Source organism: Channa argus, chromosome 13 (assembly GCF_033026475.1).
Source record: "Channa argus isolate prfri chromosome 13, Channa argus male v1.0, whole genome shotgun sequence".
NCBI lineage: Eukaryota > Metazoa > Chordata > Actinopteri > Anabantiformes > Channidae > Channa > Channa argus.
In genome coordinates this window covers 21,211,617-21,344,358 of record NC_090209.1, presented here as the reverse complement: position 1 = coordinate 21,344,358, position 132,742 = coordinate 21,211,617, and the positions used below count along the sequence as shown (strand labels likewise).

Below are 132,742 nucleotides of genomic sequence, written 5' to 3'. Positions count from 1 at the left end.
GAGAGAGCACAGAATATGTGTGTGTTCATGGTCATGGATGTGTGTATTATATTATAAGTGTGCGTTTGTGTGTCTGTGATTTTTAAGGTAGGAGGGACCGACTGGCTTGAGTCCAGAGGCAACCAGCCTGGTAGAAACAGACAATAGCAGGAAACACTATATCAGGAGGAGGCAAAATAAGAGAACAAAAATAATTAACAGACAGTGAAAAACAATGACATCCACTATGGAAAACACAACCTGCAGCCTGCACTGAACAATGATCGCCGAAACAACAAACAGAAAAGCAGGATACAAACTCTAAACTCAGAACAATTTTAAGAGTTGGTGGTGATGAGTGTCAGAAATGTTGGTCTTATTTTTGTAGGTGCCAATTTGGACACAAACACTTAAAGCACCATTGCTGTATCTGGAAAGGAAAAAGCAAATGCTGCACAATGCTAATTTAGCAAAAGTGCATTTTTTATTTTTTTTCTAGCTTTTTTTTTTTTTTTGCATTACTTTTTTTATTATTATTGTTTTCATGTCACATGCAATTTTGCACAATCTCAAACATGTAGACACACATTCCCCACGCAATCTGTCAGCCATGACTCCTACACAAATCTCACTACCCACCCCCATACACACATGCATGCACATAGATACACGCATTCCCTCAGCTGTAATCATATCTAGTGATAAGGGCAGCTTCCTCCGGCGGTCGCTGGCTCTCCGGGCTCCGACCACAGTGACTTACAATGGCCCTGTGTTCTGAGCCTGCCCTGATTACACACACAAGGAGCTGCATTACACCCTGTTAATTCAATTTCCTCTGCTTCAGGTCAACTTGTGTGTGTGTGTGTCTATGAGAGAGAGAGAGAGAGAGAGAGAGAGAGAGAGAGAGAGGGAGAGAGAGTGCATGAAGAGGAACTGATTAAGCGGTTGTTGAAGTTGCTTGCACACAAAAAAGTAAAAACTGACTGTGATAATGTGTTTGGGGTTGAAGCATTTTAATCTACAGAAAACATGTATTTGTCCAGTTCTTAAAGTTTTTGATTGTGTAAAACCCACTGGAGTCCTATGAGCAATTAATTGGCAACAAGTCCTCCAACCTTAACGTCTGACAAATGTCATTTGTTCCCACCCTCGCACATGACCAACAGAACTATTAAAACAGTGCCACTGCGTAGGGAGGCAGCCATGAGTTAATGCAGCCCTTCTGGTGCCAGGTGGATACTGACACTCACGCCGGCGCCAAATTAGCCTCCAGTTTGACAACATTTCTTTTACGTTACAAACACTCAAAAACACAAAAATAAAACCGTGCAAACAAAGCGATTTGGACCGGACATCCGAATCAGGTTTAGGCACTGAATAAAGATGGTTGGTGTTAGCAAAAAAAGTGGTTTGTCAAAAAAAACAAAAACAAATCATTACTTAAAGTCACATGACATGCATTTCACACTCACGTTTTACTTCCGTCCCCTGTGGGAAAGTCCTGTGTTTTGTGATGTGTCCATCACGCCAAACTCCTCCCGACAAACTTGCACTGCATCACCTTATAACGACCCAGGGACGTGACGCTTTAACATCTAACGCGGTTACGTTTTCCCGTGAAACCTAATTTTAACCACATTACGTTTCCTGTGAACATAGTGAGTGTTGACGTGTAACGTTAATGGCGAGTTGCAAATACGTTGATGCTGAACATATCAATAAAATGTTGACACACAATGTATTTTTATCCCCCAAAATGTCAGATCTTGCAGCAAAATACCCGGTTTCATTTTCGCCCATAATATGCAGTCTTCCAGTACAATGTCCAGTTTGTCTGACTGCAGTGTTATTAAAGCATTTTATGGTTGTGTTTGGGTAGTTACAGCAGCTGGTTAGGGTCAGAGGAAGATGGAGGGCTGGTGTAATATAAGAAAACGTAACAGTAATTTTACACAAAATGTGTCATCGCTTTCAAACACATCCGCGATCTTTCTCTAACCCTAATGTCAGTGGTTTTCTTGCCCTAACCAAAGCAGACACAGCACTCTGAGATTGATCTGTGGCTTGACAATTCTGTGCTTTGTACAGCTGCCATGCTCCCCAACCACCTCCTTGCGACTCGTTTTCCCTCAACGAAAGTACAGTTTCATTCATTTAAAAGATATGTTGCATCAGAACGTAATGATATAATAAGTTTAGTTTTATGAGAATGTAATTTTTAGATAGACAGGGTGCATTTAGGGGCTGTATTTGGGCCACTGAGCCAAACCACCTAAATATCATATTATTTTACTAATGTAGCACCATACAGTATGATTTCAAGCATGGCGACTGATGTACAACATACCTGTTGCCATTAGTAATTTAAGACTTATTCTCAACTGTGCAAATGTCCTGTAACAACTCTTTATTACTCTTTATACTATTGTATGCAATTAACTTCCTTCCCCCTGTTTACCACAGTGACTTGCAGCATTTTTGGCCAGAAGTGGATTGGATGGAGTAACCTCCCTCTCTTAGCTAAGTAATCAGAAACAAATCATTCAGTGGGAAGAAAATACTATGCAAACATCAGCCTTCAATAGCAGGTTGACCACAACCTTCTGGAAGCTGTAGCTGCAGCTGGGTCAGTGGTTCCTTGTGGCTACATGTTGAAGTGTCCTTGGGCAAAACACTAAAGGCCAAGTTGCACCTTGCATAGCAGCCGTCATCACTGGGGTGTGAATGGCTGAATGTCAAGCAACATTGGAAAATCTTTGGACCAAACAACCTAAAAAAGGTTTTACATCTGTACAACGATCACACTCTTTTGCTGACAGGTTGTCAGTGGTGAGACACCAAGCAGTGTGATAACGACGAACCAAAATGGCAAGAAAAAAAACAGCTGCCAAATAAACAAAAGATGGTTTTAAAATATTAAAGTAAGAAAATCCACATATAGTATATTTAACTTTTCAGGTCTATTTATTTATGTCTAATGCTTTTTTTGCCCTCATTAATTTTATATAGAATTGTCAAAACATTCGAACCATATATTAATAAAAAGCCCTAATGAACTGGCCAGTGAGCATTTTACTCTCAGGACAAAACAATGCTTTTTTTTTTTTTTGTTGACATGTGTTTTGAGATTTTCAGCTGCAAATGTCATGCATGTAAACCCAATTCACTGTTGCTCAATTTGAGCCATTGTGCCAGATGTCTGCAAATATAACTATTACAGCACGATGATACAGTGCAGGTTTAACCTAAGATGCTGTGCAATGTTTTGTCTTTGTTGCTTAAAGAGAAGGAGACTGAGCTGTTTTGGTCTTGGTGTTAGAGATTATGACATCTTACTTTGTGTTTTGCTTTCACTTGCAGTTTTTGTAAGTTTTCTAATGTAACTACAGAATGAATGCAAACCGACCAACAGTATTTGAAAACTCTTCTTACAACACTCTTAATTTTGCAGCCCAGTTGTAAAAGCACTAAAGGCTAATTAAAGCTAAACTTCACTCTCTGTGGAGGTTTCTTTTACGGCCTCTAAAGAAAATGACGTGTGATGAATCGAAATCGCTAAAACCTGGGTGGAGATGCAAAACACAGAGCTACATCAGTTTTACATGATGAGAATCAGTTGTTGCTCCAACAAGATTCAAATGCTCTTTGGCCTCTTGTGTTCGCCTTCCAGCTTTCTTAAAGTAGGGGTAGGGACCCAAAATAGGTTGCAGGCTTGCTTCTGGCAGGACGTATAGGAACAAACGCGAGTAATATGTCAACCTGGATTCCACAGTAAGACACTAAATTCTTGCTGGGATCCCACTGGATGAAATATTTTAATAAAAATCCCTGCTTTAATTCGAAGCAAGAGGTCTGATCTGCAGGCATTTCCACTGATGGTGTAATGCAGCCTGATGAAGCGGCTGGCTTGCTGCAGGTTGTTTATCAGACTCATTCAACACATCTGAGTCTCATTTTGGCCAAATAAAATAATGCTGTGTATCATTGTCGAAATGCATGGCAAACATAGGGAGTGTGTGTGTATGTGTGTGTGTGCACATGCAGGCGTGTGTAAACAAAGAGAGAAAGTGTGTGTGTGTGTGTGTGTGTGTGTTTAAAGCAAAGAATGTGTTTGTCATTAAAATAATTTAATACAAGGGTCAAGTCCCCTTTCTGGGGATGGGTATAGCTGCATATCATGGTTCAAACACACACAATCACACACAAACATACAAACACAATGTTATTAAAAGTGCCCTCATCTACCTTTGGTTCTGTCACTACGGGGGGATCGAACCAGCAACCTCTTTGGCTTCTGTGCGACCTTAACACACCACAGACGCACATTTTTGTCGGAACACTCGCATGCACCAAATGTATGCACCTTTAGTGTCGTTCCCTCTGACTAAACTCCTGTTCACACTTGCCGTCTCTCGCTCTCTCACACACACAGACACACAGACACACAAGATGCCTCCAGATGTGGGTGTGATGCTTGTACACAATGATTAAGGAGTGAGAGCATTGTGCTGTTGTGTGTTTCTACCTCCCCTCCTCTGTTTTGGTTACCAGCCTTGTCTGCTAAGCCTCACTAATCAGTCCTGGTGTCAGGAGGAAAAACACAAGACCAAGGCTTGAACAATTGACACACAATGCTTATGTGTGTGTGTGTGTGTGTAGTGTGTGTTGGCTTGTCAGTCACAGAATTCCCCACATGCTACGATGATCTTCATACAGTACAGTTACTGCCTTTTCCATTATTTTCTCAGATCTGCAGATGAGGAGGCCGTTCAGGACACAGCACAACAATGGAATTTCACAAATTCAAATCAGATACAGTAAGAAATCAATGTTTACACACTGGTGATGTTGATGAAAAATCCCATTTATGAATGGCTTCAGTCAGTCCTGCACGTTGAGTCGCAAGTAGAAATTGGTCTGCTTTTGTTTAAACCCCGCTTGTTGCTCTGCTTAGCAAAACACGTCTGCATATAGTTAAACAAATAAATAATCCACTGGTCTTTTTGGGACACATTATGTGCTCAGAGGCAAAAATTAAACCTATAAAAAAAGTGTATCTCACTGACAGATGCACAAGGAGTAATTTCAATTGTAGAGTCTGTGAAAACTTTAAATGTACTACTTCTCAACTCTTTAATTCATTAACGGATTTGTTGTGGTTGCTAGCGCAGACATTTTCTCCTCTGTTTAAGCTTTTTTGTAATAAAAATACAAATATTTTTATGCTTTTGCTATGCAGCATTGATAATGTAATATGACGTAATCGGTTGAACGTCACGTATTTATTTATAACATCTTTGTATAAAACCTTTAGTGGTAGTTTGTCATTTTACTTCACAAACTACTACTTTAATGTTGCATTTGCCTTTTTTAAAATGTCAGAAAGATTTTTAACCTGTAATCAAAGTGTCCTATTTATACATGTAAAAAGGCCATTTTTAAAAAGGACTTTTAAAAAAATAATTTATTTATAATAATTTAATTTTTACTTTTTTAATACACTACTTGACCATTTGTGTTACTCCTGAGGATATGAGACAATACTTGCCACAGGTTTTGCCTCAGCACTAAAACATTTTAAAGTCTTTAAACTCTTTGCTTTCGTGTTTTAGTTTACTCCAACCTTTTCTTTTGTTGTCAACCCCACTTCCAGCTGCTGTTTCCATGTGGAAGGATTATTGAGGTTTTTTTTTTTTTGAACAGCAGAATGGAGTTTAGTGGCTCACAGGTACCACTGACCAGTTGGTTGAAACCACACTGAAGCTAAAAGGTGGATGCTGGGTTCACATTGTCACATTGGCGGCTGTAGCTCAGTTGGTAAAGCAGTTGTCCATGGACCACAGGGTCAGTGGTTTGATTCCCGGTGTAAGCGCTATATAAATGGCCATTTAAATTAGCAGAAGCAATGAGTCGATATGAATGGAGTATCTGCTGTACATGGAATCATTGGTTTTTATTGTGCTTTTGGCTTGTTCCCCTGCGTGAATCTGTAAAAGGCAGCTTCATGGGCGATACACTTTCATACCTGTTGCCTGGTGGGCCTGCTGCTGGTGCTGTTTCCTGGAATACCTGTGGCTCAGGCTGTTGACCCAATGAAGACATAGGAGCCACTGAAATGAAAGCCAGGTGTAAACATTGCGGCCAAGTTACTGCGTAAAAACCTAAACCAACGTTTTCTGAACGTGTTTAATCAGTCAACACACTCAACGGAGTCTAACAACAACTACTGCACGAATACAACCAAGAGCAAACCTGTGTTTGTTTGCAGGGAAACTTATAAAGCAAACTCTACACGGGCAACTAAAGTCATTTGGTGAAGGTTTGGATTAAGATTAAATTGTTGTATATGCTCTACTGATAGAGAATAACGTAAGGACGTGGGTGAATTTACTGTACGGGACATTAAAGTGAGACTAACAGCACGAAAGAAGGAGGAGGAGGAGGCAAAGAGGAGGAGCGGCAGGAGGAGGAAAGAGGGGATAAAATGGGGTCCAGACCCTTGATCCCAGCAGCTGCTGTTCTTTGTAGGTCAGCATTACATCAGTAGGTTTATGGAAAAGGCTGGGAATCACTTCCTTACTTGACCTACTTAAGGAATGTTAGTGTTATGTGACATGCAATACTCCCCAGCCTCCCAGCACTCATTCATTTCCTACCCAACATGCAGCAACACACATTGTTTTGTCATCTTGTTTTATTAGCAGTTGCTGAAAGACCACATAATTTAGGAAGCAGGCCTTTAAAATGTTTGTGAATAACTGGAGTCCTGCCCGAAAAACTTTGGCTCGGCGAATTGTTTTGAATTTCCACGTTTTTTCCTGAGTTTTATGCCCGCATTTATCGTGCTAATATGTCAGGAGCATAATCGTGTATAAACATTACATTTCACAAGCTGGTTTTCCACCTTTAAAACAGAAAGTCAGCCAGTGGTTCCCACTTTTTATCAAAAATGGAACAGCGCTCTCGGAACCCCTGGCGTTAGGCTGCATCACGGTCAATTGAACTTGCCAGCTGCCTTTTTGGAAAGAATTATGGGTTTAACTCCTTATAAAACCAGCACCGAGCCCAAAGGAGTGAGAGTAATTCTGCCGAAAATCTGAAATGTCAAATGCAAGAATTTATAGGTCTGTTGGAATTTATAGCATCCATATGTTGGAAGCTTTTTACAGTGACAGGAAGTGTTGAGGGCTCTGGGTGTGTGCACGTGTGTGTGTGTGTGTGTGGGTAATGCAGAGGTTAAGTGGTGTGGTTCTGGCCTCTCAGGCAGGAGCCTCACAACCGGGGTCATGTCTTTTTCTTCACTTTTACTTAGCCGCATGGGGCGCGCACATGCACAGGCACACACACAACACACACACACACACACAGCTCTACAACTTCATCACATATTATCAGAGCTGCTGCACAGACCACAAATGTTGAACTGGCGGTGTTAATTATGCAGCTTGCCTTTAAATCCTCCGTACGACACACTTCTTCATACACCCAGGGTGTATTTACTTATGACATCATGCCGAGACAATGTTGAAATTTGCAAATATAGATTCAAATACACTTATAGAAAGCAAGGAAGCCTGCTGTTACACTTGTCTACCAGCCGTGTAGCAGTACGATGGTTTGATAAAACAGATAATAATCCGCCTCTGACAACAGCACGCCATGGGGAGCACAGCCTGCAAAACAGTCCTAATTCTGCATGTTTAACAGCTTGTTGTTGCAGCCTAACATGAATGTAAATAAACCCTGGCTTCATCCAAATCTCAGTGTGTACACGATGCTGCCAGCTATGTATACAAGCTTCATGGAGGCAGTGTAGACACTTCATCCTGGCCAATATGTTAACACTGTTAACATGAAGCAGTGATGGAAATTACTGAATGAACATAAGTCAGTAACTCATACAAAGAACAAATATAGGCCTTGTTAGCCTATTCAGGGTTTTAAAAAGCCAGGATGCTCAGCAGGCATAACCAGCACCGCTAATAATGGATTCAGGACATCGAACAGCTGATTGACCACTAAGAGTCAACGTGTCTAAAATCCCTCTGATGACAAATCAACATTCACGTGCATGTGCGCTAAGTGATGCATGAGGAATTTCTAGGTATACTGTGTAATGTCACGAGTGAATTTAGACATCTGGACACGTCATGCACGTTTGATACAGTCCATTAAAAACAACCCAGGGTTTGTACAGCAGCTCTGGGGCCGCGGTGACAGCACAGAGGTGGTGATTTAAGCAGCGGGAAAACTATGCATTGACAAGCTACGTTTTTAACCACCTGAAAATTAGAGCGAACAGTAGTTTTTGTTCATTTTTACCAACTGGAATCTGAGGTGAGTAGTGTTTTTGTGAGTATTTTAAAAGACTGTGGAGATTACAGAACACGTCTGCTGAATAATGACCCGCACTTGACATAGATTTGCGGTTTTGGTGTTAACAACATTCAACATTTAAAGGTTTATGTACTGTGAGGGCAGCGGTGTGAGAGCACACGTTAAAGGCACAACGCAACTATTTAGTACAGCACCTCTACGAAGCTGGAAGAGAAAAGAGACAACCTCACTGATTCCGTACTGCTCTATTTTACTCATGCACTCCCTAAACATCTTCCCAGCACTTTTCACAGATGGTTTGAACCAGAATTCACATCAAGCCAAGTGAGCTGGGTGGGTGCGGCTTCGGCTGAAATTACCACTTCCAGACGGTGCACCAGGATAAGATTTCAGCTTCTTGAAGCTTTGTGCTGCTAATAAACCACAACGAAAATGTTTTGTTCACATCAGAGAAACTCACTTGTGGCCCATCACATTCACTTCATTTGTTATCTGCACGATGCCTTTCAAAAAAATTGAGAGAATGAATAAAGGTTCCCAGGTGAAGGATTGTTTGCCCAAAAATTAATGAACATCTAATTTAAATTTAAGTCCATTTTAGTGAAAACCCATAATAGTCTCCAACCCATTCAGCTCAGAGTTGGTAGACGTACACAAACACATTCCTGTCGGGTTATCCCGTACGTTCAGGGTCGCCACAGCCGCATGTTGATTGGGAACATTTTTCCGATTCAACCCTCCCCAATTTTACCGGGGATGAGGACGTTCAGTGTCTTGCCCAAAGACAAAATTGAAACTGCAAATATTTGCCTAAAAAAAAAAACTACAAGTAAAAGTACCACATTGTTTTTACTTTTAAAATTTAAAATTGTAATTAATTGAATGTTGTTGATAACATGACAGATTTATCTGACAAACTTTCAACAATTACAATAAAGAAAAGTTTAGCGTATTTAAAATAGTGTCAGTGTACAACTACAACAGCTGGCAATGTTCAAGCTGAATTTATTAGCTAATTCGATTTCGTTTTAAAGTATCTAACTAATGGTGAAACCCAAATGCAGCAGAGTTAAAAACATCACCATTGTCTAAATTGTAGTAAAAGAGAGTAAAAGTAACAGTAGCTCAACATGGAAAAACATGTACCAGTACCATGAAATTGTTCTTAAGAACTATGGCCAATGCTGAATTCTGGATGCATTTCCCTCTTGCTTTAACATTCATTTCCCTCCAAAGACAAGATATCCAGATGCAAATTCCATATTTACTTAAATGCATGTAAAAAAAAAAAGAATCTGTTTTGGTGGAGACATTTTACAGATGAATGCATTTAAGTTTATCAGATCCCAGCACTGCCGAATAGTTTACAATACTGTGAGGAAGTATTTTCCATTGTGATGACCGTGAGGTAAACTACAGTCTGTCAGAACATTTCCTTACTCTGTTTGGGTCGAGATCCAAAAAACACTGGATCATACTCCATAATACAACTGACAGCTTTTTGTGGGACCACCATGTTTGGTTTTGCCTGGTCTTAAAACCCCACTGTAGATATTCTGTTGTGGTCTCCGTTACCCAAACGGAGATAACCCTGTCACATTTGGAAACAATTCTACTTTATTAGACTGTTCGCTTACAGCACCATTAAAATGAAGTCCTGCAAAACCACAGTCATCATTTCAGAGATATGAGCGCCCTGTTATATATTTAGCTATTATTTGCACTCAACCCACTCCCCACGTGACTGTCATGATTTAGCCAGATGTGGCTGATAGAGTTGTAATAGCCAAATCCAGAACCCATATTTGCTGAGGATGTGGAGATGGTTGGATGGAGGAAGGAGGTGAAGAGGGAACACAATGGGTCTGGGAGAAAGGAAAAACCGAGGCTCTCTCAGGGGGACACTCAAGGGGAATTTTTCTTCTACCTCTCCCTCTCCCATCCTGTCATTCACATCTCACCCTCGCTGACTTTGTCCGACCTTCTTTATTCAAAATCGGGCTTTTTCTATTTCTTACTCTAACACACAAACACAAACACACACACACACACACACACAGATGAGAGTTTTTATGGTGGAGGCAGCCGTGTGAGTAAGAGCAACAGCTGCAGGGATTAGAGACAAGGGAGGGAAAGGGAAGAGGGAGTGTGTGTGTTTGTATGTGTGTGGGCGGGTGTGTAGGGGTTGGAAGTGAACATGTTGCACACTACCCCGTGTGTATTTACAGTGTGTGTGTGTGTGTGTATGGTGTGTTGAAGAAGACAAAGAGTAGTGTGAGACAAAGTCAAATGTGTCAAGTGACAGAAGCAGAACCAAAATATACAGGTCTGTGCAGTCAAGCGTGTGTGTATGTGTGTGTGTGTGTGTGTGGATTCAAACATACAGATCGTGCAGCAGTAGAGCCACAAATTCTATACATCCCACCGCTCTCATGTAAGTGTCTATATGTTGGTTTGTCTCCGTGGTGGGCTCGTGGTTTACAGGCAGTAGGTGGAAGGTGTGTGTACACTTTGATGCTGGAAGCACCTGTAATTTCCCTTCATCTAGACGTGAGCATTGTCAAACTGCAGAGATGTAATCAGCTCTCGTCTGCAGCAGTTCACATCTCTTTGAAGGAGTTCGTGTTTTCGGCTTTCTTTTTTTTTTTTTTTTGGCAGAATATACACAAAGCTTGGGGCAGAGATCAGTATGGATTTTGCCACGAAACCTCTTGTTCTGGGATTTCTGTCATTAGATCGTCATCTGTTCTTATTTACAGCTATGGGACCGATGGCGATAAAGGCTTTTTAAGTATTTCTGTTTGCTGCACTGGAAAACATTGTTTTGTACCTTATGTAGTTACTGGATGAGGGTTGACTTTGTTGTTGGAATTGAAAACCAATAACTAGTTTCTCTTTAAAAGCTTTCTTTTTACTAAATTTTCTCCCTAACTTTTCTTCCTGCCATGATACAGACTCTTCGAGACTCTTCATCCAACATTTTGAGGGAGGCTTGCCCTTCTGACCAGTCAGAAAAAAAGGCACCCATTTGTGTTTCATTAGTGCAGCTTCTTAATTGTTGCAGTCAGAGCAGGGACAGGGACTAGTAGAGAGCAGGAGTGGACTGATTCAGAGTCTCCTGTTGGTGTTAGTTTGAGTTACACACTGTGGCTTTGCTGTTTTGGCCCATTCAAACTCATCACCAACAGATCTTCAACAGCAGATCGAGTTTAACCTGCAGTTATGGAACGATAAGTCCGCCAATTTTTATTTATTTACTTAACAACTTCTCCTTGATGTTTACTCAAAAACTCAGCAGGATCTTTTGATTATTTATTTAAAGTAAAAGTTCGAGAAGAGCTACTCTATCAAGACTCTGTGCCTGAACTGTTTTCCCAACAGCCTTGGCCCAACATGAATGAACATGTGTCGAAGTGTTGGGACAAAAGGATTCGTTTCTTCATCAATAATCGTTTGTGACTTTTTATTGATTCACAGCGGCAAGCTGCCAGCACAACTGGCAATTGCATCTAAGAAAGGAGAGGTTCAAGCTTGCTTCTCTAATTTCTTGCCATTCCACCGATTCCAAACATGAATGAATGAATACAAATAAGTCTTTTATGTGAAGGATTGTTAGAGCACCAGTCAAGCTTCAGTGCTTCCAGGGCCTGCTGGTAGGAGTTTAGACTGTTTGTCATTGAAAGTGTTATGTTTGTTTAATCATTGTTCCCTTGACACTACACTGTAAATGCCATTTGTGCAACAAGCGTGAAATGGCACTCAATTTTACTCAATCACAAACCAGGTTGGTTTCTTTAGATCCGGGTGAATAAAAAAAAACATGTTTTTGTCTCATTCGGAGCTTGAAACCTAAAGCACTGAACAGAAAGCACGCACGCAACCTGGAGCTGCGGGGGTTCAAAGAACGAGGCATTTAGAGAGCGAGAGCGTATGAGAAAAAAGCGTTACGTAATTGCTCTCTGGGAAATTTAGGATCCTATGTTTGGGGAAGACCCTACTCTTTTATTATATTTTAATCCAGCTGTTTGGAATCCTTTTAAAGTGCGACATTTGTGCCTCTATGTCCGCACACATGATGACATCAGACGCACCAGATCGTGTCATGTACCGTTTCCCTGTGTCAAAGTGGCCTGTGGACGCAGAAACTTTAACACATTTGCTCCCCAACTCAGGATATTACTGCAGCAGGACTACGTCTGTTCTAAATGAAGTATCAGTGCGTGCAATGTTTTCGCTTTAAATATTTGATGTTTAAAGACAAAGTGGCATCTGTAACAGCACATACTGTATCTGTGTGATCACTGCCTTGGTGTTGTTGCAGTGACTCAAGAGACCCACCCGTGCGCCCGGCAGGAGCCCGACCCGTAGCCCAGATGTGGCTCTTAAGCTGTGGTTTGAGAAAACATAATGTACGAAAACAAACATTGGACAAAGTGAGGTGTTTGATTTCAAGAGCATCTGCTGAATAAATTAATGTAGTTGAAATGAAAGCCCAGCACCGTGGGAGTAGTTTGAACGGAGCACAGTGCTTTCTTCTTGTTCTTATTTTAACACACACACACACACACACAAAGCATAGGAAGATAACCAACCACGCAACATAAACAAGAACAAAACAGCCATTCACCACTACATACATCCCCTCAGACTGGCGGGTGAAATGTGAAATACCACATACATAAAGAGGAAATCGATGAGTCAATTTAAACAGTAGAAACACACATTTTCCCCTGTCTGTCGATACACGGTGCTCTAGGAGTCTTTAGGTGAGGGAATGGTTCAGCGAGTGAGTCGTCAAAACAGGAAGTGTTTTATGTAGCTGAAACATTCCCTTTTTTACGCTCACACTGGCGAGCTAAAATAAATAACACACTCAGTACTTGACCTGGGAGGTGACAGGGCTGGAGTGTATGTGTTTAAGTTACCTATGTGTTGCAGTAAAGTGTGGAGTGTGTGTGTGTGTGTGTGTGTGTGTGTGTGTGTGTGTGTCTGGGTGCATAACTATGGAGGCCTCTGGGTCTCATTAAGTCATTCGAGGTGTGATGGAGGAGCCTGATACTGTGATTGCACATGCAGAGAGTTACAGTTGTGTACACCAGGACTCACTGTGGGATCCGAGTCCCATCTGCTCCAGTCTGTGCCGTCACCTCGAAAATGATCCTTATGATGCCGCCGGATCGATGCAGGATTGATTGACGCTGCACTGGCTGTGACATATCCATCTTTAAAAGTTAAGCTTTTAAAATGAGACCAGCAGTAGGTGCTTTTGAAAACACGTTAATCTTCTGACCAGGACACAAGCTGGAGACCTTGTCCTGACATGCAAAAAAAAAGGAACTTCAAGAACTCTCTCTTCAGGGCATTAAGCAGAGCTTTAAAAGCTGATAAAACAGTTTAGTGATTTGAACTTGTGAAGAAAACATTCATCTACTAAAGGTACAGACACTAGCATCAAGTTATTTCATTACCAAACTGTCACAGGCCTCTCAGTTTCTCACATTCAGTAAGCTCCGATCTCGTGCTCACTCTCATGCAATACTTTGTGCTGCATTGGTTTTGGCTCACAAATACTTGCTAGAGAAAAGATAGAGTAAGATTGTTTTGTGGGTTAAAATAGAGAAACCACATTTGGTAAAGTAACAAGATTAACGGCACCGACTTAAGGGGTCACCACAGCGACCCCTGAAGTTGGTGCCAACAGCACAGTGGACCAGGGAATCGACTCTAGAGTGAGATGTTATGCATGTTAACCCCAAAGGAAGTAAAAACGCAGTGGAAGTTGTTGCCCTGAGAAGTGCCATTACCTGACACTGGGGGATGAGAACATGTTGCACCACTGGAAAACAACTGCTATTAGTCTTTGTCCTTTTGCCCAGTCTTATAAATATTCCTGTTTTGCAATTCAAGCAAACTGCCTTTTGTTAATCTGCGAAAGAAAAAGGTTTTTGTTATTTCTCTTTCCAGCCTACGCTGCTGCCATTTTTGTCAGTAAGTCACATGAAATCCTACTGAAACATACAACACGATAGGACTCAAGCGCTCGATGCCTGCTGGAACATTCCATTTATCTGTGCTGTGTAGCTCAGATATTTGGCCTTGTCATGATAGGAAACGTGCAGGCATTGCTGATAACATATTCACAGAAGACCGGCTGGCCGCTTCCAGTTTTTGTTCCCTTATTGTTGAACCTTTTGGGAAACGTCCTTATTCTGAAATACGATACATAGCAGAAGCCCGCACTTAGCTTAGCTCAACATTAGCCTTTAAACGTTCTTTTCTAATGAAGTAATTTGTTTTCATCAGTGAAAAACTAAAGCAATCAACTTGACTGGTGTCAAACCTGTAAGAACATATCTCTCAAGAGGAGTTTTTCATTTCAGATGATGTTATCTGAGGGAGTTCTGGACAGGCAGACAAGCATCCAGCAAACAACTGGATGACTTCATCAGATCTGAAAAAACTATATTTTAACGCATGAAAGGCAGAGACAAACCTGACACCATTTATTTGCATGTGCTCCACCATCTAGAGCCATGGGATGGGTTGTGCTTTAAGCATAGTGACATGTCATTTATGACATGGTTGCGTTGCCCACTTACACTTACAGTGGACTGTCAATGCTCGTTTGAGTCCATACAAAGGTTCTCGGTGTTATGATTCTGTATTCTCCAGGTTTCTGCTTCCAATCACAGCTGCAGCTTTCACACAACCACTTTGTATATCTAAACAGAATCCAAACTATGTTTACAATATGAACTTCTCCTGCACACGCACACACACACACACACACACACACACACACAGTGCAGCCTCCTCTTTGAGGAGTTTTCTGCTGTACGTGTGCATGCTAGCATTAGTGCTTATGCAGTATAAAGTAGTCTGTATATATGTTAGTCACAGCAATTGCACCCTCCTGCATCGCAAACAGTCCCAAATGCGCAGGTGAGTGACGAAAGCTGGTCAGTGCTGCCGTGGAAACCAGAGCTACATACAGGCAAGTTACGACACAAATGTTCCGTCTTAAGCTGCCATAAGCATAAGCAGTCACAACATTACGCTGGTGTATTTTGTGCTGCACGGTACTACAGTGTCAATTCCTGAATTTTACGTGTAGTTTCCTGAGAGTTTTTTACTGCATCACTTCTCCCTTAGTTCACTGCAAATCTGCGTTTTGTACCATGGTAATATCTGCTGATGCAAACAGAACAGCTGCCAACCACAGACATCCTCTTTTTGTTTCCAAGTAAACTTCTGTCCACAGAGCTAGCACATCTGCCCACGCAAGTGTGAGCAGAAATTTCTGGACAAGGGAGGATGAGAGAGGAAATGATGACTTAATTTAGTTGTTTCACCCTCACAGTATGACAAGAATTTGAGCTTCAGTGTAGGCAACAAAGACTCATCACTGAAGTGAGAAAATGCTTCTCTTCAATAAATATACACAACCACAAGATATACATGTTCAACATGTATATCTAATCTTCAATTTTGACTTTTTTCTACGTAAAATGGAAAGTCCTTTTTAAAAGGAAACTGTCTACCTGTGGTTTGTTGCCTGGACACTGTGTGGCATTGGAGACAAAAGCAAAAAGACCTCATGATGAAACCAGATTGTTATCAATTAAAACAACTGGATTTTAATCCAGTTGTTAACATTTTGCAGTTTAAATTTATTTTTTTAAAATATTTGAATAAATTTCGCGGTACTTTCGCTGAAAAACTGTCTCTTCGTCACCACTTCTGAAAAACAAGGGCAGGTCTCATCTACAAACCTAAAGGGGATTTTGTGGATTAATTCAATCATCCACCCACATTACAAGACCAGTCTGTGACTGTACTTTAAAGAAAATAGAATTTTCTATTATACCATCATTACGTTTAGAGACAATAAAAGGTCAAAAGCAAAGCAGTAGAGGAGCAGAGTCCTGACTCAGTGTTCCATGTTGTGCCTTAAGACTTTTTGTAAAATCTTTGGTGGTGAATTTCTAAAAGTTTAAAGACAAAAGGTCCCAAAATGAGCCTGAAAGATTTGCGCTTAGTCTATGAGCCTCTTCTGTGCCCCAAATGCCCCTTGTTGGCCCAGAGAAACGGTAACATGAGATGAAGCTTGGTCAGTCTTCGCCTTATGAAACTAGGGATATTAAAAAGTGGGTAGGGATGAGTAAATATAACAGAGATGTAAATTACTGATTTTCACGTTGAATATTAATGGTTTAGCTTTAGGATTCGAACCGTCACAGGCTACTGAAAGTCAATCTTCAAGAGTAGGTGAAGTAACAAACAAAATCCATCTTTTGTGTGTTGAAAGCATTGTGACAAGATTATTATTCGGTGTTTGGAAAACTCACATCACTGCCTGTAAGCAAGGACTGAGTTATCCATCCATCCATTATCTGTAACCCCTTATCCTGCTCAGCGTCGCAGGGGGCTGGAGCATATCCCAGCTTTCAAAGGGTGAGAGTCAGTGATTGACCTGACATGCATGTCTTTGGTCGGTGGGAGGAAACCGGAGAACCCAGGGGAAACCCACGCAAGCACGGGGAGAACATGCAAACTCCACACAGAATGGTGGATTTGCACCGGAGACCTTGTAGCTGTGAGATGGCAGCGCTAATCACTCCACCCCTGTGTTGCCCATGAATTATTACAATAAGCACACATCATTTTAAGGTCCATGGTTCTGGATAAAAATTAATTATGAAAGACCAAACCATTATGATTGTGGCAAGGTGGACCCAAGCGAGGAGACTGTGAGGGATTGATTAAACAAAACTTGTTTATTGGTGAAAATTCAAAGATTAACTGAAACAGGAGGTAACAAGAAAAAGGCTGATGGCAGGTAGTGAATACTGCTAAATTAACTAATTAGCTAATTAACTAATTTACTTAAAGAAAACAACAAAAAAGGTCAGACGTTGACAACCGGAGTGAAATAGTGAAATATAGTTAAAAAAATAAAGACTAACGAAACGGCTGAGAAATAAAATAAAACCCGGATGTGAAACAAACTGCTAAACCCTAAAAGGAAACTAACAAACAGGAATACACCGAATAAATTAAGATGAGAAACTTCTACAAAATCAAAAAGAACACACTGCTAAAGAAACTAATAAACAGAAGCACACCAAACAAAATAGGACACGGGTAAGAAACATCAACTGCTAAACAAAATGAACACACGGGAAAAGCCAAAGGAACTAAGGAACAGAAGTATACCACCCCTCAGACCAAAGGTTGCAGAATAACAGAGTCTAATATACAGGGGTCAGGATTGCTACGGTCAGCTAAACCCTGAGAAAGTTGAAGTGAGATGATGACGAATTAGACGACGAGGATCTGGCAGGAAACTGTGGGGAAGACTGGACTTAAACAGTGAGGTGGATAACTAAGGTAAAGTTAACAGAACACTACTAGGAATAGGAAGTGGGGAAAAAGGGGGGCTACAAAATAAAAGTCTAAAGGGAGGAAGTGTGTCGGATCCTGACACAAACTCCCTCAGGTGAGAGCTGTCGGGTTAGTATCTCTTAACAAAAAGCCAGTGGTGTTTTTCCCTGGATAAAAAACAATTTTACGATTTTCTTTGAAGCTTAAATACAATCGGCAGAAGTAAAAAGCTGTTGTTAGGTTACAAAAGCACTACGGCACCGGTGGCTGACTTACACATAACCACCACAAAGCTTTTCATTTGTAATTGGATTTAGCACATTCACTATAAAAGCCTTACTCCTTGTAGTGACCTCATAAAGCTAGTGATCACTAGCTCCAAACTCAGCGAGGCTGTAAACACGGATTAGTGAGCAGATGAGTCTCTGTCTCTACCATAACGATGTTTAATGACCTCGACAGCTTCTGTGGTTTTTATTTATCCACTTGTTAGGAAGCGCCTCTGTCAAGATATTTAAAAGCTAAAACAAAATCACACCCGTGGAGTATTTATTAACCAATTTTATGTTGAGGAAAATCACCCATAAACTTCAGGACGAGAAAGTCAGAAGCGCAAAAATGCTGATTGATTTCTGCTTTTTCTGAGTTTGCCCTACGGCACTTTGTTATGAAGTCTTTTGCAGGTTTACGTTAGTCAAATCTGTGTCAACAGAACAATTTCTACGTCCACCTTTTTTCCCACAATGTAATCTGAGCTCAGCTGATCTCAGCACCCACCCTGCAGATTAACTTCAGAACCAGCAACAGTAGTAGTAGCAGATTGCCATTGCAGACAGCATGTAAAACACAGGTCAAACCAAGAAGTCAGAGTGGAGGAGGTTTTTTTCCTGTCCCAAAATTCCTCCCCACCCACACACACATCCTACAATGACAGCTATCACGTTCAGCTGGAAGGGGGGGGGCGGAAAAAAAAAAAAAAAAACTGCACAAGGGAAAGTGCAGAAGGGTTCTTGAAAGAGATGACAGAGATGAATCCTCCCTGCTGGAGTGGATTTCCATCCAGAAGCAGAGAGAGGAAACGGAGATAAGTGGAGGAGGAGACAGAAGCATTTGTCTAATCTGTTAAAAAATGCTTTGCATAAAGTAATTAGGTGATGTTTTTGGGGCTAATTATTATAGGAAATTACAGCGATATAAAAAATGCAGAGTGCTGTTCTATTGTGTCTAAAACAGGACCCAAATGGTTGTTTTCACATGCTCTGCCGAATGGAAAGACAGGGAACACAAAAACAAACAAACAAAGGGAAACATGAGTGATGATCTCTCCCAGCTTCGAGAGAACGGGACCCTCGGGAGGCACTCACCAATCCTTAATTCCACGTCCCAAAAAAGACTTTCCTATTTTTGCCCTGCGCTGAGATGATCCCCAGAGGGAAAGCACCCGCTCCAGGCCGTTTGCTTTTCCCGCAGATATGTCGTCCCTCAAGAAAACCCAAAATAAACATGCGAAAAACCACAGGGATAAATTTGGCTGCTTGTGCGGAAAAGCTTGGAGTCTCCGTGATTGTGCTCACACATACTTTAAAAAGAAGAAGAAGAAGAAGAAGGAGAAGAAGAAGAAGAACAAGGAGGAGGAGAAGAAGAAAGATGAGTGGAACAAACAGAGGAAAGGAGAAAGTTGGGAACAGCTGGAATTGAGTGACATAAAAACGAAAACACGGTCTGATGGGGGAAGAAGAGGACTCTATGTGAAAGTTTCAAGTATGTGTACACATGGGGAAATGGAGAACAATATTAAAATGATCAATACCCCATGTCATCTGTGAATCCTCTTTTCGAAACACATCCTGAACATGGAGGGTGACATGCACACAGAAGCCCCTCAAACAAAGCTAACAACATCTGCTTTGATAAGATTTAACTGTGGCAGAACAAAGGCTCCCTCATGTCACTTTGAGATTTCCATTACCTGTATCTGGAAAACAGAAAAGAAAAAAAAAAAAGAAAAAAGAAAAAGTCCTCCTATAAATAGATGCTCCTGCCGTGTATTTTGGAATTCCTGTTTATATGACCTCTGGTCTGCTGTAAATCTGCTTTGGAAGGAAATAAACCACATGCTGTACTACAAGGACACAAATACCATCCAGTTAAAAAAAATTAAAAAATAGCAGGCTGCACTGAATTTGTGTTTCAAACTATACGACCACAGACACAGAAAAATTTGGAAACTGAATTTAGATGATGTGAGAGTTCAGGGATGGAAGTGCTCCGCTGAGGGAAAGGAAACATAATGAGTTCTGCATTTGGTAAGTAAAGAAAAAAAAAAAAAAAGATGTTTACTGTATGGTATGAATCCCTCCATCTTTCAGCTCCACCCAAAACTTGAACTTCCTTTCCCCGTCAACAGAGCCGAATGCCAGACGACTCCGAGTGCAATCAGAGGAATGAAGTTCTGTACTGAGGCAGCAGCTCAGCAAAGTAATGTTGAAACAGATGTATGGTTTACACTGAGCTTTTTTTAATGCTTTATTATAAACAAAGAGTTTCGTTGTGCTTAAAAATTGCAGCTCTCCTCAATCGATCAATAGCTCCAACCTGTAATATTTTTGGTGAACTTCTGGGAAACTATTAGCAACCCCTATGGGACTGATGTTTGCAATGGATGAGGGCAAAATTGAGAAGATAATGAACATCCCAGCTGGAGTGACCGGGTCTAATTTTAGCAGCCGCTTGCTTATCTTGTAGAGGGATCAGCAGCGAGTTAAACACTCGAGCTCTGTACTCTGTTTATCACTACTGCTGTTTGTGAAGCAAATCATCATCGGGCAGATGTTTTCAACTCAAGGTGACTCCTACTATGATTCATGGGGCGGAAGCTAGTAGATGAACGTGTGATGAAATTTTGGATTTTTTTTTTTTTGTCACTTAAATATGGTGGTAAATGCATGTTGAGTCAGAACTTACAGAAAATCAGTAAAAGAAGCATTAATGTACTGTGTGTTCACGATGGACACATGCATTTTGTTGTCTTCCTCATTTAAACATACAGGGAGGGAATTTCAATGTGACCCAAGCCTCAGTGAACAAGAGAGCAAATATAGTTCGACTCCACTTTGACCTTGATGATGAGCAGAGTGGAATTACCACCTTTCTGACATTTCCAACTTAAAATCTGAGGAATTATGACATCGTAAAAGTAGAATTCATGGCAGAGCTGCTGTATCGGATTGCATTAGATTGTGCAGGTGGTCAGAACGTTGCGCCTGGAACAAAAATGACACCAAAACACAGGACTCTTGCTGAAATGTTACAATCCTATAGGTTTATTTGATGTGAGCAGTCAGTTCTTGCACAGTGCACTTGCACGAGCATACTAGTGCTTGGCAGACAAACTAGCTACTCCAGGTTGGGTTTGTATGAGGATTGATATGAAAACAATTAATTTACAAAATGATTTGCAAATTATTTCTTTTCAATTTTCCCAAATTAAATTCTCTACCTGCTGCTGCTGCTGCTGGTGCAACGTCTTCTGTTTTTTTTACGTTTTATTGCGGCTACACTTTGGTTCTGACTTTTTTTGGCGTATGAAGTTTCAGATTTATTTCAACCAACTGGTGAATCCTTTTGGTTTCATTGTTATGTGACCAGGAAGAGGAGAGAGAGAGAGAGAGAGAGAGAGAGAGAGAGAGAGAGAGAGAGAGAGAGAGAGAGAGAGAGAGAGAGAGAGAGAGAGAGAGAGAGAGAGAGAGAGAGAAGGATCAGGAAGAGGAGAGGAGGAGTGTCTGGGGTTTGGTCATGGTCCCTTGTGGTAATATTTAATAACAAACATTTAAAATACCACAAAAATCCTTCACCACATTCCCACGCTCTGACTGGCCAGAGCATACACACACACACATACTCACATATGTTCACATATGCATGCAACCACACACACACACACACACGCATACACTGTACATGCCTTACTGATGAGACTTTATCTGTCTCACTTGGACACGTGCTGTTCACACAAACACAGAGATGTATTTATTCACGAACCTTTCCAAAAATAAAGACACTTGAAGGGTTAAAAAAGCATTCTCAGACCCAGTGAGGCACACACACGCACGCACACACACGCACACACACACACACACAAAGATGCTTAAATGCATTTGCGTGTATTCACCCTGTTGGACTAATTTAAAGTTGTAGTTGTAAAAGCAGAACAATGTTGTGTGCGTCATTAATAGCAAAAAGCTGCACAATAGAAACGCTGAGTGAAAGTGTCAAAGGCGGCTCCGCAAGCAGCCTGAACGTAAAAGCATGTGACCTGCTGTCAAATGTCCCGATGCATGCACGCATAAACACAGGTGGGCACACGGAGGACAGACACAGGGACAAAGTGGTGCCAGAGGGCTTGTCCCAGGGAAAGAAAAGAGGTGTGTGGGTTTGTGACAGAGGCTTTGGGCTCACCGCTCTTTTCCCTCACTCCTTGTGGTTTCCACGATCACAACCCCATCGATGATTATCACCTATTAAACTGCTATTATTACAGTTATTATTACTACCCCGACTCTAGTGTGTGCGGGTATGTGTGTGTGTGTGCATTCGTTATGTCGCCAGTGGCTTTCTGACCTCGTCTCGAGGTTTGGTGATCCCTGCCAGAGATTCCTTTCCATCCCTCCCTCCCCTCAGTGTTTCACATGTGCGTCAGCAGTGTTACCACAACCTCTCTCGTCTTCTCTCTCTTTCTCGCTCCGTGACCCCAAGATCTTCCTTGTTTTAGACACACCAGCCTCTTGTTTTCACCCAGCACCTCCCTCATCTTCCTCACTCTCTCTTTTTTTATTCCTCTATGATCCATCTTCTTTTTTACTCCCTACACTGGCTCTTCCTCATTCACTTCTCTCTGCTTCCTTTGCAACAAACTTTATTTCTTTCTCTTCCTCTTCTCCGTTCAGTGTAGAACCTCTTAGTCCCCACTTCAGTTCTTGAAAAAGTCATCTGGCTCAAACGAAATCCTGTGTCCAAACTTTCAGTTTCACATTCCCAACATTTAACTGATTTTTTTTTTAAACCAGTTTAAAAAAAGTAAGACTCTTAGAAACCATTTGATCATGTTACTACAGCAATGGCCTGAAAATTAAAAGCTACAATATGCATCAAATACATCTGAAACAGTGACACTAAATAATGAAACAGACAGAGGGGTGGTCTGGGAGGGAACTACCGCCCCCCACCCCCCAAAATATGATTGGCCACCTCAGGTGCCAGAGTGACAAGGTTGTAGGTTCCTGATGTAGAACTCAAATCAGAAGCTTAAAAATCTAAATACAAATATACAAATGATGTTTTCATACAGTATGTTCACAAGTGACAATAGAATGTTTCAGTTGCAACCAGGCAGATTATCTCTGCAAACGGTGGATCGATCAGAGGGTCGATCGGTAGCGGCACAAGTTATCCAGATGACACGTCGTTTTAAAATATTCTAAACTATCTACATCTAAAATATTCCCTTGTAAATTACTTCATGTATGGATATTTCAACTGACCTTCTGGGCACAAGTCCAGGGATCATAGAGGTCAGGAAGCCCATGGGCCAGAGGGTCATAAGAAGCTGTTCACATTTCTTGTTTAAAAGACAAAAATGGACACAAAGTGACTGAAAACCAGCATAAAATAACCAAAAACCCCATTGGAGAATTACCACAAGCAGACTCAAAATGACCAAAAACAAGGGTGGGTCCATGAATCCATCACTTTGCATAGTCAAGCAGGTATAAAGGCCTGAGCAACTTAACAAGGGCCAGATTGTGGCCAGAGAACTGGGTCAGAACATCTGATGTGCTGCTCCCTGCCACAACATGCAGGACGTCTTCTGCAAAGATTTTGGTGCCGGATATTACAGGACACCTTCCCAGGGCTCATAAAGTCCCTGTCTTGGTGGGCTAGAGCTGCAACGTGTGCGGCATGTGTGGGCATCTTTTAGCTGGTTTCAAATTTAAGGCACTTTTTTTTTTTTTACTGTTGTGGCTCAGAAAGCCATTATTCTCTACCTGTTCAGCACGTAAGGGCAGACAAACAAAGTTAGCAACCAACTGGGTACTTTAGTGGAGCAGAAACAGTATTTCTGTCAGTATTTCTAGCCGAAAAAACAAGGCCGTGACCCAGATCAGTTGGCCAGAAACAGGACTCCAAAAGAATGTTATTGCAGCACCACGTGTGCTTGGGAATGTACAGTAGGTGAGCCGACACATTCGTCACAACGATATCAGACGTAAAATAGTGCGGCTCTGTGTTAAAGTCAATGCTGCATGTGTGTCTTCTGTTTCTCCGCACTTCAACAATTGCATAAAAAATATATGTAATGTAACACATTATAAATTGTGAAAGTTAACATGTCCTAAGCTGAATGTCCAGTTGACGCTCTGCTTCTTTCTCCCAGTTTTAAAGAGTACACCGTGTAATGAAAGCAGGCTATCACGAGTCTGATTAACAACAAGGAAGGGGAGGCATAAATATTAATGTAATAGTGAAGAGTCAACTCCTTCCCCATTTGTCTGCCACAACAGCTGTAGATGTCGGACACTTGGCCGCAGAAACAAGAATCTTATTCACTAACACACTCCTCCTTCATTGGAAAAACTGCACGGCGCTGGGAAATGATGATGTGAAAATGAGACAACTAAGAAATACTGGGGTTAACTCCCTTTTGGGGTTGGACCGATACACGGGGCCAATATTGTCTTTGTGCTTTGTATACTGTAAGATCCAAAAATGATGTGTGTGCCTTTTTGTATTTTATAGATTTCTATTAAAACCAGGTATTTACCAGCGCAGCTCTGTTGTTCTGATACGACGATGAGTTCCTCTTTAAATAAAGCAATGACACACAATGTCTTTTTTTTTATGTAACACAGCACAAATTCAACTAATTGTGTCACTTCTTCATGGGCCACAAATACTTATGTACCAAAACTGTATCGATCCGCCACTAAAAATAGTCCCCAATAAATTCCCTTTTTCAGACTAATTTCAGATATAATTTACATCGGCTAGGAAATTGCAGATAAGAAACATGTTTTTAAAATGGGTATTGAGTGGTAGGGATTAGAGGATAACACATTTTAGTTTATTGGACTAGGGATTAACTCCGGGCTTATCCAGGCTACTACGACCAATTATTGCTTTTAATTTACAGATAGACCAGGATTATATTATTATCATACATTATCTCATTAGGGTCCACAGCATTCATGGTTTATTCATCAGAATGTACAGACCCTTGGGGCTGGGAAAATATATGAATGGACATTTCTGGCATCCAAAAACGCAATGTGTGTCTAAAAATGAAAGAAATCTACCAATGCACATCATGTATTTTTATAAATGATTTCAGGGGCGTCAGCCAGTTTATTGAACTGAACATCGTTGTGTTTCTTGACACTGTTACAACATAGTGTAACATTCCAGTAAAGGACCTCTAAACACGTCCTCATGAGCAAGATATGACTAAGAAAAACGAGTGGTGATATCAATACCATTTAAGTGTTCACACCTCTGTCTAACTTTGTGTGTCAGAGCTGTTTCTCAACATCGCAATTATGCAGGAATGTGACTGTAGAAACATTTAGGACGCCTCACATTTCTGTCTCATCCACGACTGTAGCTCTCTTTGGATGAGCAGTGGAAGCAAGCGAGATGATGTTGAAGCAGCACACTGTTAGAGCCATCCGTTTGGCGGCCAGAGGGGAACATGGAACATGGAAGAAGCATTTATTATGCAAACCACAATGAGCGCAGAATAGGGGAAGTGTTGATGGCGGCTTCGCTGCACTTTATTTCTAGTCTGAGAACAGAGTCGGCCGATCACGAGCAGCTCTGTCAGTAACATCAGCAATTAAGGATGATCCTCACTAATCATACATCAGTCAAACCCTTGAGTAGTTTGTGTCATGAGTGGGTGGTTAAACTTTTCAGTCATTAATCACAAGAATATCAGCTTCCAAAAAAACAGCACCAACCAAACAATGAGGCCTCCTCTCATTTCAATGCTGCGGGCCGTTTTGTCCTCCCTCCGCTTCCCTCCATCCTCTGCTTCTTCACCGAGTCCACAGACCTGCATGTGAGGCATCTCCTGCAGGGTCACACGGGGGAGATGGTCCTAATCATGTTTGGATGACTCCCTTCACAGACAGGCCGAGCACTCGGTCACTCTCTAGTTTCCCAGACCTGGGTCACACAGAGGTTTGCAAATAATTCTCAAGTGTTTGTTTCATCCTGCTCAGTGGGCCGGTCGGGTGGGGCTTGTAATAACACGGGCAAATTAGGAAAGTATCGAGTTTGTCTGCAATCAAAGAGGGTTCTGGAAGGATTATTACCCTCTCAGGCATCTAAGCTTGTCAGCTCTGTTTGAATTACTCTGTATTAACACCCACCTATGCTCTGTACATCATGTCAAATAAAATGCTCTCTTTTCATCAAGGTACAGCTGATGTCTTATCGTTGGAGAGAAAACCAACAAACCATTAGAAGGAAAGCGAGCGTGGCAGCTTTTCCAAACAAAAACTGTCACTCTATTTGTTGTTGAAGGTCCAACAACTGGAATTTTTGCTGTAGTTTAAAGTACGGGAAAATATGCACAGGACAGGTCAACTTTATTACCGATGAATTTCTAACATTAAAGAGAGAGAAAATGCAATGGGACAAACTTTCTTAATAATACATCTTATTATAATCTGATGGGAGGTTTATGTTAAAATAAACAAATCATAGTTTTGGCTGCTTAACCTCAAATACTCAAATAAGTTGCTGAAGACTTTCTGGATGAAAAAGAAAAATCTTTACTAAAGTGAAAAGTTTATTTAAATTTAATGTGGATTTGAGTCAGAAGCAGTTTAACCCATGAGTGATGTTTCCCTCTTTCGTGTTTCTCAAGAAACACAGAAGAAATACAAGCCACGATTCGACAATTTGTGCAGAAGAACTATAAACTATTATTTCTTTATCTTGCCAGCTTTGGACCACATCACTCGTAAGGAACCTCTGTGATAACAGCCTGTACACTTACATGATTTGATTTTCCTTGGACAGAAAAAGAGAAATCTGTTAATTGCAGCTAAATGACAAAAAGGTTGAATCAGGATTCGGTCTGACATGGAGCAAACCCGAACCTCAATCCACTCAGTAAAATACAACAAACTGGAGGATTCCTTTCCATCAAAAGAACCTATCAAAATACGCAGATTTATTGTTTTGCACAATCATCTAGAATCCATTTAGTGACTTTAAAGTATCTAAAACTGTGGGTCTAAATATGCCATAAAACAGAAAAACCGAGGCGGTTTAGCCTGTTATCAGACCCCTTCAATCAGCTATTTATGACAACAGCATCTTAGCGCCCCCTGCTGACAAAGACCTGTTCAAAGACACTTGGTTGAGCTGTTGGATATCAAGTGTACTTAATGAAGTGGCAAGTTGTATGTCAAAGACTAAAATCTACAATTTGCCTCAAATCAAAAGAAAAGCATGGTGCTCTGTGATAATTACTGCAGACAAACTAAAGTGAATGTGTACAAAAGACTTTTATCCATTTTTAGAACCTGTGCTCACTTTGTGTCTCTCCCCATTTTGAACTTTTACACACAATGCTAGAAAGAACAACTAAGGAACACAAGTAAATAACTTCACTTGAGAGGCATGAGTAGAGTACAGACAATGTCATTTAAATATTTCAATAATGGGTTTTTTTGGAAAAGGTTTTTGTTGAGACTGACAGTTTTTAATAGAAATACTTTCTACAAGGAGGTAAAGTCTCAAAATTGATGTTCTTTCAATTATTAGTAGTTTCCATCATCGCATAGTAATGTGATTTATCGACTATTAGGATCTACGTGAAATTCCATTTGTCTGCTCTACCGAAAACAAACAAACAAAAAAAGGCAAAAACAAAATGGCAACACGAGGGATGTTTTGCATCATTATGTACAGCTGTTTTATTTATGATTTCCCCAAAACATTATCAGTATTTTATTACATAAAATGCATGTAATCAAAGTACAATGATCAACTTCAAAGATAAGAAGAGCAAAAAGGAAAAAAAAAGAACAGGCGGTGAAGAGAAACATTGGTTACTGTCTGTATAACACTAAATCTTTTTAAATAGAGCTATTGATGACGTCATCAACAGCGATGCCATGGCAACTGTTGAAAAGACAAGTTTCTAGTAGAAGCACTGTGTTCTGGTGTGATTACTGCATGGCGGTGTGCATGTGCATGGTGAGCTAAAGGGAACTTATCTTGGGACTCAGCTGAGATCAACTACAATTTAAAACTTTTTGTTTTTGATTCTTCTGATAATGATGACAACATTGTACGCTATGGGAGGCAGCAGTCGGTTGGACCTTCCTAAAAGAATAAGCATAAATTAAACCAAACTACATAAAATAAAGAAATTTCATTAGACTGGTGCACCTGCACAGCCAGGCTTTACAATAAACAAATGTCATGTCACATTAACTAAGGGGTATAAAAAGGGAATTTAGACAAAAGAATAACCAGCACAAAAACATAAGATGTAGTTCGACCTGGTCAAATGTGCCTCCCATGAAAAAGCTACTGTTAAAAAAAATAAAAATAATAAAATCTTTTAATCTGTGGATATGAAGGGGAGAAAGAAAAACATCTTTAAAAACTCAATGAGACTGTCTTACATCAGTAATACAAAGACAAATTGTCCTGTATTCTTTTTAAAACCCCTGATATCGTCCCAAAATAAGGCTGTGGGTTCTAGGCACACCAAGGTACAACTGAGCTGAACAATATGTGCATTTATGTTTTTATTAAAGACACAAAACTTTCCATATGTACTGGATGAATTAATATCTAATTTAATTCTAAAGTCCTGGCTAGCCCAGGTCTTACTATGGAGATTAGTTTAAAAAAAAAAAAAAAAACAAAAACCAACGAACAACAACAAAAAAAAAGATGATAAACAATTATTTGACTTTTGCAGAGCATTCAGAGACAAAAACACGAGTGCATCATTGGCAAAAACTGCTGGTGAGGGATAAAGAAGTGCACACAAGTGTGCATTGTGGGTGTGTGTGTGTTGCATTCAGTGTGTCTTTTCTGTGTCATTGAGTTTAAGTGTACGTCTGTGAGTGCAGCTGTTTAAGTGCGTGCGTTTATGAGCAAGCGCATATTTAAAGAGGTAGCAGAGAAATGCAATCAGAGCAACGGAGTCTCTTTTTTTTTGAATGAAAACCATCCATCTGTCATGACAGTAGAAAAAAACAAAAACAATGTTTAATACAAGCCACATATCTTAGGTGAGTCTGTGAAAAATATCTAAAATTCAATGTTCAGCCTGATCAAATTTCTTATACGTCTTTTTGTTTCAAATTACTTTTTCCTGGATTATATTACCAATTAGGCCATATTAGGACATGTGCAACTCAAATTCTGGTATTTCTTCGTTTTCCATCCAAAGGGCACAATTGCCTATTTCAATACCAAATACATGTAAGACCTGAATAATTTCAATATGCAAACTACCCAAAGCTGTTGGTAATAACTGTGAAGAGCCTTCACTCCCACTTGTGAACGGGATCCCAATGTTACAAACCCTTACCAGACATTTAGGGAAAGCTCACAGCAAGAGACAAACACACAAAGGAAACCCACAATATGACTGCAAAGGTAGCTTATTAGTGTTAATGTCCAGGATGCAGCACTTCTTTCTTTTTCTTTTTGGATGGATTTTGGATGTTAGGACAAAGCAGTTACAACTCATCCCACGTCTCTGAAGGGTTGGGTAAAGCTGAAAGCATTCGCATAAGTTTGAGAAAGAGGTTTTGAAAAGCACTGCAGGAAGAAGCCCAGAGAGCAACTGGCAGATCTGTGGAGTCTCAAACAATCACAACAAACAGATCCTCAGGAGAAATCAGGTGGCATTTAGTTTAGTAGCATCAAAGCTACTGTTGTTTTGATTCAGAATTTCCTTTTGATTTAAAAATATAATAAACTTTTATATTGCGCCAATTCACAACGAAACCATCTCAAGTAACTTTAAATAATAAACAGATTTATAGGGAAACCCCATCAAATCCCAGTTTAAGCAAGGACTAGGTGACGGTGGGGAGGAAAAACTCCCTTTGACAGATGAAACCTCAGACGGGAATCTGCCTTGACTGGTTAAGGGGAGTAAAAGGCAGAGGAAATAAAGAGAGCAGCAAACAAAACACTGGGCAGGTTGGGTCAGTAACACCTGCAAATAAATACCTGCAGAAAGTTAGAGACACAGGGGAAGAAGCACAACTATGGGAGGAAGCAGATACACATTACTGTCATCAGATCCTTAAATCCTTCAAAATCTGCTTTGATACCACTTTTACTTTTATTGCTCTGGTCTGTTTTACTTTCCTACTGAGAGATACAGTAAATGAGAAGGTTAATACTATCTTTTCCCATCTGTATATTAAAGTAAAGCCAGCTCCAGTTCACAAACTCTAGGTCAGCAACTAAACTAGACTGGCAACAAAGTTGTTCCACAAAGAACCTGCAATTGTCTCGGAAATAATAAGTGACGGAAGTAATAAAAAATATTGAATAATTATTCAAATACATTGGACTTTGATTTTTGAAATAAGTGACTATTTTAAATAACACGATGACCAAAGTGACAACTTTTGTCCCATTTAAATAAAATAAGTGACAATTATGCTAATTACAAATGATTTTAACATGTCACATAACCAAATTACATATTGTATTTTCTAAAATCTTTCAGGGCTACTTAGATTTGCTGCGTTAAATAACATTAAAAGATTGTGCTAATTTAAAATTGGTAATTGATTTTAATTAGTTATTTTTTCTTTTAATCATTTTGTCAGTTTCAAGTTTTCCCTGCCTCACAGTGCATCTAAAGCAAATTAACATTAACATCTTGTATTGTTTAGTGTAAAGAGTAAAATGAAATTAAGACAATCATCTTATTTGGGTTACACATACAGAATAGGTAATAAGGATTTCCTCATACAGAGTCAAAATAAAGAATACAAACTTGCTTTTTGCAGATTTTGCTACTTTTTCTTAAATGGGGACACAATAATGCACGATGACAAAGTGAAAATATAATTTTAAAGCATTTTGCAAAGTAATTAAACTGTAACCTTGCCTTTTTGTGCATAGATTGATCGGAAAAAATGCTTTTTTTATATACTGCAAATAAGATTTACAATATATTAAAATGTCTTAAATGTTAAAAGGGTCTAAATACTTTTTGTCGTGACTGTAACTCTCTGTAAGAAAGCAAATAACCTCAAAAAAAGTTTGGATCTTTGTCACAAAGGAATAAAAGGAATTTGGGCACTTTAGACTGGCGTGTGAAAGTAGATGACTTGTATCCGAGCAAAACGTTTAACATGCATTTAAAAACTTCATTGGTGGAGCGAAGCTAAAGAGGCCTGTTATTCACTGACCGTAGGCTGATCTGCAGGCTTATACTGAGAATTGAGGTAAAAAAAGAAAGTCGTCCAGCATTTCAAAAGAGATGAGATAAATGGGAATATACAGTATATATACACACAAACCCTTCTAAAATTAGTGTTAAGATTAAAAAAAGAATGCTTCATAATAAACACAATCATGCTGTGTCAATATATATATATATATATATATATATATATATATATATCTCGATATAGATACATAGATATTTATATAGACAGAAGGGAAGAGGTAGTATGTTTGGTTAAACGTAGCGCCAAAGCGTAGCGGCACGTCATCTGTTTGCAGTGACAGAGACAGAGAGAGACAAGAGATGAGGACCAAGTGGGAAAAGCGTAAAAACATGGAGACAGTTAACAGTTAACACTGGGATCCACTCGTATACTGACTGGTCTACTGGCAACAGAATTCTAGTGGACAACGTTCTTCATACAACAACTGGCAACTAGATTACTATGGTTATGTAACAACACTGCAAAGACAGATGAGAGAGCTGTAGTGTATGTTGTTTGTGTGTGTGTGTGTGTGGTTATGTTTGGTTCCCTTAGAGGCTATTGTAAAAGTCATCCTGTGAATAACTGAGGTATTTGTCATATGTTTCCAGCTGAGTGAAGTTTCTGTAAGTAAGGCTATTGAGGTGAAGCTGCTGACCTGGGTTGGGGACGGGGGTGAGTGGGGAGAGACCTCAGTGTTGTTTGGGTCCATTTGAGTTCTAATGGCTTCTGGCATTGGCAAGTATCCTCGTGTTAACCATTATTCTATAAATGTTAAGCCAGGTCTGTCTTGCAGGCATAACATTCTCTATATACAAGCCAAAACTTAACCACTAATAATGGAAATTAAAAAATTATCCACAAAATGTAAATCAGCAGCATAGCAAACTTAAAGAACGTGTGTCTCAGAACCCTTAAAACTGAACGGACTCTCACCACATCACCCTGTCTTGCATTCCTTATCAAACAGATGATGTAGGTGTTGATGTTGTATGTAAAGAGTCTTTTTTTTTTGTTTCATATAACAAATATTAAAAATCTCAAGAGCTGCAATGCGAGACACTGAATAGTGAGAAAGGTAATGTCACACTTTGGGTTTAGGAGGCGACATCGCGTCAGTCACTGCACACTGCCTGTACAGCCAAATCCTTAAATCTCCTATGCTCTTCTGTACAGATTCTACACACAGTCTTCTCAATGCCCATGTCTTCTGTCAAAAGAGGAACAGGACAAAGGGGGCATTTCTGCATTGTAATTTTCACAGTAAAGTGACACGTCCAATCCCGCAGCAGCTGTTTCCCCATCAGCTCTTGGTGCACCACAGTTTTTCCAAAAGCAGAGCAAGACTGTCTGCTAAGTTAAAGCTATGAAGAGTAATTCTGCTGTAACTGGCTACTGCAGAAGAAGAGGCGGTTAGATGGTTGGGTGACAAATGAAGAGGCACGTCCTTACTGTAGCTGTGACAGTTTGCCACTGGCTAAATCCGGTGTCAGTCAGTCAGTCAGTTGAGGCAGTGTTAGCTTATGATCACTTGATTGTGTTTGACATCTTACTCCTGGAAAAAGCAGATGAAGGGTTTTTATACAGAGCTGAGGACTGCCTTTCCACTGATGATGAAACAACAGCAACAACAACAAAAAAAGCTCCTATGTGTTTGTTACAGCTCCAGGTATAACACAGCTGCACTGACATGTCTTTTTTTTTTTTTTCTTTTTAAATTCCACTAGGAAGAGGGGGGTAGAAAGTGTATCTTCTCTGTCCAAGCAAAAAGGCAAAGCCACATCGTTAGTTAAAAAGGGCTCTTCCATATTCACTCAGTTGAAGTCAAGCAAACTGACCCACATGAAAACTGACAATCTTGAAAGGAGCAAAACAAAACGGACAAAAACATATCTTAACCAAATTATTATGGATACAATGTATAACTGCCAAAAGCTTATAGACTGACTTTTGCAAAGAGGAGAGAGAGAGAAAATGGCGTACATCCATAACCTTGCAATGGACAGAGAGGACACGTCCTGCGATACCATGCCGAGTGGCCGGGCGCCTTTGAAAAGGCCGTCGGAGAAGTACTGTAAGGATGTTCACACTGATGCTGTGTGTGCGTCGACGGTGCATCAGACTGCAGCCAGTTGGAATGCTCAACACAATCGCCACTGGGAATGTTCAGTCACGTGAAGCCTTTCGAGTCCCATCACTACACTGTTCAGCAGAAGCATCGTCCAAAGACAGGGGGACAGTTAAACATGCCTAGGTGGTGTCTAGATGGTGTTTCAAGCATGCTGGTCTGTGACTCCTGCTCCTGTCTGTGAAAAACTTCAAGTCAGTATTTTGTTCTTATGACACCGGTCTAATCTGTCTTTTCGAACACTGGATGACAACAGTTTCAGTCAAAATGTTAGCTTGCAAACAACTATACCCCGATCCAACAATCTTCTTTAGTGCTCCCTGAAACAACTCAGCAATTCCACTAGGGTTGCCACCTCTGTCCATGATCAGCTGTATACGAAAAAAAAAAATAAAATAAAATGTCCATCTTCTAATTGCATATAGTGCTGTATCGACCGAGCATCTTGCTATGAACAAGAGGATTCTTTTAGTATTTGCCTACAATAAATCTCTAACTATGTACAGACTTAGCAAGTGGTATTTACAAGGTTTGTCCACAAGGGGGTGATCCAGGCCTGCATGAGGGGAGAGCATGCACTGTGTCAACAGAAATGTGATATGATATGTAGTGAAACCTCGCTTATAAGGCTGGTGTTGAAATTAGATAAATGTGACAAAACAGTATGAAGCAGATTCAAAATTTTGTATAAAAAAACTGTCTCGTTTTTAAGATTATCTGAATGATTCATTTCAAAAAACGCTATTTACGTTGCATTGTTTGACTATTGTATATTGCTACAATCTACAGAATATAAGAAAAAGCATTATTTATTATTCTATTTAATAGAATTGATGAAAGTATTTTTATATGTAACCATTTCATGGTTTGTCAACTTTAACAACTATCTCAAATGCATTATACGATTATTTCTATTAAACCATTTCATATGTTTTTGATTGAGCAAATAAGCTTGGGAATGACAAACAGGTAGTAATGCTCACTTTAAACTTTTAGCTTCCTTATACTGTTATTTAGTATGACTAGAAATCACAGTGATACCTAGAGCTTAAAAAAAAAAACACAATCTCCGTCTTGTGATTGTAAGCTTACGCCACACACACTCTAAACACCAAGTACAACATTATCAGACAAACTTTTCCCTGAGGCAACAGCCAGTAGTTGGTTTCTGCCCAACTAACCAGCTCTAACTGTCTTAGCAGCAATCTAACCAGCCAAACAAATATTTTTGGATAATCATAATCCACAAAACATGACATTGTGTTTGCGTATGTCAGTCTACAAGCTTCACAGGTCCAACAGAGAAGTGCCTTCCTGCACTTAACCCTCAGCCAGAGCCTGTACACAAACCCCCTTGTGGTACATTAATTTTATCATTTAATGTATACACATCACAAAAATAGAAAGGCTCCTCACACACTCCTCAGCTCTTTCTTATGTGTGTACATTAATATTTTAAATGTACACACACAACAAAGAAGGAGCCTTAAAATCCTCTACTTTACACAACATTATTTGCTTCCAATGAAGCAACTATGTTTTGCTCTCTTAAATACATCTAATTATGGTTAGAATATATATATATATATATATATATATATATATATATATATATATATATATATATATATATATATATATATATATATATATATATATATTCAGCTTATATGAATTATTTATATTTATTTAGAATTATACATACATTCTTGCCTTGAGAAATTCCCTTTTGTCAGGGAATTTTATCCGCACTTTCCTCCATTTCCAACCTCCTTTATTCATTCCTCCACACCTTTCTCTTCTCACACCTTTCATCCCACCATTTGTATACTGTATCCTTCCTTTTTAAAACTGTTTCCGGACTTCATCTAACCGTCTGAAACTTGCACTTACACAGATACACAGGGTTAAAAAGGAACACACACTTTGCAACAAGTATTTCCGTTCCATTATTGTAAGCTTGCTCATGTCTGATTATGTTGATGTTTAATAAGTATATTTGGATGCCTTTGCTGTCAACCAGCTAAATAATCAATAGCTGTAGCAATCTAATCATATGATAGTAACACTGCTAGAAATATATGTGTACCTCACAAGCGCTAGCATAGTTAATAAATGCAAGCCTGTGTATCTTACGTAATGATAATGTGAACATGAAGCGATGGTATGAGGATGGTAAGAATAATGTGACAGTTACATCCATCAGGCTGTCTCCACTGTAAAAAAATGGCAGGAATCTAAACTGATGTCCATGGGGAAAGGTGGTGATGACAAAAGGCAAATCTGGTGTTTCTGGTGTGGAGAGGATCAAGATTTCCATCTGCTCCAGATGTCTATATATCAGAACATCTGTATGATGTCATGAAATGAAATGCAGTAATGTCTGTGAACTCTTTGCAAGTGCTGCAGAAATCTGCAGCCTAATTAGGCGTCTTAAATCCATAAATCCCGAGGTCCAGGCTCCATGAGGTCAAGAGAAGGGGGAGGATGGGCAAATGAAGAAGAGGTGGTGGTTACTGTCTAACTACAGTATCTAAATATACATCTGTCTCCCACACATCCAGGATTGTATGAGGGCTGGGGGTTTCTTGGGGAAAAAGGTGGTAAAGTTTGGTTAATCATCCTGTATGTGACGACGTTGTTTATGTATACGCAAGTGCCTTGTCCTCTGCTATGACACCTCACTGCCAAACACTTCCAGCACCAGCGGGGTGAGCTGCATGCTGTGCTCAGGCTGGAAGGAGAGTGAGCGGTACTGCTTGGAGTGTTCCTCGTTGAGGCTACGCAGGTCAGCCAGCTTCTGGATCATCTTGGCGTAGAGCAGGCGTCCGCCCGGGTGGTGTACCCGGATGTAGGCCTGCAGCACGTCTGACAGACGATCCTGAAGCTGTTCAATGCGGGCGTGGTCTTGGACACCAGGACGATCTGTCATTGGAGAAAAGAGAGGGTGGAGATTTGGAGTACGTGCGTGCCCATAATGATGGGGGTCACAGAGCAGAGGACAGTAAAGCAGAGCCAGGGAATGGAGGGGACATTGTGAAGGGTGGGTAAATGAACAGAAAGAAAGGGAGAAGGTCAATCCGAGCAGTTTGTTGTTTTGTTTTCCAATGTTGCCACAGATAAATGCTAAAATTTAACATTGTGTGTGCCAATCATGTGTATTGATTTGTTCACTTACACTAAATGTAAGAGAGTTTCCATAGTCCCTTTTTAAATAAATCCCCCAGCATGTGCTTTATTTTGATATTGTCTGGCAACATTAAACATGTACGGTCATGTACAGTTTCAGCATAAAACAATAAATGCATCCCTACTAACTGTTTTGCTCCCATTTGGTTGATGCTATGAATCCAGCATTTTGTAAAGTGTTCTTTTTTCTGTCAACTCTTTGAAGCCATACACTGTCACAGTTTTATTTACATGATTTTCACTTGGTCATTACCTTTGTAGTGTTGGAGTTATTAGTAAGTATGCATGAATAATGTCCACAGTGTTGACAGGGATTATACAGATACAAATCCTTAGGCTTTGAGCCCACTACAAAAATCTGTTACAGTTAACATCGTAACTGTGCTCAGAGAGAATAAATCAATGGATCAGTTTTAATAATGGAGCGAATGTCTCAACATGATTACAGTGGCAAGTTATAGGACAGGTTTTTGGATGTTCATATTGCGGTGCAAAAAACACTGATACACAAACTCCATTGCTGAGGGCCTTTTTGTGGGGACTTTGCATGTTCTTCTAGTGCTTGCGTGGGTTTCTGCCGGCTTCCTCCCACAGGAAGACATGGATGTTAGGTTAATTGGTGACTGTAAATTGGCAGTGGGCGTAAATGAGCCTGAATGGTAGGCTGGCACTGTCACCTGTTGAGGGTGTATCTTGCTGTTTGAGAATGGAATAAAGTTAAAATAATGGAAAGAGTAAATGTACATATTGCTGTCGCTCTAAGAGTCTATTGATGCTCTGCTGACTGAGAATGACGCATCAATTCATTCAAAGAGTTAAAGGGGGAAAAGGTCTTTCCTCATTTTATTCTTAAAAACTTTCAGAGCACAGTGGAACATCCTTCAAGTAGAAGGATATTTAGAGGAGCTATATCATATTTATTAAAACTCTTTAGCACCGTGTTAAATAGTGGAAACACCTTTAATGTGTTTTGATAGTCAGAGAGTCTGAATAATGTACTCTTGAAGTGGCCTTGGTGCTTGAGGGCCTCATTCAGTGAATATGTTCAACTGTTTTTAACCTGGCACTGGAAGCTTTAATATGTTGAACAGAATGTTGTGTCCTCCATCAAGAGCTTTTTTCAGGTGTTACACACTAACCAATTAGGTTGATCTAGCTCAAACGCAAAACAAACACCAATGAGAGATGACTCACAACACTCATATACTTTGATGATGCTGTTACAAGTCGGTCAACCTACTTTTATTGGTTCAGCTGTAAATACGACTACGCTACAAGAACACATAAATACAAACACGACCAGTACCTGGGGAGAGCAGGCAGATTGCCATGAGCAGCACGTGTTCTTCCTCGTGCAAGTTGAGTTTCTTCAGACCAACCTGGAACTTCACCAGCGGCTCCAACAGCTCCAGAGTGTGACCAGCTATGGAAGGCAACACAAACATTACCATCTTCTTGCACTGAAGCTGTGGAATGTATATTGTGCTTTTCTACTAACTTAACATTGAAAACAAACTTAATATAGCAGCATGCTTCAAATAAGAATTATTGCTCTCTACTTGTATTTACTGTCTACACTGCGGACAGAAAACACTACTTTGTGTCCTTCATGTGTGAGTGAATAAGCAGTGAGTTTGTGTTTGTGGTAGCTTTATTGCTTTCACCAAAACATCTTGAGTGAAAACCTCATAGTAATGTGCAAGTGTTTGAAGAAGCACAGTGTGTGGGCGATTCATTTAAGTCTCTTATATAAGGTAAAGGAAACACAATCACAGCTGTGTCTTCAGCTGCAACAACAAAATCTTTTCTCTACGCGCGAGTGCGTGTACTCCCGTGTAGAGTAAGGTTTCATCAATGGAGTGCTTGATGTTGCAGTCTTAAAAGGAAGCTGCCAGCCCACTGCGTAAACGAGGAAGAGGAGGAGTATGCGCACTGAGAGGATATGTGATCAATAAGCAAAGTCTGACAAGCTGAGTGAGAGCAGTGTGTAGTTCAAACATGCAGTGTCTCTGTATGTACTGCAGTTAAAATCATGAAACACGGCATCAAACACAGCATCTGATTCTGTTTTGTGATTTTCCTCGACACTGAGATGCGACTAACCTTTTGTGACGTCATTGATGCAGTATTTGAAGTCAGGTCCTCCGCAACTCCAGGACATGTCCTCCAGACTGAAAGACTGGTTGGAACGCAGCATGATAATTTCAATGGCACTTGACTTTAACAGAGCGATCTGGTCCTCCGCTGTCAGCTCCCTGGAAAAAGCACACAGAGTCACCGATGACGTATGAATTACTGAATAATTGTTTACATTTAGCCAAAAGCAACGTCAGGTAAGAGCATCCTCCCACATACAAGTAGGATGTCTGTATTTACTTCAGGTTCAATTTATTCAGTCTCATTTGTGATTATTTTTTATTTTTTTAACTTATGGGATGACAACTTCTGTACTGTATAAACTTGTCAAAAACTAGACCCTTTTTTGTAGTAATTTACTAATCATCTGCTTGACTGTTTATTGGCCTCAAACTTCCTCATATCTCTTCTCTCATTTAAATAATCTAACAATAATAAGCACTGCCTTAAACAATCCATATGTACATACGAACCTCGGCAGGAATACTTATCAGGAATAATTATCTGGTGATTCATGTGATTGTTTCCAAAGTGTTTAGGTTGTCTGTGGGTGTTGCTGATTGTGAGTGATTGATGATGATGATGATGATATCAGACTTCCTGATTTATTAAAGTTTGTAACTACACATTTTTGTTGGAGCTGCAAACTCACTGTAAATTTTACAGATAAATAGTTATTACCTAATATTAGCTGATCACACACAGTGTGACTGAATTGTTTGTGAATGGTAAATAAATATCAGGATAATTTTGTACAGAAAAGTGTACACACAAATTTTTTTATCATCAAAAAATGTATATTCTCAAATATCAACCTAAAAAGACCAAGTATAAGTTTGGCTATATGAGTATGAAGTAGGAACATTTAGTAGAATGTAGAGGTCTGCAATTGCTAAATAAATAATAGGTTGTCATTTTAAATGTATTCAACTTGGGTGAAAACATGTCTCTGTTACTGCTGCAGAGAGACAAAAGAAGAGCAGAAAGAAACTGGAGGGAAAAAAATTAAGCAAACAGCTCGAGTTCCTGGTATATGTTAAAATTAGTTCAAGCTGTTACACATGGAGTCAGTTAGTGTGCTGTTAGGTAGCTACAACAAATGTTTGTTAAGGTTTGTGTGAGGGCGCAGGGGAATGCATCATGACAAATAATGTCCTAACAACTATATGAGATGGACATGGGTGTTTGCGTGTCCTTTTGGTTGTGGAACAAGCGTGTTTTTAAACAGTTGTGAGGATAGTTTGACTAGTTCTCACAACTTCAAAAGGCTGTTGTTTAGGGTTGGTTTTTGGTAAAGGTTAGGCATCTGGTTGTGGTGGTGTAAAGCTAGGATACGGAGCTAGGGAGGGTATGATGTCAGTGAGTGTACTTACAACTACAGAAGGACAAATGTGTGGGAGGGAGACGGAGCACAGGATGCAGACTAATTGTATTATACAGTTACTGTAGCAACAGAGTTCCCAAGCCCAGATTTTGTGAGACTACAAAACGCACAGAGATAAGAATGTCACACATGCCAACATCATGTGTCAGGGTCTTTTTATGGGCTGCCTACTTTACATTACATTAAAGACTTCAGTGCATCTCCACAAATGCACCTCTGTGTTAGAAATTCGCTGTTATACTGAGAATAACCTTTAAAATTAGCCCTCAAGATTACTTTTTCTTTCAAGCTGGTATGCACAATGTCTCAGATTTCTTTAGCTCACTGCCATGTAACAAGTCTGAATTCCATACTCAAAAACTGCCAATTGACAGGAAAGTGCCACTAACATTTATTAAAGGGGACCATAAGGACAAAATCAGTGAGGGAGGACATATTTACCCAACAGTCTGAACAAGTGCTACTCAGGGACAACGTAAGAGCCGAGTTCCTATTAATCTGGTGCTTCTTGATCTGACATTTCTGAAAACCTTTAGTTGATGTGTGGAGTTGCAAAGAGCTCCACAGTATTGCCCCCAACTATATGCTGTGACATTTAGATCCAAATATGTAAACACACACAATGCACTGCGGCAATGTCAGCAGGCGTGGTTATTAAATACAAATTATTTTAACAATAAATAATTATTTCCCTTATTTTACTTGTTATACAACATACGGAACAAACACTCAGATATTCATCATGTTTTCTCAGTTCTTTTATTACATACGTTTAAAAACCTGTCTCTCAGCTCAGCGTGTGATCTATTTATATGGCTACAGGTTGTCCCACCGTCTTCTTGGAAGAGCTTGTTTGTCCAGGAGTGATCACAGCATCTCGCCTTAACCAGCAATACCCTGCATACATGCGACCATCAAATCAAAGTGCTCTGCGTGTGGGTGAGGATCTCATTCAGGCAGTTTGCTTATGCATTTGTGTGTTTCTGGTTGAATCTCGCAATTTGTTTTTGCAGTCAAGAGACAATTACTGGTAAAAAAGCTTATCATCTTATTTTAGTTTGGGCTCCTCCCTTTCAGGGGTCACCACAGCGAACCATGTGCCTCCATCTAACCCTGTCTTCTGCATCCTCTTCTCTCACACCAACTAACTAAATCTCCTCTTTGGTCTTCCTCTCCAGCTCCAAACTCAGCATCTGTCTGTCCTCTGAACATGTCCAAACCACCTCAATCTGGCCTCTCTGACTTTATCTCCAAAACATCTAACATGAGCTGCCCCTCTGATGTCCTTATTCCTGATCCTGTCCATCCTCGTCACTCCCAAAGAGAACCTCAACATCTTAAGCTCTGCTACCTCCAGCTCTGCCTCCTGTCTTTTCTTCAGTGCCGAACAACATCTTTGGTCTCACCACCATCTTGAACAACTTTCCTTTCATTCTCGCTGATACTCTTTTATCACACAACACACCTGACACTTTTCTCCACCCGTTCCAACCTGCCTGCACTCGCCTCTTCACTTCTTTTCCACTCTCCTTTGCTCTGAACCGTTGACCCTAAGTACTTAAAGTCCTTCACCTTCTTCACCTCTGCTCCCTGTAACCTCACCGTTCCACCTGGGTCCCTCTCATTTACTCACATGTATTCTGTCTTGCTGTGACTAACCCTCATTCCTCTGCTTTCCAGAGCAGACCTCCACCTCTCTTTTCTTTCCCCTGCTCTCATAGTCCACGGAGAGGGGGCTCAGAGCCGATCCTTGATGCAGACCCACATCCACCTTGAACTCCTCTGTCACACCTACAGCACCTCACCACGGTCTTACAGCTCTCATACATGTCTTGCACCACTCTCACATACTTCTGCCACTCCAGACTTCCTCATACAATACCACAGCTCCTCTCTCAGCACCGTGTCATACGCTTTCTCAACAAACAAATTTGGATGTTCAAATACAGTTAATTAAAAATAATTGATTAAAATAGGGCTGCAATAACTATTTTTAACATCAACTGATCTGACAGTTGTTTTCCTGATTACTCAGTTAGTCTCTTTGACAATTAAATGTCATAAAATGATAAATGTACATCATTTACCAGAGCTAAAACTGACATGATTGCATCATTTGTGGCACGAACAAAGGCAAGAAATGTAAATGGTAATCGTAAATGGTCTGCACTTACATAGCCTTTTCTAGCTATTGGCTTCTCATTCACCCATTTGCACACACACACACAACGATAGGGGAGCTACTATGCAGTTGGCCAACACTCACCGAGAGCAACTAAGTTGAGGCTGTGTCTTGCTCAAGGACACTTCGACATGTCACCGGAGGAGCTGGGAATAGAATCAACCACTGTGGGATTGGTGGACGACCGCTCTACCTCCTAAGCCACAGTCACACTACTGATATTTATTAAAGCTCTCGTGAAAATCGTTGCATATGTATTTATTTGTGTTAATAAAGTAACAGTTTCAGCTTTACGAATCAAATCTGTATAACGACAGTAAAGCTGGAGCAACAATGTATGAAAACTATCGCTGCTATGAAAACACCACTGTGATTATGTCCTGCACTATTGCAGTTAATTAAATTTGTACCTGAAGCCTGGGATCATCTTGGCAAAACCAATGACCTTCTGGATGCTGTATGAGACCAGGTCAGCTAAGTGAGGCAGCATGGAAAGCTTTGTGTCCTCCTCACTGGAGTCTGGACTACTAGCTCCATCCTGGTACATCATTAATAAGTTGCTGAAGTTCATCTTGGTGTCCACGGATTCTGTTTGAGGAACAAGTTAGGAGAAAAGGCATGTGATTAAACACCTGATTTGATAATTATAGGCAGAACCCCAGCTATGGATTATTAAATATTCAATTCAGTTTGACTTAAGTACTTTAAAAAACATTTGAAACAGAAAAACTGAAAATTTTTGATTGAACTATACAGTATATCAAAACAACAAACAAAGAAGAAAAAGTGCAGAAACAGTATATGAATATGCACAAAGGCCTTATCAATAAATATTAAAAATATGAATGTTATCGCATTTTATGGTATGCATTCATGATTAAGATTGTTTGCTTCTTAAGTAGAAAAAAAGTACAAGTCCAGATGTTAAAGCAGATGTATGCTGTATAGCAAAATAACTACTTTTGCTTGGTTATATTTTTTAATGAATAGACGTTTTTAGAGTTGTGCCCTCAGCCAAGTTAACCCTGAAACATGAAAGAGAACAAGTACAAGATGAGAAGGACTATTTGTGCATCTCACCTGGAGAGTGGTTGAATGAGTCAGAGGAGGCATCAGACAGAGACTGCAGCGAGGCAGCTCTGCTGGCACTGCGTGTTACCGGGCCTTCACGCACTGGAGGCTGCAAACATACAGTGAAGATATTAATATTGTTTCCCTGCAAGACTGTACATCCAGAACTCTGTGCACTGCTGGGCTCCTCTTCCTAGGTGCTACCTGAATTTAAGAGTTAAATGTAGAAATACAAATAATCAGTGCACCCAAAAACTTTTTCCCCTTGTTGAAGTAATTTTTTTTCTTCTTCTTTTTAGAGAGGTGGGGGGTCTGATCATATTTGAGGATCTAGAAACAGAGGGGGCCGTTGTTGTATGACTGTAAAACCACTGAGGCAAAGTGGTGATTTGTGGAAGTAGGCTATATAAATAAACTTGTTTTCTTCAGCCCACATTTGAGGGGATTCTGGGTTATGCTCAACACAGTTGTCCAGCCAACTTGGTAATCCTGCTTCAGGCTGTAGGATTAAGAATTTGACTTATTTTTGGAAGCCTATGTAAAAAGAGAGTAGCACATCTGATGATGCACACAAATGCACGGTTTAATCATCATTAGCAGTCTAGTGAACAGAGTTATCTAATGCAAATGTGTGTTGGCTTATTTTTTTTGGAAATGTTTACACAAATAATAATACGAAGAATTCTGCAAAAAAGCCACGACACAACTGAGTCTTCTGAAAATGTCTTTTGAAATGAGTAATTAGCACTGTGATGTTCTTATAACACGTTGATGTTGAAGTGAACCATGTCTGATCATTTCCAAAGCACACCTCAGTTTTTTTTTTTTTCCCCTTTGGTCCGATAAGTGGTGCAGTGAAGTTTTTTTTTTTGCATGTTTTCGGTTTCACTGACTACTTTGTATCGTAAGGTTTGCATGCAGTCCGAAGTGACACTCATAAATCACTATCTGAAAAGTGTTTACTGCCTGTGTGAAGTGCGGTTGTGGTTGCCGTCTGCACAGCGTGTGCCAGAATCACACTTGACACTAATAAATCACAGAGACAGGGAGCCTTTGAGACACTCATTCTACATTCTCTCTCTCTCATTTACTCTGGATGACTCAAATGTTGTGGTCCGCAGTAAGAATGTTGTCTCATGTTCATGAGAAAGAAAATACAATGCTGCTGTCGGGTAGATAAACACCTTGTGACTCATGTTACTGGTGTCACGAAAAACTGAGGAGACACACACACAATGCTACCTGATATGTGATCCTAAAGCAAATATCACTGTGGTCACACATATTCTATCCCAAAACCTTTAAGACTTCTGTTACTTTTTCATACACAGTAATATCACTTTGCTTTGTGCCAACTGGTAAAAAGGCATCATCAATAAATCTGCCAGTCTTCTCCCATAGGCGTGTGACTCCTAAGGTCTTAACCAAACAAGATAAACTGAACCAAAGAGCACACTCCATTGTGCTCAAATCCAGTTAGATTTTACATCTGTGACCTAGTGGAACAGCAGGTTGCAAAAACTGCTAGTAAACCAGTTGCTAGTGGTTACATAAAATTACTTTGCAATCCCTGGTATGAACTTGACTATTTGCAACAAAGTTTAACTTTAAAAGAAGTTTTGATTGGGGGAAAGAAAAAAAAAAGTAAGTACAGTTTTAGCTCTAATTGTAGCTTACTTTAGCCAGACAGTATAATGAGACCAATCTAGAAGGAGAAGAATGCTAAGGTCTGTAGTGTTGTGGTAAACCACAGCAGATAACATCCATTCCATTCATATCCTACTACAGTTACATCAAAGTCGTTTAGCCTCTATAGTAATTAAGATCGGATTAAGATTCAGATCAACAGGCTGCAAACTTTATTTAGCTCATTTATAAACAAGTTAGTGTATCACTTTGCATTTTTCTAGGAAAAGACGTTGTTGCATAACATAGTGGCTCCACCCTGCCCCACCCATATAGCAAGTACAGAGAACAAAATTATTTTGGCTGCTTCAATGTTAATGTGAGTGTAGGTTTGGAACAGGATGACACTTTGCACTGCACTGACCCTGAAGCGGGAAAAATCTGAATAGGAGGCATCATAGGTCTTGTGGTGAGCTTCGACCAGGCAGGAGATGATCCGGGTCTGCTCCTCATTCAGTCGTGGCCTCATCGCCTCCCGGGCTGCCTCCTCCTCTTTCCTCTTCAGAATCATGTCCTTCTTCCTCTGAACCTCCTCATCTGTCAGAATGACTAGAATAGAGAGAAGGCGGAACACATCATGAGAAATATTATAAGAAATAAACTGCTACAAAAAAAATCATTTGCACTTACATGCATATCTATGTCAAACCCTATTTTTATTACACACACACACACACACAAAAATCAATGTACTAATATGCAAAAATTTACATCTACATACTGTTTTCAGTTTTGTGTTCCTCTACCATGTTTCAGAACATGATGTTTTGATCAGAAACAAGTGGAACGATTGTTATCAGTGCTTGATGCCACCAACGTCAATATGAAAGCATCTTACGGTTCCCAGACTACACAGGAAACTGCACAGTAAGAACAAAACTAAAAAACTCACACGTACATATATACATACATATCAATGCAAAGCAGCCCAATGAAAGAATGAGAGAAGCAAACTGACCACAATATTATATTAGTGAATATTATAACTCATGTATGCTTTCTGAGGAGATTTTCCAACAAATTAACAAGTAAATGCCAGCAAATCTGAGAAAATATCTGGGAAATTCTGCATCTATAAAATAAAGTGTTACAGAATTCCTCATAACAATAGCTACCATTTAGATTAAAACAAATATTACAAATTTGTAATTAGTTTCAAAAGTACAGTATGTGAGCGAGATGCAATGTGAGCTCCAAAATATTTCCATCTTAAATTACATGAAACACGCAGCTCTTCAGTTTGGCACACAGACAAGGTCCTGTCATGTCTGCTCCCTTTTTTATACAGATGATGCAGGGGGTGTTGGACATTAAAGTGCCTTTTGCCTTATTCATGCTGCAGGGGCAGAGACTTCAAGCAAAGTGACACAGTGGTGAAAATGCATTTTACATCTTCTGAAGTGATCTGTAAGAATTTCCTAGGTCTGCGTGCCATTTCCATATCTTAGAGCATTACATTAATTTGTGAAATAAAGAGTGTGCCTATTATATTACACACAGATTTAAATCAATTTCTCCTGCATTTAAAACACAAAGCAATGTAAAACTAAAAGAATGAATACTGGGTATTTAGATGTTTTAATACCTTTTTATAACTTAGAGGAGCTAGTCTTTTTTGAGAATTGCGACGAATATATTAAAGTATTTAACAAGAACAATTTAAAAAGATTTCATGTATTAATTTTTCAAAGTACAGATGTTAACTGATAATGAGCAGATACATACATGTAAATATGGTGGGTAGACATAAGCTATAGCACCTGATTTACTGTAATATTTTACTATGAACTCAGAGAATCGAAGAGGACGCCATTCTATGACTGGCATCTCAGAGCATTACCAGATTTATCTACATCTAACCAGCCAGCTGCCAATGCTCTTACTGGCCCAGTTCAAAGAGTTGAAGCAGCTATGTTCAACATTTAGTGTATCTATACTGTATTTATACTTGTAAATATTCAGAATAACTTTTGTAAAAGTAAGGCACACTGCCATGCAACATTTTTCTTTTAGAGTTGTCTACATCTGGATTTGTTTTGCAGACTCACATCTTTTAGTTTGAAACAGAAAGCCAAGAATTTACTACACTATTTGTCTCTCAGTCTCTATACACACACAAACACACACAGTATTGACACCTAACTACTACATAAATACCTTAACATATTGGTTCCTATTTTGCTACTAGAAAGAAGTGCAGTTATCAGTTATCAGGGTTTGATGCCACTGATGACAATAGGATCAGTTTCCCAGAATAAACAGAAAACTGCACAGCAAAAACAGAGTAAAACTACACCATTAGGAATATACATGTTTATAGAGATTGAACATTGACAGCCGAACCATAAACCAGACAAACAAACCCTAAATGCCTTAGCCCATACTGCTGTAAATACTGCTGACTCTTTGTCACAGTGACCGATTACTCTGAAGCACTCAACTGTGGAGACAGACAGCATAACTGCCAGATGGACCCCGACTGCCAATGGGACACATGTCCAGAGTCATGAGGTCAAAATACACAGATATGATGGTCTGGCAGCTACTGGGAAAATGACTTCGTAAATGAAGCCATTTGTTAAGGGTATACCAGAGGTTAGGCAGCCTTTACCAAATAGTTTCAGTCAATGACAGAAATGTAATTTTATTTCACTTTTTTTTTTACAATTACAGAAAATGGGCTGTCATTTCGACAGATTGAAAAACTGAGGGCGATGTTCAGTAACATTAGGTAATTCAAACCTCTGTGGAGTTGGTGACGTGTGCATTTTAATTACCTTTATCTAGTCCTGTTTTTAATCTCACCTGCATGGCCTGTTGTCTATCTGGATTTAGCCACTGCATTGTTTTGCTTTGCAAGATGTCTTATTAATTTTACACACAGGGGACATTGTGGAGGTAATCCATTTTTTTGGACAAAAGGTCCCTACAAGCGCATACAGGCACAGTCGATGACCTTGACACTGCACTCAACCCATATCACCACCTACTGTGGCACTTTGACAGCCCTTTGAACAGCCAAAATTGGAGGTCTTGGAGCAAGTCTCTGACTATGGGTTACCGAGGGGTGCAGCTGCACCACAGACAAAACGCACGCTGCAAGATTTCCTACCATCGTGGTGAGAGTGTTTACAGAATGGGAAAACCCCAGCAAGGCCAACGTGTGGCATAAGCCACATAGGCCACAGACTGTGCCAGAGTGCAGCACTATCCGTTAAAGCATCTGTACATTGGTGTTGTGAAACTTTTTTTCTTGGAACATTGCAGCTTTCAGATACTGTCTTACTCAAATTATTGTAGAAGCTAATTTTCCTTAACTCCTATCTGCAGCACGATAGACAGGATGTGTATGTGAAAGTGACAGTGCACAATTAATATTCACTAATAATTTAATTGTTGCGTATCTACAATAAACCAGTGTATTTTCTGTGCAACAAATAGGACATATGCACATGGTTATTTTAATGAAAAAAATAAATAAATCAAAATTACATGCGCTTAAATGTCTTCTCAAAACTTAAATAAATTTAAATAATGGGCTTTAGTACATTATGAGAATTTTTATGAGCACTTTATACCCAATTTTAACCAAATAGTGACCTTATTTGTGCAGGCTGAAGGCAGAATAACCGTACTTTACACTACTTTACACGTACTTTACATTACTGTGTGCGTTATTCTGAAGGAGTTTTTCACTTGTGAAACCTTTAAAATGTCTTGAACAAAAACAAAAAAACAAACAAAAGAAGCAGCAATTTGTGAAGGTTTTGATTTACTTCTAAAAGATTACCAAAACATGTTGTCATGTGGAAGTGGAATAAATACACTAAATAAATACATATCTCACAATACCTAAAAGTTATTGTGTATAACCATACACAATAACTGCTCATTTAAAAAACCCATGACATGGCATGGATGACTCTAAATAAACAGTGCTCTATTGCCCACTTCACATTAAATACTAGTTGTTTTCCTGAATCCTGTAAACACTTACATTTGAAGTGGAGTTTCAGTGATTGCAACCTGGACTGTAACCACAGAAGTGGCATTACATAACCACATGATGTGGTAATGCAGACAACAACAGTTTGGCAACACAAGATTAGAAAGGCAACTGAATGAATCTCACTGCTTAGCTAACCAAAGGATTTACTTGGCTTTCATCTCCTTTAACCACCATCATTAATTAGGCTTTGGCTGTGGTCCACTGTCCACCCAGCCTCAAGCCAGGACCAGACTGCCTAGAACCACTCCTTGTTGTGAGGATCTCCAAGTATGCAGCACGGACCCTGATCATGATGAATAGGCACAGTTTGGTCAGAGTTTGGCACAGCCTGTCAAAGCAACTATTCTAAAGCTGGGACATGATTGAACCACTCAATTCCCAGCCAAGTTTTAGCGACTGGATGGCATCATTAAAGCAGGAGTGCACACAAAAAAAAAAAAAAAAAAAAAAAAAAAGACCATCAAAGGAACATCTTGGCTACTCCACAGCCTTTGGCAAAAGCACAGCAGTTTACCAAAGAGAGTTTGCTGTTTAGAAAGCAACTTTTTGGATGTGGTGATGTGGTGCCCTGCATGACACAGAAGAGCAATGAGAAAGACAAAAAAGGCAAACAGTTAAAACATTAGTTTGGTCAACACCAGTAATGCCATGCTGACAAAACGGGGCATGCAGAGTGTCCCTTTTGTAGAGAGCAGAGATTCACAGTGGGATTACTCATTAACCAGCCAACCGACCAGTTGAATACAATGGAAGCTGCCAACACTTAGACCTGGTGTAAAATATGTCTTGCTGGATTTGGTGTGTGACCAAGATTTTTTACCTTTGCCCCGGACCTGTAATGTTCAAAAAGGAAATTCAGTTCACTCTGGCATCAGGACACCCACACCCTGTGGGTTGGTGCGATGCAAAAAAAGCTTATCAGTGCATCACAATGAAAATGTGCACAGAAAGAAAGTGTCATGTATAAACACATTAAGGGACTTTCGATTTTGCAAAGCTTTGTGAGGTTTTACAGTTCTGAAAAATTAAGAGGCACGCAATGTTGATTCGCAAACACCTTCAGACTATACCTTTCACAAATTTGCATGGAAAGAAATGCTTCAAAATACTAACTACATATGCATAAGTAATGTTTCCATTTGACACATTTTTTGACTGGACATTACTCAACTATTAACTGAGCAGCTGTTACTAATGCAAATGTGTGTGTAAAGGTTGTGAATAAGAGAGAATACAAAAGACAAAGTAAAACAATGAAGAATGTGAACTGGGGAGGTAAATGGAGGTCAGCACCACAGGAGAAGCTTAACTACTGAAAGACACTGAGGGCGGGAATTCAATCATCCAGCCTAAACACTACAACATTTCTGAAACTCTTTTGTGATTCTAATCCTGTTACAAATACACAGCCGTGCAAACAGGCAAACATACAAAAACATACGCATAGACACAGAAGCAGGGAGGTCTACTCGACAGCGTACCTTTTACTATGCAATCAGCTGGCACAGCACACGGAAGGTACACAAAAACACACAGAAATAAGCACACACACGGCTCGAATCTGAATGCTGCTGAAGTTTAGACAAAGTTGAAAAAAAAAAAAAAAGAAGGCAGACCAACACATACCCAGAAGAACAGAAGGTTGAAGCATGGTAATTAATCTTCAATGATGCGGAAATGTTCGGAAATGTTACACATGGAAACCGCTACATAAATATATGCTGAAACATAATCTTTCTTTACTCTTACCAACTTTACAATATGTATAAAAAAAACAAAACAAAAAACAAATATATCAAACAAAATTGTATTTTTAAATTTTTTTTTAAAAGATGCCGTTCTTTGGTATAATACACTCCTCTACCAGTGTTGCATTGCTACTTTAGTCCATTAAGCTTGTTGAGTTGCTACTACTGTCACAAGATTTATAGTGAAACTAATTGATAGGACAGATAGATGGTTGTAAGCATTTCTTGTAACACTGTGTAAACATTTCTTTTGTGCCATTCTTTTTGCTTGATTAAGTATACAAGCTAGTAACACGACAAAATGCATCTTTTCCAATAGCTACCGCAAACAAAAAAAAAAAAACTTGTGATCAATCACGACAAATAATTATTGCCTTTATTAACAAACACACAGCATCGGTTTCTGTGGTCGGACTCTTCTCCGGCTGAGTAAAACTATACTTAATGTAATCATCTAAATTGCAATCGGTCAAAGCTCAGCACCACACATTACCTTAGCCTTAAGATGTATTTTAATTTTATGTCACACTGCCTGGGGTATTACATCCACATAGTCCAACACACCAATGGAAAAAACAAGAATGCATATATACACACATACACACACACACACACACACACTTTTGTTTTATAGCTACAAATGCAAATGTGATGCCTTTCTCCATTTTCAAAAAACAGAAGTTCTGGTTTTTCGAGCCCGACCATTCATACAGAATCCTAGTCAACTTAGGATCTGCTAGGTCTGCTAGAAATCCAGGGGACATCACTGATGTCCAACTAAATTTTACTGACCATCTCTAGAGCATGTGGATTTGTACTCTACAACATCTGAAAGATCAGACTGAATATGCTACAGAACACCTCGTGGCACTGGTCACGTCTCATCTTAAATGCAAAGCCATACTTATGGGGCTACCAGCATCCACAATCACACCCCTCCAGATTATGCAAAATGTAGTAGCATGTCTCATTTTTAAATCAGCCATAAAGGACATGTCACACCACTCTTCATGTGTTTACGGTTACTGGCCACATCAGCGTCAAAGTTCTGATTCTTGCCTACAGTGTGGTCAACTTAGCAGCACCTTCCTACCTGAACTCCCTCATCCGGGTCTACCATCCCTCTTGCCCACTGTGCTCTGCCGACACCTGGTGGTCCCTACAACACACAGCAAAATCCCCCAAGCCTTCTTCGTACCACCTTTGGGATGGAAGCGCCTGCCAGCGTGGTTATTTTGAAGCTGACTTATTGCGCAAGATGAAATAAATATACAGTAAGAAGTTCAACAAATCCCTGCTGCCTTCAGATAACTGCACTAGCATTTATTCAGCGTTAAGGTGAATTGTGCTTTGCACAAATTAGCGACCCTACATCCTATCACGCGGTAAAAACAGATTTAAAGTCGCACATCGTGGTACAGATTGTGAACAAAGGAGCTAAATAAACAGCTATACATTCCCAAAGAAGCACAGAGGAGTAACACTCTGCAGCAAGTACAGTGGGCTTCCTTCGCCCCATGAGCCTGTATACTAGCTGTGACAAACAAAGAGATCATTTTATACTGATAAGGGTCTCTCTCTCCCTCCTCACACTTGTTCTCCTCTCATCTTTCTTCAATGAAACACAGACATCCAGTGTTATGTGGCTATTTGTGGACAACACGGCTGTTATCACTGGTCTGAACCCTGCCCCGCATCATATTTGTTTCACACAAACACACACACACATACACACAAACAAAGGGAAGTTGGCTTGTGAATGAAATGTGGGCCAGACCATTGTGTGTTGCTTTGAAGAAAGAGAGTCATTGTTGAACAGGACTTTAACCCCCCCTGGCTTCCTCCTACTGTACGTTCTCTTATTCCCCTCTTGTCATCTAATACTTGTCATGGTTATACTGATGCACTCCTGTTAGTGTTACTTCTTACTGGTGAGTAAGTTTGCTTCAAATGCACACTCGACTTCAATGCTTTGTAACTTTCTACCATTTCAATAACTGGGATTGGGAATGTACAGTAATGTGACAATTTGCCAACACGCAGGCTAACGATATCTCTCTGCTAGTCATTATGAATTAGCTGAGCCTAGGTGTTATTTTGCATTAATGTGGGATGGGGTGATATCTCCTTCTTTTACAATGCATTCTACTTGTATTACAACCTGGTAATATATGTATAACCAGAACTGGTTAACGGCAGAGCTGTGTCCAAATATTGTTTGACCATGCATCTAGAAGATAACGGGATTGTATTGCAGTAAAGGTTAATTAACTGCAGTGTTAATGGAAATTCCATTTAGTGGGATAAAAGCAGGAAATTCTATAAAACACACTATATGGAGCCACTATACAGTATTTCACCAAAGCTTGAGCCTTATGCATATTTGCCATTGCCTGACTGCTTGTTGCAAATCATATTAATCCACATTTATTCTATTCACTCCTGTTTTAATCGAATGTCTTTAAATATCTCATTAAATGCCATGCCAGGAGACACCAGTTTACTTTACTCACACAGAACATGGGTAAGCAAACAATAAAGTTGATGAGTGTAAGCTATAATCTTAGCAAGATGACGATGATGTCATGATAAAAAGCATAAATTAAACAATTAATCTGTAAAATACTGGAATACATTAGGGTTAAGAGAGCTTGGGCTCATTTTTAATTTTTGTGTAAAATCTTTGCGAATCTCACATTAACAACACTATAGATCACTTATCTCCTATAGGAAACTACCCTGCTCTTAACAGTCTTTTGGGGTTGATGAGGTTATGATTTACAAAATGACATCTTTAGCACATCTGGGCAATTAGCTATAATACTTTATCATGTTAAATCCAATACCAGCAAAAACTGTAACAGGTGGCTCTAAAGATTCTACAGATTGCGGTTCCTTTTTATGTATTCTTGTATATCTGTGATAGAAGTGTGCCTTGTCTGTGCCTATGATTAACTCAGAGCTAACAATTCATTCCAATATAGGATCAATCCCAGTATTAAAAAAAAAATCACATCAAAAAAAGTCAACTCACATTCTTTCATCATGCCGATGTCAATGCAGCGTTTCAGACGACAGGCCTGGCAGTGACGCCGGTTGTCTTTGGTGATGGTGCAGCTCCCACTAAACGGACAGGTAAAGGAGGCTTTCCGCTTCATGCTGCGCCTACAGGAGTTAAAAACAATTCCCTGTGGTGGTTATAATACAAAGACAGAGGGATAAGGCTGCATGCTGTATATAGATCTAAGCAGGAATAAAATCAATTGTTATCATGCGTAGTTCCAGAACATGTGTTTTGTTAATTCCGGCTTGTGTTTTTAAAAATTTTATGTGAAATTGGTAACCACTTTGCAACATACTGTATCCTAGTGTCGGTACTAAAATGAAAGTATACTGAAAAAAGCAATTCAATGAGTCAATTCTCCACCGACATTTTAAAGTAGTAGACAACCCAATTCATTAAACCCCATTTTAAATAAAACATTTGCAATAGCTAATAATTAAACTCTTGCCGAACTGGATAATTCCATTTATGATTAAATCACTGTTTGAAAGGATGATTTGTTTATCTTTCTCCACTTGGTTGTTGAGATTATAATTATATTCAATAGTTAATGACGGAATCACATTTAGAATACTTAATGAATGAGAAAAAGCATGTGTGGTCTACGTGTCCGTGGGAAAGAGTAGGCGAAGAGAAGAAGTTTTAATGAAAAACAGCTTCCAGAGACCCGAGGATAAAATATTTCTCTGAAAACTGCAAGCATGTTCATGCAACATAACGTAAACAACAAATAAAAAAAATAAAAATAACTTTTCTCAAGTCTTTTTAGTACCTCTCAGTGCTGCTAATTAAACTACAGGATAGAACCCAACATAAATGTACAACTTGTAATTGAAAATCACTAATGGCAACTGGGAAATTAGAAATGTACAAAGCAAATAGGATATATGCCAAGGACTGCTCCTCCATCAACTCATCATTGTCACCCACCTGAAGAACCCCTTGCAGCCCTCACAGGTCATGGCATTGAAGTGGAAGCCGGTGGCTTTGTCTCCACATACGCCACAGATTCGCGGAGCATTGCGGTCGAACTCGTCCAGTCCGACCACTGACGTTGTCACCGTCATAGGCTCCATCACTGAAGAGAGAAAAGCAAAATGCGAGAGGAGGTTAGAGACTTTTAGGAACTGCAGGCCTTCTGCATAAACATAAACACAAAAAGACATGAGGATGAGATGTGTGTACTGCATGTACAACCATGAATTTCCAACCTTTCCTTTGCCCGTGTGTTGTGTGGGAGCGTTGGAGTGTGTGCTTGAGGGGGAGGTGTGTTTCTTCTTCTTATATAAACAGGTGTTGGACTATTAGAATATTTAGCAAAAGGCATTGACAGCCACAGTCTGCAACTTGCAGCTATTGGCCAAATGACTCAGCAATCACAAGTGCGTGCGTACACACACACACACACACACACACACACCAAATCTTAAGAATTGTGAAATTACAGTGTTAATGGAAAACATAATTAATGACAGAAAGAGGGCAATTTGCCAAAGGCTAAGAAATTACTAATTTAATTCTGCCAAGATGAAATATTCTTTTCAATTTTCCCGACACAGCACTCACATTTTACACAAACACATACAAACACACACACCATCTGGCCATCCCCTATGAAATAAACAGCAGCAGAGTAACACACACCAACTGTGAGAAAACTAATAAATATTAAATTCTTTTCCAAAAAGGCCTCAGTCTGAAGCACAATCCGAACGATGTAAAATAAGAACGCCATAAATGAGAATACAGAAGTGCAAAACTGGTGAGGGTCAAAAAATTTGACAATATTTTTTAAACTAAGACAAAAAGTGGTAGGGAAGCAAGGATTTTTAGAAATACTGTATCCCAACTGATAGTTTTGTAGCACTGGTGCAAATGCAAAAATTAGAGGCCAAGTTATTTATCCAAGCTGAATCACTTACTGATCTGCTACCTATTCAGTCTTTATGTCGACTGTTTACCAAACAAAAATAGCTAAAATGTGAATAAAACTCAAAAATCTGTAGGTTTTTCATAGACATGTTTGTCAAACACTGTATCTACAGTTGCAGAAGACATCAAATCTTGAAATGCATTTACACATGAACACATTTACAGCATAAACGTGAATACATAACATTATTAAATAGCTACTTTTGTTTTAAGGAAAATTAATTGGTGGCAGCCCCACAAACCCAACATCTTTGAACGTGCCGATAATTTACTTTTCCCCCCTATTTAAATATGACCTAATTGTTAACGTCTTTAAAAATATGTTTTTATTGATTCTAAATTATTAAACTTGATGAAGGTGTGATAAGGAAAAGCTGACCAGCTACTAAAATATGCACTGCAGGCAGACAGTACAAACACCCTACAAGGAAGACTGTTAAAAACACAATACCTTTTACTATCTTTAACATTCACCTCAATGTAGAGTTTACTTTCAAAGCATTCAAAAGCAACTCAAATGTTGTTTTTGAGTTGCAGGATCTACTGGCTTATGGATATTGTGGCTATGTTTTATTTTTACAAGGATGAGGTTACTATTGACCGTTTTTCACCACAAGAAAATTATAAAGTATTTAATAAAAAAGTATTAAGATGAAACTTAATAGATAAAACTAAATGCAGTTAAATGAAACTTTTCTGACTGAGGGAATACTAGGGAATAATAATATACTCCGGTATTGGCTTCCATACTATATCAATGGTAATCATAACAAATGAATTTATGATATCATCACATTTAAAATATCAGATGCAGGAAAAAAGGGGAATTTAAATTTTAAAAATACAAAATATAAAGAAAAAGTCTAAATGTAACAAAGCAAATGACCAATGCAAGAGACGTATGATTTAATGTTGTTGTATTTGTACGCTTCAATAACAAGATCTAGGCCAAACAACATTACAGAGAAATCCAATGTGTGTGAGAGGAGGGAGGTCGTGTTAGGAAAAAAGTAACAAATGAGGACAAAGAGAGGAGGGGGTACATGCAATAAACTTAGGCACAGCGGGAACAACACGTCACGTGCCTGCAGAATATAGCCTGTGGGGAGCTGACGGGCGTGGAAGTAGGACTCGGATCATGTCAAATGAGGATAATGGGATATTGCACAAGCGGGAGGAATTGGCGCAGGGGAGCATTGGACGGTGGGTAGAAAGACTGAAATAGAGGGGAGAGGGGGGAGGGAGAGGGGGGAGGGAGAGGGGGGAGGGAGAGGGGGGAGGGAGAGGGGGGAGGGAGAGGGGGGAGGGGAGGCAGGTGAGAGGCTGAGTGAAAGATGGAGGCAAACAAAGTCACTCCATTAGGCCTCATTATATCCTGGCTAGCTGGAGGTTTCTGCACCAGTTCCCAGGAGAATACAAACACACATATGAGCGAGTCAGTCATCACCCTGTTACCCAGGATGCACCAAACACCTCTGTGAAGGTGGAGTATAGCACTGTGCCAATACGTATGCATCCTTTGCAATGTGTGTGTATAATTCACACGTAATCACAGGAAGTCGTCTCATTTGCAAACATATCCTTTCAGGTTCTGGTGTGCATCGGGCTGGGTAAAGAGATCTTTGATGGGGCAGATGTGCACACAAAAACAACAACACACACACACACACACACACACACACACACACACACACACACACACAGCAGGTGAATAATGAAAAAGGTGCACAGAGCAAAGTGGAAAGGAAACAAAAACATTTCAACAGATTCACCAAAACAACTTGCAGTTTTCATTAGTGGTGCTGATTAACAACAGAGCTGCCAGGCTCCAGTTCAATCATCTCCTTTCTTTTAAATTTTATATTTATAATTAACCTCATGTCACACACACACACACACACACACACACACACACTCTTCCTTATTAAAGTTTCTCTCAATTGTTCCTCACTTTCAAACCAAAAGTTGACAACCAAATTCAAATGTTATTAGAGATGAGGTGATAAATGTATCAAACTCATTCACTAACACTAAACAGCTGATGTGCTGTTTATTTGTATTAGTTTATTCAATATACATGTTTATTCGGATGCTTAGATACCAGTTATTTTGACAATCGGGCCAAGGAAAGAAATTGGATTGCAAGAGGGACGAGAGGCAATGTTGCAGAACAAAACAGAGCTGAGCTGTGAATAATGGATTCTTCATGGATCCATTTTAATTAAGTCAATAAATCCAATGTTGGATGTCAACACCGGAGAACTGATTTATTAAAAGTGTTAGACGGCTAAGGTCAGATCGTCATTAAGCAGTGTGACTGAAGCGCAGATTAAAATGCACCATTATACAGGATCTTCCTGACTGACTCTCTGGTGTCAGGGTTAGTCAGAGTCAAGTCCCAAGATGACTTTTTCACAGCTTAGAAATTAAAAATGTTCACCTCAAATAACCTGCCACAGCCCGTGACTCACAGCATCTACAGTCCTTGTTGGTGTTTATGCAACAAATATTCAATGCTACTTCAACAGCATTGCGAAACATTGACTTCTGCAAACTTTTTATATTTTTTACAACCCTGACGAAATGTAGAAATTCTCCCTCTAAAAGCTTGAGGGTGTGCATGTGCAGACATGCACACCCTCAAGAAGAACAAAAATGAGTGAAACATTTTTCACGGGACACCTGTTCAGAAGTAAAATATGTAAACTCTTCACTACATGCACTAGTTAAGACGCTTTTCGGTTGTCATGGCAACAACAACAACAGCAGCAGCATCCTGGCCTACTGTCCCACCCAAAAAACATTTTCTCCTTAACTATCCATGTTTCACTCACTCTCCATCCTCAGCTGTAAACACATTTCTCCATGTTGTTTCTAATAACTATGCAGTCAACAGATGAAACATTTAGTGAGAGGCATGATGACTCTGGATTACAGCAGAGCGTCATCTTGTTTTGAAGATGCCATTCTCTTCTTCTAAGTGGTGGGCACCCAGGCTAAAGCGTGTTTTGATTTAAATGCAAACTCTACAGTGCAGTACACAAGATGTTGACCTTTCCACTTTAATTATGGCATAAGTTTTTATAATCTGCATTTAATTGAGCAAATATTGATCAATCCAGAGGCAATTAAATGTATAATGAAAAGAAATTTCTTTAAAGTATTAAATGTGTTATATAATGAGACTGTTGCGAATATTTATTTTCATTTATTTATTTATCTTAAAGAGCAGTTTAAGGAAAATTAGACATTCACGTTTTGATGTCTGTACTGTATCCAAAGCATCAACAAATCCCACAATGTACAAACCGCATAACTTGTCTCTTTAAACGCTCCATGACATCTTCTTTGTGATTTTCTATCTGCTCTTTCAGTTTGCAAAACATTTACAACCCATAAGCTACAAAAGCGGGAAAACTACTTGGCTGGAGGGAAGTGCCCCATATTAAGAACCATTATGAACTGTATATGCACTATGTACAGGTTTGGAACCCTGGCCGAGGTTTGTGGCTTTCTGTTAAATAGAGCATGAGGTGGACTTGTCAATGTATTGATCAGCCTGTACCAGTCACATCAAACTGCATTACAAGATTGACAATTTTGTCACTAAAACATTGAGACCAGCACTGATGATTAATGAGGATCGGGTGGCCCTAGCCTGTGTGTGCTGTTTTCAGACTTCAGAAATCACAGCTTTTACTTCACAGACTTTAGATTTTGTTTAGTAGTAAAATGTTGAAGTTGCTAAACAAATAACTGGATGAAATCAGTATAAACGTGGTATGAGCTCTGTTGAGGGTATGAGGATAATCTACCATAACTTTAAGTAAACCTTTGTGGAGTTGGTGAAGAGTGCACTTTTTAACATTACCTTTGTACAGTCCTGACATTGATCTCATCTACATAACCTATTGTCTAGCTGGCCTAAGCCATCTGTGGCATGACATAAAGGCAGATGCGCTGATCTTTTTACTTTGCACACAAAGAGGACATAGTGGAGGAAAGCAAATTTATATTGGGGGGAAAAAATGGTTCCCTTCGGTGCATGTTGGCATCTTCACTGACTTCAGCACTACAGTCAACCCGTGTTGCTATCTAAGTGCTGACAGCACATTGAAAAGCCACAGATTGGAGCGTTTGGAGCACGTCTCCAACTATGGGCCATAAAGGGCTGCAACTGCACCACTGCTGCAGAAGGAGCAAATGCAGCAAGATTTTCTCGCAACCCAAGGGACAGACTACCAATAAACTGTGCCAGAGTGCAGTGCTACCTGTATAAGAATCAGTGCATTATTACCGTCTAACTTTTGTCTTGAAACATTGTGGCTTTTAGACACTCAAAAAAATGTAGAAGCTCATTTTCCTTAACTTATATCTTTAGTGGGATAAGCTATGTGTGACTCCGATACGAATTACCACATTTTGATGAAATTTCTATAACAAAGTGTAATGTAACCTGTTGACTATGAAAATAATGGACTTACAAACCTTATTTTAACCATCTTGTTGTTTACAAAGTTAATTACTAAATGGATTTTCACCCCAACATAAGGATATGACTCCACCTGGTAAGCAGGAGATATCGCTGTCACTTTGAGAACAACAACAACAACAACAAAAAAAAAAAAGAGCAGTACAAGAATGTTTGGCATTCTTGTTTTGGCTAGTGTTTTCCCACATTTTATATCACTTGTTTACATAGTGGCCTTGTGTTGAAGTGGTTTGAACTTGGCAAGAGTGCAGTATAGAGGTTAAATAGATTGTCCCTTAACTGAAGCTCACTACCACACCAGAAAAACAGTGTGTTAAAGTGTCCCTGAACTACTGCACCCAATCACCTACCAGAACCTCCAACCCTAACATCTGACCTTTCAGCAATTTCCCCACAGGGATAAATAAAGCATCATTCCATAGTTTGAAAGGATCTGTGATTGTGCACCTGCATTCAAAAAGAAGTTTGTGACTTTTATGAAACCTATGGTCTATGGAATTAGACATTTATGGAATTTTACTGAGAAGCCACAAAGCCACAAAACACACAGTGTACTGCAGTAAAAGCACGAATGCATGTTGTCTGTTGAAAATGTGCAGATTTGGTGCAAATGCTACCAATGTAGCCACATAGTGAATCAAATCTTACCCAACAGCTGGACTAAAGCTGTAAGACAACACGTTGATAAATCAAATAATCACTTTTATGTAGGGATGGGTTAAGGAGATTTCTGTGAGTTCTGCAATAGTCAAGTCTAATCCTGCAGTATCTGTTGATTTACAATGCTAAGATTAGGCTAGTAAGAAAGTTTGATTTTTATTTATGAGATTCCAATGTTGGATATCAAAGATTGTATCTATGAAGTTTCTGTTCACTCAGACTGTTTAGACAGGAAGATGACAAATACAAGTTTCCTCTGTGCTTGCTCAGTGTGGTCATACTAGATAAGACTGTCAGGACAAGTAGTACTATACACGTTACACATTGCAGATTGCACATTATGTTCCAGCAGCACTTCCTTTTAGTCAACAAAATAGTTGCAAGACGTGAAATGCAGCATCAAAGCTCAGTCCCGTTCCAAGCTCAGCATGGGACACTACAACAGGAAACTGAATCTGCTGCATATACAAGGGTTCACTCTATAGGCAGCACAACAGGGAGCGTGTCCTACTTTTACTCACAGTGAGCCTCACTTACAGCTAGCCTCCATAAATTTAAATCCAGTACAATACAACAAAGTGGCAGCCAGCCCAGAGCTTAACACACATTTACACACACTAAAAATTACACAACTCAAAAACAAAACAGAGTGCTCCAATGTCATTTATCAAACGGTTAGAGGAAGCTTGAGTATTTAAGCAGCAAAAAAAACCAAAACAAAAACAATACTACAAAGCCAGAAACATGTTAATGTTAAAAGAAAGTAATAAATCACAATTGTTAATCACGTTACATACGTCAAAAAAAAAAAAAAAAGTACTGAAATGTGGTTTGGAAGTACAAATAGAAAATACATTATCATTTGCAACAGACACATAAATACATAAAATAAACTGAGTACATTGTAACAAGACAGTGTTTCACTGCCTTTGAGTACAATACCATATGACACAGACATCAAACGCAGACGAACAGGGTGTGAGCGTTCTGTTTTATCCAAAATATGCCAGCACCTCAGCAAAGGAGAATGAAGTCATTAAAAGGAAGTGTTCTGAGTCTGCATGTGCATCTGTTTTTGTGTGTGTGGGTGTGTGTGTGACGTTCATCTGAAAGACACTAATGGAGTGTCCTAATTGGCTGCAGAAACATGCTGTTCACAGGGGTTGATGTGATTGGCTGCTGCGTGGCGCACCCCCAAACACAAGCACAAATACATAAACATTCTTAATTACTTTAGGTGGCGCTCACCTCAACTAATGTAGACAAGTCAAATGTCAGACAAGACAAAAAACAAAAACACATACATCTCTTTATAACACTCAAAATTATTTACACTTGCTCAAACCCTTTGAAATATACTTTGTGCCTGCATACCACTAAAAATATTTCAAATCCAAGCAGGTACAATTTTTCTTTTTCTATTCAAAACTGAGAGTAAACGCCATTTTTTTTCTTAGAGTTATCAGAAAAATCAAATACTAACTTCTGGAGCCATATTTAACTGTTTATAGATTCAGTCTGTCCTTTATAAAATGCCCAGATGGCAGAAGCCATGAAGTAGAGACCATGCCAGATATGCAAATATACAATACAATATACATTGTGGGTTTTGCAACACAATGTATCCACAATACATTTCAAATTTTAAAAAAATGAATGACTGAAAAACACGTCTGCTGTAGTTCCATTTTCTTTAATTCTATGTGCAATTATTGCACAGGTGGGAGCCACAGGAAGTAGACAGAAAGTAGACAAAGTAGATCTTTCTGTTCTTAGCAAATTCAGCTTGTTTCATACCTTCTTGGGTCTGGACGCACATTTGTGTTCTTTATTGTTCTAAGACAATGTGGCATCAAACTACAATTGACTTGCTCACTACTGCCACTGCTACTGTGGACTTACTGTAGCTGCAGTAACATAGTCACATACCAAAGCAGGTGCTATAAACATACAAAAAGTTTATCTGCAATATGCAGGTATTTCAACTTAAAAATGCTGCAATGTTGCTTTATCGTGAATCACAGTTTTGAAACAAAAGTTCTTGAATCCTTCAATCTTCAAAATATCCTTCAAAATAATTTACATTTCTGCCTTACTCTAAGCTATATGTAATAATGCCCCTGCTCCAAGCTAATGTGCTGGGCTGTCAATTTTCTGTAGAGTACAAGCATGTTCACCATGCACAGAGCATAACCAGAGCAGGTTTTTCATCTCTTTCCCACACGCCCACTCACCAGCAGGAGACGTGCTGAAGACGCTGCTAATTTTCTGTATGTGGTGGGTGGGTGTTTAATACACGCTCTTTAATTACAGGGGCTGGAGGAAGCTGCGCTGAGATAAATAAAAGGCGGGTTCACTTTTCCTCTCTCTCGATGCTCAGGCACATACACAGACATTTATACACCTAGATTCAAACATGGGAACAGCCAAAAGCAACCCAGCTGTGCAAATCAATAATATGGTACACAGACAAGCCCTGTGGTATAAGTACTAGCAGAACACTGAAAGGAAAAAAACAAAGACTGGTATGTTTCTCTCATTGCAGGGTTCAAAATTAACGCTTGCCCGGGCAACTAAACTATGTTCGGGCAAGTAGAATGCATTGTAGAGTTGCCTGATGAGACAAGTAAAAATGAATGTGAAATCTGCAGTTTTCCCTACACTGATTTTTTTGTTCTGCCCTGCCACAATATGAGCATTGATAGTCACACAATAATTGTGTTTTTGTAGTCATTTAAATTGGTTAAAAGCTTAATACATCGTAGAGCTATGTGCAGCCTGTTTGATCATAAAGTGTCCATGGTCTCAAATTTCAGGTGAACCAGACATCGGGTTGATTTTTTTTTTATTTGATGGTGCCCTACCACTGTTTATAAACCTCAAGTTCAACTATATTTTTCTTATTAATGCAACTTACATCAGTTGCCAAGTGTCCTTCAAAAACCTTTACAGACCTCAATTGCAGCTGCCAGTCAAATTTTTACTGTGTAAATGTGGCAAATGATCTGTGTTGTTAAAGTGTAGAAAATATTCAAAGAGCAGCTTCAAATTTTGGTGATTGTTTATTGCTGATTGATGCCATTTCTATTTAAAACTGAAGTGAAATGTGGTGGAAAGTCTTTAAACCTTCGAAAACTGCTGCAGCTCAAAGAAGCTGCCTGAACAGATTAAGTACTGTAGGTTATTTTGTGTTAAACATCAACAGCAGTACATAGCTGTGCCGCGGCTAACGGCAATAATTAATAAACCAGTTTTTCCTCGGCATTAGTAAAACACGTTCTACTGAATTATTTATTTATAAATTATTTTATAACTAGTAATTAAAAATTTTACCTCAAGGTGACAAGAATTGGTGACAAAAGCATAGCAGCTCTCAGTCAACTCTGTCAACAAAACCAGCAAGTCTACCCCCACAAGTCCACCGAGTGAGGACATTAACCCTTTTCTACTCCAGAAAGTCTGTTTCTTTTTTCACTGTGTTTTCAGCAGATCCCAATTCTCCTCCCCAGATGCAGAACGTGAGGTTCTCATGCACCCTCATCCAGACCACTTTGTCACCGGCCTCTTTTTCTCTTGCCCTGTGGAAATGCCAATCTGCATTAAACAAGGATGACTACATTTCAGCTTTTGCTACACAGCTGTTCAGCTGCTTGCACTTACAGAAACCTGGATCAAACCAGAGAACACGGCCACCCCAGCTGCACAATTTTGCCTCTGCTCACACTCCTGGCCTATTAGGTCGGGGGAGTGGGATTGAGCTTTTTAACGACAGCACCCATTTACAATCTGTCATCCTTGGAATATTATGCCATTAGGATTAGAGCACCGATTACAGTCCACGAGGTGGAGGTGAGTAGATGAGTGATTTGAAAGTGGACAACAGCTTTCTGGTGTCTGTGGTGTTGCTGAGCTTATCCTGGTTGTCCTGGTGACACTGAAGAAAAAGACACAAGCAGACCCTGATACTCAGCAAGAACAGATGGAGTATTGGATTTGCGCCACTTCCTCTCAGCACTCCTGAGCTCACAGATCCAGTCAGAGTCATGGATTAAAGGCCGAAGGACAAGCAGGTCTAGAAGACTTGTGGCAGAGACTAAGACTAAAGTGTATCGCAGAGGCTGTCCATGGCTGCATCTGTATTGAGGATGAAGAGGTCCTGTGGTGGGGGCAGAGATCCCTTCCACTCTCCTTCAAGCAGCTACACCCACACTAATGCCAGCCATTACGCCAATCATCAACACATCTCTCACAACAGGCACTTTTCCTACCACATTCAAGCAGGTGCACATTACCCTACCGACGCCTTCCCTTGACCCCTGACTCGTGGAGAATTACAGACCAGTCTGTCTTCTTCCATTTCAGACTCTTTCTCAGAACAACATTCTCGATGTTTACCAGTCTGGCTTCAAGAGTGGTCAATCCACAGAAACGAGCCTCCTGACAGTCCTGGAATCTCTGCGGGCTGCAAAAGTCACCGGACAACCTTCTGACCTTACTTGACCTATATGCAGGCTTGAAACTGTGAACCATCAGATCCTCTTGTACTCAATCTCTGACTCGGGCATCTTTGGATCAGTTCTAGCCTGGCTTCAGTTTTACTTATTGGGATGAAACTTCAATGTATCCTGGAAGAGGCATGTTTCTAACCCTCGTAGCCTTTCTACCGGTGTTCCGTTCTTGGCCTCTCTCTTTTTTCCCTGGGTTCTATCATCTGCTCATGTGGCTTTTCCTATCACTGCTATGCTGATGAGACACAGCTCTTCCTGTCCTTTCCACCAAAAGAATCCCCTTTCTCCTCACCCATTTCTGCCCGTCTCTCTGACATCTCTGCTTGGATAAGAGCTCAACCTCTCCAAGACCAAAGTTCTGTCTTCCCAGCCAGACTTTCAACACAACACAAGCATTAAAATTGGATCCGCAGTGATTTTTCCCACTGAGTCTGCCAGAAATCTGGGGGTCATCATCAACGACCAATTGAGCTTTATAGACCGCATCTCCTCAGTCTCTAGGGCATGCAGATTTGTCCTCAACCTCAGAAAGATCAGACCCTACCTCAGGGAATATACAACCCTTCTCATTGTGCAGGCACTAGTCATATCTCGTTTCGATTACTGCAACACTTTGTTTATGGGGTTACCGGTATGTGCATGATCAAACCCCTGCAGATGATCCAAAATGAGGCAGCACCACTCATTTTCAATCAGCCAAAAAAGGCTCATGTCACACCACTTTTCAGATCTCTAGACTGGTTTCCTGTAACTGCCCGTATCAGGTTCAAAGCTCTGTCTCTCGCCTACAGAGTGGTCAACTCAATAGCTCCTGCTTACCTCAACTGCCTCATTCGTCAACATACTTCATCTGCTGCAGCCCATCCTCTGGTTTTATCCTGACCTGTGGTCAGTATTTATGCTTCCATATAACACTGTAGTATTTGTGCCTTTCCAATACACACACACACACACCTATAATTTTAGGTTTTGATACATAGTAACAATTACAAATCCCTGTTTATTTTATTTATTTTATTTTAATATGACCTTATTTTCTTTTTTAGTTTGGCTGTCAGGCAAAAAGCCTAATATCAACCTCTGCATCAGATTATAAGCAAAAGAAAAACACTAAATACACACACAGAGAGTTACATTTATGGCATCTCACATGGTGCCCCCCCGTAGGCTTTAGGCAAAAATGCATGTCAGAAATTTAAGTTGAACTACCCCTATAATATATTCCTATCCTACCTTCCATCTCTCTAGCTTAGTCTTTTCTGTCACAAAACTGGTATAATTATAGTGTGAATACTTAATAGCCATTTTATCTTATTCACAACTGATTGCCTGGACTAAAATCACAATATAGTGTCTGTTTAGATTAAAATCCCATCTATTTAAAATGAAATTCAAATCTGTTTTTTCCCAAGCTTGGCCTCCCTTTGTTTTCTCTTTCCTACCGCCAATCCACAAGAGCGGCTTTGAACTTTAGACCTTGTTTTTTAGGCAAAGGATAAAAACGTACAGGCCGTCGGTCTGTTGGCAGACTTACAAGGGGACGGCGAGGGAGGAGCGAAATGGAGGAGAGGGAAAGAGAGAGGAGCTTGTAAACAAAGGAATGAGTTAATGAAAAAAATGACAGTGGGAATTAAGGAATAAAAGGGTAAAAGTGGTAAAGGAGGAAAGAAATTGAGGCATAAAGAGAATAAGCCTCATGAAAGAAAAAAGAAAAGAAATATTGGTATAAAAAACAAAAAGGCAAGCAATTGAGGATAGAGTAAAAATAAAATGTTTCCACTAGGTGACATTTTCACCAGTGCCACTCTTGGGCCAAACTTTCACGTCTCGCACACAACTTATAGGTTTTCAAATGTGATTCTCTGGAAATGGTCTTCAGAGTTTACAGCTGTTTGTAATGGCGGTGCATGGAAGAAAGTCTGTCTGGGCCTGAGGGTGTCACATGATCTGCCCAGTGCTGTTCCTGGCAGCTTAATTGTGATAGCGTAGTGAGAACTGAGGCAGTAATGTACCCAGTATACACAATGACAGACGGACAACATATTTCTAGCACAGAGCCCATTCATCTTTTTTTAAGTGCATCTCTTTTCTTTGTTGCTTTACCATTTAAATTAAAAAAAAAAAGAAAAACAAAATAAAAAAAACAAAAAAACAAGTGGGGTAGAAGTTTAATAGCCATACTTGTTCAAAGTATTTGTGTTTTACCCTTATCTAAATTTACCATTGACCAAATCAAGAGAAAGATTTTTTCCTAAATAAAGAGACTGAAAGGAAAATCTCTCTACATGCATGTACAAATGAGCTGAGGCTAACTCGTGGGTAATCAATATTCTGACCTTGAATATGTGGATAAGGGTACAGGCAGACCAGCTGATTGACTGGATATCATGCAAAGTCACAGTTGAAAAGCAGCCAAATTATGTAAAATCAGTAGGGCTGTCTGCCCATCAGGATTTTCCAAGTAGATTCAGGATTCCCTCTTCTATATCATACATGGCAGATATTTTATTCAATGTACTGCCCAGTATGTATCAGTACCGATCCCTGTACATAACGGCTTTCTATACACTAAAGTCCAGTTTATCAGAGGCTTGTGTTTTACGTTTAAGACTCACGTTTTCACATCTATGCTTATCATCTATATGTTGGGAAAACATCAGAGAGGAGAATAAAGTGTGTGTCCTGGTTGTAGCTCAGGTGTAAAATTCTAGCACGGCTCGGGGCATTTCTTCATGGTCCGGTAAACAGTCACACTGGACAGCGCAGAATAGGCTGCTCCTGCATCTCATTCAGGACTTGTTAAGTCAACTTCATGGACAGTCAGTTCCCAGGTTTAGAGCAGTAAACAGGCAAAAGCCACACTGCCCTGCCTTGTGCTGAATGTATCCTTCAATTACTGGCCTCTATTTTCATCACAGTTAGTTTTGTAGTGATTTAAGGCAAGACTTTAAGTTTGAACATTTTAGCATTTATGTACTGAGGCATCAAGCAGATTATGTAAACTTACAACATTTAATTTTAGGATTTCTTTATTGTTACAATAAAAGGCTGTTTCTGCAAATGTAATTTAAATAATGAAAACATTTACACACATTTACCTCTAGCAACAAAATGAAGTATTTTTATTGAAAGCCAATATCTAACTGCTTAAACCTTGTGTTTACTACCTCAGCTTTGTTCATTCAGATCGGACCCATTCTATCACAACCCTGACAGCTTAATTAGCCTAGTGCTGCACGAAGCCAGCAATGTAAAGATAGACCACTTCCAATAATTGTAGTTGAAGCATCACTTAACGTCACTAATTTCAAAAGCTAATTTGTGCAAAATTCTCACAGTTTCATTTCAAACAACACACAAGACTCTTTGTCTAGTAGTTGAAAGTTACGGTTTGCAATATTGTTTACACTTTTTAATACCAATGTTAAAAATTGGTATTTAAAGGTTTGTTTTTTTTACTGTAAAGCACATTGGTCAACCTATTGGTTGTTGGAAAAAGCTATACAAATAAACTTTGATTTGATTTACATTTTTTAATACAAATATGCTCCAACGCTTATCCTAATGTGGAGAGGTGCTGTTGAAGTAACCGTGACAGAGGCACATATCTTCTCCAAAACCACTTTGAACAAAACTCGTCACAGCAATCAAAGAAATCCAAAAATTTCTACTGGGTTATCGAGTCAGAGCAGGAAGAGGTAGGACTGAACAGAGTGGACAGATTTTGAGTCGACGTGAAGTTGCACACTAGACCTTTAAGTGGGCCTACAGTAAATTTTTTACACAGACAAATGTTATTTGAATTGTTTTACTCCCTAATTTTCCAATTTTGTTATAGATATAGTAGGTGTCTAATTCTAAGGAGGACGCTGCCTTCCCTCAGAGGCAGGAGGAAAAACCAAATCAGGCCAGATATTGTACACTGACATTAATGGTGATGTGGTGGACAGATGGCAAAGGTTGTGGCAAGCATCAGAGGTGCAGAGTGGGAAGTTTTATTTCAGATCAGTATAAATCTGCAGTGGTGAAAAATGTGTCTGAGCTATTACAAGTACATTTACAAAGATGAAAATCTAAAGATCGAGTTGATTTTTGTCTTCTAGTGTCTGCAAGGATGTATACAGACAACTTGTCGAACTCAAAAATAAGCCCACCCACTACTTCCACAGAGAAACATTACAATTTTAACAAATAAGACCTAAGAACACAAACTCATTCATGAGTCAAATTCCAAGTTAAAGTTCTTCAAAGAGCACTAAACTTTCTTAGGATCTGTATGAGCCTCAATTTCTCTGTTAGCTGCTGCATCTGTGTGGTCTGCGTGTTACACCACTGGCACCTGGACCCACAATAATGAAAATCACACTAACATCACTGTATTGTATTAATCGCATCAAATGAAAAGCAAATGAGGAAAACTGAGAACGTTGTTTTCTACATTCTTACAACCATAATGTCAGAGTCAAGAAAGATGATTAAGTACTATGCAACATAATGTTATTCTGCATACTGGATCAGGAAGACTTTAACAGCGCATTTAATGGCCTCATTCATATATACACTCATCGGTCACTTTATTAAGTACACCTGTTATGTAATCTAATGAGTCAATCATATAACGGCAACTCAATGAATATGGGCATGTAGACATGGTCAAGACGATCTCCCGGAGTTCAAACTCAGCATGGATGTTCATGCCAGACAGGCTGCTCTGAGTGTTTCAGAAACTGCTAATCTACTGATTTTCATGCACAAGCACCTTTAGGATTTACCGAGACTGGTCTGAAAGTAAGAAAATATCCAGTGAGCAGCATCCTTTTTGGCAAATAACTTGGTGACAAGAAAACAAAACAAATACGTAGTTATCTTAACTTGGTGATCTGATGCAGTCTTTACATTGAAAGAAGCGTGATGCTGCACTGCTGCATTCAAGGATATTACAGAGTGTAGGTCACCTGTGTTTTAGAGGTTTTCATAGACCTATATGCAGTTACTATTGGTGGGTGTTACTTTTAGTGCACCATTTTATTTTTTACAGCTGCTTTTCTTTATTTATAGCTTACATTTGGTGTAACAGAACACCATATAGCTTTAGTAATAATTGTATTTTGAATTGAGATTTTATGTTACATTCACAGCAGTTAAGCAAGGCAGTAAAATATGAGTTGTTCTTTTTTGGTGTGGAGTTCATGTAAGCAGACTAACTAACTAAATAATTTCTATATAGCATAGGTGCTAGCTCTAGCTGCAGCAGGAAAAGACCACCAATCCAGTTTCCAGTCTTGTGCTGTAATAGGGTGAGGAATATTTTCTTACTTTGGCCCCTTATTATCAAATGAACATTGTTTAGATGCCAAAGTCTGAGTATTGCTTCTGATCATGTCCATGGCTTTATGACCACAGTGTACCCATCTTCTAAGGGCTACTTACAGCAGGATAATGTGCCACGTCACAAAGCTAAGATTATCCCAAACTGCTTTCTTGAAAATTACAATGAGCTCCTTTGGGATGTGGTGGATCGAGAGATTCAAATCATGGATCTGCAGTCTTTGAATATGAAGCAACTGTGTGAAGCCATCATATCAATATGGATAAAAAAAAACTTTAAGAATTGTTTCCAGCACTTGATTAAATCTATGCCATGACAAATTAAACCAGTTCTGAAAAGAGGCGTCCAACTTAGCCCAAGCAAACTACTGAACTGTACTGGAATATGTTGCTTCTGTATTTGTTTTGATGGAACCAGTTCACTGCCAACTCATCTAAAATTATAGTTTGTTGTTTGTAGAGGTTTGTGTTGAACTGAATGGTTTATGGTTCATAAATGTACCATCTGAGGTTTTTATTGTAAGTATTTAACACTTATAAAGCGTTCCTACTGTCAAAACGTTTCAGTTAAAAATAATTTATTGCCTCCTCTTCCATTTCTGTTTACTAGACCATTAATGTTTACCAAAACATTAATGATTTAGGAAGATGTCAGATTTCTATTCACCAAACTTGTGGACTAAGATCAAGACCACTAGAAAAATCCTGAGCTGCTCAATTAAAAAAAAAGGAGGCTACGAAACTCACAGGCTGGATCAAACTGCATTTTGTGAAACCCACCAATCTCTGGTGCACTTAAAAATGGCAGATGCTGTATTTATTTTCTTAAAAATTCTGTTTGTAGACTGAAGTTGGTGAAAAAATAAAATAAAATACTATATTAGTAACAGTATGCAAAATTCTCTGAACTGTACATGATGATTCAACTGCAATAACAGCAGAACATGAGACAGTACACCAAATTATTTACTGCCATTTCCTTTCATGTGTACATTACTCACTAAGTGCAGATTTGTAATTCTATTATTAATTGGAAGCTGCTATAAATTTATAAAGAATTTTTTTTTTTTTTTAACATAATTATCTGTTTTTCTGACAACTGAAAATAAACCTTACACTGGCTTTTGGTGGAACTCGGCCAAATAAAACAAACAAACAAACAAACAAAAAACAAAACAAAACAAAACAAAAAACAATATCTTTGAGGAAACAATATGACACATAAAGCAACAGTGATACTGTCTACAACTGACCTTTAACTACTACAGGAGCGCTTCATCCATTTTCCTCCCAGCAGCAGCCTTCCTTCCTCTGGTTCAACTATAACTGCCTCAATGAGTCAGATATTCATTGATAAGCCATATACTCCCACGCTGTGCTTCTTCTTTAACACCTTTACCATTTCTTCCCACCATTTCTTCCCACCAGTTCCACGTGCTAATAACTTCCCTTCATTTCTCTCCCCCTCTGCTCTACCAATAGCTTGCATATTTCATAGAGCAAAAATGAATACAGCCTTCAGCTCTGTCAGTAATGAGAAGGAGAGGAGGCAAAGAACCACCAAGGTGAAACCTGAAGGTTAATCGTTAACCTGATAATTATGGTCAGCAGTGTGGGGGCAAACTCCATAAATACAGCACAAGCCATCACTGACTTGAAGTAAGATTTTAAAGACAGGAAGGAGAGAAGTAAGGGAAGAAGATGAGAGTGAAATAGGTGACAAATAATGTCAAGATAAGTGAAAGGCAATGATGCCTAAGAAAAAGAGGAGAAAACAGGGCAGGACAAAAGCAGCTGATAAAACAGAGATGTTTATTATATTTGTAAAAAGCACTAAAAGTGCAGACAGTAATAAAAAGAGACAGAGATAGGAAACAAACCCCGTGTTCCATTCAGCTGTGCCGGTGTGCCGCTTGTTGCGTAGTAGCACGACCTGGGAAACTCTCTTTAATGGAGTACAGGTGGCTCACGAGTCGCTGATGACACTGAGCATAAACAGCTGATGATAATTTTAGAGAAGGGGCTGTTCTTGGAGAGCATGTCTCTGCCTTTGAGTTACATTAAGGGAATTCAGGATTTTTTTTTTTTTTATTTTTTATTTACTAAATAGCTCCTAAATTTTATTTGAAGCTCAATGGAACATTTTTCTATTTAAATATGTTGCATTTGAACTAGTTTATAAAGTGTTTCCACACTACAGTTTACATACAACACAGGTTATTAATTTTCTGTTGTTTATGTTGACTTGCCGCAATTTGGCTCTAAGCTGTGCAGCTTTACACACCAACTTTAAACAGAATGGAAGCCACACCCAACCAGTACGAAACCGGCACTGGTCTCGGCGAGTTTGAAGGTTCATCTATAGAAATTACAGAGTGACAAGAAAACAACAACAACAACAACAACAACAACAACAACAAAACAAGGGCTTCCTGAACTCGGAGGCCAAACTTTCCTACACTTCAACTTGAACAATAGTGTGTAGTAAATGCACCACAAGATTAAATGATGCCAGTAAATCAAGGGAGTGAAAAAAGGTTATAATTGTTCAATGAGCCTGTTGGGCACTCTTTTTTTACAACCTATAATTTGGTTAATTTTCCAAGAATGTAAAATTATAAAAATGTGTTAGACATCAGTGCAGTGACTCAGTTCAAATGCCTGGATGCAGAAGCAGATCTTTGAAGTGGCATTTATTACAGCCACTTTGAATTTTAGAGATAAATACGCTAACAACCGCTGTATCTTGGCAGCGCCACGGCAGAGCCAAATACTAGTTTATACTAAGATTAGTAATTAAAATCATCAGACTCATCTTTTGTTTAGCTCCAGTGCAGATGAAAAGAAAACTACATTAAAACAAAGTTACACAGCTGTGACTGATTGTGAAGGATGATTTTATAAATCCAAATCAAAGTTTAAAGTGCCCAATCTTTGCTCATCAATGCTTTTATCAAGTTCCAGATTAAGTAAAAAAACAAAAAAAACAAAAAACAAAAAAAACAAACTCAAGTTAAATAAATTTGTTTTTTTTTTGAGGGGGGGGAGAAGAACATCCCATGTTGTATCCATTATACATGACGGTGACTTTTGATTGTCCAGTTGCATGCAAGACTAACTTTAATGCATTTAACTTTCAAGGTGCTTGTGAATTAATTTCTGAATCTGAAATTTTAAAACACTGATTTATAAACTTTAACATTTGCTTACAACTTGGTTATAGAGACTTTAAACACTATTAACTGACTAAACTGGCAGTAGAAAAAAAAAAACCCATCTTAGGCCTTGCTGCATGTCATAAATAAAAATAAACAATAATTAAATAATTTTCTTACAATTCACTTAACGTTCCTTTTAGCATCCAAATCCAGCTCTTCAGAAAATGGTTTCTTTTCAAAATGGTTATTGGACAATTGCTGTGGCATATCTAGAATATCTCAAATTGTAGTCTGTTGCCACTAACACACTGTATTGAACAACTACAACTCTTTTCCTGAAGGCTTCTATTGTAGTTATTTTCCATTTATAAAATTGTAAGACTTATAAGTTTTAGCATGTGTTGAATGAATTACAATTCTGTTCTTTGTTGACAGAGGTGTGGCAGTATTGCACAGCAAGAACCAGTTACTTGGATGAATTTGTAACATAAAAAAAATGTGTCTTATTTTGGACTGTGTTAACGTTTTCCTGGTAAATTCCAGCAAGCCGAGCACTCTAGTCTGTAGCTTCCTTCATCCTCTTCAAAGACAGAAAGGTGAGTTTGTGTGATTTCTACGTGTTACATAAGCTGGTGTTGAATAAACAAAACAACACTGATAAATACAAATGGTAAACACACCCACACATCGCTATGAGCAACATCAGTACAATTTGTACTTCTAACAACAGGTAACAATTACATAGGCAAAATATGCCACCTCCCAGCTTGTCTAGACTGCCAAGTATGACGGTGAATATCAATACACTCCCTCCAATCCACCGACACTCACACACACACACACAGTCTCAAAGTTCACATTGAAACATTACAAGAATTTCAAGTGATTTAGCATCATGCTCTTAGCAAGCTTTACATTAATTAAACTACCCTGCAGTGCAACAAGAAGGTAAACAAATAATCCCAGGTAAGAGCACTGCCTCGTAAAAACTAGGTGGTTGGGATAGCGAACATGGTTCAGGGTCAGGAAAAGGGGTAGGATATAATAAACTGAACTGATGGATCTTGAGTCTGTGCTTGAAAACAGACTCTTTCACATTCCCTGATGTGGCTTGGCAAGCTGTTAAAAGGAGAGGAGCTCTGAAGGAGAAGGACCTGGCACCCAATGAGGCAGAAGGGCCTGTTACTGAAGGAAAAGAGCCTGACTTTTGTTTCAGATAACAAGAAGGTACAAAAAAATCTAGTAGCTCTTTCGCATAATTTCAGTACAAGCTGTAGAGGCAAATTAGATTATTTTATCAATATTGGATAAAGTTGGTGTCTATGTCACTGATGAAGGATGGAAACATAATAGACCCTGTAATAATAACTGCAGACTTACACAGAGTGAAAAACAAGGCACCAAGTACAATGGTCAGTATGAACAACAGCACCTAATGCTCTAAACCGCTGCAGTGCAAATTTACAGCTATTTGATATCTGATATAATAATACATACTAATTTTCCCACTGTATGTACAGAGGCTTAAGCTTATAGCAAAATCAGACAGGCCTCAATTTGTCATGCATCTCATCTAAGCAAAGTGTCAAAGCTGAGCACATGAACGCACATGCACGTGCATAAAATTAATTCCTATGGGGGCAGAGGATCAACAAGTGAGATTTTAAATCTCTGGTCCCAAGGTAGGTTGATGGAAAAAGAGGCAGATGGAGAGAAAAGAAGGGTCTGGTATTAACCTTAATAAAGGTGCCTTGGATGGAGTCAGTGACCTTTCCCTAGAGCAAGAAGAAAAAATAAATAAATATAAATAATAAAAAATAAATTAAACAAGACAACTGCGTCATGCTATTGTTGAAGTTTTATAATGTAAGGTCAGCACAGCGTGGTGAGTCACAAAAAGGCCAGTCAAAATGCAGGGTGGGGCACATTACAATTAAATTTTAGAAAGTGCAGTTCAGAACTATGACTTATCAAAAATAATTTAACTGTATCCTGATGTAACAACTATGAAAAACAAAAAAAGGGTGTAAAGTGGTCAAAAGTGAATGAGACATGTGTCTCATTGTTGTCATTAACCTCAGTTTTTGTGGATGAGACGTAAGAACAGAAATATTAAACACAGTTATACAATATAAGCTGTTTGAGACAAGTGTGTTTATATTTCTCCACAGTGGTCCTATCAAATAAAGGCATGTACTGAAGGGGTGTGTGTGCCCACCACACAGGAACTCAGACCCAGCTGGTAACTTGCCAGGAAATGCCATTTTCTTCAGATTTCAGAGCATGTTGTTTGGGATGCAATAATAAAAGCATTGATGTATACATACACATGACAGTATGTCATTAATGATTCCTGTAAGTCTAAATATGTTTAAATGTGTTAGTAGTAGTGTACTGGTACCACAAATATGCCACTGCAGATAAAACTATGAATGCACATTGAACGCACTTCATATGTGAACGACGGGCCTATAATCTCAGATGAGTCACGGCAGGAAAGAAGGGGTAACAGTGTGGTAGCCTGGTCAGAGATTAGGACTGTGACAAAAAGGACAAACTCTTGAGCAGCTTAACTGAGTGCAAATGGCCCACTTGAAAGAGCTCCTTCAGACCCAAACACAGACACAACCTTCTATTCAAAGTCCCATTATCCAATTCAATTCCATTTTATCCGTATTTAAATTTAATACTACTCGATTATTTCTGCTCACTGTCATGAAGAACTCTTCAAATGAGCACAGACCAGCAGGGTTTTTGCAAATCAACTGCTTCCATGAGATCATAAAGCAAAATTTTCTGAGGTCAGTTTTAAATAGAAAATTACAGTCATGCAATGCCACACCTATGATTTTTTCCTTTTCCCCCAAATCGATGGTGATCATTTCTATAAGTGTCAGAAATTATGAATGGCAACAACTAATTTTACAATTACAATAATCTATATAAAATGGGTGAAGAGGGTTATATGAGGATAGATGCATGCAAATGTTTCATGTTAAACCACAGTTTGCCCCCCAACATTATAACATTACACCAAAAGTAAAAAAAAAAAAAAAAAAAAAAAAAAGAGAGCTTTTTTTCCACCCACTACCTGGCATCCATTTATGACTGAAAATAACAGGGCTTAGTGGAAAACAACAGTGTCTGACAGAGAAAATGACTCATCTCGTGTCCCATCCCTGCATCTCTCGCTCTTTCCCATCTTCTCTTCTGGTTAGCAGCTTCAGAACCTCCTGTACATCCAAACATTAACTCGACTTGAATTGGAACATAGGCACAAATACAGTGTATTGTGCACAGCCCACCTGCACTTTGTTCCAGGAACTGATGGGGCAGACTGACAAAAACTTTGAAAAATAAACTAAAATGATCTGAGTGTACTAGTACCTAAAAGGTTTTGTGAACTATAAATAGACAAAAGGGGAAAAGATGACCTTATTACCATGTGTTTTCACAGGGTTAGGATGTCCATAATGCCCACATTACTTCCTAAGGTTGTCTGCAGAGGCTTAATTTGCTTCTGCCATCAACTGACCTGCCGTCAATAATGGATGACAGAATAACTACAGGGTGAGTTTGACTAACAGAAGATTCATTTTTCTCTCTCATAAATCTTAGGGGCTACACCCACATATCCATTTTGTTCCTGAAGTTGAAAATCATTCGGAGAACAAAAAAAAAAAAAAAAAAAAAAAGTATAAGCAGAGAATAAACATTTCATAACAGGTTGTCAAGGAATTGAAACAAGCAGACACTCATTCTACTACGGTCAACCCAGCCAAGGAAATAAGGCTTAAGCTCAAATTCTAATACTAAGCTACAGTGGATTTCACAGTAGATGTTTAGTAGGTTTTGTTTTTTTGTTTAGTTAAAGGCAAGTCAATGTGAGTTAATAGTGAGAGGCCCTAAACTTAGTTTATTAAAGAGAAAGGTATTAACTAGAAGGCTACTGAGACGATATTTCTCTAAATTCCTACTGTAATAAACAGTATGTCCAGCAATATCTTCTACTGGGTCCATGTGAAATCTCTTTGATCGGGCAGCCGGTTTTATGGAAACATTAACCGTTTTATATTAAAGTATATATATATTCTTTCGGCATTTCAGAAAGAGCCAGAGAGGTCTGCCTGCCGTCTGTGGGTAAATAAGATGAAAGCCCAGGCCAACCAGGTAAACATGCTGAGCTTGTCAGAAAGATTTGCAAGAATCCCTTGCACATTTAGTCACAGTGGGAGAGTGTAAAGGAGGAAAATAAACCGTGCAGGAGAACATATCTTTCTCTCTCTCTCTCTCTCTCACTGTTCACATGAATGGGAGAAGACTGATTATAGATCTGGGGACCACCAGCCTGGACATTCACATATTGGGAGAAAACTTACACTGAAGCTAGTGCAGTATTCTTTCTAATCCAGTATTCATGTTTCCTAGTGCGCTAATTCTAAAAATTTCAGTTTTCACTTTTATACTTGTTGGTATGAAATAAACGCAGCCATGTATTCATGTTAATATTTGCTTGTTATTAGATCAGACATGCGGCACTGATCTCCTAAAACTTGTGCAAGAAATGTAGCAACTATTGTTAATGCTACTATCACTATTATCTTTAATCTTCACTTGTTTTGAGTAGAGAATGTCACTATCATCATAGTGCTCTTCAGAGAATAGACCTGATGTCATGATTTACTGTATTGGAAAAGGAACAGAATGAAAAATCTAGGTGTGTGAATGGGTGCATCTGTTAAGTCCAAGTGTGCAAGTAAAGAACACTTTCAAAATGTTTATCTTAATGCATCAGCTAGATTAGAGGAGTTCCTGCAGTTAGCAAAAAGTGGAGCACTTAGTGTGTGTGTGTGTGTGTGTGTGTGTGTGTGTGTGTGTGTGTGTGTGTGCATATCCGTTTATAGCCGTATGCATAGTATGTTTGAGTGGTCCCTGAAGAGAAAGCTGTTCAGCAACACAAATTTAGCTGGCTTGATACCTCCCGCTTTGTCCTTGACAACACCTTTGCTTGTTGCCCAAGTAACAAACAGGTTTTTGGGTTTGAGGGAGAAACCGTCTTGATTGTATAAAGATGTTTAAAGCTAATAAGAGCACAGAGTGTGGAAGGAACAGATTTCCCCCCCCCCCCACTGGACCACCTCTGAAGTCAGACTGAAGTTACACCAGAATATAGTAGTCAGGACAACCAGATAACCAAAATTAGTTGTGTTAGTTGTTTACAAAAGTGTATCCTTGTGTAGCTTTTTCCTTCTTCAATTAAATGGAAGTAGACTTCATAGTTAGCACCTTGCAAATAAAAGTCAAATAATGTCATAACTGCCTGTTTCCTTTAGGTTTCTAAATGTAGCATTTATTTGCTGCAAATCATGATTCCCAGTGTAGACTAAGAAATTACGGGGAAGTTGAATTCCTTCTTATAATGAACGGCCTTTTCTCGGCTTTTAAAAACACTACACTTTCCAGAAGGGATGTTCTATCAGATTCTCTCCTTGGCATTTCTCTTGTACTTAAAAGAAGGCAGAGGAGAGAAAAAAAAATTAAAAATACAGAGGAAAGGAAAAATTTGGACACTGCAGACGATGACACACCCTAAAGTCCCAACAGGGCCTTAGCAACCAAAATGTTCACATTTTCATTAGCAGAACATAAACACATGATCTGAAGTCCAAGCAATTGTGAAAATAGGGGTGGTGAAACTACAGACTACACATCTGTCAAACCCGATGCATTTTTCTTCTAAACGGGCCATCTGAATCACCACATGTGAAAGCAGAATCAGATCCTGAGTAACAGCATTAAGACTGCATTGGCTAGCATGACTGTATTCAAGTAGGGCAAGTGAGGGATAAAGCGTTAGCGCAGATTTTAGTCAAGCTTTCATCCCGTTCTCCTCTGCAAATGTGCCTGAATTAATGGATTTATGTGGGAAATCACATGCATGTGTAAGCGGCAGAATACAATAGAGCAACTGCCACCGTGTGGAGGCCCGATCTAAAAGAGAGGGGAGAAAAGGACGGGAGCCGTAAGGAGTATAAACTATTACCTCTGTTGAGACTAGTTGCGGCTCTTGTTTGTCGTCGTGTGTATCCTCCCTGGGTAAACTACCATACATCAAACACTCTTTACTGGTTTTAGGAGCTGCGTATGCATACACACACTTAAAGGAACATGCACAAACAGAGAATTCGGTTCACAGGAACAAAGCTGTATGTTGTTTTAGGCAGACACCCCTGACAGTATTTCTGTCAACAACTGTTCAGCTAAATTCAGTCAGCTAATACAGAATCATACATTTGAATCAAACATGTTACGTTTCATTACTACCAAAAGTGATGAGTTGATGATAAGTATACAGGAAGACTCTTTCAAATTTGCCCTTGTAGGAAACTTTTGGCTCTGGAGATTATGAAGCCACAGAACGCGAAGTAAATATTCATGCTCGCATGTCTATCACTTCTTTGAGTTCAGGTGTTAAGATCCATTCGAGTCATTATTTATCTGGATAGATAAATACAAAAACATTGATCCCTGTACAGGAAAAGGAAGTGGGATCATGGTAGATTAAATGCAAAATTATAAATGAAAACACAGAAGATACATATAAGTAGGTATGAATACTGACTACACCAAATTGTCAAATGATTCCCTGTAACACATCGATCATGCAGCATTAAAATTGCTTGCGAGTAAAAAAAAAAAAAAAAAAAAAAAAAGAAACCAAGGTATTCATGGAATGACAGCGTTATGTAACTGATGTTGAATCAAAGCTGGCAGCCAGGAGGCTAGAGAGTAAAGGCACGTTGGCCTGAGCAGGATTTGGGTTTTCAGATGTTCATTTTTAATATTCTGTTTACTTTATTTCTGACCACTTGCAAACAGGGAAGCACAAATGGTATTTTTCAAAAATTAAACTATCAACATAGTGCCATTGAAAAAAATATATCAGCTTCAAGGCTGCCACTTCTCTGTAGTAGTCAAAGTTTGGACTTACTCTCCATCTCTTTTCATCAACTAAATACCTTATCCTAGTTGCTTAAATATCCAGACTTTGGATCAGCATAATAAAATTCTGTTATAAAATAATAACAATGTAATAACATAAGAATTGTATTTTCCTGAATATTGTTTGTAATATAATGACTAACATGTCTGACTTCGCTGCCTACTTGAAGACTAAAACTAACCCCTTCTCATCTAATTAGATTTGTCTTTTTGTGCAACAAATTTTATGTCAGAACTATGTTAAATTCTTCTCCCCATAAATTATTAATTATGAGAATACCATAAACACAGCCCATTTACTCCTCAGATAACGAAACACCCATGCTTACAGTATTCCAACTTACCTAACCACATTACCACATAAACATTTTGACACTAGCAACATGGTGGAACTGTGATGGGAACAACTGGCAATCATTACTTTTACATGAATTCCTCTAACCTGTCCATTATAAATCTCCCAACTCTCATTTCAACATCCAGGAAAAGACAGTGATGTTAATTTAAATTTTATAAGAGGAACTAACTGCACTGAATTTACATACATTGTGTGTAGAAAAACTACAGAAGTAATTAAAAAAGTGGGAAGAGTGGAAACAGGGTATTTATAATTATCCACAAAGACTTGAAACCAAAGCACAACTAAAGTGACCTCTGAATCCAAATATGCTAGGGGATAAGGATACAAGGATTAAAAAAAAAAGAAAAGAAAGAAAGAAAGAAAGAAAGAAAGAAAGAAAGAAGGAAAACAACAATACAATGGGATTCAACTGTTTCAATATTAATCCATTCATTTACTTGCAACTTCAAATCTGTTCGTGTTCTCAGGACATGCAACCTATACAGCAAAAGGCAACCAAGCCTGTTTTTGTTTTCCAGTTAGATCTCTGTCCGATGGCATCTGCGTTGTCGCTCTGGCGCAAAAAATTTCCTTTCCTGGCTAAGGTGAATTAAAATACCTTACCTCCCTAGCGTCCCTGGCTCCCCGCCAGTTAAGGGGCCTCTCAGCCTGGATGATGGGGGCTGAAAGCCTCCATCTTACCCCAACCAAGTATCACTGTTTATATATATTATAAGACCTTGGTAAAATTTCATTAGGAAAAAAAACAACATAGAACTGAGAAATATTACATAAAAGCTTTTTTATGTTTACTCAACATATAATTTTTTTTGATAAAGAAACATTTGTGAAATCAGTTTAAAAAAAAAAATAAAAAACCTCTGAGAAATGTGTTAATCCTTTCAGGTGATGCTCTGCCAGGGATCTCTACTCTCTGCTTCAGGGAGCAGATTTTTGGTAGGTGGACTGAGGTCAGGCGAACTAAGTTGACCAGTCAAAAACATTCCACTCAGTGGCTGTTTTAGCTGTGCGTTGAATATTATTATCCCACTGCACTGTCATAAAATTCAGAACAATGCATAATTAAAGGGCTACACTGCTTACACAATATAAATGAGAACAGCCTCAAACAGTTAAAAGCAGAAACCTCAGCGACTCCACCGCTTTAATACACATTTATAAAGAGAAAGACCTAAACAACATGTGATTTCACTACATACTATTTGTTTGTTCCTACATGACTCAAACAAAAACATTCAAATGTTTGTTAAAGAACATTTAGCTGATAGTAACATCTGGATTTGCTGCTGCTTTAGACCTTATAATCCATTAACTTTGTTTTGTGTCACACCCACAATTTCCTCAAAGTCCCCAGTTGTCACACTCCCTCGTGCAAACACACTCGTTTCAATGTTACTTCAACTTGTAAATGGCCAAACTAAATAGCTGAAGAAGGACGGTAAAATGTTTATTTTCTTATTGCAACTGCCATTTCCCACACAATAGCCAACTTCCTTCAACTCAACAAGATTTAGATGAACGGAAAATGCAAGGTCTGGCTATGAATGTACTGCTGTCTTCCTGGGCAGTGAAATAATACAGTGAAGAGACCTCCGCAGACTTCTCGGCCAATAAAAACTCATTTTCTCTCGTAAAAGTACTGAAATTAACTATCCCACTATGTAGTATTGTACTGATCTTTCTAACAATAGTCTGAAAAATAATGATGTTGAATAGAGTTTGTCATACTACAGAGTAAAAACTCACCACACTGAGGGCCTAAAATTTTAGATTTCTAATTAAAGACTAATATAACAAGACTACACAGCAACCTGATCTATAAATATACCCTGAGCTACAGCCCTGTTTAGTTTGTTAGGGTGTTTTTAAACCTAAATTCGTTAAGTCCAGTTTAATCAAACTCTAGTTCATTTTCCTTCTTGGTGAGATTCATTTAGACAGGTCTAAACATAGCAATCGGGTGCGAACCATAACAATCGCATCAAGACCCTTTACCAAATGGGGGCTCACCCTGGTTCCAAACAATCTCCCCTCAATTTGGCTGAAAACAGCAGATTTTTGCTAAATGTCTATTTGACAGCACATGTTCTTTACAAAGTGTGAAGCACTGTTGAATTTTCAAGATGTGTATTCAGCAATCTACTGGCAGAGGTTTACTTGGTGTATTGCCCAGATAATTGCTACAGTTATAAACAAATACCAATTGTGCAGTTGTTCCATGTTGCAGGGCAATATTTCACCGATACAGAACAGGATCGTCTTCCTGCATCTACTTTCTTGTTCCTGGACCAGATCTGTTTAACCCATGAGCGGACCACAGCTAAAAAAAATTGGTACTCTAAGAGAAATATTTTTTTCTCCTTTTAGGTTAGGCATTAAGTAATCAATGAAATTATCTAATTAGCTAGTCTAGCTAGAAATTAGGAAAACCGTACTGTCAGTACTGTACAGTTAGTTTACTTTTAACCATTGTCAAAGTATTTTCCTATTAGCAGAAACTTTGACACTGAGCAACTGCTGCCCTCCACACACACACACACACACACACACACACACACACACGTCTTTTCATGGAAAGTACTTAAAGTCTGGACAGTAACTAAGTTGCGGTTCAGTTTCTTGCTCAAGGACACTTGGACATGTGAACAGAGGAGCAGGGGGATTGAACCAGCAACTGGGGGGACTGGTGGATGACCGCTCTACCTCCTGCACCACAATCAATGTGAGGCCCTGCAACGGTGTGTGTGTGTGTGTGTGTGTGTGTGTCAGACTGACAAATGCTGCTACTTCTAGTGAATCTATACTGTGGATAATGAGTACTTAAGTTCTTAAATATTCTGCATCAATGTGTGCAGAAACATCTATATATTTGACAACACTCAAGCCTGAATTAATATTTATTTGGGTCAGCAAATCTTATTTTTTTTCCTAATGCTTAGATTCAGTGATTTTTCTGACACCAAAACACTGTCGGTTTATAATGGCATGCATGGGTTACATTCAAGAGAATGCACACCTAAATACCAAAAAACTGGAACCAAAGCATTGTAAACAGTAATCAGAAGTGGTTAGGTTAGACAGTGTCCAGCAAGCAAAGTTAAAAACAAAAGGAACCTTCCAGCACTATGGGCTGGCCAAAAGGACACAATAATGGTCAAGTGCAAACACATCAAAACACACAGTGAATGTGTAGAATGGACTGGGAGGACAGACACAGACAGAGAGAGAAAATCTGAGAAAGTAGGAACTGGCAAAACAGTGATAGAGGGAAGTAGCAGGAGTTGATTGGAGGAGAGCCCAGGGAGTGAAACTGTAGATAGTGTGGAGGAACAGTGTGGTTACTGTGAAACAGCTGCATCAGCATACACACTTGACACCTCATGCACACACAGCATGGACAAACTCAAACACGTGTGTATACATACATGTATATTTTATCTATCTATCCATCCATCCATCCATCCATCCATACACACACACACACACGTTTGATTTTGTGTAGGTTGTAGACCTAAAGTGACGGACACAACTTCACTGTAACTTGGCTGCCAGATCCAAGCATTTAACAGCTTGCGCAAACACACTCAGCCTTCAAAATTTTCTTAAGCATCGTCCACACACACACACACAAAAATACATCAGCTTGAAATGTTGTCCCTACACAAGCAGAGAAAACATTACACAAAGACACAAACAGAAAGCACAATTTATTCATCTATCCATCCAACTTTTACTGAAATATTCAAAATGAGCCAAATAGACTAAGAATGTACAGTGGATGAGTGAAAGTTAGATATGCGAGAGCTAGCCTTGTAAACAGGCCATCTGCACTCCTCGGGTCTAAATTTGGAAAGCCAGGGAATGAGCTGCAATGACTGGTATCAAAACTCCCGCGATCAGCCAGAGAGAGAGAAAGGAGGCCTGTGCAGTAGAGATCTGACCTGATGGCAGGAAACTGCACTATGTTAAAACTAACTGACTAAGAAAAATGTATTATTTAAATACATTTTCTACTGTATAGCAATAAATTAAAATATTATTATGAACACCTTCAAAATAAACAAAAGAATCATTTACAGAATTATTCAAAATCCCAAATATTTGAAGTGTGCCCTGAAAGATAAACCAAGTAATAGCACCTCTCTTGCCAAAGAAAGTAATAGAAGAAACCCTTTAGAGGCACGTAATTCAATTATGGCAAGCCGGTGGTAAAGGTAGAAGATAAAATATAATGTAATCGTATCCGTGGGGTGGCATTAAAGTATCTCTGCTAGTGTTTCTTTATTATAGTTTTATTTTTCTTTGTGCGGTCAAAGCATCAGAGCATATGACAGTGTTCAGTCAGAGCTGTAAGTAATATGTAATTAGGACTGATGACAGTTTATTTCCCGTCTGTTTTACTGCAGTCACAAGACTGCCAACTACACACAAGCAAGCATTTCCATAAAGAGAGCATTTCATAGAGGGCTCATTTTTTGGATGATGGACGGCAAATGAGCAAATCTGCACTCTGCTGAAGCTGGAACCAGCAAATGCCTGACATTTCAGCTTCAGAAATGTCTACAATAATCTACCAAAAAAGCGGCCAAATAATTTTTGGTTAATAATTGCAGCTTCTCTCATTTCTTATTCCCTCACTCATACTTATTACATTCACGCTATAGCCTTGGGTTTGAACATACCAGATATTTCAGATTCAGTCAATTATCTAATAGCATAACTTGTGTTCTGTTACCATTTAGAATGTATTCCATTGTTGGCATTAAATGTCTAAAATATTAAATTCAGGGGTGAGACCAAAAAAAGAAAACACATTTCAATCAGTATTGCTCTTTTCTTAACCATAAAATGATCTAAAGTTAAAAAGATCTAAACTCTTAAGTCGTTTAAGTTTTCACCACTTCTGGCAACGCTTGATTCACCGGAGACAGCTGGATGAGCAGTGCTCGGTCCATTTATAGAGGTTAAGTGCTTTCGTTCTTTTACAGTTGCAGGTATCGCCATGTATATTTAACTTTTTGCAATTTATCTCTAGTGTTGTGATTTATAGACATTGTGGGCAAAGAAATCATTATTGTATCAGGACATACTGATATAATTCCTCTTTTACAACACCTCAACATCTTATATACTGTTGCGCTTGGATCAGCCAATCACACAATTCAATCCTACCAACTATCAAAAATCAGTTCACACCAATCACAAAGCAAAAAACTGATCAACACCTACGCATCACCACTCTATAAGACCAAAAATCATTCTCTACTGGACTATTTGAACATTTCTTAAGTTTGATATCAAATAAGGCTGCAGCTACAGCTAATATCTATTCTATAAATTATTTATTGATTAAATCAGATAAGAAATAATTTTGCAATATTAAAGAGCTCTTGTAAATTGGTAATAGGTAAAAAGGTAATAAATTGAAATAATAATATTCAAATAAAAGTACTGGGATATTATATTTTACTACAAATAGTCCACTGACAATCTGAAATGACTTACAAATTGAGTAGTGCAGAGTATACCAATACCATTTTTTGCCAAAATACAGGTGACCCCCTAGAACCTCCCATGCTAATTTAGACTACTACAGTAATTTAGGTTCCACGCTTGTTTTAAAATGCTACACATACTATTATATTTACGCAGTAAAATGGAAAACTCACTTCAGAGAAACACTTGACACAAGAGAAAGTCTGTACACTGTAACTAAAAATGTAGAGACAGATTTGGTGGGCTTGGATACAATTTGAACACAGTAGCTTTGTTTCTCTGTAGAAACTGTGGATCTGTGGGCAACAGCTGCACTGTTTGCTGTACAGAAAAGTGTTTAGGATGGAAGGCTACAATAAGACCGCATTTGTCACAGCAAAATTATATAAATGGAGTAATTAATGACGTTACCCCAGCTGTGCGTAACAAGCCCACCTCTCGTGTCAATCTGGAGACACATCGATTCTGTTGCAGTTCAACAGTCACATCTACTGAAAACTCAAAAAGTTGCAGCTACAGCCTTTGTTTGTTGGTGAGAGTGAGACAGTGTCTGAGCGGTGATGTTCAAAACAAAAGTGCTGGGTAACATTTGGCGAAGTTCAGCTCCAGTGCCCTCCGACCATCATCAGTGTTTACTTTGCTCTTATCGATGCGACGTAACCCCTGACCGCTGCCTTTAATTTTTTGCAGTTATTTTTATGTGCAAAACATGGCTGACTTAGACATATCATGACCAACAACCCCATGAATTTACATTAAATGACTTGTGTCAAGTCCACTCTGTGGACTGTTATTGACTGTTATTAGCTGACATCCTTAAGCATTGGTGTTGGGTAAACTGAACTAGCCAACAACAACACAACATTACAACATTTTTTCAGCTTGAAGTGATCCCAGATCTTGGACACTTGTTGTTTTCTCACTATTGTCTCCTTTTTCAAATTTGCAGCCCTTGCCATCACTCAGACATGTAGCACGTTGAGCAAAAGTAATTATCAATAAATCAATGCATCAATGATTTTTAGTAATCAAGGTACTTGAGAAATCGTTTCAAAAGGCTTTTAATTTATTCATTGCATGGGCCAAGTGCAATTTGATACTTTGAGTTAATAATGCCAAGATACAGAGAATAGAATGTCTCAAACTACTTTGAATGACTAAAAAGGAAACACGCTGTTGCACACATGTAAAACTAGGCTAATTACACCTATTTAATGTCTTTTATTGTGTTCACATGCTGTCATTTTCCCAAATGACTCAATCAAGAGGGAATGGTAGCCTGCAGAGCACATATGCTTGACAAAAATGTGTGCAAAGCAGTGTTTATTCTGCTGCAAACTCAGAGCCATATACTACAAGCAACACTGCATTAAAGCAAATCTGACCCAAGCAGACTGCAGCTCCTGCCAAAAGCAAATAGAGTCTTAAACGGTACATAATACAGCACACAGCGGGAGGGTAAAAAGGGAACGGGACAGAGCAGAACAGAAAAAGCATAAGAAAAATTAGAAAAAAGTCAGAAAGAAAAAATACTATAAAATGAACAATGAAATGGACACATGGAGTGGGTGGAACAGACAATGAGCATAACAAGCATAAAATTCTGGTGGTGGAGGACAGGAAAAAGGTCAAACGACAGTGGGAAATGAGGAAGAGAGACTGTAAGAGGAATGAGACAGAACATGTTTAAAGGCATGTTAAGTCTTTACTGCTACCCAGGCAGATTTAGCAACCAGAAGAAGGTAGGCTGGGTTGCATTAAGCCCATCCTGTATTAATTTAAAAGTGGGCAAGTATAAAAATAAAACTTACTTTGGCTATCTGAGGTAAAGTTGTTTAAAAAAAAAAAGAAAGACTATCGGGAAATAATAAACAACAGTGTCACATCTCAATTTCTCATTGGTTTGTGAAAAATCTACACATGTACTGTATATTCTGGTTTAATTCCACATTTGGTTCCACATCAAGTATTTGTGCAGATTAAATAAATTTCAACTTCTACAATGCTTACTTTAAAACAGATGCAGCAATTATTGTTTTGATATACTTTTTGTAACAATACCAACTGTACATACTCAGACAGTATGTACAGACTGCATTCTGCTTATTTAGGAAAAAGTTAAAAGACATGTTGAAACCACACACACAGACTCTAAATGGACCAATGTGAGACAAGGCCAGTTAGAAAAGAGATGGGACGGGAAGGGAAAGAGAATAAACAGGATTACTGGGTCTAAAAATGAATAACAATAATAGAGCAGCATAGAAAAAGGTGTAACATTTGATTTAATTGAAATAAATGCATGGGGAGTTTAACCTCTTGAACCAATTTTCCATTTAATTTCTACTGAAGTAGCTTCAAAGTTACAACAATTTGACATAATCACATACTAGTAGCAGCAATTGAGAGAAGGACTGAGTCAGGCTTTCTTAATAATGTGTGATTATATACTGAAAAGGGAATACCTAATGTTTGCATTCAAGACTTTAATTTTATAAAAAGCCACAGGAAAAACTGCACGACAACAGCTCTATTTATAATTCTACTTATAAAGCCACGTTAACAATATTACCATGAGAAAGATTAAGCGTGTGCGCAGGCAGTTGTTTGAGAGGGAGAAAGTAAAAGCATCACAGCTTCTTGCCAAAACATGCTTCATCCTGTTGTGCTGGCTACATTTACACTGGATCTATGGTATGCACTGTATGTACACGTGTCAAAAAGACGCAGACAGGAAGTTAGTGAGAGGAAGACAGTGAGGAATGAAATATCTATGCCAACAGTAATGAAAGATATTGATGTTAACTGCATTTGGACTGTGACAGAAGAGCTGCCAGTCATTCGCAACACTTTATGACTAATTGTTTCACAAACAGGATGAGGGGTGGAGCCCTTTGTGGAGGGCCTGTTCACGTACAACCAATCCCCCACAGTGGGTTTGTCTCTCCCTGTCTGTGCTACAGTAGCATCAGCATAGAGAAAAAGAGGAATGGAGGGGAAAAAAAAAAAAAAAGGTTGGAAAGGAGAGTTAGCAGCTCACTGAAAGCCCCTTACACTAGGCCTCAACAGGCAGACACAGAACGAGGGGAAAGAATGAGACAGAAGCTGAATCTCATTTGCGAATGTTTTATGTTTCCTCCTCACTCTGGGGCAACATCCACAAATGTTCTCTTTTTGGAGCATAATATTATAATTACAGTCACAAGATGAGGTTATTTCCTATTTTTAAGTGTGTGGATATGGGGAAAGGCAAATAACATGGCTCTCTCTAAAGTCTGAGAAGTCACAGAAGTAGCAAGATTTATGTTGTTTGTCTGATCCAAAAGGAAAATCCAACAGTCTGTGGTTTTAGAGGGATTCTTAGCAAGTTCCTCAGAATTTAATTTTTGCACTATTAGGTTACCTTTGTGTCAAGATGCTACAAATCCTTAAAAATTATAAACCAGTTACAACATAGCCAGCAATGTCTTGCTATAATGGAAATGTATATTTTTACAAAATACAAATCTTTTTGTTTCCTCTACACTTGATGAATATACAGTAAATCCAACTATTCCTCTCTTTTCAAGCTCAAGCAACTCCCAGAGGAAATATCTTTATCTTCAACTGCTAAATGCTCTATTATGTTTGTCACTCACGTTGTCCGTCTGCCGATTGGCAGTTATCGTGCATTGGATTTATCAGAGATATTTCACTGAAAACAGCTGCCTTCTGCTGCTGGAAACGAGCTTAAGGAGACAAATGGGAAAGAACCAAAACCTTCAAGTTGCAGGCCGTAAATCCCAAGAAATTATGAAAGATAAGTGGTTTATCACTACTTTTCTGTTATATATTTTCATTTGTTCTGTGTTCATTTAAAAAGAAAAAAAATACTGACTAGTACTTCAAGTCATAAGGTGCAAAAAAAATAAAAAATAAAAGAAACAAAAAAAGCTTTTTTATCTCACACTGGACCAGAAGCAAGAGTAGTCTGTCACACTTCCTGCATCATTTCTTTGATTGCCCACAGAAGTCCAGAGAAAACTTCAAATATACCCACACACACACACCCAGCTTTAATGAGTGGCTACATTAATGCTTTTAGTGTAGCAGTATAAACACATCCAACTAAACTCTTGCATCAGTCTAATTAAAAAGCCTCAGATTAAATCAATGGAAACTGAGTCTATTTATCCACCCAGAAGGCAGGGGGGTTTACAATAGACTTTTGGCTGCTCTAAAAAATATCTAGTTTGGTGGTCTGATTCCAATTAAGCCAACTCTAAGTCAATGAATGAGTTGTGAAAAAAGACAGACTTTGGTTGCCTCTTGCTGAAAGGCCTGTGTTTGTGTGACTTGGAAAACCAATAGGTTTTCTGTTCATTTTTGACAGTGAAATTTCAAGGCCTTTTACCATGAGTACAACACAATGTCATATTGCGAGAGACGAGTTGCCTGAATATAATTTAACCAACTTCTAGTCAATTTTTTCACGGCATCTTTTTCTCTGTGGGTCAGAGTTGATAGACAAACTTTCCTGGTTTAAACATTTCAGACATCTTCTCCTGGGTCAATACTGAAGAAACTCCCTAACTTGCAGATGCTGTCCTAACTGGGTGCTAACCATGGGATGTAAACAAATAATTGGGATGCTTACCCCACAATTCCACCAGGACTGGTTGCACTGCATTAGGTTCCAGGTGTGACGCAGTCAGCCATTGCTGATCACTGCCTTTCCAAGTCAGTGTTGTAATTCCACAAATTGTGCCACAGCACATCTCAGAAGCAGCGGTTTGTGGATGCAAGCGGTTTCTAGGATGCTATATAAAATAAAATGCAGTATAACTGACCCATCAGGTAGCACTTTTCTTCTTTTACCCCCTCTGTAGCCTTTTCAGTAAGGGGAGGGGTTTCCTCCTACTAAAGTACACTGTATGAAATAATTATTGAAATGAATGAACTTTTAAATAGCTAAAAAAAGCTGCAAATCTGACCCATATTGTTAATAAGCGCTGAAATTGTCTATAGGCAATAACACAATGTAGAAAACAACAAGAAAGGCAAATAATTCTGCCAAAAAACTAATTACAGCAACTATTCAGCAATTAAAGAAGCTCTATAAAAAAAATTTTATGTATCTATATATACACTGTAGATCAATCTATTTATCTCCTTTTCTTGCAAGAAAAGGTTATTTCAACATTTGCAATTTCAGGTTTTCTGCATAAATTTTTCATGAAATGTCCTCTGATCTTCACCAAAGTCACAATTTAATATCTCTATGCTAATAAAACATTTTTATTTACTGATCATATCCATTCACAATACAAAGTGATGGCAAAAAAAGTTATGACAGTGTTTTAACAACTAGTTAAACCACCTTTAGCAGCAATAACCCTAAGAAAGCACTTAATGTAGCTGTGGATTACACTTAAAAGGACTGCTGACAGATTCTAAATAGGACTGATGATCTGATGATCAGACTCAACAGTGCCGTTGAGTCTGGTTGAGATCTGGGTCTACTGGGTTGAGATCTGGGCTTTGACTGGGTCACTCCAAAAGGTGGATTGTTTTGAGTCTATAGTAGATTTACTTTGATGTTTAAGGTCACTGTTCTGCTCCGTCACCCAGCTTCTTCTGAGCTGCATCTTGCAGACAGCCACGCAAACAATTCTAGATTTATATAATCTGCCATCAGACATTTTCCCAGTAGTGCTTTGGAGTGTCAAAGTGATCTTTGGGAAACTTCAGCCAAGCTATAATGTTATTTTTGGTGAACACTGGCTTCCTCTGTGGGGTCCTGCCATGGATAACATGTCTGTTTAATATTTTGCATATAGTTGACTCATGAACACAGATGTTAACCATCTCCAATGAATGCTTCAAGTACAGTATTTAGCTGTTAATCTACAGTTCTTTTTTTTTACCCAATTAAAAATTCTGTGTTGTGCCTTTAGTTATCTCGGTTTGGTGTTTACTTGAATAGTAGCCACATTACAAATCATTTCCATTTATGGACAATATCTCTAACTGTGACCTGATGCATATCTGAGGTCTTTGAGATTAATCTATAACCCTTTTCCAGCTACATGCAAATCAACAACTCGTGATCATAGGTTTTCTATGATCTCTTTTTTGCAAAGCATGGTTCACATTAGCTGATGCTGCTTATTAATAGATTCACTTACAAACTACTTAAACAGTGTCAGAGTAGTTTTAAACAACACCTCCATTCTCATTACACCTGACTTGATGTTTAGTGGCCTCAGAAGCCTAGGGCTGCCATTATTTTTTCCATGATTACTTTGGATGTTTCAGGGGTGCACTCAATGTCGACATGAAAGATCATGACTGTCTTTTGTCAGCTTATAAATATTGTATTTGTTGATATTCATGACTGTAGGGCATGGCCAATTCATACATAAAACCAGGAAATCCCAAACAGTGCCATCACTTTTTCTTGCAACTGAATGGGTTACAGTCATCACCCCAATAAACAGCTACACTTCTGAAAAGCTCCTGATCGAATATGGTGCACTGCAAAAAATGGAACAATGCTGCGCATGCAACGTTACAGATTTGCACCCTTTGGAATTGTGAAGTTATGGACAACTAACTATGAATCCTTAAAAATTCCCTAATAGCCTGGGCTAGCGCAATGTTCTACACTCAATGCAAAAAGTCACCTAGCAATTCAAATAGTCACATCTGACTGCATCTTTGTCTACTTGGCCATTCAAGCATATTGTCTTAAAACTTCTAAAGCAGCAATCTCATCTCTACTTCTAGAGGTATAAAACTAGCCTGGACACTACCATATGTTTCTTGTATCAGGTCTTTGTTGTGCTGCTTTTATGTTTTTTTTATTTTTTTAACAATTGGCATATGTTACTGACACCTGAACTTCAATGCTGTCTGAGTTATCTCTGCAATGTTAGACTTATGGTAATTTTTGTCTCTTGTTCTCTGGCCAAGTAAAACCTCATATGGTCCTGCTTAAAGAAAAGTGGGTCGGTGCTTCAACATAAGTCATACAGGTAAAACGGATGCTGATAGACATTTTTGAAAAGGGCTACCTGGTCTTGAATCTGTACCTGAAGGGATAGCTTTGTAACTATATAGCATATATTTAGTAGACATACAGCCATTTTAATTTGTATATAGTTTAATTGAGTGTGGGGAGGAGTAGGGAAATGTACCTTATTATTTCTTTCTCCCTGGACACATACAATTAACTAGGTCAGAATAATAAAATAATGTGTGTAATATGAGTGTATTTTTCAAAGCCAAAGTGGAAAAACACCACACACACACAAACACGCACAGATGCACGCTAATCCCATGTTGAACACATCCCATCTTGCATTCTAGAAAACTCTGAAAAGAAAAAACATTTCTGTGAGTAAATACCTCACAATCAAATAGGAACTGAATTTCAGCTAGAAAAAAAAACTACCTAAAATCTTTTTCTGAGCAATACAAAGGCAGTGCACTGCATCTTGTTGGTGACACTATTATCCAAATAGTCTTTCAGTTCCAATGGTGAATACATGTTTGCCTCATGGGAATTGAGCCTCTAGCCTCATTAGAGTGCATGTTGTGCTAAGCTACCCTAGACCACAAAAAGCTGAACAAATCCTGCGTAGGTCTATGCCCCTGCTTACCACCACCAGTGATTCAGACATTGAACACTGAGAATGTTAACGTCATAAATATATCAAATGTTAGTTTTTCTCCTCTCTAAAGCGGAGTTATTAAATACAAATGAGAAATATCATCTAGCCAGTTCAAAGCTTTTACGTTTTGCTATTGCAAGCACCTTGTGTATGGTAGGCCCATTCCAAAAGCTAAAAAACCTCTACTACACAGGGAGTGATGTTTTGTTTGAAAAAGGCATTAGAGAGCCTGGTCAGTACGAACACTATGGTTTAAGAGACAAAGAAAAAATTCAAAAGAACCAGAGTCCCGAGATGTTTGAATAGCAGGAGAACTCAGAAGTGCAAAATAGAAATACCACTGCAATCAGCAGTTAAAAGAAAAGATGGAAACAAAAACAAAAAAAGTTGGACTAAGAGGTTATTACAATTGTCAATTTAATTTGAATTTAGCAGATTTGGAGTATCATTTCAAAAGGTCAATTGCCATTGTTGTACATTAAGCTACACTCAAGAACCTACAATCACAAAGTGTAAACATTTTTTTGCTTTCGCCTGATATTAGAATCAAAACCTACAATCAACCATTTACAAATGTATTAGCAACACTTTACCCTCAACACTGAATAAAAACTATTATATTCTATATTATGGTGACTAATATTATGACATATACTGTAAAGTGATTATCTATCAGTAATATATGTTTAGCAGATCAAAGGATTCCTTTGATTTGTTTTTGGCTTTTTAGTTGATTATTTTTTTGACTGTTGGTTGGTCAAGAGATTTTTAAAGACTAAAAAACAGTTACAAGAATTATATCTTAGCCAAACAATAAAAAAAAAAAAAACTGATGAATTCATAGAGAAAGTCTTAACTCCAGCCCTACTAGTCTGCTGTTTTTCAAATTATTAGACCATCCTCCTATATTTAATGCTGTGTCAGATTTTAACAGACCGATCCATTTCAGGAAAGACTTGTCTTGTGTTTGACAACAAATCTTAATATAAACATCTGCTTCTACTAACACTTTTAATGCATAAGATAAAAGGAAGCTTTAACAGTCGAACAATGGTTCTGTGTGGTAACAAGATGTAACAGCAAAAATCAATTTAAATAGGCAAAAAGGAAGCAGGACAGACTACTATATAAACTCTATAAACTGCACAATGATACTGAATATTTGCAACAGAACGCATGTACCTGTCAGTATTTGTGAAAATGTGTGAATGAGTATGTGCGGCACTCACACAATTACAAACACACACACATACACACACTCCATATTGCTGAGTATTAGCTTGCCTTTCAACATAATGCGCTGCACCTTGAAGTCTTCATGCATCTGTTATCATTTTACATCCTGCCTATAACTCGGCCGCAAACAAACCTACTGAGCACAATGTGTTCCACTAAGCACCTCATTACAGAAAAAGGCCTCTAACACTACACTGAGTTAATACTGTAGGTGGGTGGATGGAACCTTTAGATGAAGCATTAAACAAAGCAACAAGACTGTAATTGTCCCTGCATGAAAAAAACCTCTCAATTCCAACCTTTAATCCTGATTTGTAAATCTGTCATAACTGCACGTAGACGCGATGAATTCTGCGCGTGATGTAGATCTCTTATCCGGGAACATGAAACCGTGCACTTTTGGAGAGCTCAATGTTTTCGGACCGACAGCTGTGGGAGGTAAGTGGTGAGAGATTCCTGTTATTGCAGGGTGCAGCATGTGTGTTTACTCACATAGTAAGAGAGCAGCAACCCCATAAAATCGTAACGTGCTAAAACAAGGTGAAAACATCAAACATACAAAACACAGCAACTAAACCGCATTGCTGCAAAAACATTAACTTTCTAATCTGAAAGTTCTCATTACATTAAAACCACCAAAAGGTAAATCATCCTTCATCAAACTCTGTAGTGCCAGTACCAGAAAAAAGAAGCTGGAACAGTCCCTGTAATTCCATGGCAGCAATACAATCAGTAGTAGAGCTAAATTGTTTTTACATGCTGTTCTGAAAATCCTAGCGATGGAGAGAAAAGAAAAATAATTTCCTCACACATAACTATAATAAATAGCCTCTTAAAGTTTGCATCAGTCAAAGAAACCACTCCCAGCCTGACTGGAAACATGTAGACATCCATAAATGTCTATACTGCACAGTAAGGATTGATCCCCAACTTTTTTTTAAAATACAAACTTACTATCAACTGTTTGTAGCGTAGAACTGGTTTAAAAGTCAGCCTCAAAGTGAAGTGTATTAGCTGAAAATTCGCAACACAAATATGACTTAATGACAGGCCATGGCCACTGTGGAAAAGCATAATTTGAAAATATGAGCGGCACATCCACACAAATTCCACTACAGCAAGGCTCTTTAGTCAATATGAAGAATAAAGAATATGACAAGACAGAATGTCTTTTCCTACCACTGCATGTTGTACTGTGCTAACTTGATAGTAGACGTTACCTGGGAAACGCATAGCGTACAATGTAGAACATAATAGGATAAAGGGGGAAAATTACAAACCCTTTTAAGTGTTTACGTGCAGAACTCCGGGTGATCCACACACTGCGAATCAAAACAACCTAGTCCATTATTTGTGGGCTGCACGTCTGAAAGCATGTGGTTCAACAACCCAGTCAGATGTGCCTCTTCTCCCAGATCCAAGAAGCAGATACATTAGAACTGTACCACCCATAAGTCCACACAGGCCTAGTGGGATACAATTTCAAAGGTGCACCAAGTCGTAGGTGTTCTTAGACTCGCACCAAACTCACAATTTAAAAGTTCACAACAGGAGGATGTGAGTGGATGTCATGCCTCAGTCCAGGAAGAGCCTGAAGACAACACATCGTCCAGGAAGACAAATCAGGATGACCAGCTAACAGGGTGGTACACAAAAAACATTCACCCTAATGGAAAACATGATCATTGTATGTTATAGTTGTCCTACTTTGTGCATTATGTATAGCCATTTATCATAAATAAAGTTTTATTTTAGGGAGGGTTTTGCTATTTTCGGTATTTATTAGAAGCTATGGCAGTAAGGCTTCTCTATTAACTTGAAAGATCTTTTTATAATTACACCATTAAGCAGGGGATATAATATTTGTATCTTGCATGCAGAAGAAGCAAAAACCTGATTTATTTAACATCCTTTGTTAAATAAAGTTCTGCTAATAATTCCTTTCTACTCGTATTTCATGACTGTGTTTGAGAGACAAACCTGTGCTAAAGTGTCCTCATATCCCAAAATAAATTACAATATTAATTACAGTATTTAGAAAACATGTTTTCCAAACAAACAAGCTGATAATTGCCTAGGGTGTAAACTATTAAAAATAAAAAGGAATAATAAAAAGCTAAAGTGAAAAGATTCACGGAAACCGTGAGTACAGGACACATTATGTCACAATATTTGTTGTGTTACATGGCATAAATTGCTGTGCTTTGGGAATGACAGAATTACTGTTTACAGTGTACCTCTGTATCTACGCATTCAATCTATGCTTGACTTGGCTCTGTAGGTCAGATCAGAGTGCGTGTTTACAGTTTGTAGAGCTTATGCATAAATATTAATCCAGTGACAAAGACATAAAAGTTTGTATGAACCTGTGGAAAAAGGCATGGAAACCTCTAAACGGGATATTGTTAGTATCTTCCCGATTTCACATCAGTCTTTTTTGGTTTAGAGGTGAGTGTTTCAGATAGAGGTTGAAAAAAAAAAATTGTTCTTTGAGGAAAATTTGTTTTGCAGATATTTTCTAGTAGATCATTGAAATAATGATTTTAGTAAGAAAAAAGGGAAAATAAACATAATATGTCCCCTTTAACTTTTAAACACACTGTCCAGTCTTGTCTGTGGTTCCTAAGAGTCACTCAACATTTCATCAAGCTGTAGTTAACTTAATGAAGTCTATCTGGGTCCATTCTGCTCCACTCAGCTCCATGCTAATCTGTCCCTTTGTCTTTCTCCGCCTGCAATGAGGAGCAGCCTCCTCCACATCTGACACAGACTACCTACAGGAAGGAAGACCTGTAACACCTAACACTCCTTAAACCACATCACGATGCCCACCTACCTGTCAGTGCACACATGATGCCATCGACACATGTTAATTTAGCTTTTAAGTGTCGCCGCGTCCATTTCGGTTTGCAGGGATTTGCGCGCTGGTCCTGCTGCAGGCAGACAAACATACACATGTGGAATGTGGAGGGAAGCACCCGCCTATAACAATAACAACGCACACACAGACACACAACCAGGACGAGGCTGGTACAGAAGTTGCGCTACAATGTGATATGAATCTGCACTGTGAACTTGCCATGTGGCGTCGATGCACGTAAACACACTGCAGCGAGCAATCAAAGAGAAAAACTGCAAGGTTCCTTTTAGCTAATGTGCTGCGGCTAGCCTGCATGCTAACAAAGTCTCTGATGCGTTACACATTTTCACAAAACAAGCAAGTGGCTAATGTCTTAACTTACCTGATGTGGCATATCAACCTTCACTTTGTGCTGTAGCAGAGAGAGAGGGGGGGGCCAAGTGTTGGAGCCAGGTCGCCAAATGTTCCGAGCCAGTAGTGGAGTTGAAGGCTGCTTTTTAAAAATTTCCCCACGCTGAAAAACTTTTTTCCCCTCGATATAAAACAAAACTGTCAAAAGAGAAGAAAGCACGAGTGAATCAGGAGGGGCTATCTAACGGTCAACAGGGGGGAGTGGGAACTGGGTGACGTCCCGTTATTTCCAGCTTGGACACAATGTTACGTCAAACGTCATTCAATAAATCTGGCAATTCAATAGTTGTCTCGCTCTCCTGGAATAGGACCTCACACTCCGGGCTAATCCGTCCACATTCCCCGGAGACATTCGGCACACAACTTACACAGAACGCAACACCTATTTCAACCTAAACTTCCAAGGGTTATATTTGTTCATACTCCTTGCCACCCTCCTCCTCCTCCTTCACTGCGTACCTCGCCAAGAAAACGTGGGAATAACAGCGGGACCATAACGTTAAGTTTACACATGAGTAAGGGAGGCTTCCCACGTACGATACGTGTTCGAAACGTGTTATACGGGCTGCAGCGTCGCATTTGCCAACGCACACGGCCATATTCAATTGTCACACGTTAATAATTCGCCCCGTTTCGTCTACGCGGACGCACGCTAGCGAAACGCCAGCAGTTACACTACGAAAATGTCCTCTAATTTCCACACAGCGTGGACATTACGCTGTGGCGGCGGGGGAAATGGCCTCTCCGCAATGACATTACGCCTATGCTGACTGGATACTGGATGGTTTGTGTCAGCGGCGTGTCAAAATACTGCAGCCCGCTGGGAAGCATTCGCAGCAGCTAGCGCCACGGTAACAACAGCTCAAATTTGCTGCTGGGGTATGAAAAACGCGTGTACCCCACGGCCTGCACGTCTCAGCAAAACGAAACAAGAAAGAGACCCCCCCCCCCCAAAAAAAAACAAAAAACCCCAACAACTTATAGTTTCACAACACCTTTTCGCTGCACGGGACATTCACAGAGGTGAAGCAAAGTGCAAAATAACTTACATTAGTCCAAAAGAAGAGCAGTGTACACACGCGCACACACACAGAGTTAGTCCTGCTTTTTAGATCTGTATCAACATAGATGGACAGCGCTTCTCCATAGCCCCGCCCCCACGGTTTAGCAGTCGGGCATATCTATACATGTATATGATCTCCCCCGGTGTCCAATCACAGCTCTCCACTCTGGAAAAGCGTCCGCTCCCATTGGTCGAGATGGTTGTCAGTCTTGGGTTGAGTTTCCATCCGTCTCCGCACCATATAGGGGTGTGTCGTGACGTTGCAGGCAGCCTTATAGTAAACATTTATTAGACTAAAATAATAATTGACATTATCAGTTAATTTAACATTATTAATCTGTAGCTTGGGATGTTCAGGGAACGTAGTTAGTTAAGCTTAATCAGCAAGAATACTTCAATGATAGTTGATATAGAGACATGAGAATAATGCGTATTTATACAAGACTGTCACTAACTTTAAGGTATGTTGTAATTTTTTAATTATTTATTTTTTTACTATGAAGAACTTTTAAAGGCAGTGTCCCCTGTGATCCGACGCGGGTGGTGGCAGCAGCATGAGCTGATATCTGAAATCTGTCTCCGTAATTCATTGTTTTGTGTTTGTTGGTTTTTTTGAAGATGAAAAAGTAGAAACAGACTTTTTCAGTGCAAATTTGTGAATTTTAATAATTGAGCAAATGTTTAATATTTGTTATGTGAGACACTGTTGAACACTGTTTAACAGTACGTGAGTGCTAACAGTATAATGGACTGTAGCATCTCTATTCAGAGCATGGATTCTGAACACTGGTGCTTTAGAACTAGCTTTAAACTAACAAAGTTATAAGTAGCTTGCCCTTATTTCTAGTGAGATGTGATACAAAGTATATTTCAAAGTTGTAATACGTATATTACAAATTTGTTTGTATACATTCGTGTTTTAGCAATGTTTCACTTGAATGGTAAATGTAACATTGTAATTCAGATAATAAATTATTTAAGATTTACGGATACACAATATATATGACCCCTCTGTCCTGGAAACTGCTGGTGACTGATAGGAAACACTTACCAAGAACAAAAGAGGGTAGGGAAAACATTTTCACTAGCCCACTAAACAATTTGTCTGTGTCCATAATGTGAACATGGAGACACAGAGATAATTTGTCTACTTGGTGGAAGAATTTAGAGGTAATGATAGGGCCCTGTGGCGCTAGACTGTGTCACTCTTGGTCGGTTTTATTATAGCACTTCAATCAGCACATTACCACTCTTTAATTAGATGTGATTCTCTCCTTAAAAACGTCTCTTGTCATTTCCATGGATGGACCAGTACACAGCGCCAGCCCTGAGGAGCTGGACTAGGGTTTCTTTTTTTATCAATGACACACCTACTCCTAGACTTTAGGCAATACGCCTGTAACAAGGATCCAACCTATGACCTTTCAGTGCAAGAAGGTCCATGATGACAACAAGCCAACTGTTAATCTATAACTTGTTGTATTTCAGACAAAAATTGAGACAGTTGGGCCAAATTAGCCCAACTTGCCCAAACCCCTGTCTGAAGGATGTAAAAAGGCAACTTTATCAGTAGCTTTGAGTCCTTTTTGGAAAGAACTGGGATCTGTCTCATTCACTGTCTGATATGGGATAAACCACCACTTTACTATGATGTAAGTCAAATTCTTGACTTTCTAAAGGCAGTGTGAATTACTTCACAACTCATACTGTTGCATGTCTCAGAACAGTTTATTCCTGGCTTCTCTGACGGGAGTAGTAAGTTGTAAAGCAGTAAAGAGTTTGATGTTTTTTCTGTTACATTAACAAGATCATCACAGTTTGCTACATGGAACATACATAAATACGAAATTTTTATGGCTATACCATACCAAACTTTACTAAATTCTAATGAATTGTACAGCATTACCGGCCTAATACCTTACTGGCATGTTCTATACACTACATTAAAGAACGCCTTCACTGATTTTGCTTCTTTTGGTCCTAGTTTTGGTAGTACATGTATTTAAATGCCATTAAACTTCTATATATATCTCTGTACTTTTAGCTGGAAAATGCCTCCGGATTACATCAATTACATTAGACAGAGCTACAATTACTGAATGCTACACTGTGCTACTTTTATACTATACTATATACTGTTAAACCCTAAATGCAAATACTGTAAATACCTGTAAATACCCTGTGTTACATTTGACTAAATTCAAGTATACTGTACCATACAATACTATACTATACCATTCTATATATTACAGTACATACACGTACAGTAAAATGCATCATAAGCCATACAGTACTATAACCTGTCCTACATTACATTAAATTAGACTATTCGGAGGGCTGGAGCGTATTGCAGCTGTCATTTTCTGAGACTACGTCATACACAGACCGACAACCATTCACTTATATATCACTTACATATAGGCAATTTCTAGTCATCAATTAACCTAACGAGCCTGTACCTGAACTGTAGGAGGAAACTCAGGAAACGAGAGCATGCAAACTCTACACAGAAAGCCTGCAGCCAGCGAGATTTAAACCGGGGACGTTCTAGCTGTGAGGCGGCAGCACTAACCACTCGTCCTGCCCTATATTATATTTTACTATTACACAATAAATATATTCAATATATTATATAAGATTACTATTATACTATTATGTATTATATTGTATCCTGACATATCATATATTCATTTATAATACATACACAAAAGAATGGTTGTACATTGTAAAGTGTTCAGTATACCCAAATTAATCCAAAGGTATGTCACAAACAAAATTTATCACAATTGTATTATGTATTTGTATCTCCACAATCACTGTGATAATAAGTTTGTAAGACTCTCTACTAAGTGCCTAAATATAAAAATGTCAATTTTTACGCTGAATAGTTATACAGAAATAAATTATAGTCATAAACTGCTAAATGGTTTGACCAAGATCCACTATAATTTCAAGATACCACACGCATAAATCCCATTTCAAGCTGTGGGGTCTATGCAGCTCATATCTGCTTGTCTAATCTTTGGTACATTATAGTAAAGTGTATAATAAACATATAACATGAATGTAAAATAATTGATAAAAGAAATTGTGTCTGTGTATACAGGGTATTGCATGACATGTTTTTTTTTTTTTTTCCAAGCACTCTGCCTGTGTGTACATGTGCTGGAATCTAGGCCACCCCTTTGTGTCTCAGAGGTGGATCAGCCTATATAATGTGTGTGTGTGTGTGTGTGTGTGTGTGTGTGTGTGTGTGTGTGTGTGTGTGTGTGTGTGTGGATGGGGGGGGCACTACCACCCCCAGCACTCCCACTCCCCACCTACAAACCTCCGAGCACATACACACCACCTTCTCTCCCACTCACTGGGTCAGTCTAGGAAACAGCTGGAAAAGCAAATAGTCACAAGCAGTCTGAGCCCATGGGCTGTCACAAATGACTGGATCTGTACTTGGATGAATACAGTCCTCATACTGGATTTTCAGCTGCATTGAAGAAAAAAAGAAACAACGAGGAGCGAGGCAATTGCACAAACCTAAAGGAATGCTGCAGCGCTTGGCAAACACTCTCCTTGATCAACTTCGCAGCATGCAGTGGGAAAAATGGCAGCAGTGTCACAGTTGTGTGCCACAAGATTCTCAGAGATATTGTGCCTGCTATGGTGATACACACACACACAGACACACACAGACACACACAGACACACACACACACACACAAACACACAGTCCAGGGAGGGTCCCGCCTCAGAAACAATCGGGCTTTTCTTCTGTCCCAACTTTAAACGTGTAGGCTCCTCAGCTCTGCCTCATCCTCCAACTTCAAAATGTCACAATCAGCTTCCAACATCAATAAACTTGACCCACATTCACCACAAATTTGCCGCATTCTTTCCTATCAGACCTGAGGGATTTTGATAGCGGAGCAAAACTGAAACATTAGGAAGAGCAAGAAATTAGATGGAATAACAAATTGTGGATTGCATTATCTAATCAATTTAAATTTCATATTTCAGACAAGAAAACACTGTTAAAAAATGTTTCTTTGTAAAACCATACAGATATAACCTCACAAAATTATCAGAATACCCAGAGCAGCAACCGCTCTAAATAATATTGCACATTTTCTCTTTTACTTAATGTTTTTACGATTCAGGAAATTAGTACCAGATACTACTTATGTCTACATCATAACCTCTTAAATTCCTTGCAGACAGTCTAACTCAACTCTTCTGTGTTAGCAGTAGAAAAATAATGGTTACAAAATTGTTTTTCAAAAAGCTGTCTGAGTACTTTACGCAGTTCTTTGTAGTATTAAAGGTTCTTTATAGTCAATAGTATTTGTGCTTACAGCAGCAAAGAATAAGAATACTTTCCATTGTATGAGCCGGAAATGTATCTGATGGATTATTTCCACTCATATCAGCTCCTCAAGAAGTGTTTTGTGTGAAGAGGCTGGATTAGAGGGAGGATACACACCCAGCACTGACACTTTCAGCCAGACTGAAGGCAGCACAGAGCGCACAGCAGTCGCGACTCCACTCTATCATAACATGCCACCTGTGTGACGAGTGTTAACGCAGTTTCAGTCCCATACACTAAAATAAGGAAAATATTTTTCTTACTATTATTACCATACTATTTTTAATTTAGCAAATAATAATAACAGCATTTTTGTGTTGACACGAGTGCAATAAATAGCTCCTATAGTACACACGGTGCGTTGCTATACCACTTTAATACAGGGGTAGAACAAGTGTGAGATTTTTTTGCTTCTAAGCAAAGTGTCAAATACTTTACTATATTTAACATACAGGGGTTAATTCAAAATCCTACTTAGGAAACTTTTATTCTTTGCATTTGAACTCTATTTGGCTTGTTGCTCATTTTTAAAGCACGCTGATTAAATTACACTGATGCCGCAATGCTTGAGTGCATTTTACTTTTGCAGCTCGGAGCTGGTTTTAACTTTGGTTTTAATTGGTCGGTCAAGGGTCGGGCCATCTTCAGCAGGTCACGAGATAAATCTGAGTGAGCTGACATAAGGTGAGGCAAGCCAGCTTTATTTAAATAGCACAGAGGCAATTCAAAGTGCTTTAAATAGGCAAGGAAAACCATTAGAACATAACAAACTAGGGAATAAAACCAAGGCAAATTCAATTAAAACAAAACCAAATGAGAAAACATCTTGATGAAATGAAACAAAATATGATAAGAAAATACAACTTGACAAGGACAGTACATCAGAGCTACAGTACAGTTACAAGGCAGCAATAGTTACACAGTAAATACATGTCTCCAGTACCAAGTCAGGAAATTGCAAAGTGCATCAGAGAAAACAATTAATGACAGGCACAGGAAAAAAATTAGTCTTTTCAATTTAGCTCAGAATGTAGCTACAGTTGGAGCATATTTAAGGTCATCGGGAAGCTGCTTCCATCATATGCGGCATAAAAACCGCTTCAACCCGTTTGGTTCTGATTCAAGGTCAAAGCAGCTGACTGTTTCCTAAAGATCTCTCAGCACTGCTGGGTTTACAGACTAGGAGGAGATGGGAAAAGAAAAACAACACAAAATGGATATGAAACACAAAGCCGTATGCATATTTTGGACATTCCTTTTTGCTTTTCTATGAAATATTGGGTTTTAACTCGCCGTGCCTCACGGCGGTTATTTAACTCAAACCATGTGAGAAATATATCTGGGAAATCTTTCTTTTGCCTAACTGCTGACAGCTTATGGACACATAACAATGAGCCCAAATTTGACAGAGCTATTTGTTAAAGAGTGACATGCTAATAATAGTCGGCAACTTTTGGTTTAATTTACAGCACAGTATGAAAATGCACTGCATTGTATCTACAGCAATCTACTCATCACTATTTCCTTTTGAGGTGTAGTGGAATTTATTCCTATCAGCAAGTTTATCATCACCTTTTCCTGAAATATAGCCGAGCATTCACATCATCCCAGAGGTTCTCATCTATTGCATGTGACATTAAATTTAAATCTACTATGGGAAAACATAAATGTTAGGAACAAACACAAGACCATCATCACTGTCTGTACAGTAAACTGATTAAGAGCACAAGGCCGTGGAATTCACCAGAGCTCAGAGCTGTCATAACATAAAACTTCAGTCTGAGCTGCAATGAAAATAACACAGATTACTAACATACGTTTCTTTTCAGGCCACTATACAGTAGTTTAGATTTTTTTTCATAGCTCTGTGTCTGAAACACAGTTTGTATGTAGACAAATTGAAAACAAAAGTTTCTGGGTGGGGATACGTGACATAGACGAGGAGAGACAGGATTGAAAAAAAGGAGGCTAAGCAGCAGACTGCAGACAGATGAGACAATAGACTGCCGCGTCATCATTCAACAACCCTGATCAATGTCAAGCTGTTGCACAACACCAAACCCCCTCCACTTTTGTCCTCCTTTCTTGCTTAATTCCTTGTTGCCCCGCATGCTTTCTTGGTTTTTCTCGCTCTGCACAGTCCACAGAGCAGAAGTGGACTGTTGATGCAGCGGAAAAACAACCCGCGATAGTGCCGTGCTAAAATAATGGATGAATCGGTGAAATGGATCATTTCGCATTTCAAGTTCAAATTCTTTCCACCCGTCTACAACGTGCCCCCTCGTGTCTGATACTGCACTCTCTTCGTCTTATTTGGGTAAAGACAAATGATAATGCAGTGTCTCCTTCCTTCCTCAATGTACCGTTTTCCCCCCTGCCAACCCTCCCTCTCCCTGTGGTCCCTTATGACCTCTGCCCTAGTGGGATACATCACAAGTGACAAAGAGGAAGCCCGACTTCAATGAATCTGCTTGTGTTTGGAAACACTATAGATCCCCTCCCACAACAAACAGATAGTCATTTGAGTGCAATTATTCGGCTTCTGAAAACACAGCTGAGATTCCATGATAACTGTCGCTCTCTTCTGCTCAGGGGTGTCACAATTTTTCCTTTCATTTACCAGATAACCCCTGGAAATGTCCATGTTTCATAGAACAGGGTAATATAATGCTCTGTCAGCATTGCGTCAGAACCCAAAATGGGTCCTCACGTGACAGGAGAGCCAGTGTGTGAAGCCAAGGCCCGCAGACAGCACACTTTCTCATGACCATCCCCAAGCCAGAACAAGCTCAGCAACTGCTGCCATAACATAAACTTCATGTATAAAATATGAGGATTGCCTTTTTTTACACAGAGCAAGCACAGCTAGAGACTTTTTTTTTTAATGCATTTCTTGGGCCTTTTTTGGATTTTTTTTTTTTTGTGTGTGTGGCATTTCTGTCCCTTTTTGATTCACTTTCAGTGAACTATGAAATCCTACTCTTTCACTCCATACTGGCAATTTCCTACCACAAAGATTTCTCTTTTTATGTCGTGAACCACACATCCCACACTTGTTCCCCACAGCTAGAAACTGGCAGCAGGAAGAAACGAACAGTGGCCAATCTCCCGTCAGCCAATCCCTCTTCAACCTACCAATGTTGATTACTTTATTTTTTGTTGACACAGAGGCTAAGGGTGGCTGGCATTTCTTTCCACTGCATGGGTTTCCCATGCTTCTTGTTTTTGTAAACTCTTAAAGCATTCTCTACCTAAAGACAAAATGAAGTAATGCGTTTTCATTCAGTGACAACTTTAATGCCACTATGCAGTATGGATTTCTTCTGTACCTCATGCGTGGGCTCGTTTTCCAACAGGAATATTAATCCATTCTTGAGCAGATGCATGTGACATGGATCACAATGTCTTGCAGCTGCAGGGGTTAAAGAGAGCACAGAGCATGTGACTCCAGGATCATACAGGAGAGTAGGAAAAAACGATTATATAGGGCATTAACATCCTCCAAGTGCTACTTTTATTGAAGTGAAACAAATGCATCCTCACTGAGTAGATTGTGAAGGAACTAAATTATATTTAAATTTCTTGAGTTGAAACTTGACACTAATTCATAAAAAAAAATTATATTTATTTATATTAAAAAATGTATATCGTAACTGCTTTAAACTATGTCCCAGCTTAGATGAACAACTTTATCTACTATTGTTCTTTTTTTGTATAACACTGATTAGTGATTATTTCATTGGGCTGGTGCCACAGGAAGCATGTCACACTGGTATTTTCATTAGTATAGACATTATTGTCTGATTTTTTTTTAAAATCATCAACAAAAATAAAAATAACCCATATATCAGTTGATAATGCACGAATGAATAACTCCCTGCTGCTGCCGTGCTGTACTCATATGACATTGTTAAGGCAGTAACTATGTGTGTCCAACAGATGGTATATAGACTAAAACAAATGGCTGAATGCATAGAGAAGTGCTTGTTTACATTGCTGTGATCTCACTGGACGTTATCCCAGCACGGCTGAGTTTATTTCCTCTTTCCTTTCAGTCAAACCCCAGTAAAAGTAAATACTGGCGATGCTTTTTTTTATTCTCCTTCCAAGACAACAAGTGCAAATCTCTATAAGCTCAACTGCTTTCTACATTATCCTGCATAATTTCCCCAAAGGGATAGACAGAGAGAGGAAGCATAAAAAAAAAGGGGAGACTTGGACTGGTCCTGGCTTTCCCCAGCTGCAACGTGTAGCCAAATGCATAAATACAGTATGTATGCATTCCCTGAAGTTAAGTGAGAATTTATGACTCTATCCATATTTTTATAGTTTGCAAGAATGTGTATTTTTTCTTTGTGTGTGGTGTGTACTTAGATCTCATTTCCCCCCCCCAAAAAAAGAGGAAAAAAACATAAACTGGCAACCCTGAGCGTAATGCCTCAGAGCCAGGGTTAAACATAGAAAATTACACACTGGTGTGCCAAGTCCAGCCTGCAACACCAGCATACAAAGAGACATATACAAACACTGAAATTCTCTGCATAATATACAGATAAATGACATAAAATCATACATTAAATGACACAAAGGCATGACAGACATCTAAGGTGTTCACTGATTTGTCGATTTTGAAAGCCTTTGCATCCCTGCTATATATTTACACCGGTGACGAAGTTCTGCTGCTAAACCACCCGTGTGTTATGTAATGCAACCCAAGTCCATTTAAATTTTTTAAACATTAACTTTTTAAAAAACCTGGGAGTTAAAACCAGGAGAGGCAGCATGGCAGGGATCCTTCAGGCAAAGCAATAAGCTCCCTGACATGCTCAAGTTAAATCTTTCATGTGAAAGGGGAAAAGGGAGTTGTTTGTGTGTATGCGTGTGTGCGTGCGTGTGTGTGTGCGTGCATGTCAGAATGGGCAGAATAAAACACGCTTGGTCCATCTGCGAATAAATGTTTAAGGCCATCTTTGCATTATCCCGTTTAGGTCAAAGCAACGTAGAGAAATAAATGCAAATGTTTTTGATTACACTTTAAATGGACGGTTGGACGATTTGACTCAGCAGAGAGAATAGAATCAGGTCTGGCGATGGCCCCCTAGACAGCGCTGTTAGCTCACTGACCTGCCTTGGGTAAATGTTTGACTAAGTGTGCCCCTGCTTGTTGTATTTGTTGCACGCCAGTGTGCAGAGGGGCCCTAAGGAGAGGGAGGAGACACTGTTGCTGCTGCAGAAACGAGGATGAACACGCACAGAATTAACTCAAAGCGAACTTTTCATAGGCTCCAGTGGAATCCTTCCTCTGTCGGTGTTCAGACCATGCATACAACTTTAATCCCTTTAGTGTAGTTAAATTCACAGTGTCATTTCTCAATGCACTTAACCACCACACGTGTATTTATTGACTTTTCTATTTGTGTAATGTATTGGTTATGTATTGTATGTACTTAACAGTGACTGTGTAATTACATTATGTCAATATTGACTTATTTACATGCTTTCTTACAGTATTTACTCGACTACACAAGTAACTTACCAGCATTTTTGGTTGATAATTTTTCCTAAATTTACTGACATACTGCATCAATGTATTAATTATTACAATAAATCTCCAGAAATTATTAATTATTACAAGTAAATCAATAAAAATGTATTTGTATTTGCAGGTAAACTTAATGTGTTTTACAGTGAAATACCTAAAGTGACAAACTAAAGCACCAGACAGCACAAACATAGCATATAAAAACAAGTCATAAATCTTAATGCTTTGATTTTATGAAATACATTTTATGTTTTGCTCTACAAACGTTTTAAATGGAAGCATTTTTGAATATGACTTATTGTTATGCAAACTGTGACAAAAGCCCACAAGCAAAAAAACTGTAAAAGCAAACATCCTAAATCACGTTACTCACAGGACCAGTTGCAGTGCCAAGGGGTGTTTCTATCAAACAAAAATAAGGTTCTTGTTACTTAGAATAAAAACATACAATTTACGTGGAAATATTATGTGTAGTTTATCCATTTGCCTATGTCTATAGGATATGGTCATAATTCATAACTTCTTCTTTCTTCATCTTGCACTGTGAGTGTTTCTACTCTTCTCTATTCCCTCGCCCTTGTCACCATAAATAGTTTGAATTCACTTAGTTTTGCTTTTGAACTTGCCTCTTCTATGTTTGTGGCACCTTCAAAATTTGACAACCTCGACTTGAGCTGAAGGAAAGACGTTGCACTGCTGCTATTTTTTAAATGCACAATTTCTGACATTGTTTTCACGAGGGTCAGGGAGAGAGGATGCACCTGTGTCATCATGCAAGGTGTCAGGCACCAACAGGGCAGAGAGCTGTTCCACCGTTTGCAAAAATTCGCTTAAATGATTAAATGTAAATGTAAATGTAAAAAAAAAAAAAAAAAAAAAAGCTTGGCAATGGAATCATCATTTTCCTTTTTTATTATTCCTTTCGGAATTCCTTGAGAAATAATTCTGCTTAATGTTGGATTCTGCTACTCAGACTCTGGGCACGTTGCTGAGAGAGAATAAAATATGGTCCAGAAAGTCCTAACAGGGGGAGAGCTTTACTTGTTTAAAGCTATGCATTGCCAAAACTCAGCACATTGGTTTTTTTGTACTCGCAGATAGGATCGTACAACAGGTTATTCCCATGGCAACGGTTCTATCTCGGTTAGTGGTGACCTCGAGGTAAACAGTAATAAAAAAATCATGTTGAAAAAGTAAACAACCCAGTGCCTTGCTGGGCAATGTCAAGTTGTGTTGAATAAAAAGTCAAAATGCACACAATTCAAACAACGTCTGTTTTTCTTCACAGCGAGCTGAAATCCAGTCATTTGGCTCCCCCGGACAATCGCCTACCTTGCCCAGTAAGTCTGCTCCACGGTTGGCAGCCGCCGATGAGCAATTGCAATGGTAAAACAAGAATTCTACTGTAGGTATGTAGTAATCTAGTATCGTGGGGTAAACTTACATTTAAGTGGCTGCATGGGGGCACACATACTGTGTTAAGAAGCTGCCAACCTCAAAGAAACCTCATTCATCTGGGTTTCAGTAGAAAATTAATGTCTCATGATGGTCTACATGCTGTGCAGAGGCTTTTCCACCCTGGTAGGAAACACCAGAGTCTTGTAATATGGGGGCATAAAAATAGAAAATCTTTAATCTTGGTTGAAATTCTGACATTGCTCAGTGGTTTTTAGTCACCACAGACTGGATGGTCCTCTTGCAAATCAAGAACATGATGTCCAGTGTGTGGTCAAACAAGTCTTAAAGTGCTAAAATGAGACCATTAACAGTGCTCCTCTGTTAGCAAACCACTTAACTCTCCCTGAGCCGGAGTGGATTTACAGTAGATGATTTTAAACTATTTAAGTTTCTAGACTCTGGGACGAGAATGAACTTACAGGGTTTAGGAAAGAAGCATTTCTGAATGACTGAGTCGTGGAGAAAATTATACATAGGTAAACATCACCCAGATGTGAAGCTAAAGATAAAAAAATATTGATGTAATGACCTCAGGTTATAGCTAAAGTCGGACATTTTGGGAAACAACCTGAGAAGATTAAAATCGCTCTAGTTTTTCTACTGCCACTCAGTTAGTAGCTTTACTAAGCAAAAAAGACCTAAAGGTTGTAAAGCCACCAAATAATATGTTGTAAATATCTTAGGGATATAACTCATACAGAAACCAAAGTGCGAAAACTATAATTTAACCTCAAGGCTTTGTGGCTCCAGGTAGCTTGTGCTGCATTTTTACAGAAACCATGTACGGAGAAGTTGACAGGTCCAAATATTTCAGCAGCCACTGGATTCTGGTGCTAATACCAAATAACCCCTCTCCCCAGAATAGTTTGCCACCAGTTAAATGGTGCCTTTAGGCTTGTGGATATGACCTAAAATGTAATAATGAAAATAGACACTGTATTGATCCCCCATGGGGAATTTGTTGGACAGCTGCACATAGATGATGACACTACTATACGGGTTTCAGTGTCTTTGTCCAGAGACATTTGGCCAGGAATTACGTCAATTGCCAATGGTACGGTTCAAGGACAAGTTCTCTCCCAGCTCTGATGAAAAGCCTAGAATAAAAATTACAATCTGAGGAATGCCTTCAATAGGATACCTAGAGAAAGCACAAAGGTACAATTACCAGCTTAGTTCATCTCTTAAGCAAACACTTAGAGAACACACAAGCTTTAACATGATGCACCTAGATTCCAACTCTACAGCTCCGTGTAACCCCACATCCTCCGCCGACCGCTGCAGCAACTGAATATTAATCCCATTTAGCATTAGACTCTCGCCTACTTAACTTTACTCAACAGGTCTTTATTACCAACACACAGTCACATTAGCGACACTATTTATCTACTAATGTTCGCCTGTTCCATAGCGAAAGTGAGCATCCACAAACCCCCGTCACACACTGCAAACTCCTAAAAACCCGGCAGTTCACTAGAACAGAGACTGCACTTTTTCGTCCATATTTAAAGAGGCTTGTCGCGAGTGCTTATCTACCACAGTAAAAAGGAAGCATCGTCAGTTCAGCGAAAGCCTCCCACAGAGAGCTACGAAACTCACGTGAACCAAACCGCAGCCAGATCTCTAGACTGTAAATTTGAAAATCCTCATCACTCAGGTGTGCAAAACAGTGTCACCAGCTCTTCTTATCAGTCACTTATCGCCTGCGGTCTGTTAAGCCCAAAACAAACACACCCGTGGATTTACTGTGGTTGTTTTTGATGTTGTTGTTGATGATGATGATGATGATGATGATTGTGCACTGTGTCCTATTGTGATCACGGGCCTACGCAATAAGAAGTAATCTCATTTTTACTTATCCTATTTGGCGTGCTGACTAAGCTTTAACCAGCGTGGTGGCATCAGCACAGACCCTTTTACACACGGCACACTTTTTTGCGTGTCAAAGCAGGAAAGGCACAGATATACTGCGACTGATAACTCCAAGACGCCTGCATTCCACTAAGGTCAACTACTTTCCCCTGGCATTGCAGATGCTGGCTAACTGGTGTGTCCTACCCAAAGGCTTACTGGAAATGAGTCACTAGTAACCACACTAGTTTCGCTTGTACTTTTCTTGTTATGCCAAGTCACAATGCCATGACCGGCCCTGTAGCTAGTACATACTGAACATATTTAATTTCAAACTGCCTTAAAATACTTTGGATGCTTGGCTTTACTGGTTTTTGTTTAATTAAGCACAGGCTTCCTGCATCTTTATTCTTTATCTTTAGTTCTATATGCTTGGAAGAAACAGAGGCCACTAAAAGCTCCACTCTCTCTGTCCGTTCTCTGCCTATGGTGTTTCGGCATCTCAGAGGATTGGACATTTTTGCACAGAGGACGTAATATGCCAGACTTTGACAGAATTGCTTGCAAGCAGCTGGCTTATTCATTTAGTAGCAAACACTCACGTTTCGAGAGTTGGCTCTATTGTTCGAGTTTGTGCTGCCTCCTGCTAAGAGTCCACCACGCCTGGCTGCGACCGGCCAACCACACCAAGCGAGTCGGCCATGTCGCCAGACAAGGACGCCTTTCACTGGTGGAAATCTAATGCTTTCATCTAAAGTCAGAAAAGGATTCCAACATTACTGTACAGTGTAAAGCCTGTTTACCAGCAGTGGGGAAATATTTACAGGTAGTGTGACAGTAAGCAGTGCTGAGTGCTGCTTTGACACTTACATTAACTGGTTTAAACTAATCAAATGTAATGAGTTACGTTACATTGATGAAGCAATAAAAAGATAAAGTAATCATTACACTATTAGGAAGGTAACTCTTAATCTGTAGCCCTTTACATTTTATGTGTCCTTTCTGACACTGCACTGGTGTGCCAACAATGGGGCAACCGTGTCACGAAGGCTTTCCGAGTTATCATGTGATCACAAGTTCGCCTGTGTGATATTTCTCACTAATCTCAGCTGCTCTGTTCAGACCTTTTTTCGAGAGTGACTCACGTTCTCCCATGAAAGCAAATTGAGCGAATCACATCATCATTATATGAGACATATCATCTGAGACAAGTTTATTTGGTGTTAATATTTGATTTACAGATCTTTAAACTGGCCAATTCAAAGTGTGTGTGTGTGTGTGTGTGTGTGTGTTTTCTTTCCTTAGATGCTTTTCCTTATGTCTCAGTTTTATTTGTCTGACAGTCTTGCTATTCCCTCTTCACACACCCACACACTCACACAGTCTTCACTTACAGTGTGAGCCTGTCTGTGGGAGTTCTCCTCGGTACAGTATGCAGTCTGTGGGTTTTATCAGAGGCGTCCCACCTGGAGGGAGTCTAGGAGCAAAAACATAGCTTCAGACTGATTTAGAGCCCTTTCTGCTCCGCAGGAATGAATGAGCGGTGTTTGTGTTTGAATAGTGCTCTTTTTGGAGTGAGACTCCCATTGGTGAGTAGCTCCCGGAGTGTGAAGATGCATAATGATCCTGTTGGATTAAGTCTTGCGTATTTAAAATGCTAATACACAGAAATTAAAAAAAAAAAAGGGGGGGGGATGGGGGTGGGCACGTGAGTGGAAAAATATTGATGTGTACATGTATTTTATTGGTATTCAATCAAACGTTGATTTTATAGACACATTTCCCACATAGTAAAAAAACAAAAATGGAAAATTGAAACTATATATACACTCTGGATGGATGAGCCAGCCATGTGTTCTGCAGCTGTCTGTTGTTACAGAACTGTGTGTCCTCCTAAAATATAGTTTGGGACCCGCAATAGGTCACAGGCCTGTTTCTGGTTCTGGTATGTGACTAAGATTAAATTTAGGACCAAAACCAAATTTAAAGCAGATAGCTCATAAAAGCCACACAGTGTGGGTCATTTATCTTTTTTTATCATATGGTTAGAATTTATTAATGCATGTATAGCATATGTATGCCTTTTTATTTGATATTGTAACACATGGTTACAATTGGGTGTATTTAAGATTTCTACATGTATAAATTGACATATTGCTCAGATTGATCGCTCATAACACTGTCAATACACAATAAACACAATAGCCTCTACCTTTGTTGTTATATACTGTGTATAACAAAATACACAGTGCCATAGCAGAGGACTTTTTTTCTTATTAAAGTGAATTAGTGACCCAATTTATCCAAAATTAATCTCTGTATTGTTACATTTTTTTCATAGAACCCTAATAGATTAAAATAGAATTATTTTGATGCCATGCATGTGCGCAGCTGTAAGCTGTTAGCCACAGAAAGGTTCATTCTCTGTGTGCTCCAATACGTGGAAACCTGATGAACTTCCATCGTGAAACACTCTATGCAGTTCTCATAACACATTTGTGCTACTGGAGAAAAGGCAGGTCTGCAGACTATTAGCTTTTGTCACTATAGAAACGGCTTTAGAGTTACATTTAAAAAATGGACCGTGCTATGCCACTGCAACCTTTACTTGTTATTTATGTCTTTATCTAATACTTGTTTATGAAAATATTTGGAACTAATGTTATCAGAACGAAAATGCACTAAGCATCCGATTGGCTGATGACAGTGTAACACTGCTAGCGGGGTGTTTTAAGCCTGCCGAATGGTGTTTGCAGTGGAAATATAGCAACACTTTATAGTCACACTACAATGGTTGTAGCAAGGGAATGAAATCGATGACACAGAAGAAACAAAAGACAGCACAGATGCAGGACCCCCATGTGACAGCAAGCAGTCAGGAAATTAGACACAGTGATGAGTATTTATTTGGAAATCTTATAAACTGTTGTGCTTCCAATATCATGGTGTTATTAGATTACTCGAAAAGAAAAAAAAAAAAGATGTCCTGAGAGGAACGGGGGCAAAATGGACATCATACAGTAGTATGGTCATACAGGGTTGTTGCTGGGGCTTCCACCACATCTTAGTCTACCAGACTCGTGGATGTCGGTCTTCTGCTTTGATTTACCTTATACTGCTGCTGTCACAACTGTGAAAGTCAGACAGGGTGGCTCTCAGCATGGCCAGGCAGGCATGAAGGGAGGACACTGACTGACTAAATCACATGTGACAGAACTGCAGAGATGGATGCGTGCATGGCAACTGGTGTGGAGAACCAGACAAAGCCAGGTGGCCTGAGGTGGTGGAAGGAACAAAGAACGAAGAGGAGATATGTAGACACTGCGGAAAAAAAGGTCAGCCACAGAAAAATGCAGGAAGAGGGAGAGAAACCATCGGAAGTGAGTTACCCCGTAAGAACGCTTCCTGCCCATTCTAATAAGAGAGTGAGAGGAGCTACAAAGTGAGATTGAGAGATAATGCAATAAAAGCAAGGCTGAGAACAGGGCAGGGGTCCAAAAGTGCCACTCTGAGGGTGTGTGTGTGTTACATAAACGCTGTTGCTGCCTTCCGGCCAGGCTGAAGCCAGGCTGTATGATCAAAACCTGACACAGGTCACAGACACAGCCAGAGCACTACTGTAAGGACAGCCAAGAAAAAAAAAAACACAGCAGGAGGAAACACCAATAATAACTTGATAGAATGAGGCAATCCCAACAACAAGGGTTCACCACAGAGAGAGGAAATTATTCTTTAAAGTTGCCACATCGTAGCAGAAGCCCTTTGCAGCTCTGCAGTATGACTGTTACTGTAGAAAGTCATTCAGGCCACCTGCGTTAGTTAGTCTTTAAAAAAAACACACTGAGTTAACAGACTGGGTTTGTCAACCTGCTTATGTTCATTGCTAATAAGGTGGGATTTGTTTGATGAGCTCTCTGTTACAGTCGAGCTCTAAATGACCTTCTTAGTCGAGACAGAGCGAAGACATGATAATATGAAACCGACAACAGAAATAAAAACTCTGTGACTAATAAGGAATTTGAAACCAGACAATAAAATGTCAAACTACATAATCATATTAACAATATTCAACATATGCACCTTAAAGTCACAGTGTGCGACATTTTTAGTAGAAATATGCAAATCGGACACGTGCTTGAATTAATATTTTGAGTGTGGTAAAGAGGAAAATAATTTGACTTTAGATTGGACACGGACTGTTCCCCTCTGATTCCTGTTGGTGGTGCTTTGAGATCGCTAACCTCGCTGATACAAAAGGTGAGGATGCTAAAAAAAAACCCTGTACTACCTGCATTACCACTTCCCATTAGCGCCTGAAGTACCAGCACTGCTGCCGCTACACATCATTAGAGGGTGGTGGACAAGTTGCGTGGTGGCTGGAAAGGTATTTGGACACGCATCACTTGTAATGCTAAAGAGGGAGTGAGTGTGTTATCATGTCACAGCAGATGCTGCAGGGTTATAAAACGGAAGGGAAGAAGAACCAGCGAGACACATTGTAAAGCACACCTGCACTAAGGCATAGGGGATATTGGAGGAGCTTTTAAGCAATTTTCAAAGTTCAAGTGAGGGCACATTTAAAAACGCAGTTAGTCTTATAAATTTTTTGGTAAAGCAATGGGACACGGCCACTAATGTTTGTCCAATGTGATACCCAAGAGGTCCAGGTGGTCCTGGTAAACGGACACTCATATAGCGCTTTCATCCAAAGCGCTTTACAGTGATGCTTCTCATTCACTCATTCACACACTTAAATGACCGTGGTTGCATTACCCACCTGCCCATTGGGAGCAACTTGGGGTTCAGTGTCAAAGGATACTTTCGGGGACCGGTGATCGAACCACTGACACAACTACCTTACCAACTGAGCTGAGGTGCCACTTAGTCTTAGTCTAAGCATAGCTCTGTGTACAGCAGAATTGTTCCCTCTTGTGACCTTTGACCCATAGATGTGCACGGTCCTGATGGTAACACCAGGCAGTAAACACACATTTTCTTAAAAGCTCCGTTCACCACTTTGTGTTGAAGCAAACGTCTGGTAACAGTGTAAGCTGAGAAAAGATACGAGAGGTAAATAAAACAGGCTAAAGCTAAAGTTTCCGAGACACCGTGCCCAGTTTTCATGTCTACAATAAAACTTTGAACCAATAACAAACATTCTCAGTGGTTAACTCAGGAACCACCGCCTGTCAGTCTTGTACCGTTGAAACCAAACCAGGCAAACCACAACAAGTCACATGGAAAGTGAAGCTGCAGTGCTATTGCTAAGTTGGAGTAAGCTGTAGCATTTGTAGCATTTACGTATAGCAGGATTCAATGCATTTATTTGAATCAATAACATCATTTTTAAAAAGGAACCCTTACTTTACTTAAAGAAATGGAAAACAATAACATTTCAAACAGATTTCAAACACTGTTGCAAAAGACTCTGTATGAGGTGGGGCGCTGACATCAAAGCCTCAACAGGAAGAACATCGAGCGGTGAATGTGTAAAGTCTGTAGCCATGCCAGCCGACTGGATCCACCTCTTTTATCTTTGACATATCTATGCTACATCTGGGTTTCCACGGAAATTGGTACATTGTTCACATACTGTATTCACGGTGCTCAGGAGATTAATTGTGACCCCATAACCAAAGGCCAAACCTTTTATTTGTCCACCATTTTGCCCATTCAAACCACCCTCAAAGCTACAAAGCTGCACTTAAGTGAACAAACCAAATCAAATTTTGGTCAAATCAAATCTGAGCCACGTTCGTATGTGGTCCTGGGTCTGATTCATATCTAATCATGGACAATGTGACCTCTGTTATGATGGTCAGAAGATTAGATCCTTCTCTTTGGCTGCATGTGAATATTAACTGATAAGAAAGTTTTAGATTTATTGGACATTTATGGAAAAGCTGCTTTTGAAGCCAAACTGCAAGAAACAGCTCCTTAATTATGTCATCAAAGAATTTAAGAAATTTAAAGTAATGCAATATGCTTATTTTACAGTGCTATTCAGCCTTACGTTGAACAAATGTGATTGTCAGCAGCGAATCTGAGTCGAGAAATTTGTTGGAGGAAAACGTCCTGAAATGATTCACCTAATGCAAGTAATAATTCCAAACAGTTAATGGCTGTCACGTCTACATAATGGCTAAATTAGATTGCTTTTGTTGCAATGCTCTATTCCTTCTTTCTGTGTAATTGTCTCGAGCAGCAATTGTCAGGTGTGCTCTTAATGTTCCAGGTGACTTAAAGAATTATAAAAATGATAGGCAAGTCGTTGTTAAGATGATGACTCAATACCTTCGTTGTACTGAATTTCTGGCTCTAGCTGCTCTCGTACTCTGGAAATGTTGATGCCATAGAATCTGTCGGCCTTTGGGGGATTTTTAAACCAAAGAAGGAAAAGTTGAAATTTCTGATGCATTACTTTAGAATAAATGTTCTTGCTTATATCAATACTAAGGTGTATTCAATGTAAACAACCAAGTGTCACACAATTTATTTTTATTACATTCTGCTGGACACTGCATTTTTGACCACAGTGTGTTTTAAATTGAAACTTTAATTGATTTATCTTAAAACTAACATATATAAAAATAAACATTTAAAAATATATAATCTCACAAAAGCTTGATCTGACATTGATCTGTCTCATTATGAACTTATTTTGCACTTATCTGTGGTGGTTTTATTTATTTTTCACTTTAAGTCAACAGAATCTGAAACTGGACTAAAGGTAAATCCACTACTCGATCCATTGACAGTTTCTTTGCTGTTTTTAAAAAAACCCTAAGGGACTCTGGACCAATATAAAAGTGTCATAGCAGCATAATGTGGTATATAGAAAAGTACATGCAAAAAAAATGCATGAAAACAAAAATAAATTATACTAAATGCCACAGATACTAATAAAGAACGTAATTGTATTGGAAATGGAAAGAAATGTGAATAAACCACATATAGAGTAGCTGAATAACAGCTCGGTTAATGACTTTATTTTGTTTTCTGCTTCTGCAACATTCGACACAGCCCATCTTATCTCACCGGTGTGCTTGTTAGCCAGCTCCAATTAGCCCAATGAGATTGAGATTATCACTAAAATAGGATTTAGACCAAATTAGACAGAGTAGGATTAACAAAAACACAGAGAGCCATGTACTCCTGCATGTGTGACCATGCCTCTTCAGCATGCATTGTGTATTTATGTGATAGGTTCTCATTTGAATTTGGGGTTTTTCCCATCACATTTATATATAATTTCATTTTTTAAAAGGATTAAAAATATCAACAGACTAATTTTTTCAGCACAGATAAAATTATTTGTTCTGATTATGTTCTCGTGCAGGATTGATTATATATACGCACAGTTGTTCCCTGGAGGGGAAACAAAAAGTCATACAATAATAATTTCTTTGTTAATGGTTGACCTACTTCCAGCACGAGGTGTAATTTGAACCAGTAATGACGTTTTGTACAATCACACAGCCGTGCATGTCACTGAACTGATTTCAGTGACATTCCTGAAATCAAAGTCCAGCACCACGTTGATTAACCCCCAGTCTTTCTTAGGTCGTCAAACATGTGTGGATCTGTCTATGTGTGTGCATGTCTGTCCGTGTGGGTGGATGCTAAACGAGCAATGGGTCAAATGGAAGTGGTTTGCTCAGGTTTTAGGTGATGACAGGGTTGAGCGTGTAAAATAACGTATTAATATGGACTAAGGCTGGATGGAGCTGGATGGGCGTGTTTACAGAGAGAGAGGCTGGGCAACTGTGTAGGTGGGCAAAGCAGGGTCAAAACCAAGCTCACATTTAAAAAATTTTTTTTTTTACTGCAATGCATAAATTACGTGACCACAGTGATCTGAATGCATTTTAAATAAATAAAAAAAAGATGTGGGATAAATCAGAGCAGAGAAAGTCAGAGGTGTGAAGCCCACTGCAACCAAGATTTGTGGGCGTTCTGCTCAAGTGTGAATGTATAAGAGAATGTCCATCAGTGCAGATTAGTAAACTATGACCTTGTGGGTAATTTAATGAGGCTGAAATCTCTCCGTGAGCAAAGCATTAGATAGATAGATAGATAGATAGATAGATAGATACAGAGATAGATAGATACATAAGTAGATAGATACATAGACAGACAGACTCTGCGGCCCCCTCGTGTCCTTTTGTGATATTACATCTACAGGCGTGTCAAGATGGATCTCACCCCATTACAGATGCGTGGTAGTCCAATGGAAATTTTACATAGCATTGCGTTATAGGTTGAATTAGTTTTTAAAAATATATATTATTATTATTATAATAAAGCAATACCATCATGTAAGCGATACTACACAATAAGTAAACGATAATGATGAGGAAAACGTGAATACATTACCAGTTGGAAAAGCAAAACCTACTCAGCCGCCTCACTGTTGACTAAGACTATACTTTAAGTTACTAATCCACACATTTTCTTTAGCTTTTCTCGTGTTAATTGCGTAGTATAAATTAACAAGTAGCCTATATTTTCAGTGGGCTAAACTGAAGCGGTAACAGGTGTAAAAGTGAAGCGGTTAGCTCCTTTTAGCGGCCCTTCCTAACGACGCATAAGGTAACAGGCAGTGAAGTATTTCGTCGTGTGGTCATCGTCTTTGATTCGCTATATTTTGCTGCCACATACAGCTGTTAACGCGCAGGTTAAAAATTGTTAACGTGTTCAGTGTCAACATTGGTTATTTAACGTCACGCTTATGTGTCTTGAACTCAGCCAGCTGGCAAACATTGTTGACATTCGAGTCGCTTCACTTCTAACCACCAAGCGGCACCAGCGCTGCGTATTAGCCAGCGTTAAATTAGCGTTAGCCTTCAGCAAGCTAATGCTATTGTCAGGTTCATTGTCATCGTGACGTTAGGCCACTTCGCTTAAAGTGAATAGCTAGAGTTTAAACAATAAAAATGAAGTCAAACAACGAATTGCAGCGGTGTCTGTTACGTCTCTTAAGTCGACGAGCCAACATAGCGCTACCATCTGGTCCCATGGTGTAATGGTTAGCACTCTGGACTTTGAATCCAGCGATCCGAGTTCAAATCTCGGTGGGACCTCATCCCTTTTTGTCTGGCATGGGACAATTTAAGAATAACTCCACTCTAATTTTATTTTAGCAAAACAGCAGCCACGTCAGTAGCCACACTTCAGAGCTTCAGAGAATCCCACGATGGTAAGTTTACTGAACTTACCTATTGCCAACCCTTCTCTTCCCCGCAAGACTTCAGAAAACTTCTGCCCTCATTCCATTACCCCGGTGTTCACGTGCTTTCCTTAATCGGAGCAATAATTCAGTGTAAAATATCATTTACCAGATCAAGCTGAAGCTAACTGTATATGTGTGAGGTCCAAAAAACAGTATTTCATCCTGTACTGTGCTTAAAAGTACAAGCACTTCAAAACAGTACAGTACCTATGCTGTAGTGCAGTAGAATGTCATTTATCAGGGTAAATATATAATCACACTGCGGCACATGTGAAATAACTCCACTAAAAATACAACTAAATTGATTATCAATTGAAATGAATATCACCAGTTTAGGTTCAAACAACTTTATTTCCTCACACAAATGGCAGTGTTAATATATATATATATATATATATATATATATATATATATATATATATATATATATATATATATATATACACACACACACACACACACAGTAGAGTCTTTTGACGTTTTATTGGAATGTTTCTCGAATTACCTTTGAAAATATGTCACTGACAGGCAATTTCTTTACCGGGCAGCACTGGCAGAGGTGCACAGGGGTAAGTTGAGAATCACTGCATCTTTAACAGAGCCTTTCATTATGTATATTTTGTAAATGGACACAACAGTGGTGTATTTCCCATGCATCAGTGTACCCTGCTGTATCCACACGCATGGCATGTGTGGAATAAAAAAGGTGCTGAATCAGTCCAGTGGCAGTAAAATATAGTGTGTTAGATTAATGCAAAATTAATACAGCAAAACAGACACTTTGAACAGCCACAAGACTAATAAAAATACTAAAGACTATACTAACATGAAAAGGAACATCAGTGCAGTGTTCTATGTACACAGTGTAAGAATTAGGTGGATCTAGAACTGACCTAGATTTCATAAGAAAGAAAACTTTTTATTCCTTAAGATATGTACTCTAATGTGGCACAGTTTTGTTGCTTTTGCAAAAGCTATACTTATCACAAACATTTCAAAATGTAACTTGAATGAGTAGCCCGTTGAGCCTTATTATAGATTAAGATCTTTTGTCTTATGTGATTAAACCAAGTGAAGATGGTGGACATATTAAGTGGGAGAAGCATATGTGCACACACTCAACACCCTCTTTACAGCCCACTGTACACTATGTGTGTATACTAAAATCCCACAACCCTCAGCTTCATGAAAATTCAGCCGGACAGACATTTTTTGCTTCACTCCAGAGCTCCATTATGTATTTACCAGTTACTGTCGTGCACTTAAAGCTTAGCTCCCATTTTGAATTAGAAGGGTTGCAACTCGTGTTTGTTGGAGAAATAATGTAGCTCCAGGAGGTGCACCACTTTCATTTGGATCAGGCTTAAGTATGCGCCATGCACATTGCCAGTGCTTTATTTCTCACTCAACACGAGCTATGTTTGTGAACTATGAAAGTCAGAAGCCCTTTCAATACATTCCAAATTAAAATGGAGTCTCTTTATTTGGCATAAAAGTATGTTCATTAATTCAGAAAACTAAAGATTGGTGTGAGCAACTGAGCTGCCCATAAACATTCAGAATTCAGAGGCTTCATAAGGCAGCAGATTAACACTCACCTCGGCATTAGTGATATCAAAATCGTACTTTACAAATTTGCACCTTTCTCCATTCTGCGGGATGTACACAACAATAAGAAAAAAATAAACAATGATTAAAATACATAAGTGGATTTCATTTTATCAACAGAACACTTGCATACAAAAGCCACTGCCATATGTAGATTACAGGATGACACCATAATATAAAGGATTTTTTTTTTTTTTGTCAGTTCATACGAGTCCAAAAAGTGGAGCTGCTCTTGTAAAAATGTGTGCATGAACATATAATTACAGATAATTACATACACCCTCTTTGATTTCTGTCTTTTTGTGTCTATGTATATATGAGTGTTTGTGTTTGGCACCACAACTATCATCTCCATGCGTTATATAGTCAGATGTCAGTGGTCTCCAGCTTGCTGAGCATGTGCACTACCCCGTTGCTGTTATGCCGTCCGTTGGCTTTTGACTGCAACTTGGTCAGGAAGTTGCTGTTTTCATTTTGCTCAGAAGGCACAGTTGCAGGTTGCTCCAAGCTGATGGTGGCGCGGCTGGTTTCTGTGATGGAAGAGTTGGTGTGGTAGCTGAAGTGGCTATTGGAGATGCGCGTTTGTCCCCAACTGGTTTTAATCCAGGCACATTTCCACTCAGCCCACTTCCTCCGTACTGCTGTTTGGGCCTGGGCATCAACAATGACAGTCAAGTGAGTATTTCAATGAAATGTATTTACTAAGGTAATTTCATTAGATTTTCGCTTTGCCTTTATAGTTTGTCTACTTGTACATAGTTTGACCGACTTTACATGTGGTACCATGTACAGTATATACACACTTTTACATAATCTGGGTCAAATAATTTAAAATAGTTTACATTAGCTTTGTAACATGCAACAGGACAATTCCAACGTACCTCAGCATTGCAGAAACAGAATATTATTGCCACCAGCAATCCCTACAAAGTAATGTGAGATAAATTAATTAGATGAATTTGATTATCCTCATTTTTTAAATTTATTTCAAAAACATGGACCATGGATGTGGTCTAACTGCTGTAAATTTTAAACTATCATTGGATTCAGCTGAATGTCCACCTTCCAAAAGGAAGTCATCAGATAGAGCTCTACTGCAAGAGCAGAGAGTGGCTCCGTTGTGCTTTGGAGTGTAGTGAAAATAGTTCAATGTGCTCTTTAGTTGGATGATGTTGCTCAATTAACATAGGCTTAATGGCCAAACAGCTTCAGCTGGGTTTGGAAAAGGATCTCATGGTCCTAAGAAAAACGTGCAGTTTAGTGTAAAATGAGCTACACGTAACTTTACCATAGGAGTTTGTTAAATGATGTCTTTCAAACCCCGATGTGCAGGTTATTCTTTAATAACACTACCTGGAAGTGGTAGAAAACGTTAACAAAGAAATCAAAGATGCCACTGGCGATGTATCCCTCTGGCCTCCAGGGAAGCATGATGAAGTGGACTCCAAGCAGAGGCACGAGGATGAGTGTCGCTCTCACTGCTTTCATGTAGGTCATGGACTCAGCGCAGTGGGTTTCCTTCAGCTTGGTGATCAGAACTCGGAGAATGTTGAGCAGAAAGAAAAGGTTCACCTGGATGGATTGATGATAAGTGAATGAACGAGGCAGCGATACAAATCTTTGTAATGCTACAATACGTCCCAATCCGATACTAAATATCCAATATTCAGTTTCACTTCCTTTCATTTGAGAAAGTAAAGGTTCAAGGCACTTCCAAAACTGACCTATGCTTTCTATGGTCCCTGAATCCCTCAATAACACAATGACAATCTGCTCAGTCTACTTTTATAATAACCTCCACACACATATGCAAGTGAGACCTTCTTAAAATGAAAAGACAGGAAATATCTGATTTCTGAGTTATTGTTGTTTACGATTTTCAGGATGTCACGAAGATGCCATTGATTTGCTGGAGACAAATGGAACTTCTGTGAGAGACTGCATGTGTGCGACATGGAGGTGTCATTGGCCATCACTTCTCTAAAGAACTTCTTGGTGTGAGCTGTGCTGCACACACACTGTAGCTGCTTTTTACGATTCCTACTCAAGGAAGCATTCTTTTGGATGTTGTGGCCAAATTTCACTCCCTGACCTACATCCATTCCCTTGAACATGAAAAACCACAAGAAGCTGTTGACTTAGTTCCTTTAAAGCCAGCATGATTTGTCCATCGCTGTCCCTAAATGAACCCTTCACTTGTTCGGTCCACTCCAGCTCAGTGAGGGCGAGACTGGCTGTAGTTGAGTGAGCTAGTGGGTGAATAAAGAGAGGGAGCTGCATTAACAAGGACAAAGCAGTAAATCTAAAATATGAAAGGTTATTACCTGCTTGTATCACTGCGGTTGTGTTTTAAATACAAATAAACATGTTTATTCAAAGGATTTTGTGTAAGTCCAACTAAAGCACACGTGGATGGATACACATCTGTTGCTTTTTATCATTAGTCATCATTAGTATTAGCTCTAACATTTTGTATTGTATTTGGAATTGTATTTGTCTCTTAGTGTGAATTTTTTGTAGATCTGTCACCCCTTAAGCGACAGCCGCTGCTTCAAGACATACTTGAATGACATGAATTGAAATCCATGTTGCTTAAACGTTTCATCACAGAGGTGGACCTCTTTAGGGCTTTAAACATGGCAAAGGCTAAGAGGTACAAATGAAGATGTCATGTTAAAGCAATTTAAATTAATTAGTTACCACAGTTAATTGACATTTCTGCACTAAAATATGCAGATCCAATCTAAAAAATGTCCCCTGAGCCACGAATCACAAAGAGTTTAAAACAATAAATGTCCAAACAAACTAACCATGACAAGAACAAAAGTGTATGACTGTAAATTTATATCCCCTGATAATTGTTACTGCAACCCCAAACAAAACCGGCGAGATCCAGGCTTCAACCCAGGCTTCAACCCATTGACAGTTTTCCGATTACCTCCTTTCCTGTTACTCTGCATGGATTTTATAGTGGGTTTTACCTTGGCAGTTGAAGGTAAACAGCTTTCTAACCAAATATGCCCCCGTCTACAACCATTGCAAAGTTAGTCAAGTGACATAAAAGCATCACGACTAAAATAGTCAAAGGTGCTTTCACATCCAATTAGCACAATCAGTACTTATCAGTACTCTGTGGTACTTTACTCATGAGGAACACACTGCATTGATGGCAGAACACTGGAAAGTGATGGACTGCCAGTAGTTGGGTTTATACTTGGATCTGTATCACTGTGTGCAGTTACATAAGAGGTTTGAGGTAAAAGCAAACTACTGTTCAGTAATGGTCTTATATAAGGGAAGAGGCTACTTTTTATGTAGAAATGTAAATAATATACTTTAATTACTCACAATTAGTGCAGCATGAATAGGCCCATGGGTGATGAAGACCAGGTTGGTGTTTGAGCTGATCCAACACCTGAAACAAAGAAGTAAGGAAGCTGAAATTCCTGACATCGTTTCAGTGATCTTTCATAGTGACCAGAAGGGCTTAGTGAAAGCCTGAATAATTCATTGTTAGCACTAGACTTAATGAACAAAAGCGTCACAGAAATTCCACCTGATGAAGCAAATTCATAACATGTTTAAAGTGATTAAAAAAAGACTCAAAGAAGTTTACAGGAAGGATGTGAGTGAGGAATCCAAGTCTGTAAAACTGCAACTGTATTGTTCCTAATCTGGTCTTGAGCTTAAGTACAATAATAACAATAATAATATTGATAGCAACATTTTACTTGTCATTAAAGTAGAGCCCACGAGCCACAGCATATGTGATGGCAGGAACGATGGGGAACCCTTAGAATAAAGAAGAAACACACCGAAATATCAGACTGACATCCTTCTCCACATACCACACTTGTTGCATCACAATAGGAAGGTAACAAAATTGACCTACGAGCACCTGGGTTACTTATTAATGAATTCATATTTCCAAAACCCACGTTTACATTTTGTTACCTTACTTTGACGTTAATTAAATTGATATAATGTGTTAGATTGGTTTAGTTGTTTTCAGTCAGAGTCAAATTAGCTGTTTTCAGTCTTTACACTAATCTACATTAACTGGCTTGGTTTAGACTGTAGTTTCATACTGCTTGCATGGACGTGAGAGCTATATTCACATCATCCATTACCAATAATTAATCCATTAAGTGTCATATCAAATACTGTGTATTGTCAATATTTCCTCTCTATGATAAAAAAGCATTGATTCATGATATTGACTATACAGCTGCAAGACCAAATCTTCATTAATGTGGACATCCTACACGAGGCTACAAAGAAGTGGATTGTCAAGTTCACTTCTTGAAAGAGTTTGAGGAAGAGTCTAATTCCAAAAACTAAGCTACTTATGTCATTTGGAAATAGTCTGGCAACAAATCAGAAGGGAATCAAATATCCACGGTTTTCAAGTTACGTCAGAGACCTGAACCAACAATTGCCCTGAATTTGTTTCCATCACCTTAAACACAGAGAGCACCAATAGAAGGATATGGCAGATGACGCTTATAATCCAGAAATGTTTGTCAGCATCTTCAAATAAAGAACAATAGCTTGAACTATATACTAAGTTTAAAGTAAATGTAGGACATCCTGCCATACCAAATGTGCTTCACAATAGGAACGCTACACCATGCCGACATAAAAAGATGCAATTCTACACGAGACATAAGAGAATCCATTACTGATGGAGAAGTGCTGGTTGAAAGCAGCTTCACAGACTGGTTGACTATAAGCCTAGGTGACAGTCTCTTATAAAAACGACACTAATCTAAGCACAAGTACATCCAGCCGAAAAAAAGAAAAAAAAAACAAGAAAAAAAAGAAAGCATCACTGAAACATTTTAACCTACAAATTGTAACTGTGAAGCAACTGTGTTATTGCATTTGCTTCATATTTAGCAGATGATTCTATTCTAACACAATCAGCATATCCTCATGCATTATTATATTCTGATGCTGCCTCGATTTAAATCTTCCTGACCACCTGCAATTATACTTTACAGACGTATGTAATTATTAATACAAAAGTAACCATGACATGGGTGATGGTTACACTGACACACCCAAAACAAAGGTTTAGAAGTGACTCACCCCATCCCAGGATGTAGTACCAGAAGAGCTGTTGCTCCCCAACAAAGACTGCCACTATGATGAGTGTGTGGAGGTATATGCCTTCACACAGCATCCAGAAGTAGTTGGATATGGATGCATACTGGGTCAGGACAACCAGGATCTTACAGCTCACCTGGAGGACAGGAAATGGTGAAACTTTACTTGAAATATGTCATGATTTTCAACTACAATTACAAACAAGGGCAGCACGGTGGGGGAGTGGTTTCTGTGTGGAGTTTGTATGTTCTACCTGTGCTTGTGTGGTTTTTCCTCCAGGTATTCGCACAGTATTCGCACAAAGACATGCATGCTAGGTTTATTTGTGACCCTAAATTGCCCGGGTGTGAATATGAGAGCGAATGGTTCAGTGTCTGTTTCTCTTTGTTGGCCCTGAGATGGACTGGAGACCTAGTCCAGGTTGTACGCTGCCTCTCACCTAATACTAGCTAGAATAGGCTCTGGCTCCCTATGACCCTGAACAGGATGAGTGGTTTAATATAATGGATGGATGGATGGATGAAATAACAAACAAAAAAGCTCCCACACAGTAAATTAGACAACTGAACAGAAATGTGTTGCTGTAATGAGATCACATATAAGAGTGGCTCACAGGGTTGCTGTCATCCTTAACTTGGTTCATGGTGGATGTTGTTGAGAGGAACAGTATAGTAACAATGGAGTTAAAGATGAAAGAGAGGAACATGTTCTTGTGCAGGGAGATTCTCTGGCAGCTGAGACTCCTAAAGATAAAGAGACAAAAAAAAAGTTAGTAGTAAAATTAGTAAAAAGCTCTATTGTAATATTGTGTAATAATAATAATAATTTTGATGAAACTGTAATATAAAAGGTCAACTCCGTTGCCATTTGTTGAACTTCATTTTTACAGAAAATTTTAGCAACAAAAATGTCTCTTGACTCACTTGAAGTAAGAGAAGATGATCAGACAGATGATCAGGGAGATAATAGATACACCGTGACCCACTACGGCGATGTAGTAGAGACTTAAGGCAAACTGCAGGAAAAAAGTGGTTATTATGATAAATAGTGATAATTTGACTACACAATAGCTAGATTTTAAATTAATGATGTAACACAGGAAAGTAAGTACAGCGTTTGTCTCTATACAACAATTTGAACAATGCACTTTCATCAACTCGCTCAGCTGCAACTTCGGCTAAGCGTGGTGGACCCGTGCAGCTTCGTAGCTGCAGTTTACCGTCTCCAGTGTTCATGGCAGTTTAGAGCATGTGAGTCAGCGAGTCCACGATGCAGTTTGCCCTCAGTTTGTGTTGTCATGCTCAGCTGTCCGAGCATGTGTGGCCTCTGACTGTCAGACATCAACATGTGTCATAAACCCTGCTGGTGTTATGTCCTGCCGTCGGTTCACATTACACTTTCACACCACGACAAAACTAGTTCAGTGCTGCATTTTCATCCTGCTTGTTTGTTTTTTGGTTCTCACTTGTTGAAAGACACTGGATCAAATATTCCAAACATATTTAAACCTTTGAAATCCTCTAACACACAAGAGATTATTTGCACCGTGTCTACCTTCAATTTCTCCTTATTGTAGGCCGTACATTGGGTGTAGTTAGTCCAGACTCGGTGGCTTTCTGGGTGGTGGAACCACTGTCCATCAGGATTACACACTTTGGTAACCTTCTCTGTTAAAGACAACATTACATTTTACACAAGCATGTTTAATCCACAGTCCAAGACAAGCATGTTAGGTTAATTGGTGACTCTAAATGGTTGTATGTCCATGTGTGTCTTTCTCTATCAGCCCTTAAATAAACTGGCGACCTGTCCAGGCTGTACCCTGCCATTTGCCCGATAACAGCTGAGGTCATCTCCAGCACCTCTTTAATTCACCTCTTTAATCCATCAGTGTGAGACAAAGAGCAAAGAATGTCACTTTGCCTTTGGTTCCCTTATTCACTGCAGTTCAATGACACAAAAAAAGGTCCCTTCCCAAAACACAATTGTAGTTTCTCATAGTCCGTAATCCACAAATTTATGAGTTAAGGTCACACATAAATTCTAGACATTCTTTTAGAAGAAACAACACAAACTGTAAAATGAGAAATGAGAAAGTCAAAATATAATAGTTTTAAGGAGAAGTTCAGTTCCCTCATAGTCTATACCCATGTAGGAGGATGCAAACATACCCCTAATCTTACTACTGCAGATTCAGCTTGTACAGAGGTTCTTTGATCATCAGAACAAGTCAAGTAACGTACAAAAGTAGTAATAGTCAAACAATAAGAATTATAAAGAGGCCTCACCACCAGGGTCAAAGTCTGTAAAATATTCAGGGCAGGTCTGTGTGACAGTGCCTGGAAAGGTATCGCCCCAGCACAGCCAGCCGTCCCATGTACGGTTACAGTAGGTACCTACAGAGGGCAGCATGGAAAAGAAGGTGAACTTGTGGAACCTGCAGACACTAGATCATAAGAGATCCACATGTTTGTCTGCGAGGCGACAATAATAGCACAAACAATTAGATTTAAGGCTAATATAGTCGACTACAACCCTAAACAGATGAGAGCTCAACGACTAGTGTGGAACCATCTAATTTGAAAGCATCTAGTTTCAAATGAATGTACGTATAAGCGAGGCGCCTATTTCTTTCTTTTTGTTTTGGATGTTTTTGTCGGCGGTGGTGTTTTTTCTTCTCAGCCATTGAGGCTACAGCATCGTTGCTCATGCCAAGCGCCCAGCTCTCCTTTAATATTAAACAAATAAAGCTTAAAATGTATTAAGTCAGTTACAAAGGAAAAGAACGGTACTCAACTCTGTGAGCAAGATTTTCAGATTAAGTGGAGCTTGTCTTAGTAGACTTAGTAAATCTATTAGACCACGTCAGGGTTGAAACATTATTAATTTATGTACTGCATAAAAACATAAGAGGTTTCCATTACGTTTGCAATGGAAGTTAGAGAAAAAACAACGCAGCCATCATTGCACTCTATCATAGGGTATCATTAACTTTGTAATGAGTCTGTGCTGTTAATGGCTCACGTGTCAACAGAGAATCATAAACGTAGAGAACTTTACATTTTTAATAGTATTATGCATTATACTATGTATTCAACATAAATGATGTGTTATGTTTACATAAACTATGTGTCTAAATGCAGCTAGCTCGCACACCGATGGTCAACAATAGACGGAAACCAGGTTGCACATCGCCATGCTGGGAAATGGAGAACAAAATAACATTTCAAAGGCAGTAAAGCACTGAGGGGGGGTAGCAGGCATTAGGAAAAAGACAAAGGGCAAATTTCCTGTCTTTTAGACTCGCTTCCTCACTTCTCTCAGTGTGTGCACACTGGAAACTGGTCATAGGCGACAATTGCAGTATGTAGATCTCTATAAGGTGTTATGAAAAGCCCTTAATTTAGCACATGCATTATTTAATATTTTTAGAGGTGTTTTTTTTTTTTATTAACAACCTAGACCTACACTGTATGCGCTGACCTACACTTACAAGGTAACAGCCGGCATTCTCAGATTTACACACTGCCGAGATCATTTTGGAAACGCTTGGATTCAAGCTAAAATGTCTTCAACAACATCAAATATGCAATTTTGGAAATACTATGAACCGAATGACTGCAAATCTACATA

At 39.1% G+C, this 132,742-nt stretch overlaps 2 protein-coding genes and 1 non-coding gene across 12 annotated transcripts in view; 1 reads left to right on the top strand and 2 right to left on the bottom strand.

The window, feature by feature from the left end:
* Positions 1–27,656: 27,656 nt before the first annotated feature.
* On the bottom strand, positions 27,657–100,052 carry LOC137139379 (vitamin D3 receptor A). Of its 9 annotated transcripts, none has more exons than XM_067526540.1 (13): positions 99,936–100,052; positions 98,858–99,024; positions 98,452–98,548; positions 54,718–54,865; positions 53,758–53,888; positions 45,331–45,515; positions 43,290–43,389; positions 42,620–42,797; positions 38,611–38,762; positions 37,814–37,930; positions 35,024–36,243; positions 33,174–33,689; positions 27,657–32,745 (listed from the first exon to the last, which is right to left on the bottom strand). In XM_067526540.1, exons 2-11 carry the CDS (start codon positions 98,867–98,869, stop codon positions 35,990–35,992), a joined length of 1,374 nt encoding a protein of 457 aa, XP_067382641.1. In that variant the 5' UTR covers positions 98,870–99,024; positions 99,936–100,052; the 3' UTR covers positions 27,657–32,745; positions 33,174–33,689; positions 35,024–35,989. The 9 variants fall into 9 exon arrangements, with proteins under 9 accessions (XP_067382641.1, XP_067382640.1, XP_067382639.1 ...); XM_067526539.1 differs by having other exon boundaries at positions 27,657–33,496; positions 33,610–33,689; XM_067526538.1 differs by having other exon boundaries at positions 27,657–33,689.
* A 22,119-nt stretch (positions 100,053–122,171) lies between these two features.
* Positions 122,172–122,243, top strand: trnaq-uug (transfer RNA glutamine (anticodon UUG)). The gene has a single exon. It is a non-coding gene; the product is annotated as a tRNA-Gln (tRNA).
* A 620-nt stretch (positions 122,244–122,863) lies between these two features.
* calcrl2 (calcitonin receptor-like 2) overlaps positions 122,864–132,742 on the bottom strand; it is an 18,396-nt gene continuing 8,517 nt past the window's right edge. For both annotated transcript variants that reach the window (XM_067527316.1, XM_067527317.1), the window contains exons 4-13: positions 131,398–131,505; positions 130,664–130,776; positions 130,033–130,124; positions 129,723–129,852; positions 129,092–129,245; positions 127,732–127,792; positions 127,349–127,415; positions 125,354–125,572; positions 124,882–124,923; positions 122,864–124,651 (exon numbers count right to left, since the gene is read on the bottom strand). In XM_067527316.1, the coding sequence (XP_067383417.1) occupies positions 124,367–124,651; positions 124,882–124,923; positions 125,354–125,572; positions 127,349–127,415; positions 127,732–127,792; positions 129,092–129,245; positions 129,723–129,852; positions 130,033–130,124; positions 130,664–130,776; positions 131,398–131,505 (1,271 nt within the window). In that variant the 3' untranslated portion in view covers positions 122,864–124,366. The remainder of the gene's footprint in view (positions 124,652–124,881; positions 124,924–125,353; positions 125,573–127,348; positions 127,416–127,731; positions 127,793–129,091; positions 129,246–129,722; positions 129,853–130,032; positions 130,125–130,663; positions 130,777–131,397; positions 131,506–132,742) is intronic.

Bases quoted from the DNA above. Each gene is read 5' to 3' on its own strand.
- LOC137139379 (XM_067526538.1), bottom strand. The intron at 42,798-43,289 runs GTGAGATGCACA...TTCCTCAAACAG, and splicing joins CTCATTCAACCACTCTCCAG to AATCCGTGGACACCAAGATG. The intron at 36,244-37,813 runs GTACTGGTCGTG...CTCCAATGACAG, and splicing joins AATCTGCCTGCTCTCCCCAG to ATCGTCCTGGTGTCCAAGAC.